The 144,179-nt window shown below is 38.4% G+C and overlaps 3 protein-coding genes, 1 non-coding gene and 1 pseudogene across 8 annotated transcripts in view; 3 read left to right on the top strand and 2 right to left on the bottom strand.

The window, feature by feature from the left end:
• The window catches only part of LRRC10 (leucine rich repeat containing 10), a 3,342-nt gene extending 1,965 nt beyond the window's left edge, over nt 1–1,377 (top strand). Inside the window, exon 2 of the mRNA XM_006058384.4 lies at nt 1–1,377. This exon is cut by the window's left edge and continues 9 nt beyond it. Coding sequence (XP_006058446.4) covers nt 165–1,088 — 924 coding nt within the window. The 5' untranslated portion in view covers nt 1–164 and the 3' untranslated portion in view covers nt 1,089–1,377.
• Nucleotides 1,378–5,971: 4,594 nt separating this feature from the next.
• On the bottom strand, nt 5,972–22,156 carry CCT2 (chaperonin containing TCP1 subunit 2). The gene is made up of 16 exons (XM_006058383.4): nt 22,001–22,156; nt 21,212–21,286; nt 21,041–21,106; nt 20,195–20,306; nt 19,303–19,379; nt 19,061–19,173; nt 18,049–18,251; nt 16,384–16,484; nt 16,034–16,161; nt 15,597–15,700; nt 12,946–13,065; nt 12,441–12,569; nt 12,150–12,253; nt 11,754–11,853; nt 10,777–10,918; nt 5,972–6,251 (listed from the first exon to the last, which is right to left on the bottom strand). Exons 1-16 carry the CDS (start codon nt 22,001–22,003, stop codon nt 6,221–6,223), a joined length of 1,608 nt encoding a protein of 535 aa, XP_006058445.1. The 5' UTR covers nt 22,004–22,156; the 3' UTR covers nt 5,972–6,220.
• Nucleotides 22,157–32,074: 9,918 nt separating this feature from the next.
• Nucleotides 32,075–137,276, bottom strand: FRS2 (fibroblast growth factor receptor substrate 2). Of its 5 annotated transcripts, XM_006058380.4 has the most exons (10): nt 137,088–137,276; nt 83,978–84,073; nt 83,006–83,048; nt 79,918–80,023; nt 48,831–48,925; nt 42,606–42,697; nt 40,818–41,004; nt 39,415–39,573; nt 38,904–39,067; nt 32,075–37,782 (listed from the first exon to the last, which is right to left on the bottom strand). In XM_006058380.4, exons 6-10 carry the CDS (start codon nt 42,669–42,671, stop codon nt 36,832–36,834), a joined length of 1,527 nt encoding a protein of 508 aa, XP_006058442.1. In that variant the 5' UTR covers nt 42,672–42,697; nt 48,831–48,925; nt 79,918–80,023; nt 83,006–83,048; nt 83,978–84,073; nt 137,088–137,276; the 3' UTR covers nt 32,075–36,831. The 5 variants fall into 5 exon arrangements, with proteins under 5 accessions (XP_006058442.1, XP_006058441.1, XP_006058444.1 ...); XM_006058379.4 differs by lacking the exon at nt 79,918–80,023; XM_006058382.4 differs by lacking the exons at nt 79,918–80,023; nt 137,088–137,276 and adding an exon at nt 136,380–136,685.
• LOC112584809 lies at nt 42,161–42,288 on the top strand. The gene has a single exon (XR_003109207.1). It is a non-coding gene; the product is annotated as a small nucleolar RNA SNORA25 (small nucleolar RNA).
• LOC102415353 lies at nt 101,352–122,569 on the top strand (annotated as a pseudogene).
• Nucleotides 137,277–144,179: the final 6,903 nt, after the last annotated feature.

The raw sequence follows: 144,179 nt of genomic DNA, 5'->3' as shown, positions 1-144,179 counted from the left end.
TGAAGCTATTTTCAGTTTGAAACAAACAACAAACGTAAAGAGGATTGGGGTTTAGACAATGGAAAGCAAGTGTGTGAGACCCCGCCTCCAGGACCCTGGCTGTCACCGGACACTCAAGTTGCTATCAGGAGCACTTTTCTCTGTTGAAGTGACTGGCTTTTGTCATGCAATCCCCAGGTTATAATGAGGGGGAAGACAGGCCTCAGAGCAGAAGCAGCAGCCCCGCGGTTGGTGGGCTGCGGCTTGCCATGGGGAACACCATCAGAGCCTTCGTGGCCTTCATCCCTGCTGACCGCTGCCAGAACTACGTGGCCAGAGACCTCCGGGAGATGCCGCTGGACAGGATGGTGGATCTGAGTGGGAGCCAGCTACACCGCTTCCCAGTGCATGTGTGCTCCTTCCAGGAGCTGGTCAAGCTCTACCTGAGCGACAACCGCCTCAACAGCCTGCCTCCAGAGCTGGGCCAGCTGCAGAAACTGCAGATTCTGGCCCTTGATTTCAACAACTTCAAGGCTCTGCCACAGGTGGTGTGTACCTTGAAACAGCTCTGCATCCTCTACCTGGGCAACAACAAACTCTGTGACCTCCCCAGGGAGCTGAGCCTGCTCCAGAACCTCCGGACCCTGTGGGTCGAGGCCAATTATCTCACCAAGTTGCCAGAGGTGGTCTGTGAGCTGAGTCTCCTTAAGACGTTGCACGCTGGCTCCAACGCCCTGCGTCTGCTGCCAGGCCAGCTCCAGCGCCTCCGGGAGCTGAGGACCATCTGGCTCTCGGGTAACCTGCTGACAGACTTCCCCCCTGTGCTGCTTCACATGCCTTTCCTGGAGGTAATCGATGTGGATCGGAACAGCATCCGCTACTTCCCCAGCCTGGCCCACCTGTCAAGCCTGAAGCTGGTCATCTATGACCACAATCCTTGCAGGAATGCACCCAAGGTGGCCAAAGGGGTGCGTCGAGTGGGAAGATGGGCAGAGGAGACCCCAGAGCCTGACCCTAGAAAAGCCAGACGCTATGCGTTGGCCAGGGAGGAAAGCCAGGAGGCGCAGCTACCTGCCTTGCCTCTTCCACTTCCTCCTACCAACTCCTGAGAAGTTTCAGTTGCAGGTCAAAGCCAAGGACAACTCCAGCATCTTCTGGAGATCGCTCCATTAGAGTGCAGAGAACTGCTCTGGGCCATGTGGGGAATCTCTGCCAGCGGCAAATGGAACAGCATCAGATGGAATGTCTAACCCACAAGAAGAAAATACTCTTGGACAAGAACATCTCTCCCAAAGGGAACTGGGTGCTATAGGTAGCATGACAACTTCTTCGCAAGAAAATCAGCCTCTCCAAACAGGTATTTTCAAACACCGGAAAGAAAGGCTGGGACACTCTGGCCTCCCCAAGTCTCTAGAACTGGCTGGTCGTGAGGCTCATGCACTTCTCAAATCAGGTGTAAGTTACAGGACTCATCTAACAATTTAGGTGGCCTCTCTCCAGTCCTCTGCCGGGTGTATTTTCATACTATGAATGACCATAAATGGCATGAAAATATTCATGTTAAAATATTCAGGTTATTTAAAAACGACATGCCTACCTAGTCAGATTCACAGAAACTCTTTACTGTTGCAAAGGCTGGAGATGAAGCTTTTCCCCTGCAATTCAATGGCTGCTGACACCCCTGCTTGGAGAATGCCTCCTGGTGGAGTCCAGCTGTCACTTTGAACTTGACTGTGGTTCATGCTGATTTCACTCATTTTCCTTGTAAAGATTTGACCAAAGGTCCACTCCCACCTGTTTACTGTCACTGGCTGAAAGTCATCTAGAAAATAGAACCTCTTTGGCAGGGTGGTCTCATTAATATCAAGCCAAGGTGTAACTGGTTGCCTCAGTGGAACAGAATCCTACTGTTTACTTAACAGTAGTGAACCAGGGTTGAATTAAATCCCTTTGCATGCAGGGACTGCATTTCCAGAATCATATTAGGTAAAAAGTTGTGAAAAATCTGTTAGCTTGAAATAAACATTTGGAAATTGGAATTACAGGTTGTAGTGTACATATAGGAAATGTCTGCCTCTTCAGCCTCAGCCTCTCTGCCTTCCCTGATTTGTTTTTGTATAGAATCTTTTGGTGGTCCATGTATAAACCTAGGTATTCAAGCTGCTATTTCTTTGAAGTATTAATATGTTAATTATGACCTTTTATTCTCCCCATGAATATGTCAACTTTACAGAAACTGCTGTCAATGGGTAGTTTAATAACACAATCCCTTTTGTCCTTGAACTCTTTCAGGAAAGTGTCATCTTAACTAAAACATTGAAAATGTTAGCTTTTAGAAAGTACGCTCTCCCTAAAAGCATCTTAACCCAGCAAAGTTCAGTTCTAAGACGACATTAGACAGAAGACTATTTTCCTGTTTTCCTTCCACAAATATTTCTTGCTAAACCTGAGGAAGTTTCATGGTTTCACATAATCTCTTCCTATCACCACCTTCCAGTCTGTAGAGTATCTGCAACCCATTGATTAGATGGCCAAAGCATCCTTTTAATCACTAAACTGTCAAATACTTAACCCCTTTAGCAATGAGTCCAGATTTCTACCAGAAAGCTAGAATTTAGTCTATTTACTCATTCCTAATGACTGCCATTAAACTATACTCAGCTGATACTAGAAATGTTCTGCCAGAAGACTGCCTTCTGAGCGGCATCACAGCTCATCCTTAATAATAGCTATGACTTTCTTTTGACCTTCTCTACCCCCTCCTAGGGGCTTCCCTGGTGGCTCAGACATCAAGAATCTGCCTGCAATGTGAGATCTGGGTTCAATCCCTGGGTTGGAAGATCCCATGGAGAAGGGAAAGGATACCCACTCCAGTATTCTGACCTGGAGAATTTCACGGACTGTATGGCCCATAGGGTCGCAGAGAGTCAGACATGACTGAGAGACTTTCACTCACTCACTCACTCCCCCTCCTAATAAGGAAGCCACAAGTTGTAATATGGTTAAGAGCACATCCCTTCAAACTACCTGAGATCAAATCCTACTCTGGTCATTTACTGGTCACTTACTTTTCTGTGGGCCTGTTTTCTAGTCAGTAAAATGGTAAGTTTCTGCCTCTTGGGGCACTGTCAAGTTTAAACAAATTACTGTGTGTGAAGTACACTGAACAGTGTGTGGCAGGTTATGGCTAATGTTTACTTAATATGCTGTTTTACTGTCGTATCATGGCTGCTCGACACTTTTACCCTACAACCAGTGTAACTCCGTGTTTAAAGGAATAAACCATAAATAGCAAAACAACAACAACAAAAACTTTCTCAGTAAATTTTCAACGAATAGTATCTCTGGTCTTGAATGTAAGAAATACTACTGCAATGTGATCAAACACTTCTGCTTTACCTACATAGGAAAACACAGGTATAATTACCAAGGATTCATTTTTTTAAGATTCTAAATGAATATACCCTGCTCTCTGTTATTCTATAATTTGCAAAATCATTAAAATACATGAAAATGTGAGACTTTCCCTTGGCACTAATCCCATTCCTATCATGAGAGCAAAAGACATGAGACTGAAGACATGGGTATGTGTCTGCTAGACAATTTACTGGCTTTTGTCACTGTAAAAAAAAAAAAATACACACACATACCCCTTGTAATCTCACGACCTTAGAAAGAATACTAATGCTATTTTAAAGGGTGCTTTCCCCTCCATTCTGGTCCGTCCACTTCTGAGAACACGAAGCAGGTGATACCTGGCTTTGAACCCACAGTGCTCGGTAGTTCTATCACTGAATTTTGGAGATTTTGCCACGCACCTAGGCCACAAGACAGGGAAACACACAGACACTTACAAAGCACTATCCTCAGGGTCCTGGGTAAGTTAATTCATATAGTTTTGTCAATACCTCTTTGAAAGGTGTTATGTACTGCTCAAATTTTTAAAATGTGAAATCTTTATTCATAGAGAATCAAAAAATGTTCTATAATACTACTATGATTAAAAGGTGAAGTGCTCTTTACATTTCTGTTTTAACGGTGTTCTAAAACACTAGAGTACGCACAAAACAAGGCAGACTTCAGTAAAGGATTTTATACAAAGTATTCTATTGACTTTTATGCCTCAGAGTCCTGACAAGAAAATGCATGTTAGGGTAACACAAGTAATTGTATTCAGCATTAAGTAACAGCAGCAGCTGTCCCCACCCATATGGCCCAATGAACAGGGAACAGATATGTTACCAAAATGCAGGAAGAGCTGAGAGCCACGAAAAGAGGAGCTTCCCAGTAAGCTATCTAGTGGCAGGTCTCCAGGGTTGCAACCAATTCCAGAGAAAAAGAGCAAAAACAGGAAGAAAATACCAACTCCCGTTCCCCACCAGTGCCTCCTGAATTAGGCGATATAAGACCAGACTACAGGGAATTATAAGGCAGCCAGCAAGGGTAATAAGCCCCATGGCCTCCAAGCAGGCAAAGAATGGATTCTGACTTGAGTAAAATACCCAGCACAAATATTATTCTTCTTCAAAGAAAAACAGAAGGCTACTAAAATGGACTTTAAAATCCTAAGCACTTAATTTCTATGCAGTTAGTTTTAACATACATTCCAAAACTCTCCATGTCACAAAAGTCTTGTGAAAACTGAAAAATTGTTTCTATAACTGTTTCTGAGTTAAAAGAAACTCTATCCTAAAACTCTTACAGGAATTAGAGGGGCCTAAGTTGGTACTTTACCTCTGAAACGTAAAAACTTCATTAATTCATGAACTTGGGATAGTCTAGGCCAATGATGAAAAAATCTGTAAGGTCTTCAAAGGATATGAATCAAAGAGGGAAAGAAACATGGGTGTATTCTTGAATATACAATTAAGCTCTTATATTTCTACCTCTTAACACTTACTGTCTTTTTAGGAACTTTGGAAAAAATAAGCCCAAATACAGTGTAGATTAAAATCCTACTCCAAGCTACCTGGTCCCTCAGGATATATGTTTATCCACCTACCTCTTGCATGGAAACCTCTGCACGTTTTCTAGGCCATGATATGCTCAACTGCTTCACCTATCTGAGTTGTGGGATGAAAAATGATGTTATGATGTGTGACAAAGTATTTTAAAAATGACACAGCAAATGTATTATTGTTTCTAAAAGTGAAAAAAGTAAAAACCTGTGTAAATCTCTTTGATGATCTCAGAAGTGTCTCCTTTATGTGAATTTTGGAGGACATAAGTTAGTATCACAATAAAACCCAAAATTTTCCAGTTGTAATAGCTTCTACAAAGTAGTGCTAAAATGCTGAGACAAATTTTTGGACAAGAACAAAACAGGCTGGTTTATCAGTATTTCTCTGAAAACCCTTTTGATCCTCTATGTGAGTAAAACATCTCTCCAGAATTCTAGCAGAGGTACCCAATGTAAGACTACTACTGGGCTCTTGTTTCATTTCTTGCACACTTTGCTGAATTAACCTCCAAATCTAAATTCACCTTTAAACCATCAAATTCTGCACGTACTTACAATCTATCTAGAATGCATTTACCAAAAAAAAAAAAAAAAAAAACCCAAGAAACCCTAGCAAAACAATCAACAATGCTGACATATGGATATGCTAACCATATCCACGCCCTATAAAATTACCAGATGTAATTTGAAGAAGCTTGCAGCAGCCAACATTTAAAATGTAACTCTTTCACACTTGAAGTAACAGAAACCACCATAAATTTTTTCCTGTGTTTGAGAGAGTATGTAGACTACACAAAATTAAGATATGTTTCTTTCACAAAACAAAATGGTCAACTGGAAAATGTATGATTAAGAATCAAATGATAAAGTTTATAATATCTCACTTGGCCTTACATTAATCAAAATAATTTTTTCATAAATATGTAATATCAATCATTAATTAAACTAGAACAACTCTACACTCCAAATATAATCATTCACTCCCATTTAGAGTAAATCAGGTACAAATCACTAAGTCAGTTAAGAACTAAGTAATTGTTCAAATTTTTATTTTGATGCACAGTATGAGGAATGAACTCTTAAATCAACTGAATTTTATAGAAATGAAACAGCAAATAAATTAGACCCATGTTAAAATAGAAGGTCAGTTAAATGTCCAAATTTAAGGACATAACAGCCACAGATAAACTTCAATTCTATATTCTTCTTTCAGGAAGTCAAAGTCTTTCAAACACAACTTTACTATGAACTGGTCCAGAGCTCAACAGCATACGGGAATGCTTAACAGGGGTGGTGATCAGGGACACGCTTCCTGTAAGAATTAAAATAGGGCAATAGTGAAAATGAAAAGCATGACTGTAACTGAAGGTCTATATTAAATACAAACGCAGCTAGAGTACTACTTTTATTAAAACCAATTTTAAATGTGTAAAAAGGATGTTTCTATCTCACAGTTAACATCCCTTAATTATTGTATTGTTAAGAGAACAGGAAAAATCTGCAGTGTGCAGGTTGCAGGTAGGTACTCAGCAGTTCTCAGCTTCTCACCCAAACAACCTACTTACCAAATATATACTTTCTAGAAAATGGTTAGTTCATGTTTTTAGCTTATGCTAGTTAATTTTACAAAATGAGTCAAAGATGGTTCTCTCAGTCAGAAGTTGTAAAATGACAAGTCTTTGGGGTTTCTAAATTAAAACTTCTGGGTCACTATTCTAAATGAATGAAAACAAAAAGTTGGTGATGGACTTAGGTAATTCACTCAAGTATGTCAACAGTACCTCCCACATCTTTAATGTTAAACTTTTATTCTCTGGTAACCATACAGTGAATCAGGAAGGGGGCATGGTAGAGGTACTAGTGAAATTTTTTTACTTCATGACTGTGAAACACTGCTTCATGAGGCAAGCACAACAGTTAAGAGAAGCGAAAAAGCATAAAAACAGATCCAGACTAAAACATATTAGGATCATATAGAGATAAACCCTCCAACTTACGGGAGTATGACCAAAGGATGTCAATAAAGAAAAAGTTGTCAAAGCATCTGTCACAAAACACTCCCTGGAGATTAATAATGAGTATGAAGAGAAATCCACAGTCCAGTATGTTTGGGAAGCACAACCAAGTTTTAAAAAATTCATATTTCTTTACTGAAAATTACTCAGACTGTCTAATATTTTTGTGGTCATGTATGGATGTGAGAGTTGGACTGTGAAGAAGGCTGAGCACTGAAGAATTGATGCTTTTGAACTGTGGTGTTGGAGAAGACTCTTGAGAGTCCCTTGGACTGCAAGGAGATGCAACCAGTCCATTCTGAAGGAGATCAGCCCTGGGATTTCTTTGGAAGGAATGATGCTAAAGCTGAAACTCCACTACTTTGGCCACCTCATGAGAAGAGTTGACTCACTGGAAAAGAGTCTGATGCTGGGAGGGATTGGGGGCAGGAGGAGAAGGGGACGACAGAGGATGAGATGGCTGGATGGCATGACTGACTCGATGGACGTGAGTCTGAGTGAACTCCGGGAGTTGGTGATGGACAGGGAGGCCTGGTGTGCTGCGATTCATGGGGTCGCAAAGAGTCGGACACGATTGAGCGACTGATCTGATCTGATCTGAAACTTCAAAAACAGTGATACCAGCTCAAACAAGGTACTATAGTTTATATTTCAAATGTGGTTGAGGGAGCCAAGTTATTACAAAAACTTCTGAGGCAGCTATGCGACCTTGCCCCCAAGTCAGAAAATTTTACCTATAGAACTGTTTCCCTTTGCTATCATTCTACTTGAAGACAATAAAAAATGTAGCAGTATTTACCCATCTTTGTTGGCACTGCTTCCAAGAAAATTTTGTCAACTTTTCCTTCCCTTGTTAACTTTCCATTTCAAAATATGAGTGCTCCTCATTACCCTATTCTCCCAGTACTAGAAGTAGAGAGAATCTAGATTTTGAAGCCCAGTCCTTTCCACTCACCACAGTGGGAGATCTGAGTATCATTTTAACTTTTCTGTCCACATCCAAATCACTATTTTCTACTCTTTCCTTCCTCTAACAGTAAGAGGACAGCTGCCATTCATAAGAGAAATCCAATGGAAGGAGTGCTGCAGGGGCACGAAGAACTTCGTCCATGGGGGACATCATTTCCTAGTAACATTCCTACTTCCTCCCGTTCCTCCTCTTGCTCCCTAGGTCCAACAGCAGCTGCAGGCGGACTGCGCCCCTCTTCTGCATCCATCACTTCCTCTCCATGAAACTGCTCCCAGATGAACACACTTAATTTTCACAGAAATGACCACACCTCCTCTAACTACCATCGCACTTCTCTGCTCTCATTCACAGTAACATTCCCTGAAAAAGCAGACTACATACAATTCCTCCAATTCCGCTTTCCCCAGACTCTATCGAATTTACTTCAAGCTTTTGCCCTCTCTATCCCACTGAAACTGCTCATTAAGAACACCAACAACCTCTGTGGCTAAATCCAATTTTTAAGATCAATTTTCAGTCCTTACTTGACCTATTTGCATCATCTTGGGAGCTCATCGCTCCTCCTCCCCAAATACGTTACCTGGCTGCTACACACATTCCTCCTACCAGGGGCACTCCCCCAACCCAACCTTAGACTTTTGAATTATGGGAAACTTCAAAAGTATATAAAAGTAGAAACTGTACAATGAATCCTCATGTATCCATTATCCAGTTTAATAAAATCCTTCTTACTGACCCTTGACGGCTGTTCTAATTCAAACTTATTACTAGAATTTCAAGCACTCAGTCCTTTAAAAAAAAAAAAAACAACCCTTTCCCTTCTCTAGCTACATTCCCTCTTTTGGGAACTCCGTAGTGTGACCTTCTATACTACCACATACAGGCTGACAACTCCTAAAACTTCAACGATAGTTGAATTTCTTCCCTAAATTACAGGCTCAATGATCGAACTAATTGCTTTCTTAAAGGTTATTATCTCAAATGTCCAAAGCTGACAACCCCCATCTTTCCTCCCAAAGCCTTCCTCCACCTCAGTTAAGAGAAACTTCTATTTTCCACAACAAAAACCTTGAATGACGTGGCCCAGTATTGTTTTGTTACTGTTATTTTAGTTGCTGGGAATTTACATGTTTTATTTCTGAACTAAAAATGTTTAATACTGTCATGTTAAAACATAACTGAGATATTTCTGACAAAATTTAGAATTTCCCCCCACTTCCCATGAAGTGGGAATATGCTTAATGTATTGGAGAAATGTGGCAGTTATTAAGGAGCTTTGAATAAAAATCTTTAAGACTGCCCCCTCAAAAGCCCACCCTTGAATTATCAATTCCCTTTACTCACAGACCTTATATCCAACCCATCATCAAATCCTGCTGACTCTACCACCTAAAATAGATTTATTATCAATTCCTCCTTACCACCTTTACCTCTATCTGCCGGTCCAAGCCACCATCCCCTCCCATCTCCCTGAACTTCCCACTAATAAGAAAAATTAATGGTTTTGGTAACTAATTAGCTACAAGCAGTTAATTTAATTAATTAAAATTATTAACTGAATCTTCTAATGCTAAGATTTTTCTGGCCACCTAGTCATTTTTTCGTGAATGAGTTTCATCTGAGAAAAGCTGCTGGAGGGATTTCCCTGGCAGTCCAGTGGTTAAGACTCTGCATTTCCACTGCAGGAGGCTTGGGTTCAATCCCCGACTGGGGAACTACAATCTCGTTAAGTAACGGCCAAAACAATGGTATTGGAATAGGATGGGGAAATAATGGAAACAGTGACCGACTTATTTTCTTGGGTTCCGAAATCACTGCAGATGGTGACTGCAGCCATGAAATTAAAAGACGCTTGCTATGATGCTTGCTCCTTGGAAGAAAAGCTATGAACAACCTAGACAGCATCTTAAAGAACAGAAACATTACTTGACTGACAAAGGTCTGTCTAGTCAAAGCTATGGTTTTTCCAGTAGTCATGTATGTATGTGAGAGTTGGACTTTAAAGAAATCTGAGCGCAGAAGAATTGATGCTTCTGAACTGTGGTACTAGAGAAGGCTTTTCAGAGTCCTTTGGACTGCAAGATCAAACCAGTCAATCCTAAAGGAAATCAATCCTGAATATTCATCAGAAGGACTGATGCTAAAGCTGAAAACTCCAATACTTTGGCCACGTGACGTGAAGAACTGACTCATCGAAAAAGACCCTGATGCTGGGAAAGACTGAAGCCAGAAGGGGACGACAGAGGAAAAGATGGTTGGACGGCATCACCAACTCGATGGACATGAGTTTGAGCAAGCTCCAGGAGTTGGTGATGGACAGGGAAGCCTGGCATGCTGCAGTCCATGGGGTCGCAAAGAGTCAGACATGAACTGGAATAGGACACATTCCAGTCAGACTGAACTGGAATAGGAACATGTAAGGAACTCTGCACATTATGTGCTGAAGAATATATATATATATATATATATATATACATATATATATATATACACACACACACACACAAGTATACCCAGACATAAAATGACTGGAGCCAACTCATCCTGGTAAACAGACATCATTTCTTACTACTACCTCCCTACCTATATGCTCTCTGGTTTTAGACTTTCTGAAGCCCGCTCTTTTGTGCCCTTTCAATCTTGAGGGCTACCCTGTGTTACCCATATCCTTCTCCCCACTAAGCTTTTCTGGTTTAAATCTAAGAGTTGTGATCATGTATTTTAAGTAACCGGCAAAATACTGCTATCTAGACAAAATGGCTCCACTTACCATCAACTACAATTAACAAAAATACAGCTGTTGTTTCCTTGTTAATTTTTCCTAAGAGATGGTTTTTAAAGTGTTACAATACCTTGGTGCTGCCTTGATGATGTTGTCCACACGCAGAATCACCTCTGCTGCTTCAGCTGCACTTAAAAGAACTTGTCGCTTCACCTGGAAACTTTCTGTTATACCCAGTATCGACATATCTCCAATGGTACCTTCCTTCATATCTGAGAAATATTCACTAGATAAACAACTAGTCTTAACTGAAATATCAAAACATATCTAATAATGGAACACATTAATAAAATTAAACCTGACTTGTAAAAAAAATAAAATTACAAAGCCAACTATTCAATTTAATTAGAGTATTCTCATCAGATTATCACTCAAGGAAAACCTTTTAAAATTAAAAGATCAACTACTGATTATCTGTATTAATGAAGGGTAACTGTCAAATAATAGAAAATTTATATGCAACACATCACCTATAAAACTGAAGAAAATTTGTTCATCACTGACTACACCATGGAATCTAAAGAACTGAAGGAGAATTTAAATCATCTATTTTTCTTATTAGACTCTCCCTTCATCTTCTGTAAGATCATTATTCATTAACTCTCTTTTGTCCAGTGACAGGATTAACTACCCTTAAAAATATTCCTTTTATGTCCTAGACCATTTAATTGGGAAAATTTTCAATCTGAAGTAAGTCTTTTTTAGGCCACTTTCCCCCTGGTGGCTCAGTAGTAAAGAATTTGCCTGCCAATGCAGGAGACATGGGTTTGATCCATGGGTTGGAAGATCCCCTGGAGAAGAGAATGGCAACCCACTCCAGTCTTCTTGCCTAGGAAATCCCATGGACAGAGGAGCCTAATGAGCTACAGTCCATAGGGTCAAAAAGAGTCAGATACAACATAGCAACTAAATAACAACGTAATGGTTATGAAGGCAAGGGTCACAGGAATCTTTTACATGGTTGTTATGAAAATTCACATTAAAAAAAAAGAACTTGGTAAAGAGCTACTCTTAAGAACCCCCACAAGATCCCAATCACTTTCTTACCCAGTCCAGCAGTTGTTTTGCCTTCACTATGGGCAGCTCGGAGCTGTGCCACCAGGTCTGCACTGTCATAGCCCGCATTGTCAGCTATGATGGTTGGCAACTACAAAGTGAAGAGGACATGGTAACTATCTACTCTACCAACAGAGTTCATTTACCAACTAGAAGAAAAGCTTTCTAAAACTGTACATTTAGAAATAATGTAAAATCTGTTTCCTCTTAATTACTGCTCATGAAGAGGTTTATAAACTCCAAAATCAAACTTAGGCAGTGTGAACTATTCTTTTCTTAAAGCCAAGAAAGGAAACATTTTCTGTCCAAGATAAAAGACTGTATTCATTTAAAAACCATCAATACCTACAAAATTTAAATTCAGGGCTCCCTTTTTCATTAACTTACCATTCTCAGTGCTTTAGCGTAAGACTCCATTGCAACAGCTTCTTTGCCTGGTGTTCTACTGGCAAGCTGTGTCACGGCATGAGCCATCAGCATCTCAGAACAGCCTACAGATTAAAATTCCAAGAACATAAATCATTACACTCAGTTGCCTCCAAGACACTAAATAAGACTTCCTTTAAGATCTATTAAAAATTAAGTGCACAGGCAATACAAAGTAAGAAGCATTAAAAGTCAAAAGCCACTACTACACTTCAATAAATAAAACATGTTCAATATTTTTCAAATGCTTACCTCCTCCATAAACTGTTCTAGAATCTTTCACAGTCTGGGCAAGAACACAAAGAGCATCATGCAAAGATCTTTCTGCTTCATCTAAAATTTGCTGAGTGGCACCACGCAGAACAATGGTGCAAGCCTCACCTAAAATTAAAAAGAAAATAATGTTCTCATGTCACAATGAACTCAAGTTGTAAAACATAAAAATTTGCCTTCTATTATTTAGGTTCTATTATGTGGTTTTGAAAGCTGGTATGTCTTTTATTGCTGCACATTCTCCTTGCTAACAATCCACATTCCTAGCAGTTCTAAATTATCTGAAACAATTATATTGAATATGCATTGCTCACAAAGACAAGGTTAACAGGCTGCCCTCAAGAGACTGAAATTAGCATACACCATGTTTTTTAAGAATTAAGACATATTCTATTCTAGTAACTGTAGTAACTGTTCCTTTCACTTCAACAGAGCCTAAACAAAAGGTTTAGGAACCTAAACCAGAATCTACATAAGCACTCACCAAGGGCTACCCCGGAAAAGTGAATGAGTTTGTCTTCTCCAATCATGACCTCCTCAATAAGTTTGCAACTTCCAAGCTTCACTAGTTCTGGATGATCAAAGGTAGAGGCAATTTCACCACCTATGAACAAAAATATTCATTAATTAAATGCACAATAGGTTTGAAATTTCCGCTTTCTTACAAGCAAAAATGAACAGAAAACATATTGACTGCTTACTATATACCAAGCACTCTGAAGCACTTTATACAAACTAAATTATTAAGAAGACAGGCTTCATTTATCACTCCATTTAGAAATGGTAAAACTGAGGCAAGGAAATGTTTCGTTTTCATCTAAAGTTACACAGTTCAAACAAATATGAAACTGAAATTCAAATACAAGCAATCTGGCTTCCTCTATGCATGTTATATAATTCCACCTTAACTGAGATTTTGACATTTACCTTTAAGGCTGAATTTATCAACAAATTCAGACTTTCTTCTGAATTCAGTCTAGAAGACTAGTATTCTATGATCTAGTATCACCAAACATGAAAATATTTGGCTAATCTTATTATATCAACAGGTGCACTGATATTAGGAACTGCTTCAAATAGTGAGCACTTGGTATCTTTGAATTATTACAATAACTGAAGTGTCAGAAAGCTCCTGTAATATAAGGCCTAGAGAAGAGGGAAATGTATACTGAGGATTTCCCAGAGCAAACTTAATGAGAAGGCAAAAAAGCAAATTCATTTTCTTCCTTAGGTCTTCCCTTTATTCCTATCTTCCCTTCACCTTCCATGCTATAAACATTTCCTTTCCTGGTTCTTAATTAAGATAAAGTTAGGTTTCCATTTTAAAATCCTTTTCTCAGACTTCCCTGGTGATCCAGTGATGAAGACTCTGTGCTTCCACTTAAGGGGGCATGGGTTCAATTCACGGTCTGGGAACTAAAATTTCACTTGCTGCGTGAGGTAGCCAATAAAATAAATAAATCAAACAAAACACTTTTCTCTAGCTCTCTACTCTCTTAATAAGATACCCTCAATCATCAACCCAACCCCTTTTCCTACACCTTACCGATAAATTGGCTAAATAATTCATGCTTTATTTCTACTGTACAATTAACTTTATAAAAAGGACTCTGGTCTTCCCAACTCTACTAATTTATACTCACTCGTATAGCTGAAGCTCCTATTTTTGGTTGGCAAATTCCAGAGACAGCTCTGGGTTCTAGGCGTGAGACACAATAGATGTTTGGGATATCATATGCCCCAACTGAGACCAATGTGGCTTTTGAGAATTTTCGCTGATCCTACACTAACTCACTCATGTACACCTGCTTAAAAAATATTTAAAGACCATATGTAAGACCCAATTTCACACATCTTGACAACAGATGAGTTTACTAAGGATGGGAGCCACCATGGAGTCTACTTCACAGCCAAACAGCTGGTGTGCTTGAAGCAGTAAATCTTCTGAATGTATGTGGCAATTTCACATTATCAAAGTCCTTGTGATAATAACTTATACTATGAATGTGCTATCATTCACATTTCTTATATCTTTAATTTTGTTGCATTAAGGAAGTAATTAAATATGAACATCATAAGATTTATCACCTTAAGTATCAAATATGCAATAACTTCTAAAGGAAGTAAACCCACCTCCAAGTAAAATGTTTCTTTTTAGGTCAGAAGACTATGCTTCTCAAATTATTGAAAATGGCTTAAGACGTTATTTTGAAATAAGTCCAATCCTACCATCTACTTAGTATAATTTCGTCTAATACAAATAGCAGTTCCAAACTGAATGTGGTATTCCTAGTGGCTTTACATCTAAACCCCATTCTTGGAATTCTCACTGCCAGATCACAAACCAACTTTTCAACCTATACATTGTCAAGCTCTTGAAACAGGATAAATGTTGTTATACTTAGTTTTCAAGGGCTACTTAGCAGTTACCACCACTAAAAAAGTGAATAACTGCACTGTATGTCATTTTGATGTAGACATATCTGTAAATGCACTTTTTAGTCTACACTGTGACTATAAAACCCATACCTGTATTGAACGATACTGGAGTAAACCAACTTTTCATCATACACTCCGGGACTGTGTCACACTTATTCAACATTTATTACTTTCATAAATTTTAAAAAATTAACAAAAACAATGTTTAAGTATTTGACCCACTGTCTGGCATATAGTTAAATGTTCAACAGAGTACTATTCACCAGGCACATAGAGTGAACAGAGAGTACCACACCAGGCACAAAGTGAATACTACTCACTCAGCACTAGAATTAAATGAATAAACTAAGTAAAACTCAAGACTCCTTTTTTTAAGCTTCAGTTTATTTAGACTATGTTTAGAACAGTGGTCCTGCGTGTTTGTGAGAAAAAGATACAGTACCTTTAAAACAACACAGCAAAAATAAATCTAAACCTACAGTGAGGCTGGCATTTGATATGTTAAAAATGAATGTGACTAAAGATATCAAAGATTCCGAATAGCTGTTTAGATTCTAGGCACCTTAAGGGCACTTTAAGGTAACCTTTTCAGGTACGAAGTACTTTCTTTTTACTTTTAGAAATGAGTTACATACACTAATTCTCAATAAATCCAAGAGTGACTATTTGTTAGAAGTTAATGTATTTTTTCCATACCTGTGACAAGAGCGAGGCGTTCCACGCCTGCAAAATCTGCATGCTCAATAGCCATAACACCAGCAGCACCAAAGAGTTGTTCAGGATAATTATAAATTAGTTGCCTATAAATAAAAATATGAAAAAACATTGTTCAAAATTGTTACTTCACAAGATAAAATACATTAGACTAAGAAAAACATGAAAACATTTTTACCTCGCCAGCAAAGAAAGGCAAATCAGAAAACTGCTATCATTGATAGAGAAAAGGTTTCATAAAGCATATTAAATGATTTAGTAAGGCAAATGCCTTGCTGTACCATCTTATTTATATTTTGGGGAAAAAACCACTTCCTAAATAACAAACAACTAAACTCTGTAAGAATTTTCCTAAATCATTCCAGAAAAACAAGGCCCTTTCTTGGATCATTATATTGTTAGCACAAATACAAACAGACCTGTTAATAAAGCAATTTATCCCATGCTTAAGAATACGTTCAACTTTCTCCTTCATTTTTTCCTTTTCTGCGTGTTCTATTTCAGCAACCTTTGCTGTAGAATCAACTCTCACCCGGGAACCAAATATCTAAAACAAAGGGAAGCATAAAAAATAGCATCACTTTCCTTAAGTTTCACAGCATACTTAAAACTTTTTAATGTAAATACAACAAAACCGTGTGCACTGTGAACACACACATACAATATAAATACACTCATATATATATATATATATATCAAGTACAACTGATTCCCAACCCAAGTTTACAGCAGTGAACAATCAGAAATCCAGGAAATGTAGTTAATGTACCTTAATTTTGTCTGTATCCATACCAGTATTTGCAATAAGAATTTTAGCATTTTCAATTCGTTTTGGTTGATTTACACCAATTTTTTTATCCAACAGAAAGCCTGTTAAAACAGAATTTTATTAAATACTTCAAGGCTGTATCAATGAATCTTTTAAAGTAATATGCTTTATCAAATTACTCTTTCAAAGAATGCCATTTCTAGTCCAATTCATCAAGCTCCTAGAACCTAAATTGCATTCCACACCAGTGACCATAAAAATTAACTTAGCAGATCATTTAAAAAATAACATGGAAAAAAGAGAACATGAGGCACAGTAGAAATATGAAAAGTAAACAGACCATTTTTTTTGGTACAACTTATATACTTCAATAAAAATGGGCTAATTAAAAAAAAGTTATTTTTGAATCTTTTATCTCAGATACATATTATGTTTGCAGGTGTGTGAGTTGCAATGCAAAGTTATTAATCCACTTTCATTAGCTTAAAACCAAAACAAAACAAGCTCTTAAGATTCAGATAGAGACTACTGAACTTTTTAAAAAACTGAGGCTGTGATTAACATGAAACACCATGGAAAGCAGTCAGACAAACCTGTCCCCCTCATGCTCATGCTGCTTATGGGCTATGTATACAAGCTTGGACCAAATTTCCAACCCTAACTACTCATCTATAAACAGGAAAATCAACCGTAGCAGAGATGTCATTAGTAGCTAAGGGGCCTGAAATGATCATACGAATTGAATACTGTGTTAACTGTATTCATACGAATTGAATATACTTGTGCTTAATTGCTTCCTTTAGATACATCTTTTATCTTTTAACTCATTTATCACACCTTGGGTTTTCTGCTCTATTCAGCTGAACTTAATTCTCATTCAATGGATCAACATCATGATAAAGAAATGAGATTTTGAGTACTATTCCAGTAGAATGCCTGGCTCAGAGCAGACATTCAATGGTCACTGTTCTTGCCTTAATTCTTTCTCTACCACCAAACTCTATTAAAAATGCTATACAGCCCTTGCCTACAAATTCAACCTATAGAGTATTTTCAGAATTGTTACACCTGTGAAAGACAGACAACATGAATTTCTGCAACTAAACCCACACTCCAAATTACTGACTAGTAAAGCAGACACTATAAAGCATAATTATTCCTTTTTTCCCCCTTCTCTATAGAATGCCTACACTGTCTACAGGTCCCTTTGTGAAGTAAATGTACTGTGAACATACTGTAAGAAAAAAACATACTGTTATTAAGGACATAGCATAAAAATACTAAGACATTTATCACTCCTCAAGAACACCAGAAACTGTGTCTTCAACATCTGTCAACCAACATGACCTAACCAGACCCTTCCTAGAGAACACTTTCAATCCTAGAAAAAATACCATTTGACAATAGCTGACTTTAAGTAGAAAAAAACTAAGTCTCTTTATTAGAAACTGTAACTTACTTCATAGTATAAACTAAAACCTAGAGGTTATCAAAGAAATGCTGGGATAGTATGAGTAGGTCAAGTACACTGTCAATATAACAAGTGGATTAAGATTACAAAAATCATTGCAACATGATTTGTTCCCTTAAAGTCAAGGATTCACTCAGTATTTAGCTTTCAACATCTAGTCAACACGTCTTTTCCCATATACAATATATACATACCTTCATCTAAATAGGAATCTGCCAGACTTCCTCCTAGCTTTTTGATGACATGAATTGCCTCCAGGTTACCAGAGCCTTTTAGTCTGAGAACAGCTTCCACAGCTAACTTAGTAAAGTGGTCTTTATGATGAGTAAGAAGTTTTGAGGATAGTGTTGTTCCTGCAATGTTCATTAAATCTTGACGGAACTTAACCTCATCGGAACTAAAATACAAACCAAAAAAAAAAACCAAGAAAAAAATTCATGTCAGGTCTTAAAATGCTTCTCCAAAGTTATCAACTTTGTTTTACTTTTCCAAAATTTATCCAAATAGTGTTTGCCAATAGATACTGTTACCTCAACCAGTCAGGGTTCTTTAGTCACAGAAAAAAATTAAACCTTATCAGTAATCAAGAAATACAAACAAACTAATACTATTTTCCCCACCAAACTGGCAAGCTACCAAAGCAGAGACACAAGCAAACAAAAATTTCAGGAACACGGGGAAAGAGACAGTTATACAGCCAGTGGATCTGTAAATTAATGATCTTTTTCTAGAGAACTACTTGTAAGGTAAACAAACAAAGGACCCAGAAATTATACTACTTTTTTAAGTAACGACTTTGTCACAACATTATAAAATAAAAAATTGTCAAAACTCAAAATCTCCAATTACAGATAAGTAAATTACAGCAGTAACATAATCAAATGCATATACCTCTACTAAAATTAATAAAGTACACCAACACCTAAAAATTGTGCTTGCTATTCAACTAGGTTAAAGAGGCTAAAAAATCTTCTATATAGTACTACTTTATTGTGATTATATATGCAAAAAGCCAGAACCCCAAATTTTAACTTTAGTGACTACCTCTGGTGGGTAATGTGGGGCTTTTCTGGTTGCTGTTGAGGCAGGATGAGGTAACAGAACCATGTCCATGTGTGCTTTCCACTGCTCTCTAGACTTCCTGAACTAAGTACATTTTGAAAAGAATATTAAATGTTTAATACAGTAGTACTGTGGTATACCAACCCATGGTCGACTGCAGAATTCAATAGAGCCTGTCTTGCTGCCTTTGTGGCTTCTCTCCAACCGGCAATAATGGTCTGTGGATGAATCTTTTTTGCAATTAAGGATTCTGCTTCCTATTAATAAATAGTGGAAACACACGTCAATAGCAAATTCGTAATAAGAAAAGAATCTGATTACTTATGACACTCATACCAGAGTAGGAAAAAATATCCAGCGAGATGAAGTTACTCAGATATTCTTACCCTTAGCAATTCTGCTGCGAGAACAGTAACAGATGTAGTGCCATCACCAACTTCATCATCTTGAACCCTTGACATATCTACCAGGAAAAAGCTAGTTAATAACTCACTTGTATGTGATTCTGCTTTTTAAATTATTAGTACTTCTTGGTACCTCATCTAATTCTCCAAACATACTCACTACCAGTCTAAATATTACTTATCTAGGTGTCCTCACCTAACAAATTCTTTGGAACTCTTCAGTCTGAAATACAGTAGTTTCACTATCAGTAAGTACATCACACTCCAAGACTCTTTAAAAAATTTTGCTCAAGTATAGTTGACTTAAAATGTTAATTTTTATTATACAACAAAGTGATTCAGTTGTACATATATTCTTTTTCACATTATTTTCAATTACAGCTTATCACAGGATACTAAATACAGTTCCCTGGGCTATACATTAGGGCCTTATTGTTTATCCATTCCATATACAATATAGTTTGCATCTGCTAATCCCAAACTCCCAATCCTTCCTTCTTTCACCTCTCCCTTCCCTCCTGGCAACCACAAGTTTGTCTGTGTATCTAAGTCTGTTCTTATTTCATAAATATGTTCATTTCTGTCATATTCCACAAATAAATGATATCATATGGTATTTTTCCTTCTCTAACCTACTTCACTTAGTTTGATAAGCTCTAGGCTCATCCATGTTGCTGCAAATGGCATTATTTCATTCTTTTTTATGGTTGAGTAATATTCCATCATGTATATGTACCACATCTAGGAGTCTGTATTTTAATAATGATAATTATCAATAAAAAAATAGACATCAATTAATCAAAAGGACAGTCAGTCAACACAGTCTGTTTAAAAACTGTTTCCAAATGTTAACAAATGCCATCCTAAGACTCACCAACTAAAACTTTAGCAGCTGGGTTGTCCACACCAATGTTTTTTAAAATAGTTGCACCATCGTTGGTTACCATAAGAGATGCATCTCGTCCACTGCTTAACAGTATTTTGTCCTAAAAGGAACATATTTGCTTCAGGTTAAGATGGAAGTACATCTGGAATGATGCATGGATTAATCAGTAATCTCAGATTGCTAATGTGTAAATACTCTGAAGGGTTATATGGCAGACTCCAAACTGTTTCACTGTATATACCCACTCCCGAAGCAAGCCTTGATGTCCTACCCTTCTTCAGTCCTAGAGACACTAGACGAGCAAGACATTAACAAGGCTGTTTGAATACTGTAAGAGAAAAACTAAGTGTACCTCACAATACAATAATAAATACAAATGATAAAATAAGCAAGATGCAGAAGAGTATTTGACAGAGCAGAGGGAGTATATCTAGTTATACTGAAAAAAAAAAACCTAAAAAAACCGAAGCTACAGAAAAAGTACACATCAATCCTATCTTTGATGAGACAAAACAACGTCATGAGGAGAATATATAAACTAATATCTTATAATTCATAAGATACCTGTACATCCACATAAAGACAGCCGTTAGATTTATATCCAAAGGATATCAGTGGTTATCACTGGGGAAGGGAGTGGCATTGGGGATAGTGATCAGAAGGAGACCTTAGTCCTAGGGGTACGGTCTTGATTTTCAGTAAGGAGAATGTACCTATGTGTGAATTTTTATAATTAACAGTTAAGGTTTAAATATGAAAAAGCACCCACAAGTTTTTGTATTCCCAAGGGCTCTAAAACGACAGTAAAATACCAAAATTCCCTGTTTTTCTTACCATGCCCTTGGGTCCCAACGTGCTCTTTACCAAGTCTCCAATAGCAATGGCACCAATAAAAGAAGACTGCAATAAAAATCAGAGATGACCAAAATAAACTTCAGTCTTAAAATCGTAAAACAAACAAAAAAGCACTCTTCTATCTTTGTAAGAACGAGGAAAAAGGCTTACCAGGCGAGCTGTCTCTGCTCTCTCTTCATCAGCTCCAGCCTTGAAGATATTAACAGGTGCAAGGGAAAGGGACGCCTAAAATTGAAAACCAATCATCAGTCTGAATACCAGTATTCTTTAACATACATACTTAGATGAGTTTCACTAGACTTAGAAGTAGATACCTAAAAGAACATGAATTTAAAGAAGAATGTTCCTTTTTAAACAAATGAAGCACTCCATGATTAGGCAGTCATTTATTTAAAGCGAAGGGAGCGACTTAGGTGACATTCCTTTTTTGGACATCTTAAGCGCTCCGCGAAAAAAATTCTACACCGAAGACACGGACTCTAAGAATGGCAGGACCAAAGACCGCAAAAATGATTTTAAACTAAAAATAAGGATGCCGCCAGGAGGAGGGGGAACGCGACAGCCTCGTTTCCATCACCGCCCTCGGGCCGCTCCAAGCTCCGCCCTGAGAGGGAGGGAGGGGCCCAGCGCGCTGACCCGCCCGGTGCACTAGAAATTTCTTAGCTTAGGGTTAGTCCTAGGTTTCGAGGTTCTGGGCCTATCCAGAGACCGAGTCAGAACAAATGCCAGCCTTCAGGCCCACCCTTCCTTCTAGCTCACAGGGAGGGCCTCACCCGAGGGCCCGGCGCAGACCGCACGCCGCGGCCTGCGCCATGTGCAGCGGACCCAGGGTACAGGCACAGCGATGCTGGGATACAGATGGGGCAGCGGACGGCGGGGGACAGCAGAGGGCGGCGGGGGACGGGAGGTCTCGGGCAGGGACTATGGGGCGAGACTCACCATGGTTCCGAGGAGTTAGGCACACACGCTATCCCCTCACAGCTCGCGCCCGCGACCGGAGGGACGAGAGGCCGGAAGTGACGCCACACGCTCTGCCGCAAGGGGCGGAGCCTCGACAGGCGCGCTTCACGTCCCGGCACCGCCCTCACGGGGGATGGGAGGGGGCAGCATTTTGAGCGTCGGAAAGACTGCCCGTCACACTGGAGAGGCGGGGCCTTGACTGGGGCCTTGCTTTCTGCGTGGGCACCTACTAGAAAACAGGAAGGGCGGGGCTGGACATCTTGCCTGCGGCCCAGAAGTTTGAGAGTAGAACCCGCAAAGATGGGAAAGAAGTTGCGCTGTGGGGTGTTGCCATAGCAACGGAGTTTTTTTCTCGCAGGTTTTCTTCTAAATTTAACCTTTAAAAAAATGTTGCCTTAAAGTACTGCATATACAGAATTTAAAGCGATATATATTAATGTAATAGGGGCCGGACAGGCATGTGGCTGTTACCATAGGTCTCTCTCTCCCCTCATCCTCTGTATAAATGGAACCTGAATTAGGACTGAGGGAAGATGGTCTTTTGAGACACTAGTCTGTCATCTTCTTGGTCTGCTAGCTTCCCAAGTAAAGTCATTATTCTTTGCCTGAACAACTCATCTCCTGATTTATTGGCCTGTTGTGCAGCAAACAGCCCCTCCAGTGTTCTTGCCTGGAGAATCCCAGGGACGGGGGAGCCTGGTGGGCTGCCATCTATGAGGTCGTACAGAGTCGGACACGACTGAAGCAACTTAGCAGCAGCAGCAGCAGCAAACAGAGTAAACCTGGGCTTGGTAAATTTTGGCAGTGCCAGTCAGGAACCTTTGTTGTCAGCTGGCTCCAGTTTGGGAATTTTTAGGTTAAGCCCTAGCAGCTTCCTGAACCACTCTTCCTGAGGATCTTGGCTTCAAAATTCCCTGAAGTATTACCAGCTGCCCCTGCGCTTGGCAGTTGGAGGAAAGAATCCACATTTGGGAAAGGGCTTCTCAGGTGGCACTAGTGGTAAAGAACCCACCCGCTAATAACCACAGACCTAAGAGTCGCGGGTTCGATCCCTGGGTCGAGAAGCTATCCTGGAAAAGGAAATGGCATCCCACTCCAGTATTCTTGCCTGGAAAATCCCATGGACAGAGGAGCCTGGCAGGCTACAGTCCATGGGGTCGCGAAGAGTCGGACACGACTGAGCAACTGAGCACACACAAGCTCCATATAGTAAGTTGTAAGTTGCTTGCTGTATAAAACTGGGAACATTCCCTACTGTCAATTTGGGCTTTTCCCTTAAGGGAAAAGCCATTTTGTTTTGCATGCGATTGGGGTACCCTGTTGCAGAGGGGAATTGTTGGACTCATAGATTTGTGAACCAGTTTGTTTGCATTCATTCATGATGGAATCCGTTTGTACTTTTGGTATTGAAATTTGCTTGTGCTTTTTTGCTTTGTTGTTCTTGAACTTATAAACATGGGAAATACTCTCTCCCTCAGGAAATCCATTTGGGGCATATCATAAATAAACGTACGAAATATAGCTGTGGGCATGTAACTAAGAAAGAGATGATATTCTATTGTAGTAGTGTGTGGTCCCATTATATGTTAGGATCAGGTGAGTGATGGCCCTTGAATGGCTCACTTAATTATTATAAAATCTTGCAATTGTAGTTGTTATGTGAAAGAGCAGGTAAAAATGAAGAGATTCCATATGTAGAAGCATTTATGCTTTTGAATCAGGAGGACAAGGCGTCAGATGGCTGCTGCTTTATTGTACTCCAGTCTAAAAGGAAAACCAAGTGAAAAACCTATTCTATAAGACAGAGAAAATGAGAGTGAGAATATGTTATTTCAAAACTTAAAACCCCCTCCAGCCAACCCATCTCTCCCACTGGCCAAGCAGGCTATACCAACACAGCCCATGTCACCAGCATATTCACCTGCTCCTGTTTCCCCTGCTTATGGGGATAAATTAGAAGTTTCTACCTTAAGCCCTGGAACACAGGACCAACCATGGTTTGGTCTAAGACCTTACAGGAAGTCACTTTTGGAGCAGGGCAGTTTCCCTTGTGCTGACATCCTGTACGAGGCCTTAATGCAAATGACCAACCAGTTGGGTTTCTATGGATGCACAATCCAGTCTCAACTTCAGATTTGTTTAATTGGAAAAACCATAACCCTACTTACTGAAAGACTGCCCCCCCACCATGTGACTGAACTTTTCCCTTCTGTCTTTGCCACTCACCATCCCTCTTGGGCAGATATTTACATTCCTGAATAAGATGCTTTCTGGGGATGAGAGGAGGATGGTCATTGACACTAGGGAGGAAGCACACCAGCATCATCTAGCAGATTCCCAGATGTAACTGCAGAAAAGCAAATCTGGCAGCTCCTATTGCTGAGCCTGACTAGGATCCTAATAATGGAGATATGCAACCACACCTGCAGCATTGTAGGAAGTGTACCTTAGCGGGTCTTTGAAAGGGAGTATCTAGGCAAAGGAGCTTAAACAAAATTCAGGAGATACACCAAAAATCCAGTGAGGATCCATCCATGTTTTTTAGAAAGAATTTATCAAGCTTATAGACACTCACTGAGGCAGAACCCAAGGGCTCCAGAAATAAGAGAATGCTAGATATGACATTTGTTGGGCAAAGCACCCCAGATATAAGAAGAAAACTACTGAAGTTAGATGGTACATTGGAATGAACCCTTCTTAATTGGTAGATGTTGCTTTTAAAGTGTTCAACAATAGGGCACAACAGCAGAAGCAAGAGAATGCAGGATGGAATGCTACTTTTTTGACAGCAGCATTGGATTCCTGGAAGGCCAGTAACCCAAAGAGAGGTGAGCCACCATCAGGGAAGAAACAGTGCACTTACTGTAAGGAGGAAGAACATTGGGGAAAAGATTGCACCAGGCTAATAAGCAGGAAAGCAATAAAAGAAATTGTGGGCTGATGGCACCCCAGGGAAGGCCAAAACACACATGGCCAATGCAAGTCCATGGCCAGTACAAGTCCTGGTAAAAAGGGACTCTGGGATACCTAATCTAAAATAATACCCTCTGAGACAAGTGGCCCAAAAGGGAATTCAGCGAGTTCTCAAAAAGTTTTTGAAAACAGGACTGATTAAACCTTCCAGGTTCCCGAATAACATACCTTTCCTCCTGGTCAAAAAGCCAAATTGAGCAAAGTATTGCTTTGTCCAAGACTTGAGGGCTGTTAATGAAATAATCCAAGATTTGCACCCTGTAGTACCTAACCTATACACCCTGCTTACAACAATTCCAGGAGAATACAGCTGGTTCTGTTTTGGACTTGTAAGATGCTTTTTTGTTTTGCAATCCTATTACAGGAGAATCACAGCAGCTGTTTGCTTTTGACCTAGAACTCAGGGCAGGACCCAAAAACACAGGTAGTCCAACAATATTGTTGGACAGTCCTGCCTTACAGATTTAAGATTTCTCCTGCCTTGTTTGGAAAAATGCTAGCTAGGGAAACTTCATGTTGGATGAAGGACTCTTATTCCAATATGTGGATGATTTGCTCATAGGAAGCCCTGCATATAATAAGTTGTCTACAAAATACCGTAAGAACCCTGAATTATCTGGAATTGTGGATATAAGTTTTCCCAGAAAAAGGCCCAAGTATGTAAGCAGCAATTCACATACCTAGGTTTTGTCCTTTCCCAAGGACAGTGAAGTCTTTTGCCTGATAGAAAATAGGCAATTGCAGGGCAAGACTCATGGACAGCTGAGAAGGTTTCTGGGAATGGCAGGAGTCTGTCAGATTTGAATACCTAACTTTGGACTTGTAGTAAAACCCTTCTTTGAGGCTTTAAAGGGACAGGATTTTGAGCCCCTACTTGGATTACATGGTGCCGAAAAGCCTTTGAAACAATGAAAACAAAGCGTGTCTCAGCCTTGGGTTTGGGACTACCAGACTTAAAGAAACCTTTCAAATTGTATGTCCATGAGAGACAAAGCACAAGTCTCAGGGTGTTCATTCAAACTCTGGGGAATATCCCTCTATCCATTGCCATGATAGCATCACTTCTCCCACAGATTGATTTGTCAAAATACCAATCAATGTATTCAGAAAAGGACAAGGAGAGGGCCAAAGAGCAGGAGTTCACTCTTGATCATACCTCATCTGGCTGGAAATGTCATGCACAAGGAATTATTTTGACTCCTGAGGCCCTCTTGGATACTGTGCTGCAGTGCATTCATAATAATAAGCATTATGGGAGAGATGCCTCCTTACAATGGATTCAAAAATCAAAAATACATAATGAGGCGTAACCTACAAAGGACCATCCAGCAATCACTCAAAATCGCATGATTTGTGCTAAAAATAACCCAAAGACTGCTGTCAGACCTCCCCAGACGGCAACCCAACACAGAGGAACCTGCCCCACTGAGATCTGGCAAACTTGACTCAAATACCTCAAACTGTAGGCAATTTTAAATACCTGCTAGTATATGTGGATACTTTTTCAGGACGGGTAGAGGGACAGAAAAAGCTTCTAAAGTGGTTAAGGCCTTCTGATGGAAATTATCCCCTGATTTGGACTGCCTAACTCCCTTCAATGTGATGATGGGTCTGCTTTTGTCTTTAGCATAACCCAACCAGTGTCTTCAGTTCACTTGCTCAGTCATGTCTAACTCTTTGCAACCCCATGAACTGCAGCATGCCAGGTCTCCCTGTCCATCACCAACTAACGGAGGCCACCCAAACCCATGTCCATTGAGTCAGTGATGCCATCCAGCCATCTCATCCTCTGTCATCCTCTTCTCCTCCTGCCCTCAATCTTTCCCAGCACCAGGGTCTTTTCAAATGAGTCAGCTCTTTGCATCAGGTGGCCAAAGTATTGGAGTTTCAGCTTCAACATCAGTCCTACCAATGAACACCCAGGACTGATCTCCTTTAGGATGGACTGGTTGGATCTCCTTGCAGTCCATGGGACTCTCAAGAGTCTTCTCCAACACCACAGTTCAAAAGCATCAATTCTTCTGCACTCAGCTTTCTTTATAGTCCAACTCTCACATCATACATGACCACTGGAAAAACCATAGCCTTGACTAGACAGACCTTTGTTCGCAAAGTAATGTCTCTACTTTTTAATATGCTGTCTGGGTTGGTCATAACTTTCCTTCCAAGGAGTAAGCGTCTTTTAATTTCATGGCTGCAGTCACCATCTGCAGTGATTTTGGAGCCCAGAAAAATAAAGTCAGCCACTGTTTCCCCATCTATTTGCCATGAAGTGATGGGACCGGATGCCATGATCTGTTTTCTGAATGTTGAGCTTTAAGCCAACTTTTTCACTCTCCTCTTTCACTAAAGAGGCTCTTTAGTTCTTCTTCACTTTCTGCCATAAGGGTGGTGTCATCTGCATATCTGAGGTTATTGGTATTTCTCCGGCAATCTTGATTCCAGCTTGTGCTTCTTCCAGCCCAGCGTTTCTCATGATGTACTCTGCATATAAATTAAATAAGCAGGGTGACAATATACAGCCTTGACGTACTCCTTTTCCTATTTGGAACCAGTGTGTTGTTCCATGTTCTAACTGTTGCTTCCTGACCTGCATGCAGGTTTCTCAAGAGGCAGGTCAATTTTCCACAATTTATTGTGATCCACACAGTCAAAGGCTTTGGCATAGTCAATAGAGCAGAAATAGATGTCTGAAGAACTGCAAGTTAACTAGAAGCTACATTCACCCTGGAGACCACAATTTATAGGAAAACCCAAGAAAATGAATTATACATTAAAAAGGAACATTGCTAAAATATGTTGAGACCAACTTAACTTGGGATATAGCCTTGCCAGTTGCCCTTATATGGATCAGAACGGCTCCCAGAAGCAGGCTTAAATTAAGCGCCTTCGAAATATTGTATAGTAGGCCATTTCAGGTGTCTGCCCAGGCATAAGAATCTATAAATGCTTTGAAAGATCTAGCAGTTGCCAATTATGTTAAAACTCTGGGCACTGTACTACTACTGTTCATGAGTTTGCTTCCAGCAGGTCTGCCTATCCAGCTGCGATAGCCTTACATCCTTTCTAGGCTGGAGACCGAGTCCTCCTTAAAACCTGGAGAGTACAGGGGCCTGAATACCAGCTGATGGCGAAGTGGACAGGACCACAAGTGATCTTACCTAGCAGGCACTCACCTGTCAAGTTAGCTGCAGTAAAGCTGTGAACTCATCACACTCAGGTTAAAGCAGCCCCACTGTCATCAGAAAATGACCCAACTCCTAAGAGACCTTGAGAGCAGTGGATTTGTGAACACTTAGAAGATTTAAAGTTGCTCTTCAAAAAGGGTAAGTACTGAGCTTAAAATTTTCATTGTAGAAGGAATCTTATCAGATTCAAATAATTGGTAGTTTCAGAAAAAGAATTGTATCACTTACTAAAAATTTTAAGGAATATTCCCAACCTGAAACTCATCAATTCCATTTCACAATCACCCCCTCATCTCCCCCATTCGGCAGGAAGCAGCAAGAAAGATCATTGCCCCCTTTTCCGCACAAGATTATGGAATGGACATTTGACAGTAGGGAATTGTAACGGGGCAGGGCAGGGGCTGGGCTGTTAGAGCAACTGGTCTTGCTCTGCCACTGGCGTCGCAGCACACACCGTCCCCTCCCTCTGTATTAAAAAAAGCCTGAATTTGGATTCAGGGAAGATGGGTTTTTTGAGACACTCGTCTGTCTTCTCCTTGATCTGCTAGCTTTCCAATTAAAGTCATTATTCCTGCCCCAACAGCCTCATTACCAGATTCACTGGCCTGCAAGCAGAGCAAGCTTAGGCTCTGTAACTAATAATGGAAAAATGTAATTCATCATCAGCATTGATTCCTCTCCCCAGAAGCAACCACTTTCAACTTCTTGAGGTTTTTAAAAAATTTACCATCATCTTTCTAAATAATATTTTATTGCTATTTTAAACATTATTGAGTAAGATGAAGACCTACATTTCTTTTATTAAATTATAAAATGCTGTTTTTTTTTTAATTAGTTTCGGCCACGCTGGGTCTTCATTGCTGTGTGCAAGGACTACTCCCTGGTTGCAGTGCACAGGCTTCTCATTGCCATGGCTCCTCTTGTTGCAGAGCATGGACTATAGAACTCACTGGCTCAGTAGTAGTTGCTCCCCAGCATGTGAAATATTCCTGGACTAGGAATCGAACTCATGTCCCCAGCAATGGCAGGCAGATTAACCACTGGATCACCATGGAAGTCCAAATGCTGTTTTTATTTGGATGGTCCGGGACGAGGTCTTGTGAGCTCTGATGGAGACATTTATTTTGTCCTGCTTGCTCACTTTCAGGAGGTTTTGCCTTTCACTCATTCCCCACTCCACACAACACACAGCTGTAGAGATGACTAACATCCTTTTACATAATGGCTTGGTAGAGAGCAAAATCAATCCCAAATATTCCCATTTATTAAGAATAATTTTATACTTTTTCTAAGTTGACCCCATAGGACATTTAAAACAAAATTTTTGTGCTTAAAAATAATGTTTGGCTTTGCATCTGATACCTTTTTCTCCCTTTGGCTGATCTCTTATCAAGTTCTTGTATTTTGGTAATTGTTAACATTGATAGCTGCTTTCAATTTTTAATCTTTTGCACCTTTGCGATGCATGCTAAGAGGGTTAGTTTACCCCAGGGATTGAGAAACCATTGGGAGCCAGATCCAACCTGCCACCTGATTTTATATGACCAGAGAGTTAAGAATGGTTTTTTTACATTTTTAAATGATTAGAAACATAAAAACTGTTGTGATGCATTAAAATTATTTGAAATTTATATTTTTATTTCCATAAAGCTTGGCTGTAACACAATCAAATTCATTTTATACTGAACAACACAAAACAGTCATACAATGGAAAGAGTAGCTGTGACAAACTGTGTAGCCCATAAAGCCTAAAACATTTGCTATCTAATGTTTTACAGAAAAAGGCTGGTGATCCCAGTTTACACTCTTTCCAAGGTCCATCATGAAAAGGGATGTTCAGATTGGACAAATTATTTTAAATCGACCAAGAGTTTATGTTCTTTGTGGGAAAGTTTGCTCTTCTTTCAGGAAACGCACCTCAACCAGATTTCAAATCACACACTGGAATGAGAAGAATTACAAGAAGGTAAGATACCTGCACAGTATTGAAAACAGCTGTTTTTATTACGGGCAAAACCACATTATGTGGAAATAGATTATGATGTCCTCTGGCAGGCAAGCATGAGACTATGGGTGATGGAGAACCCAGGGCTCCTTCCCTGCTGGTCTCTGGAGGGGGCACTGGGGAGGAGAAACAGTCAGGGCTTTTGGATGGGGACTAGGAGGCAGGCTTTGCCACCTGTGGAGTGGAGGCCAGAGCCAGCCAGAAGCAGCCCCTACATGGGGACTCCCAGCAATTTGTCCTTTCTCCAGTGCACGTGTTTCTTACTTTTCCTCCTTTACTGTGTTATTTGGTGTCACCCTGTACCTCCAGGGGCTGAACACTCAAGTTTCACGAACCAGGCTGCATAGGTTTGGGTTTCAACCCTTCCATATATTAGTTTTGTAATTTGGGGTGGGTTCCATATGCCTGCCTACTCTGATCTATAGCAATGTGAGAATAACATGATTTGTTGCTTTAAGCCACTCAGTTTTAAGGTGGCTTGTTGCAGAGCAGCAGATAACCTCAAAACTCCTTTAAAAATACCTTTGAAAAAGCATTTATCCAGTTTTACCTCCATTTTAGTCTCCCTCCATTATTAAAATGTCATGTCCTCTACTGTATCCTCCATGTTGATGTCAGAGTCATTTTTATAAAATGTTGTTTCTCCAATGTTTAAAATCCTTCAAATTCTCTCACCTGACTTAGAATAAAACAAAAACTCTTGCATTCTAAATCTATGGGATGTCTCTAATTTCTCCCTTCTCTATGCCCACAAACCTGCCTTTGCGCTCTATGCTCCAAGCAAATGGAATCTTTGCCATCACTGAACACTGTGATCTTTCTATACTTCTGTGCCTTTGCACTGGGTATTTCTTCTCCCTAAGATATCCTTGGGGAAGGAAATGGCAACCCACTTCAGTATCCTTGCCTGGACAATCCCATGAACAGAAGACCCTGGTGGGCTGTGCAGTCCATGGGGTCGTGAAGAGTCGGACATGACTCAGCGACTAATGCACACACACGATATCCTCTCCATCCTGCCCTAATCCATAAAAACTCTCATCAAACACCTCAGGGATTACCTTCTTCAAAATTTTCTTAAAAACCTTCATTCTCAGGCTGAGTTAGATGCCTTTCCTTTGTACGTGGCCTTTATCACAAATTAAGAATTGGAGTAATTCTTTTTTCAATTCTCCTAAGGTATATAGCTAGTATTATTCTAGACGTATCAGAGAGATTGTAATCTTTTATATATAATTTATATCTTAGGGTTTATTTCTCTGGGGAGAGGAAGGGCACTGCCCCCAGTTAGAATGGCTGTTCTAAACTACAGATTCTTTTGAGAACAAGAATTAACTATCTTCATTACTAACAGAGGGCCTAGTTTGTGCTTATTCATTAAACAAGAACATGTAAATTGTTATTATCTTCAAAGGAACTCAAAGGAAAAATACAGAAATAATCCAAAAAAGTTTTTAATTTCTGAAAATACCCAAGATACCTAAGTGAGATGTGGTCTCTGTCACATCTTAAACTGATCTGTGTGTTCCACAGTGTCTGGTACATAGTAAGCTCCTGATCATTTGTGGACTTGTCTATTCCCTTTACTATTTAAATGATCTACATCTTGAGTTGTACCCAGATAGGCTTTTCAGTGCCACTAGGTGACAACAGGTTTGGAATCCCAGCCTAAGAACTAACTACTAGTTTGAATGACCAAGAAGATAAAAGTTCTTGAGAGTCTGGCAAATACTCAAAATTTCATTTCACTCTGAAACATAATCCTTGACCCATTATATGTTCACTTTGAAAATGGAGGTGGTGATATGAGACTAAGAAATAAAACCTCTTATCATAAAGTCTCAAGAAACGTGTGAAGTATAAATACAGTGAAACTTTAAACAGGTATCCAACCAAACTTTTATTGGGGTTTTATTGCAATCTACTTTCAGCAATAAGGGGAAAGTAATCATAAGAACTCTGATCAGATTTTATTAAACAAAGCAGTTTTTCATGAATGCTTAATGTTAGTTGTATAGTCAAGCTCAGCTTCCAGTATCAACTTGAGTACCTCGTCATGGGAATTAATGCCAGAATGACAACAGTAAGGCATTGCAAGATCCTAAATCATCTAAGATGAAACCATATTTTACATATAATTTTTAGGACAGTATATGAATACTCTACAATAAATAAGGATTTAAAAAAATGTGTTGCTTAGCCCTTGTTGAACTAAATTCAGTTATTAGCTCATTCTTTATGTACTCCAGTTAATAAAGGCTTGATTGTACTTCCAGAACTCTGACTTTCCCAAAGATAAAAAATTAAAGACAAAAATTAAGCTTAAAAGCAACATTCACACTTGTCTTTAAAAGCATGTTCACATCATATACGAGATAATTTCCTCATGCCTGGAAACATGGTTTATGTGGCAGAAAGTCATATACAAAGCATAACTAGAGGGCAATCCTCCCATCTCCATATCCTCCAAAAAGCCACACTTGGCCTCAGTGTAAAAGTTATATTTTATTGCCATGCTACAAAATGTATGAAGTTGGCACTGACAGGGAGAAATAGAGAACAAGGGTGGGGAGGGCAAAAGATGTTGTTACATATACAACAAGGTTTAATCAACAGTGGTAAATTTTGCCAATATTAAAAATGCAAACCAAAATTTAAAATGCTGATATGAAACAGCATTAAAATACCATTTATGCATAGTACAGTATCACTTATGTCTTATTAGAGAAATATGGAATGTTTAGAAATGAAATTAACCATAAGGGGTAAAATTCATATTTCATGTACAATTTGGCAATGGTAGTCCCACTGTTAGACAATTTTTTTATAAAATACAAAATCAAAAATCTAGTAAGCTACCTTTATACAAAGTTGCTATATTTATGCCTTTATGTAGGAAAAAAACATTTATAATGCAAATTAGGACATACAATAATCTTACAATATTATACAATGTAATGAAAATAAAAACATAACACAAAATTTGTCCTTTATAAAATGTATATTTTGCATTTACTAATGCAAATGTGGCACACTGGTGACTACTGTACTATTAATACCAGTCCGTTTCCATGCTATTATTATCCAATTGTCATAGAATTGCAATTGTAATGATGCTACAAAAGACTTTTTATACCAAAAAAACGAAGTGGGGATGGGGAAGAGGGATGTAAAGAAGAGCAAAGACAGGGTGCTGGTTTGGGCAGTGTATATTATGCTATGGTCATAAAATATTTGTTAGTTTTTCAAGCCAAAAACATTTTCTATACATTCTGTGATTTTGTACCAATGCCTTTATTCAAATTTGGCAAACATCAGGGAAAAGGTAATTTAGTACCATATACCTCACATATCAGAGCTAAGAAAAAGATGCCAATACATTAGTTACTTCTGAATGTTGTCTCTGATGGTATGTCTGTTTCAAGGAGATATACATATATATATATGTATATGTGAATATACATATATATTTATACACATACACACTACACATTGCACAAACACTTGGACATTATGGGTTAGGAACAGCACAAGGGGAAATGGGATGTATTTTTTAGCCTGCTAAAACCTTTACCTTGAGGCAAAAATATGGTGGCACATTATTGGGAAATTATGAAAACATAAGGCCCCTGTCCCATTTTTAATAGAACATTATTGAGGTACATTTTTATATGTTGTGCCACTGATATTTTGGGAGGGGGTGTGATAAACACTAGCTTGACTCATTGAACTGTGGGGTCAACATTAATATCTATAAAAACAAAGATTGCTTGGCAAATTTTCTTAAGTCCCAAATGTGATCTATTCTGGATATACTGAGAAGTGAAAAGCTTTTTGCTGAGTCTTCAAAAGTAAAGTGCATGTCTCATCACTCCACAGCAGCAGTAAATAAAAGGAACTATTTGCCAATCTTCCTGGAGGGAGGGAAGGCACCATAATTTCATTTTTAAAGGAAGATGAACCTGGGAAATAAAATACACTGAGAAAAAAACACATGTAATACCCATATCAGTTTCCAACCCTGGTCTGGGATAAAAGCTGCTATGATCCATACAGATAAAAGAGGATTCCATTAGGGAGAAAACACATGATCAATGATTATATTTCCAAAGCCAGAAAGTGGGATCACATGATCTATCAACAGAACAGAGTATCTAAAACTAGGTCTGTCTCAGAAAATCTGAAACATATGGCCACAATTATATCCCAATAAAATATCTCATTCTAAAATGTACCAAGTAATTGGTACATTCTTCCAGGACAGAGCTTAATGCCCATTACTAGACTACAGCAAAGGACAAGTAGTGTTCTACATTACTTTTTATTAAATAGGGACACAGGGGATTTCCAGAGATATCTAGAAATTAATACCAGTTGTATACATCTTCCCTAATACTCGTAGTACCTAAAAATCAAATTCCTAACAGACAAACTGGTCCCATTTTCAATTTTAAAGCACACAGTATTTAAAGCATAAACAGCAATGGTTATATTATAGTTGCTTAAAAAATATAAAAAGTAATCAGAATCTGGAAGGAAAAATGAAAAGGCTGAGAGAAAGAAAGAAAAAAAAAGTACCCAACCTCCAAAATAAGTAAATAGGTCAGCCCTTTCGTTTGGAGGTTAACGTTCGGTCTTGACTGCTTGTTTCCAAGAAAACCATATGCACTGGTTCCATCATAATTCTTATTCCACATTACAAAGATCATCACATAAATTTGGCACAATTAGCAATCTACTCAGAAGAAAGCATAAATGGAACAATACATGAAAATGGAAGCTGCACACCTATACCACTGTACTCTTTTTAGAGAACAGTGAACACTTTAATAAGCACCAAATTCACAGGAAAAAAAAAAATTCTGCTATGCACATAAACCAATGGCACTGAAAATGATAAAGACACCCTTAATAATTTATTTTCTTTATAATGGTCCCACCACCTACTGTCCTATAATTAGGTCATTTATGGGACAGGTTGGATGCTATATGACTGAAACTTTTTTATGCTAAATTAACCTTAATTACATCTGATAAATCCAGATCATAATCTCAGAAACTTCCTCATATTTAGAGGAAATAGTGACATATTTTGCAAGGTTATACAACCTTCTTTCCACTCTACCTTCTCTTGTTTCTCTAGGATTTGGGAAACTGGAAAATTCTTGACTTTCCAAGAGCTAGACATATGGACTCTATAATCAGTTTATATAAACTTCATTTTCAATCCTAAATTATGACACAATCTCATTGCTGTAAGACTTCCACTGTACCTGCTATGCTGGCAATAATCTTAACACTCTATTAAAATCAAGGGATAATCCAAGATCAGCTGTGAGTGAAAGGACAGTAGAGCTGAGGAGCAATCAGTGGGCGAAGTATAACTGCAGCCCTGTGACTGAGGGGATCACTGCTAAAGTGCTGGAGAGTGCCCACAGAGAAGACACAGTACCTTTAGGGAACTTTGCATGTTAAAAGTACTTCCTTTTTTTCCCCCTCTCTTCTCAGCTGCTAAAGAGATCGCCTATGGACACAAGTGAAATTTAAAATTGAGAGAATGCTTTTATCAACATGAAAAGTAAACAGCATATAAATAAATACTGGACAAGGGCAACCCTGTTACAGAATAACAGTTAAGTTCCAAATGAACCTTCAAAACCACAATTGGACAAAAATGCAAACTAAACAACAACGAACATATACCAATTTCAAAACTATGTACAAACTCAAACATTTTAAATTGAAAAAGACATGAAGCAACAAAGTTAGACATCCCAAACACCAAAGGAAAAACTGAAGGTAAATGGTAATCTAATGGCACAAATGCCTCCAGAGGACAATGTTACTGTAAATAATCTGTAGGAGAGAAACTTTCAAGAGATCATGGTTCAGATTTTTCAAATGTTTTTGGATAAAGTGACCTGAGACTGATTCTTGAGCCTGTTTATAATTCTGATTAAGATACTTGGGCATGCCCTTCAAATGACATCGAGATGACGAAACAGAAAATCTCATCTCTTTCTTGCCTTTCAACACACCAACGGCACACCACGTTCATGAATGTAGAACTTTCTAGAAATGCTGAAGGCAAAGGAACTGACTGGTACATAGGAGGTGTGGTACTTCTATTTCCATTACATATGTTTTGGCTCAAGTCAAAAAGCCTACAATTAATGAAATAAAGGATTCCTGATGTTACATGCTGGAGGCCACATACCATGAATAGTGAATCTACAAATAGTACTTTAAAAGCTACAGTTATCTATTAGCAATGCATGTTATCAAGAGGCTCTGTTTTAAATGCCAACCATGACTTACACATGAATGATATACATGAGTTCAGAATCTTGATAAAAATCGACCAGCATGTCACTCACTTCAACTCTCATTTTAAATAGGCACTGTGAAAATGGGAATGCTGCTGTACAGTAATGAGTAGTATATAATGAAATTAGTGTTCTTTTATGAGTACCTGCTCTACATTAATTCCCTTTAAAGAAGCACATGAAATATTCAGAAAAAATTTTTTCTATCAGTCTACAAAAGGAGTTAGTGTTCAGAAATAAAAATGAAGCACTTGCGTCTTCATTTTTTTTAAAAAAAAACTTCACAAAGGTGCAAATAATGTAAATGCTTTCCAGGGCTCACATGGGCAGATCAGTACTATTGTGTCTAGTTTTCCTAGATGTACCATCATCTCGCGGCAGTGCTTTCTGCAAATTGGACATAGCAGCAGTTCTCTCGATGTCTATCACAGCATACAGCTCTGTGCGCCTGGTAGGGGTCTGTGGAAGGGGAGTGGTAGGCGTTTTTGGAGTCTGAGGGTTGTCAGAGTCACTGCCACCTTCCAAGTCAACCTGTATGTAATTGAGCTGCCTGTGTTCTAAACTTGGGCGTCTGATGTCAAAGTTAAAGACTGTCGGCGTACAGTCCCGACGCCTTGAATACTCTATTTTGTGAGCACTTGCCGGCACTGTTACATTCTCTGTATTTACATAGTTATGCATTGGATCTAGATTATTATGGTAGCCATTCAGAGATGGGGTCTTTGGTCCTAAGTTGTCATCTTCATCCCTACTTAGCTTGCGGGCTTCCCAAACAGGAGGCAAAGATGGTAGATTTTCATAGTTTAACAATGCAGTTCTTCTCTGAGCTGAGTTGTTGATATTCTGGGTATCTGAGGTACTGGTGGACGGCAGACGACCTCTCCTGAACCCTGAAGCACTGGGGAGAGATAGGCCATTTAGATTTTCATACACCAGTTTGTTAACAGAGGGCGCATCTCTTCGCTCATCACTGTCATAGCCAGTGTCCCATTCTGTGTTATTTGCACCACTTCCACTGATTTGATCTCTTCCAAGTTGTTCCAGTTTCTCTTTTTCCATTAATTGCTTTTGAACTGGTGTTGGTCCTAAGACAAATTTGACTCCTTCGGGTTCAAGAAGAATCTGAGGGTCCCTGTCCTCAATATTACTTGACTCTTCTTTTGGTGTGTTGCTTTCAGCATTAGAAACTCTCGCCTCCAATGGGACATGCACACTTGTGCGGTTTTTCCGTTCTTCTTGCACACCTGTAGTGTTGACATAGGTATGTACCTAAAACAAAACAGGAAAGTGAGTAGCTTGGTTAAAAGAAAAGAAAAAAGAACAAAAAATCTGCCTGACTATATCAATTAATTAACTTTCTCTTTATGTATATTCTTCAAAGCTTTTGTATCTGTTTTTTACTAATAAAAAGGTTGGGAGGAGGTGGGAGAAATGTAGAAATGTCTTCCTAGCTGGATAAAAGAATAACTACTTTAAAATAGATGTGATGGTGAAACATGATAAGCATTCTATAAAAAGTCAGGAACAAACAGGGATTATTACTTTGATGTTCTAGAAATTCTCATCAGTGCATTAAAACCTGATTTAGAAATAGGAAATAACAAGTATTAAAAAAGAAGAGAGAAATTTATCATTATTTATAGATCATCTGACTATATAAAGAGATAAACCTTATTAGATTTAATAAGAGTTCTATAAGATACATAGATATAAAATAGGTTCCACCTAGTAGGAAATTATTACTATTTAGAAAAGCTCATGGTATTTGGGGGAGATAATATAGACGTCTTTACATAAAATCTGAAAAACAAAAAATAAAATTCAAAAAGAGGGATATTTAATTATAGTAAGAACTCATTTAACAAGTAAAAAATACAAAGAAATGTATTTTAAAACAGTGAAAATTTCTTAATGATAAACAGTTATACTGTTGACAAAAGATAAGTACAGCTAATTAATACACAGACAATGTTCAACCAGGTACATCATTCCTAAAATGAAAACAGACTAGTTGGGAATATTAAAGTGCTCTGTTAAAAACACTGACAAAATCTGCCTTACTGCTAGTAGTGCATTATTTACAAAAACTGTAATATAAAAAGCTTTCCTTTGATGTTATTGTAAGAGAACTGAGCATTAGTTTTGTCCGTCTTCATCTACAGATGCACCTCTCCTGTGGACCCACAAACTTAACTGTAATGCTAAGTTTCCCTCAACACCTATACATACTTGGGTATATGTCAGCAAATATATGCTTTGTCCTCTGATCTTCACTACAAAGGTCATATACAAAAATGGCCACTAAAATTCAAATTGACTAAAACCTTCAAGTGTTGGCATGCTAATACTCTAGCCCCACACAATGCCACTGGACAGCAGCACACGCTTACTTGTTCCTCGGCCACCAGCAAAGGATGCGTAGATTCTTCACCTACTGAGGGCAGGCGGGCACTTCCCACGGAAGGATGTCTGCTGGAAGGATGGGATGAAGCATCTCCGAACGAGGGATATCGGGGATATCCATTGGGTAAGTTCTGAGCAGCAAACCCTGGAGCTGAGTTTGCATTTATTGGTTTCAGAAAGAATGCAGGGGTAGGGCACAGAGAAAAAAATGAATGAGGATATAATCAGAACTGAGAGGTTTAAGGAGGTGTTTCTGGTAAGATACACAAGAAACTAGAGCAAAACAGAACCTCCCTCCACTTTTAACTTTCCACTCACATTTAAAATAATATGAAACACTTTGTGTTTTCATATTTAAAATGTTTATAATTATAGCTAACAGTTTTTCAAAACTCACAACCACTATATTTATGTTAGCCAATGGTAATTTCTAACATGGTATAGATTAAATATCCATAGTCTACAGTTTATAATAGAAGAGGGGAAAATGACACTTACTTGTAGGTGTTCGAGGTGTCCTAGGGACTTCCAATTCTGTCTGATGGTTATTCCTTTCAACCACGGGTTCCTCTACTACATTTATACTATTATTCTGCATAATCTCTTGTAACATATTAAATAATTCTTCTGCACGAGCACACTTAAAGGCAAAGATTCCTACAAATATAAACCAGAAGAAAAAAGATGTCACGACATCTAAAAAAGACAAAGGAGCACATGTCAAAGAACAAAATTATAAAGGAAGCATTCTGTGTACCAATAGCAAGAAAGGCTTTTCAAATAAATGTCTGATAAATTAATTATATTCCCTGTTTCAAAACACAAACCCAAAAGAAAGTTCACAGAATAATTTTCATTTGTCCATGGGTGATGGCTCAAAATAAGGAAGGCAAAAACAAGATTTGCACACTTGCTCTAGTCTGCTTTCTAACAGCAGGGGGAGTCTAACCTATCATTACCACAGGAATCTACCATTTGATAGGCGCTTGCTCTGTGGTTTACAATAGGTACCTTGTTTAATTATTGGGTTACCATTCCACTCTGATACAGAAGGAATTTGATGCAAGAGGTTCCCCAACTTGTCCAAGGAATTTCAAGAAGTAGGTGGCAAAAAAATAAAACTATGTTCTGCTTAACTCCAAAGTTTAAGTTCTTTCCCCTAAGTTATAACAGTAAAAGTGAAAGTTACTCAGTCATGTCAGACTCTTTTGCAACCCCATGGACTAGGCTGTCAGGCTCCTCGGTCCATGGGATTTTCCAGGCAAGAATACTGGAGTGGGCTGCCATGCCCTCCTCCAGAGGATCTTCCCAACCCAGGGATCAAACTCAGGTCTCCCGCATCACAGGCAGATTCTTTCCTGTCTGAGCCACCAGGGAAGCCCTATAACAGTAAAAGTGAAGTGAAAGTGAAGTCGCTCAGTTGTGTCCAACTCTTTGTGACCCCATGGACTGTAGCCTACCACGTGAAAATCCATCCACGGGATTTTCCAAGCAAGAATACTGGAGTGGGTTGCCATTTCCTTTCCCAGAGGATCTTCCCAACCCAGGGATCAAACCCGGATCTCCCACATTGTAAGCAGACACTTTACCGTCTGAGCCACCAGAGAAGTGTTATAACAGTAAAGACAGACAGAAGCAATTTACTGGGACTAATTCATTTACTTACTTCAAATCTTAAAGTTAATATGAGCCAAAATTCTAGACATAGAAAACATGCTTAATAAATGCTTGATAAGTGAATACATAGTGTACTATATGTCCTTTTTAAATAATCCGCTTGAGGATTTTTTTTCATTCAGCATAAAAGTAAAACAGTAATTTAAACATATATAAAATAATTGAATTACAGAATGATATTCAAATATGATGATGTTTGGAGAAAAAATAAAGGCTCTACCTACCTTGTCCAGTTTGACACCTTCGACCACTTTCAAAAGAAAAGAGATTTGAATCATAACCATAGCGTCGGAGGCAGAGGTAGTGCCATTTTACCGAGTCACGTTTGCGAGTGTATAAAATCAGTTCTGTGTCTGTAAGTTCCATTATACCAGAACCTAACTCATTTCCATCATCATCCACATTAATGACCTAAAAAAAAAGTTTAATTAGTGCTAACTTAATGCTCCCTCTCGACAGTCATGCACATATTTCACTAATTTCAGGAAAATGTACTATTGCTGACTGGTTCAGTTATTGTTATTTCATTCAACAACCAATGTTTTTGTATGGCATGGATTACGTAGCAGGGCGATACCTGGTTCATATCTCCAAAGAACTCACATTCCCACTGAGGAGGTAAGATACACAAAGACAAAGTCAACATCACAGAACTGTAAATGCTTAACTAACCTAACAACTGAGTACAATAGACCCTGCAAAATGCAGGAACTACAGCCAAGGGTTGTTAGAGAAGCCTTCACATATGAAGAAAAGGGACTTGAGCTGGGTTTTGGGTATAAGTAAGTTTGCATGCATGCATGTTCTGTCACTAAGTTGTGTCTAACGCTTTGCAGCCCCATGGATAGTACTAATAGCCCACCAGGGTCCTCTGTCCATGGGATTTCCCAGGCAAGAAGGAAATAAAGAGGGTGAGTTGGTGGGTCAGGACTTAGGGGGCGCGACCCTGAAGATACAGTGCTACAGCAGAGACAAGGTACATCTCAGAGAGATCAAGACAGGACTGGCACTGAGTTCTTGTCAGGGAAGGCCTTGCACTACTGAGTTTCAGAAAATGGCCAGAGACTTTAAAGAACAGATAACACTTAGGGAGAATTTACTATACTCCTGGGTTGGGCCAAGTGCTTTACTTGTATTTTGTCATTTAATACCAATCTTAAACTGCAGGTAATACTATTGTCTCCACTGCATACAAATGAACAAAGACTTGGTGACAATGTAACTTGTCAAAGGTCACAGAGCTATGAAGCAAGAAGGTTGTGATTTACACCAAGGTTTATGTGATCCAGAGGCTGATTTATAGCAGACTGAGGTCAGAATATGAGAGGCATTAATGGCTGTGGATGAGTAAGGAATGGAGCACTTAGTGTCTAAGTAACAGAACACCACTGAAGTTTTAGAATAATGAAAGAGAAAGATAAATCTGATGTCAACTGCAGGATGGATCACAGAGGTGACTGGAGGTAGAGTTCAGTTACGAAATTATCCAGGCATTAAACAATGACTGGGAACTAGCGACAGAACTGAAGAGGCACCTATAAAATGGCGTTTTAAAGACAATATTATCAGGTCATTTCAAAGAGGGCTGATGGGACCAAATCCAGGGGCTCTTATCACTGTGACCGAAGATTGAGTTCTCCAGGGGGTGTAACAGTCACTCAATAGTGCTGTTGTTTTGCTGACCGAGATACAAGATTTAGCCACTCATATCCATGACTGATGATACAGGAAGGTAATAAATGTAAATGTCTTCTAAGTTGGGGGAAAAAAAAGGAGAGTATTATCAGAATTGTGTGGTTCTAATTGGATACAGAAGACCAAAGGAAAAGAGGATTTCACAATCAGTAAAAAAATGTTGTCCTTGTTGGTTAAAACAAGAAAAGGAAGAATGGACAAAAAGGAAAATAGAGTCTGAAGATACCAGTGAGGGAATAAGAAGATGTGTTAAGTGAAGTAAAAGAAGAGCATCCAGGTAGGCAGCAAGAGCTACAACTCATCCAGTTTTTACTGACCTTAAACTTGTTCCGATGGTTATCTGGGACAGTGTCTTTATCTGGACAGCTACAACAGCTACCCATGGCTTCTTCAGAAGACCATGTGAGCACTACATGAAAGATAATTTGCAAAAAATTATTAGATATAAGATATGCAAATCACAAAACAGAAAAAGACTCTAGAAATCACCTAATAGTCCTGTATTATTTTAATGAGGAAAATTAAGCCCAGGAAGGTAAATGGCTAGAGCTAGACTTCACACAACTAGCTGGAGAATTTTACTCAGCATCAACTAGAATAATTTTGTTAGGCAGACTTCATAGAAGCCTCAAATTTAGTTTGCAAAAGTCTGCCTATTTTAAAACTATCTAAAAGAAACCAATTTAAGGTTTCATACATAACACTATTATACTTAAGTCATTCATGGAATTAACCCTTTATGGCTTACTAGGATTTCATGTCTATTTTCATTAATAAGTTTCCAAAAAGATGACAGACTTCTGGCTTGGCAAGTATTTTGATTCATACTATGCACTATCGTATTCTTTATGGATCCCTCCAGACAAAAGTGGTTAATAAGACACAAAAACAAATCTGGAATAGTTCATTAAGAGAGAATGACAACTCAAACAGTAACACAGAGAATATTGGCAAAACTCTAAATGTGTCTATCTAATCCCTTCCCACAGAGGGTAAGAGATAAGTGGTTATAGTTACATTAAGTGTTCAAGAACACTCCAAGTGAACAAAGGAAACTTCACTTACAAACAAGGGAAAGAATCAGAATGGATGTGAAAGTATTTGAAAAAAGGGGAAGGGAAGGAAGCATAAGAAGTTACTAAACATTAAAAATACAAAACTGATTAAAGCTTGTCTAGAATTCTTCAGCAGATCTTTACTACCTTCAGGAAAAAAAAAATGCAAAAGCTCAAAAAGTCGTTTACATTATGGTCCTTGTCTACAAGTATCCAGTCTAACCTCTCACTCCTCTCTGCTTCAAGCCGCACCCAGTCATACCAAACAGTTTCCCTAGAGCGTCTTGTTTCCTCACACCTTTCCATGCTGCTCCTTCCTCAAGATTCAACTCAGAAGACAGTGCCTTCAGGAAGCCTTTTCTGACTCCAATCAACTGGGCAAGTTATATTCCTTATGTCCCTTATATCCCCAAAGCACCCTGAGCTTCCCAGTATCACAGCCTCTTTCACGCTGTTTACTTAGTAGAAATTGTGATGGACTGTTCACTTATCAATCTTCTTCCCTCCACTTTGAGCTCCTTTCCAGTAAGGATGGAATTTATTCATTCCTGCTTTCCCTGTGCCTTACATAATAACTAGCACACAGTAGACACTCTAAGTCTCTTGTAAGTTAAATGAACCGCACTAAAGGAAGATAAAGAATGTTGGCAGGTATAAGGATTAAACCAATTAAAAAAAAGTAAACTAGTGCATAAACGAAAAGAAGTGATAAATAAAATAGTAAAGTTAAGACTCATATTTCATGGTGTCCTCACACTAGTCAGAATGGCCATGATTAAAAAGAAGGTGTGGAGAAAAGGGAATCCTACTACACTGTTGGTGGGAATGTAAGTTAGAAGCCACTATGAAAAACAGTATAGAAGTTCTTTTAAAAAAAAGAAAACACACACACAAAACGAAAAATAGAATTGCCATATGATCCAGCAATCCTACTTCTGGGCAAAAATATCTAGAGAAAACTCCAATTTGAAAAGATACCTGCACCCCAATAATCATAACAGCACTAGTTACAACAGCCAAGACATGGAAGCATGCTTAATGTCCGTTTAATGATGAATGGATCAAGATGTGGTATATACACCTTAAAGTGAAAGGTGCTCAGTTGTGTCCGACTCTTTGCGACCCCAAGGACTATACAGTCCATGGAATTCTCCAGGCCAGAATACTTGAGTGGGTAGCTGTTCCCTTCTCCAGGGGATGTTCCCAACCCAGGGATCAAACCCAGGTCTCCTGAATTGTACAATGGAATACTACTCAGCCATAAAAAAGAATGAAATCTGGCCATTTGCAGCAACATGGATGGACCTAGAGATCACTTACTTACTAAGTGAAGTAAGTTGTACAGAGAAAGATAAATAACACATGACATGTCACTTATATGTGGAAACTAAAATGTGACACAAATGAACTTATTTACAAAATAGAAACAGGCTCCCATACATAGAAAAAGAAACTTATGGTTACCAAAGGGCAAAGGGGGTGGAGGGAGGGATAAATTAGAGGAGGTTTAACAGATAAAACAACAACAACAAGGTCCTACTGTATAGAACAGAATTATATTCATTATCTTGTAATAACCTATAATAAAGAAAAGAACCTGAAAAATAAGTATAAATATAATTAAATATAAATAAAATATAAATAAATAATATTTATATAATATTTACATATATATAAACTGAGTCACTTTGCTGTATACCACAAACTAACACAACATTATAAATCAACTATACTTCAATTAAAAGTTAATAAATTTATATAGGGAAAATGTGTGATGACATAACAAATAAAAAATCTTGTTACATAAAGGAAAAAGACAAAGACTCATATTTGATATCTTGTAACTAATATGCCAGCTAAGTATCACGGTGTAAAGATGACAGTCAATTGTGTACCTCTCAAGAGTCATGAGTCTAAAGGCAAAGACAGAGCTGTCAACAGATAATGCATTATGATAAACCTTATATTAGATTATAAGAAGAGTTCTGTGGACACAGAAAGAAGCAACTAACTTTCTGGATTAGGAAGGAAAGGAAACAGCATTTGAGCTGGTACTTTAAAAGGTGAGCAGAAACAGTGTGCTAGGCAAAACAGAAATAGGCACTAGATAAAAAAGTAGGTGCAAAGATAAACGTCCTGAAAGGTGGTGCTATACTCAGGAGAAAGTGAGGGATCCAGTACAACTGGAGTGCAGGGCAGGCTGAAATACAAGCAGGAGCCCAAGTACACATCCTGAACAACAACCTAGGGGTCTGGGATGCCAACTAACTAACCTGAAGCTCACCTGTCCCCACCGCCCCTGCAGTCAGAAGGACATGACTCCACCATGGCACTTATCATACTCTACTGTAATGTTTAGCTGTCTCACCAGCCACTTCACTGTGTTTTCCATGAAGAGAGGAACCTTGTCTTCTGAATTTTCTAGGGCACTAAGCATACTGTTTGACATAGCAGATAATTATTTCATAAAAGTTTAATTTTTAAAAATCAAATAACTAAGTGTTTGGGACTTCCCTGGCAGCCATACTTCCACTGCAGGGGGCACGGGTTCAATCCTTAGTTAGAGAACAAAGATCCCACATGCCAGACAGCACAGCAAAAAAAAAAAAAATTTAGTAAGTGTTTAATAAATTATGAGGAGGCCAAAAGAATATTTTTCAAAAAATTTTAAAGCAGAAAGATGACAGAAACAAAAATACAAAAGTCTTCTTGAAATTGCTTATCCATACTCACCACTAACTCCTCAAGAAAACAAAGAGCTAAATGATTACTACAGTGTGGCTTTTGCTTAAATAAAAAAAGTCTCAAATGAATAGTTTTCAACTATTTCTCAAAAGGAGTAGAAAAACCATTCTTCCACTTGACATCTTCATAGGCTACCTGTTCAGGCAGCACCTCTGATTCTGTCAGGGATATATGAATGGTGATACAATCTCCTTGGGGACTCTATCTACATTGAGTGTTTCAGTTCAGTGCAAATATAATCAATGAAAAGCCTAACATGTGACACGAAATCCTTATATGCCATTGCAAAGAGTACAAATTTCATCCTACACAAGATGGAAAGCCACTTAAGTATTTTAAGCAGAAAGTGAGGTGGTCAGAACTTCATTTTAGATAAAATTTAACCTTGGCTCAGAGGAAGGGAAAGCCAGTTAGAGACTACTGAAAACTGAAATATGCCAAAGACTTAAAACTGGAGCAGCGACAGTAGGAAAGATGAAAATGATGAATTTAAAAAATATTTAGGAAATCAAGTCAGCAGCACTGAGTGTCTAGCTAGGGATACAGGAAGTAAGAGGCAGTTTTCAGTGCAGATAAACGGTGCTGGTTCCATTACCTGAAATAGGAAAAATCTTTTCAGATCTTCAAGAGGAAGTGATAGTGGTTAGTTCAGTATTAGACATGTTAAACTGCGATTCCCAGAGAACAACCAAATGGAGACATGTAATCGAGTTAAGTACATCAGAATGGGCTTGAGGGAAGAGATAAAATATTGGGGCACATGGTATTTGAAACTATAAAACAGAAGATCCTGCTCAAGAACAGGATAAAGAGCAGTCTGCTGAACCTGAAATTCTAGGGAACACAAATGTGTAAATACTAGAGAAAAACAAGTGAAGGAGAAGAAAATCAGAATGGTACAAACTAAGAAAAGAAAGTGTCAAGAAGGAGGGTCCTCTCCATGATGGAGTATTAGGTAGAGGCAGAAGCCATTATGCAGTGAGCAAATGGAAGATGAGGAGTAGTCCTCCAGAAAATAGAAAAGGCTCTTTTAAGAACACAATGAGAAAGGAAAGCCTCAAGTGACAGGGTGTGGTTGGACATGGTTTCAAAAGAAAATACACTTCTTGAGTTATTTATTGTTTTAAGATGACACAGGTTTATGCAGATTTGTAATCAGTATGTCAGTAAAGTTTAAAGAATATAGGAAAAACCAAAGGAAAGAGACAGCCAGAAGACGGATCAAGACAAGCAGGGAGACGAGACTAGAGCTGAGTTCTGGGACCCAGACTCAAAAGTGTGCCCAGAGGAGAAGGAATGCCTTGTGATCTGAGTAGATGTGAAAATGAAAGTCACTCAGTCATGTCCAACGCTTGGTGACCCCATGGACTACACAGTCCATGGAATTCCCCAGGCCAGAATACTGGAGTGGGTAGCCATTCCCTCCTCCAGGGGATCTTCCCAACTCAGGGACTGAACCCAGGTCTCCCACATTGCTGGCAGATTCTTTACCAGCTGAGCCATCAAGGAAGCCCTCTGAGGAGAGAGGGCAGAAAAGAAAGATGAGTGGAACATATCAGAGAAGCTGAAACAGATAATATCCATCATCTTACATTTCTTTTGTAAAACAGGAGGCAAGTTTGCAGAATGAGGGACTTGAGGAGAAGGGTAGGATTTTTCACTGAGGAGCTACACAAGAAAAGCAGCAGGATTATTAAGCAGGCTATGCTGAGACTGAGCAGAAGCTGGAGAGTAAGGAGAGTAAGTAGAAAAATAATATATTTTTCTAGCTGTGCTCAGCAGTCCAGAGGGTAGACAGTTCAACTGACCCAGATCAGAGGGCAAGAGGACAAATAAATGAAAGGATATTGGCAATGTAGGGGTTTGAAGCGATGGGCCAACAGGTCTGCTCAGGAAAGAAGCAAAGAAAGAAGAGGGCTGATGAAACAGGAGAAAACAGAGGGAGGCAAAAAGGAACAGGAGGCCTCAGTATGGTTAAAAAATAGGCTTAATATGAGTGAGAGTCTGAGGCCGTTCTGGTCAATCTTCCAACACAGAAGGAGACTTTTTTTAATGCAGAGTTTTCACCCATGTCTCTGACTCCTCCTCCTGAAGCATAAACTCCCAGGCAGGGGTTAAAACAAGACACTAGATAGTTTACATCTATGACAATCACATTAATACTTGGAGACAATCTGAGTTACCTAAAACCTACTAATATGCATGAATACTGTAAACACTTGATGAGAAACTACATGATCTCATAAACTCATTCAAGTTTATAACTCCGAAAAAACACAAATAGATTTACTACACTCCCTCTAAAGGTAGCCTCTGTTTGGGAAGACCAACATTGCAACAACTGTGCCAGACATTTAAATTAGTACACACTGTCTTCTTAAAGTCAATTGTCCTTATTTTGAGGTCTGGGAGATAACAACGTAGTCTTTTAATCACTCAGTTGTGTCTGACTCTTTGCGAGCCCATGGATTGTAGCCCACCAGGCTCCTCTGCCCATGGCATTCTCCAGGGAAGAATGGGAGTGAATTACCATTCTTTTCTCCTGGGGATCTTCTTGACCCAGGGACTGAACCCAGGCCTCCTGCATTGCAGGCTGATTCTTTACCATCTGAGCTACCAGAGAAGCCCAAAGTGGTATCAGGAGGCAAAATAATTGCATTCAAAATACCATTATGAAAATCTCCAGTTCAAAAAACTATAATTTGTGGACAATGATTTTTAAAAAAGTAAACTTCAACTTACCTAGATCTGGCCATTAATATTCTTAGCCTCTGCTGCAGCATCAGGAGTTTAATCATACTTCAAAACACCATGTTTTCTTTGTTTGCTGACTTAACCTAAAATTAACAAGAAAAAGTCAAGAAATTGTTATTTCTTTAAAAACAGTTTTTCTTATGAGACTTCTGGAAGCACTGTTAGTTCTGTTAATCTATTTAAACAAACTAAATTTTTGTTAAAATGTAGTATTTTTTAATTTTTGTCTAAATTTTTATTAAAATGTAGTATTTTAAAAATTAATATAATGTCTACATGGTACCAATTAACACAGCCTTTTCAAAAGAAAAGTAAAAATGTGGTAGCTCTAAAAGCCCATTTTAGCCAATGGCAGGCTAATTCTCCATCTCCAGTCACTTCTCTTAAACCTCACTGTCACTCCTACTCCCAGAGTTGACTCTAGAATCCACGCTCTGTATCTTCCTAATCCATAAGAGCCCCCAGAATAAAATCAGAAGAGTCAGTCATCAGAAAACAGTATCAACAAGCATGCCATAGAGCCTCAGGACAATGACATAAATTATAGCAATAAATTACAATCTAGAGTTTCAAGAGATTACAATATACTTTTGAAAAACTTCTGGTTAATTTATTCACTTTTTACAACACATGAAAAAAAATCAAATTCAAAGGTGAGCACTAGCATCTACTGAATAGCTATACTATATTAGGCATTATGTTAGGGGGTTTTTTACAAAGCCTCATTTTATTTTATTTATTTATTTTTTTTGAAATTAAACATGTTTTTTAATGTAAAAATAAGTATTTATTTTGTGTATATGGTAGTTCTTAGACCCTGAAAGTGAAATCAAACATCTTAATAAGACAGAGCATGTTATGATTTATACTATATATTAACAAATATGACTGATACCCAAAACAAACATTTCTAAAACCATGAACCCACACACAAACAAAATTTTTCATGCTGGACTTCTAACCTATACATAAAACTGGCAGTTCAGGTAGGAGTTTGCTCACCACTTGTGAGCTGCTGCTACACCCTACATTACGGTGGGCAGCAACCAACTGTGAAACTCAGCAGTTTTTTCTCCCCTCCAGAAGTTTAACATACATCATGCTTTACCTCTAGCTTATAAAACTGTCCACCTAATTCTACCATAAATCGTTCCTCTTACGTGATGTTTGTCCAGCTCTCTAAGAGATTTTAGCCAATTAACTAAGAAAAAAAAAATCTCTTCTTTTTACTTGATCCACTCATAAGCATCCCACAACCCCTATCCTGAAAAGAGTTTATTCATAGTAAACATGATTAAGAGATGTATTCCAATATCAAGGAAAAGTCATAAGTTCTAAAAGGAAGTTAAACATACAAAAGAACCAGTGTGCAAATCTACAAAGCCCTTGATAATATTAAAAATCCTCTGTGAGAAACTCTGGAAAACTTATATTCTCACCTTCAGATCTTTTTTTATTCTAATTTTTTAAATTGTGGGAAAATACACATAAAATTTGCCATCTTACCGATTTTTAAGGGTACAGTTTAGTAGTGTTAAATATATTCACTACTGTACAACCAATCTCAAGAACTCTGAAACTCTACACCCATTAAAAAACAACTCATTTCCCCCCCACCCAAACACTAGCAACCACCATTCTACCTTCTGTTTTCATGAGTTTGACTAAACACATCATATAAGTAAGACTGTACAGTTCAGTTCAGTCGCTCAGTCATGTCCGACTCTTTGTGAGCCCAGAGTGCAGCTAGCCAGGCTTTACCTGTCCTTCACTATCTCCAGAGTTTGCTCAAACTCACATCCATTGACATGAGATGAGACTGTACAGTATTATCTTTTTGTGCCTGCCTTATCTCACTTAGCATAATGTCTTCACGGTTCATCCATGCTGTAATTATGTGTCAGAGTTCCTTTCCTTTTTTTAAAAAAACTTTTTATTTTGCATTGAGGTATAGCCGATTAACAATGCTGTGATAGTTTCAGGTAAACTGAAAAAGGACTCAGCTATATATATACATGCATTCTTGCTCCCCCAAACTCCCCTCCCATCCAGGCTGCCACATACCACTGAGCAGAGTACTTTGTGCTATGCAGTATGTCCTTATTGGTTACCCATTTTAAATACAGCAGGGTGTACAAGTCCATCCCAAACTCCTTAACTATCCCTTCCTCCCAGCAACCATAAGTTCATTCTCTAAGTCTGTGAGTCTGTTTCTGTTTTGTAACTAAGTTCATTTATATCATTTCTTTTTGGATCACATATATCAGGGATATCATACAATATTTCTCTTTCTCTGTCTTACTTCACTCAGTAAGACAATCTCAGGTCCACCCATGTTGCTGCAAATGGCATCATTTCATTCTTTTTAATGGCTGAGTAATACTCCATCGTGTGTATGTACCACACCACACCTTCATCCATTGCTCTGTGGATGGACATTTAGGTTGCTTCTGTGTCCTGGCTATTGTTAATAGTGCTGCAATGAACACTGGGATGCATGTGTCTTTTTGAATTATTTTCTCATGGTATGTGTCCAGTAGTGGGACTGTAGGTCACATGTGGTTCTACTTTTAGTTTTTTAAGGAACCTCCTTACTGTTCTCCATAGTAGCGGCACCAATTTACATTCCTACCAACAGTGTAGGAGGGTTCCCTTCCCTCCACAACCTCTAGCTTCATTGTTCGTGGATTTTTTGATGACAGCCATTCTGGCTTGTGTGAAGTGATATCTCACTGTAGTTCTGATTTGCATTTCTTTAATAATGAGCAATATTGAACACCTTTTCACATGCCTCTTGGTCATCTGTATGTCTTCTTTGGAGAAATATCTGTTTAGATCTTCTGCCCAGAATTCCTTTCCAAGACTGAATAATATTCCACTGAATAAAAACTTGCTAATTCATCCACTGATGGACATTTATCTACCATCTGGCTATTGTGAATAATGGTGCTATGAACATGGATGCACATATATCTCTTCAAGACCCTGCTTTCAATTATTTTGGATCAGATCAGATCAGATCAGTCGCTCAGTCGTGTCCGACTCTTTGCGACCCCATGAATCGCAGCACGCCAGGCCTCCCTGTCCATCACCAACTCCCGGAGTTCACTCAGACTCACGTCCATCGAATCAGTGATGCCATCCAGCCATCTCATCTTCTGTCGTCCCCTTCTCCTCCTGCCCCCAATCCCTCCCAGCATCAGAGTCTTTTCCAATGAGTCAACTCTTCGCATCAGGTGGCCCAAGTACTGGAGTTTCAGCTTTAGCATCATTCCTTCCAAAGAAATTCCAGGGCTGATCTCCTTCAGAATGGACTGGTTGGATCTCCTTGCAGTCCAAGGGACTCTCAAGAGTCTTCTCCAACACCACAGTTCAAAAGCATCCCACAAATGGTACTGCTAGATCATATAGTAGTTCTATTTTTAATTTTTTTAGAAACTTCCATACTGCTCTCCACAGTATGTCTTCTTTAGAGAAATGTCTTTGAACATTTTTTAAACAGGCTGTCTGTTCTTTTTGTTGACTTTTAGTATAAGTTCTCTATATATTCAGGATATTAATCCCTTATCAAATATATGATTTGCAAATATCTTCTCACATTCTTTGGGTTATCCTTTTCACTCTGTTACATACTGTTTGAGGTAACAAATTTATTTCTCATAAACCAATGTTTATTTCTGGGTTCTCTATTCTATTCCACTGGTCCATGTCTGGATTTATGCCAGTACCACACTCTTTTTACTATGTGGCTTTGTAGTAAGTTTAGAAATCAAGAAGTGTGAGTCATCCAGTTTTAAGGCTGTTTTGGCTATCCAGGGTTCCAAGATTCCATATGAATTTCAGGATATGCTTTCCTATTTTGGGGGGAAAAAAATCATTGGAATTTTGACAGGGATTGCACTGAATCTGTAAATCTCTTTGGATAGGACTAATGTTTTAACAATATTGTTTTCTAATCCATGAATATGGGATGTGTTTTTATGTCCTCTGTAAGCAGTATTCTGTAGTTTTGTGTGTTTTACCTCCTTGGTTAATTCCTGAGTATCGTATTTCTTTTGATGCCACTGTAAAAAGAACTGTTTTTGTAATTTTTTAGATTATTCACTGCAAATGTATAGAAATGCAACCAATGTTTACATGTTGACTTTCTATCCTGAATTCATTTATTGGTTCTGAAAGTACTTTTTGTGTGGAATCTTTAGGGTTTTCCACATATAAGATCATCTCACCTGCAAACAAAGATTGTTTTACTTCTTTTCTCTCAACTTGGATGACTTTGCTCTGGCTAGAACTTCCAATACTATGTTAAATAAAAGTCATGAGAGTGGCCATCATTGCCTAGTTCTTGATCTTGAGGGAAAAGTTTTCAGTCTTTTTCTATTGAGAATGATGTCCGCTGTGGATTTTTCATATAAGGCTTTCATTATGTTGAGGTGGTTTCCTTCTGTTCCTAGTTTTTTGAATGCTTTTATATGAAAAAGTGTTGAATTTTGTCAAGTGCTTTCTTTGCATTAATTGAGATGATATTTTTTTCCCCTTCATTCTCTTAATGCGGTGCATTATGTTGTACTATCCTTGCATTCCAAGAATAAATCCCACTTTGACATGGTATATAATCCTTTTATTATGTGACTGAATTTAGTTTCCTAGCATCTTGGACATTTCTCAATGTTTATAGGAGATACTGGCCTATAGTTTTCCTGTAATATCTTTGTCTGGTATTGTTATCAGGGTAATGCTGGCCTCACAGAATGAATTGCAAAGTGTTCTCTCCTCTTCAAAATTTTGGAAAAGTTTGAGAACAGACAGTAGTTCTTTAACTGGTAGACTTCACTGGTGAAACCAGGGCTTTTCTACGTGAGAGACTTTTTATTATTATTATTGATTCAATCTCCTTACCTTATAGGTCTATTCAGATTTTCTATTTCTTTGTGATTTAGCCTTGGTAGGTTTTCTATTTCTAGGAATTTGTCCTGTTCATCTAGTTTCTTCAATTTGTTGGCATACAACTGTTCATATTACTCTCTCATAATCCTTTTTATTTCAGTAGAATTGATAGTGATGTCACCAGTTTCACTTCTGGTTTTAGTAATCTGAGTCTTTCCTCCTTTTTTCTTAGCCCATCCAGCCAAAAACTTGTCTATTTTGTTGATGTTTTCAAAAATCACACTTTTGGTTCACAGACTTTGTTTTTCTATTCTCTATCTCATTTCTCTCTCCTTTAATCTCTATTATTTCCTTCCTTCTGCTAGTTTTGGTTTTAGTTTATCCTTTTTCTATTTCCTTAAGCTATAAAGCTATAGATCTTTTTATATTTTAACATAAGCATTTATAACTACCCAAATCCCCCTTAGCACTGCTTCCATTGTGTCCTGTTAAGTGTTGGCTTGTGGTGTTTTCATCTTTTGCCTCTAAGTATTTTCTAATTCCCTTTGCCTTTGTGATTTCTTCTTTGATTTGTTGTTTGAAAGTATGTTGTTTAATTCCTACAATTTTGTGAATTTTCCAGCTTTCTTTCTGTCACTGATTTCTAACTTCATCCTCTAATTGAAGATGATACTTTGTATGATATTTATCTTTGAAAATCTTTTGAGACTTAATTTGTGGCCTAACATCACAGTCTACCCTGGAAAATGTTCCATGTATTCTTGCCCTACTGAACATTTTATCACTATGTAATATGTTCGTCTCTTGTAACCTTTTAAAATTTAAAGTCTAGTTTGTTTCATACTAATACAGCCACACCTGCCCTCCTTTTGGTTACTAAATGCATGTTCCATTTTTGCGATTTTTTTGTCCTTGAATCTCACATGAGTCTTTTATAGGCAGAGTATAGTTGGATCATGTTTTTAATCCATTTTGCCAATCTGTCTTTTAATATTGATAAGGAGAGCTTTGTCATTGTTGCTGTTTAGTCACTACGTTGTGTCCGCGACTCTGTTGCAACCCTGTGGACTGTAGCCTGCCATGCTCCTCTGTCCATGAGATTTCCCAGGCAAGAATACTAGAGTGGGTAACCATTTTCTTTTCCAGGGGCTCTACCCAACCCAGGGATCAAACTCATGGCCCCTGGACTGGCTGCTGGATTCTTTACTGCTGAGCCACCAGGTATTACTTCTATCATATTACTGTTTGCTTTCTATATGCTTTAAGCTGCTTTGTGTTAAGCTGTAGTAAAATGTTTAAATTCCTTTCTCAGATCCTTTTGTGTATATTCTATGGTTATTTTCTTTGTGGTGACCATGGGGACTATATTTAACATACTAAAAGAATAGCAGTTCTACTTGAATTTACACCAGTTTAACTTCAACAACATACAAAACACTCTACTCCCTTACAACTTGATCCCCACTCCTTTCAGTTCTGATGTCACAAAATTACATCTTTATACACCATGTGCCCCAAAATGTAAACTAATAATTAAATGCACTAATCTCTTAAATTACATAGAAAATAATTACAAAGATAAAACAAATGAGCTTTTAGGCTAATAATTTTTTCCTTTAAATGTATTAACTTTTAAATCATGTAGAAAATAAAAAGTATAGTTATAAATCTTTGTTACAATAGAAGTAGCTTTTATAATTCCCTCTGTATTTACCTTCATTGAGATTTCTCTCTCTCCTTACAACTGCAAGTTGCTGTCCAGAGTCATTCTGTTTCACCTTGCAGAACTTTCTTGTGCATTTCTTGCAAGGCAAGTCTAGCGGTAATGAACTCCCTCAGCTTTTGTTTACTTGGGAATACCCTAATTTCTCACTCACTTCTGAAGGACAGTTTTGCTAGATAACAGGATTTTTGATGGGTAGACTTTTTCTCCTTTTGGCACACTGTGAATATATCAGCCCACTCCCGTCTGGCCTCCATAGTTTCTGATGAGCTATCTGCTACTAATCCCTTGTAGTATGTGACAATTAAGTCTTCTTCCTGCTGTTTTCAAGATTTCTGGCCTTTGTCTTTTGGAAGCTTGATTATAATGTGTCTTGTTCTATGTCTCTGTGACTTAATCTTTCTTGGAGTGAAATGAGCTCCTTGGATGTTTATGTCCGTGTCTTTTATCAACTTTGGGAAGTTTTCAATCATTATTTCTTCAAATGTTCTCTCTGCTCCTTTCTTTTTAGGACTTCCAAAGAATGTCTGACAGTGTCCCATAGGTCCCTCAGGCTGTTTGTTTTTTTCTAATGTTTTCCTTGGGAATCTTAAATCTTTGTCTGCTGATTCTTTGTTCTGCCTGCTCAAGCCTGCCTTTGAATTTTTGTACTAAATTTTTCATTTTAGTTACTGTACTTTACAGCTCCAGAATTTCATGATGCTGCAAATGGCATTATTTCATTCCTTTTATGGCTGAACATAAAAGGAATTTTATGTTCAGTATTCCACTGTATATATACATATGACATCTTCTTTATCCATTCATCTGTCAATGGATATTTAGGCTGCTTCCACATCTTGGTTATAGTAAACAGTGCTGCTATGAATATTGGGGTGCATGTATCTTTTTGATGTAGTTTTCTCTGGATATGCCCAGGAATGGGATTGCTAGATCTTTTAAGGGTGCCACTCCTTTAAATTTTCTGGATATCACTTTAGTAGGTGGGGGAGGGGCTTGCAACAAGGAGGTATGTGCAACAACAGTAGATGCTCACCTTTATCTATACCTCTGTGACTAGAAGCAGCAATCTCTGACCCAATTACAGACTGCTGATATTTGGAGAAGAGGGTACTTTTTGCCTACTCTGTCTCCAAAAGCTGTATGGAAAGCTGCACAAAGGTGGCAAAAGAGAATGGCTACAATTTTACACCTGAGCCTTTTCCTGGCAGCCTTCAATAGTTCCATAGTTGTAAAACAGTTGTATCAGATTCTGCTATCTAGGTAGGGAAGAACAAACCACCAGGGAAGTCCCTCTTTTTTTCTGTACTGATATACCTTGGTTTTCTGTTTATTCTTAACATTGTTACGGATTTTTTTTAATTTACATTACTCTAATGAAGAGAAATTAAAAAAAAGTTAAGGAAGGAGATTTTCAGTACATTCTACTAGTCACTAAACCAGAGCCATTCTGTAAAACATAAGGATACATGCAACACAGTTTTCTTGGTTAGCTGAAATTTTAAAATACACATGTATACAGTAAAACAAAAAAGTACTCAAGTATTTTTAAGCATCTATCCATGAATATGGTTGTATCTGCATAACTCTAAATTTTCTTCAGGTTTTTTAATTCTACTAAGGGAAATGTTGGTGAACCATTCCCTTTTTTAACTCTCAAAAAAGTCAATTACATTACTTAAAAATCACTTCAATATCTAGTACTTTATTTTCTGGAAACTCCTTATGTTTAATCTAAATTCCTTGTATTGCAACTTAAACCAGATTCCTCTCATTTCAGTCTTCTTTGTAAGAGACAAGTAAAACCAGGATTGTCAAAAAAGATGAAGTACATGCCTATACATATTTGAACAGCCAGGAAATGATTTTACTAAGGATAAATCTAAAATATTAGTAAAGAAACATTTATTTCTTACTTTAGACATAGTTTTTTAATTAAGCTAACAAAAAGTTACTTAGTAAATAAAAATGATTATAAACAGCTATCAATAAAAATGAGTTCGTTTTTCCATCTACACAATAAAGCATCAAACAAGTATTTTCTGAGCACCAATTCTCTTTGCCAGGCACCGAGTTAAATGTTAAAGAAATAAAGATGAGTACACATTCCCTGATTCCAAGAAATATACTGTTTAGTGAGGAAGGCAGACAAGAATACAGGGCAGAGTTACAGATCCATGCAACAGTGCCATGTGAACATTTAACTCAGAGCAGAAGGAAAGGCAGAAGTGATCATGGAGCCACTAAGTCAAGTCCCAAAAGAGAGATGGGAGTTTGCTAGGTCAAGGGCAATCCAAATTAAGAAGAGTGCATACTATTAGGTTAGTAAAAAGTAACTGCAGTTTTGCATTGCTGAAATTTTCCAGTTGCTATTAGAACACATTTTTAAATAAATGTGGTTATGGTACACATCATTCTAATGTGCATTACTCACTTTATGTTTTGTTGTTAGTGACTTATCACATGCTATTTATTTTATATTTATTTTAGACTATGGAAATGATGTTAAACAAAAAGCAAATTTGAGAGATTTTGTTATTCGAGTTCAAAATGGGTTGTAAAGCACTGCGGAAAACTCGCAACATCAACAATGCATTTGGCTCAGGAACTGCTAACAAACATGCAGCGCAGTGGTAGTTCAAGAAGTTTTGCAAAGGAAACAAGCGTAGTGGCCGGCCATCGGAAGTTGACAACGACCAATTGAGAGCCATCATCAAAGCTGATCCTCTTACGACTAAACGGAAAGCTCTTGAAGAACTCAATTTTGACCATTCTATGGTCATCTGGCATTTGCAGCAAATTGCAAAGGTGAAAAAGCTCAGTAAGTGCATGCCTCGTGAGCTGAAAGGAGATCAAAAAATAATAATAATAATAATAATCATCATTTAAAAGTAAAAGCTGCAATGCCTGCAGTTCATTGGTCGACTGAAAGGGCCCAATTCTTCATGACAACACCCAATAGCACATCGCACAACCAGCACTTCAAAAGTTGAACAAATTGGGCTTCCAAGTTTTGCCTCATCTACCATATTCACCTGACCTTTCCTGCCAACGGACAACCATTTCTTTAAGCATCTCGACAACTTTTGCAGGGAAAATGCTTCCACAATAAGCAGGATGCAGAAAATGTTTTCCAAGAGTTTGCCGAATCCTGAATTTTTACACTACAGGAATAAATAAACTTATTTCTCATTGACAAAAATGTTTTGACTGTAATGGTTCCTATTTTGATTAATAAAGATGTATTTGAGAGTAGTAATAATGATTTAAAATTCATGGTCCAAAACCGCAATTACGTTTGCACCAGCCCAATAAAGCACAGAAACCTAAAAGAACATGACAGCCTCCAAAAGCAAATAGGTCCTTTTAGTTGGAATGTAGGGTATGCATGGGAAAATAATAGAAGACAGTCAGGAAGGTGGGCTCATGCCATTTCATGAAGTGCCAGTTTGTACTGCTGAGGACAGTTCACATTTTCCCTTACAATCTTAAATTGTAAATTCTACCAAAATACTATCCTATAGAAGAATAAAGTCTAGAATAAATACAATGAGAATATGTAATTCCTAAGAATAAAATTAATGGTGTTCTACTAAATTGTCTGAGGTCTAACCAGTAAGTCACAGCATCTGTCTTTAAACAGAAACATACTTCCAACAGTATCCAGACCTGCAGTGAATGTCACTGTAAGATCATGCCCTGATGATCAGATTCTCCCCATTTCAATTTCTGGAAAATGTTATCCACTTTAACACACTGAATTTGACTAAATCACTTTCAATCATGCATTCGGATTTTGGACAGAAATCCAAGAATCTGTATGTATATCTTTATCTCAGTTCAGTTTAGTTGCTCAGTTGTGTCCAACTATTTGAAAAACCCATGAATCGCAGCACGCCAGGCCTCCCTGTCCATCACCAACTCCCGGAGTTCACTCAGACTCACGTCCATCGAGTCAGTGATGCCATTCAGCCATCTCATCCTCTGTCGTCCCTTCTCCTCCTGCCCCCAATCCCTCCCAGCATCAGAGGCTTTTCCAATGAGTCAGCTCTTCGCATGAGGTGGCCAAAGTACTGGAGTTTCAGATTCAGCATCATTCCCTCCAAAGAAATCCCAGGACTAATCTCCTTTAGAATGGACTGGTTGGAGCTCCTTGCAGTCCAAGGGACGCTCAAGAGTCTTCTCCAACACCACAGTTCAAAAGCATCAATTCTTCGGCACTCAGCTTTCTTCACAGTCCAACTCTCACATCCATACATGACCACAGGAAAAACCATAGCCTTGACTAGATGGACCTTTGTTGGCAAAGTAATGTCTCTGCTTTTGAATATGCTATCTAGGTTGGTCATAACTTTCCTTCCAAGGAGTAAGCGTCTTTTAATTTCATGACTGCAGTCACCATCTGCAGTGATTCTGGAGCCCAAAAAAATAAAGTCTGACACTGTTTCCACTGTTTCCCCATCTATTTCCCATGAAGTGATGGGACCAGATGCCATGATCTTTGTTTTCTGAATGTTGAGCTTTAAGCCAACTTTTTCACTCTCCTCTTTCCTCAAGAGGCTTTTGAGTTCCTCTTCACTTTCTGCCATAAGGGTGGTGTCATCTGCATATCTGAGGTTATCGATATTTCTCCCAGCAATCTTGATTTCAGCTTGTGCTTCTTCCAGCCCAGCGTTTCTTATGATGTACTCTGCATATAAGTTAAATAAGCAGGGTGACAATATACAGCCTTGATGTACTCCTCTTCCTATTTGGAACCAGTCTGTTGTTCCATGTCCAGTTCTAACTGTTGCTTCCTGACCTGCATATAGGTTTCTCAAGAGGCAGGTCAGGTGGTCTGGTATTCCCATCTCTTTATCTACCATCCATCCATATTACTATCAGTCAAGAATTGTATGTCTGTGTGTTTAGCAAATACTGAGAAAAAAGTACTAAAATGGCTTAAGATACAAAACACAACCTCTACCTTTAAGAACACCAGTCATAATTCAACCCTGGAATCATCTATAATCTTGGAACATACTTAAACTCAAAAACACTGGTGATGAAATTTACACAATTAAATCTACGTGCCCATAATCTCTGCCCTAAGATATAGAAACACACCTACAGATGTGCAAACCCAGTACATGAGTCACACTCTGCCTTAGATAATCCAATACTGTAATTAGTTCCAATGGCAACAATCCCAGCACCTTCAATCACAGGAAAATTATTATCAGCCTCAGGAACTCCCAAAGAAACTCTTAGTTTAAGTCTTGTGTTGTAATATAAAAATATATACCAGAAAATCATATCCAGCAACATCAAGGGGTGCACAACCTGTTCAACAGATCACGTAGCTCTCTACACTAAAAATTCACAGACTGCACAACAGAAAGAAGATACATGATTGAAAGGTAGCAGCAAAAAGAGTATAGGTGTTCTCCATAAAATATATATCATAACTCTGAAAAATGGGATGATTACATATATCAGATCTCACGGAGACAGTGCATTCAATTTTCTGTATTTATAACAGAATGCTGTGTTGGTGTTCTTCAACTCAGTGATTATTTCTACATATCAATTCATACAACTGTGTCAAATTAACCAATGACTGCTTGATCCTTATAATAAACCTCTAGTTTATAAATTTAGTAGTAGATACCAACCCCCTAGCAGGGACTGAATGCTGTATAATAACTACTTAACTTAGGAGATTTTACTAAACTGACCAACAATAAGAGGTAAAGTCCAAATATGAACTTTATAATCTTTTCCCTACTATGACACAACTAATAGTTCTTTAAAACCTTTTGGCTTTATGGCTTATTCTTTAAAACAACAAAACACTAAAACAAGCAACTTGTACTTCAACTTCATGATAAAGAAATATACAAATTACTCAGTATCAATCCAAACTGGTGGCTCACACGGTAAAGAATGTGTCTGCAATGTGAGACCTGGGTTCGACCCCTAGACTGGGAAGATCCCCTGGAGAAGGGAACAGATACCCACTCCAGTTGGAGAAGGCGATGGCACCCCACTCCAGTACTCTTGCCTGGAAACTCCCATGGATGGAGGAGCCTGGTAGGCTGCAGTCCACGGGGCCGTGAAGAGTCAGACACAACTGAGCGACTTCACTTTCACTATTCACTTTCATGCACTGGAGAAGGAAATGGCAACCCACTCCAGCATTCTTGCCTGGAGAATCCCAAGGACAGAGGAGCCTGGTAGGCTGGCTGTCTACAGGGTCGCACAGTGTTGGACATGACTGAAGTGACTTAGCAGCAGCAGCAGCAACCCACTCCAATATTCTGACCTGGACAATTCCATGGACTGTACATGTACAGTCCATGTGGTAACAAAGAGTCGGACATGACTGAGCGACTTTCACTTTCACAAATATCAACGTAACACTATAAGACATACAAGAAAATCTCTAGGCATCTTCACTTTTTATATAATATGCTTTCAGTTCAATTCAGTTCAGTCGCTCAGTCGTGTCTGACTCTTTGAGACCCCATGAATCACAGCACGCCAGCCTCCCTGTCCATCAGCAACTCCCGGAGTTCACCCAAACTCATGTGTATCGAGTCAATGATGCCATCCAGCCATCTCATCCTCTGTCGTCCCCTTCTCCTCCTTCCCCCAATCCTTTCCAGCATCAGAGTCTTATCCAATGAGTCAACTCTTCGCATGAGGTGGCCAAACTATTGGAATTTCAGCCTCAGCATCAGTCCTTCCAATGAACACCCAGGACTGGTCTACTTTAGGATGGACTGGTTGGATCTCATTGCAGTCCAAGGGACTCTCAAGATTCTTCTCTAGCACCACAGTTCAAAAGCATCAATTCTTTGGCACTCAGCTTTCTTCACAGTCCAAATCTCACATCCATACATGACCACTGGGAAAAACCATAGCCTTGACAAGACAGACCTTTGTTGGCAAAGTAATGTCTCTGCTTTTGAATATGCTATCTAGGTTGGTCATAACTTTCCTTCCAAGGAGTAAGCGTCTTTTAATTTCATGGTGCAATCACCATCTGCAGTGATTTTGGAGCCCAGAAAAATAAAGTCTGACACTGTTTCCACTGTTTCGCCATCTATTTCCCATGAAGTGATGGGACCAGATGCCATGATCTTTGTTTCTGAATGTTGAGCTTTAAGCCAACTTTTTCACTCTCCACTTTCACTTTCATCAAGAGGTTTTTGAGTTCCTCTTCACTTTCTGCCATAAGGGTGGTGTCATCTGCATATCTGAGGTTATTGAGATTTCTCCCGACAATCTTGATTCCAGCTTGTGCTTCATCCAGCCCAGCATTTCTCATGATGTACTCTGCCTATAAGTTAAATAAGCAGGGTGACAATATACAGCCTTGACGTACTCCCTTTCCTATTTGGAACCAGTCTGTTGTTCCATGTCCAGTTCTAACTGTTGTTTCCTGACTTGCATATAGGTTTCTTAAGCGGCAGGTCAGGTTGTCTGATATTCCCATCTCTTTCAGAATTTTCCACAGTTTATTGTGATCCACACAGTCAAAGGCTTTGGCATAGTCAATAAAGCAGAAATAGATGTTTTTCTGGAACTCTCTTGCTTTTTCGATGATCCAGCAGATGTTGGCAATTTGATCTCTGGTTCCTCTGCCTTTTCTAAAACCAGCTTAAACATCTGGAAGTTCACAGTTCACATATTGCTGAAGCCTGGCTTGGAGAATTTTGAGCATTACTTTATTAGCTTGTGAGATGAGTGCAGTGTGTGATAGTTTGAGCATTCTTTGGCATTGACTTTCTTTGGGATTGGAATGAAAAGTAACCTTTTCCAGTCCCTTGGCCACTGCTGAGTTTTCCAAATTGGCTGGCATATTGAGTGCAGCACTTTCACAGCATCATCTTTCAGGATTTGAATAGTTCAACTGGAAATCCATCACCTCCACTAGGTTTGTTCATAGTGATGCTTTCGAAGGCCCATTTGACTTCACATTCCAGGATGTCTGGCTCTAGGTGAGTGATCAGACCATCGTGATTATCTGAGTCATGAAGATCTTTTTTGTACAGTTCCTCTGTGTATTCTTGCCACCTCTTCTTAGTATCTTCTGCTTCTGTTAGGTCCCTACCATTTCTTTCCTTTATTGAGCCCATCTTTGCGTAAAATGTTCCTTTGGTATCTCTAATTTTCTTGAAGAGATCTCTAGTCTTTCCCATTCTGTTGTTTTCCTCTATTTCTTTGCATGATCACTGAAGAAGGCTTTCTTATCTCTCCTTGCTATTCCTTGGAACTCTGCATTCAGATGCTTATCTTTCCTTTTCTCCTTTGCTTTTTGCTTGTCTTCTTTTCACAGCTGTTTGTAAGGCCTCCCTAGACAGCCATTTTGCTTTTTTGCATTTCTTTTCCATGGGGATGGTCTTGATCCCTGTCTCCTGTACAATGTCACGAACCTCAGTCTATAGTTCATCAGGCACTCTATCTATCAGATCTAGGCCCTTAAATCTATTTCTCACTTCCACTGTATAATCATAAGGGATTTGATTTAGGTCATACCTGAATGGTCTAGTGGTTTTCCCTACTTTCTTCAATTTCAGTCTGAATTTGGCAATAAGGAGTTCATGATCTGAGCCACAGTCAGCTCCTGCTCTTGTTATTGCTGACTGTATAGAGCCAAAGATGGAGATCTTTGGCTGCAAAGAATATAATCAATCTGATTTCGGTGTTGACCATCTGGTGATGTCCATGTGTAGAGTCTTCTCTTGTGTTGTTGGAAGAGGGTGTTTGCTATGACCAGTGCGTTCTCTTGGCAAAACTCTATTAGCCTTCGCCCTGCTTCATTCCATATTCCAAGGCCAAATCTGCCTGTTACTCCAGGTGTTTCTTGACTTCCTACTTTTGCATTCCAGTCCCCTATAATGAAAAGGACATCTTTTGGGGGTGTTAGTTCTAAAAGGTCTTGTAGGTCTTCATAGAACTGTTCAACTTCAGCTTCTTCAGCATTACTGGTTGGGGCATAGGCTTGGATCATTATGATATTGAACGGTTTGCCTCGGAAACAAACAGGAATCATTCTGTCCTTTTTTGAGATTGCATCCAAGTACTGCATTTTGGACTCTTTTGTTGACCATGATGGCTACTCCATTTCTTCTGAGGGATTCCTGCCCGCAGTAGTAGATATAATGGTCATCTGAGTTAAAATCACCCATCCAGTCCATTTTAGTTCGCTGATTCCTAGAATGTCGACGTTCACTCTTGCCATTTCCTGTTTGACCACTTCCAATGTGCCTTGATTCATGGACCTAACATTCCAGGTTCCTATGCAATATTGCTCTTTACAGCACTGGACCTTGCTTCTGTCACCAGTCACATCCACAACTGGGTATTGTTTTTGCTTTGGCTCCATCCCTTCATTCTTTCTGGAGTTTTTCTCCACTGATCTCCTGTAGCATACTGGGCACCTATCAACCTGGGGAGTTCCTCTTTCAGCATCCTATCATTTTGCCTTTTCATACTGTTCATGGGGTTCTCAAGGCAAGACTACTGAAGAGGTTTGCCATTCCCTTCTCCAGTGGACCACATTCTGTCAGACCTCTCCACCATGACCCGTCTGTCTTGGGTGGCCCCACACAGCAGGGCTTAGTTTCAGTTTCATTGAGTTTGACAAGGCTGTGGTCCGTGTGATCAGACTGGCTATGACAGCTGTGATGGACCTCGCAGAAGCGTGGCCGAGAGGAGCTACCCCATGCCCAAGGGCAGGGGCAGCGACCGAGAGTGCCAGGCTGCAACGCTGAAGGAGCGGCCGAGAGGAGGTCAGGAGGGGTGACCTCGTCCAAGGTAAGGAGCAGCAGCTGCGCTTTGCTCGAGCAGCCATGAAGAGATACACCACGTCCGAGGTAAGAGAAACCCAAGTGAGACGGTAGATGTTGCAAGAGGGCATCAGAGGGCAGACACACTGAAACCATAATATGCTTTACATAGAACTAAATAAGTATTAACGAAGAATAACAGAAAAGTAAATAAAAAGATAAGTTTTCAAAACTGAATACACAGGTATATAAGAGGAATATACCATAAACCTGTATTTTCAAACCCAGGTGGTTATCATACTAGTTACTAGACTTATTAAAAATCTAAATATTGATCACATGTATGTAAAGCATACACACATATTCAATTTACTCAAAATACATTAAACCAAATGCCAAGCAACTCTAAAAAAAAAAAAAAGAAAGAAAACCCTCAAAACAAACTGCTTCATGAATAGGTCTGTCTCAGTCCAAACAAATTATCTAAAGAAATAGGCTTGATAATTTATTTTACACTTTTAAAGCAATGTCTTCAAAAATAAAAAAGAAAAGCATTCTTTTAAAATGCAATATGGTGTTCTGGACTGAATCTTGGAACAGAGAAGGACATTAGTAGAAAAACTGGAAAAATCCAAATAAAGTCTGTAGTTTAGTTTTATACCAGTGTTAATTCCTTAGTTTTGACAAGTGTACCCAAGTTATATAAGATTAACATTAGGGAAAACTGAGTAAAGGATATATGAGAATCACTGTACTATCATTGCAACTTTTTTCTGATTCTAAAATTGTTCCAGGAAAAAAAAAAAAAAAAAAAAGCTTTATTTTAAAAATTACCTTGCATGCTCAGTAGTGAGTTTGAGAGGATTTTCATTTTAAAAAATAACACTTACACTTACTTTTCTCTCCATCACCCCTAAACAAAAGGGAAAAAAAGACCAGACTAAAAGACATTAAAATGTTAACACTGGCTCACTCAGTAGTAAGATGAAAAGCATTTTTCTCTTCATATTTTCTATAGTGTGTGAACTGCTTTTATAATTAACAATAAATAGTTAACTAAAGAATATACAAACCAATACGTTATTAAAGGCTCCTTCAGAAAGAAAAGCTACAAATATCTAAGCAGAGCCCAAAGGCAGACGACGTACGAAACAGGTTAGGGCAGAGTGTGAAGAAATAGTGGCAAGAAAGATTGCCAGAAGAATCTAAGTAGGCAATACCTAATTAGTAAACGCTGGAAACCTGCCAATCCACAGAGCTTAACATCTACTCTTAGGCCAAAGGTGCTCACAGTAAGCAATGTTATGCTCAGAATTCATGTCTCAGGGGAGTGTCACAAAAGACCCTCTAATACCAGGAATTTATGGGATACATACCCTGGATTTATTCCAAACAAAAATGCAGTTGGACATGCACAACTTCCCAATGAGAATTTCTAGAAATACTTCAGGACGACAGTGCGTTCTCTACATTTTTCTACTTGTTCTTTCCTAAGACCTTCCTACAACCTATGCCCAGTCTTTAGCCCAAAGATCTAAAAATGGTACTCTGACGCTATTCAGCAACATGGACAGAGACCATCAGGATAGTAGAATCAAATTCTATTCTGGAAGTCTGAGAGGGGAGTATCACAAAAAGTTTTCAGTATCTTCAGAGCAAAATATATTCTGACAATCTCATTCAGCCATAAGAGGGGAAATTTTAATCAACAACAAATGTTGTCTAAATGTTTAAACAACAATCAAAATAAAATACATCTGTCCCTTAAAGGGAAGTGCCAGTGGAATCAAACAGACTGAATTTTGATAAAGAACCTCTTTAAAGCTATAATCAGGGCAATTTGGCGTGTGTCAGGCTTTCTGTCTAGGTTTGGGGTTGTTTTTTAAAAACAGATTTTAATTCTTTATTTATGGTCACCTTCACTCTCAGTTGATAGTTAGCATGTCCTAGAGCTGTCACTTAATAAACACGTATACACATTTCTTTGTTGAGTTTATTCTTTCAAATCCTAAGACTCTGCAATCAGACACCCGTGCCTATTAGGAACAGGTGCTAAAAAAAAGCCCTCTACTCAGAGACCACACATTTTATGTTCAAGAACATAGTCATCACTTCACAAGCTTCTTAATGGCAATTCTAAGCATCAGAAGACTCTTCTGCTTATTTTCCAATTCTTGGTCATGTTTAAGAAAGTAGAGGTTACCAAAAAAGTGATGTTCAGGAATGGTGACTGCAAATATTATCACTGTTATTACTTCTAATACCAATGAAGATATATACCGTTTTCATCAAAACCGAGACACAACTGATTTTAAGACTGATATTTTGTATCCCACCAAGAAACAGAAGGTGTCAAACTACAACATGCCACTGGTTGTAAGATACACCCAAATTTCAGTGCATAAAACTGGAAAATGTCCCTTGGAATCAATGAAATACCACACAATCAATGAAGACTATATCAACTAACACTAATGAAAGGATGTTTAAGATATCTTTTTCTTTATGCCTTCCTATACACCAGACAATAGTTACAATCAAGTAACAGGATTTTGGGGGCTTCCAAGATGGCGCTTCAGCCCTGGGTGTTCTTTGGAAGGAATGATGCTAAAGCTGAAACTCCAGTACTTTGGCCACCTCATTCCAAGAGTTGACTCATTGGAAAAGCCCCTGATGCTGGGAGGGACTTGGGGCAGGAGGAGAAGGGGACGGCAGAGGGTGAGATGGCTGGATGGCGTCACTGACTCGATGGACGTGAGTCTGAGTGAACTCTGGGAGTTGGTGACGGACAGGGAGGCCTGGCGTGCTGCAATTCATGGGGTCACAGAGTTGGACACAACTGAGCGACTGAACTGAACAGACTGAAGATGGCGCTAGTGGTAAAGAACCTGGCTGCCAATGCAGGAGACGTAAGAGATGTGGGTCAATCCCTGGGTCAGGAAGATTTCTGGAGGAGGGCATGGCAACCCACTCCAGTATTCTTGCCTAGAGAATCCCATTAACAGAGGAGCCTGGTGGGCTACAGTCCATGTGGTCGTAAAGAATGGAACACGACTGAAGCAATAGAATGCACAACAGGATTTCAGTGTCTAAGACCCAATATTCTTTTGAGCCGTGATAACTATTTGTCCAGAGAACAATCTTGTATTGCAGACTGTTGGTAACTATTTTCTTCATCTTCAAATGGGGAACTTAAGGGAAAAAAAAAAATCAATCAATCAAGATTTTACTGAAAGACAAATTTAGAATTTTTTACTGTCCCTGTCTATAACTTTAACAAAGACAATATGCACTCTCTCCCTAAAGGTTTGGTGGGTTTTTTTTGCTTCAGATTTATCTTGATCTTAAACTCAGAATATCAATCATCTGTGATAAAGAGAATTCTGAAGAGCTGTATTCAAAACTATAGCTAAGGTCACTGGGACTATTCCCTCTGAGCACAACTTACGATACAATAGAATTTGAAAGCAATGGCTAGAACATCTCCTTTCTTTTTTAAAAAAGACAAATGAGGAGAAACAAATCTCTATGGAAAACAGTCAGAATTTCTAAGATGTTTTCCTCTGTCACACTTTCAAAATGCTTCTTCACTAGTACTGGCTGAAGTTATCTACCTTAAATTCTCTTAAAAAAAAAACACTAAGAAACCAAACCCTCACCCCAAGAAACAAACCAAGAACTTAATTCAACAGTTAGCTACAAAGAATATGTCTCATAAAACATTCTTGTTAGAGCCTTAAAATTTTTAATTTTCTGCATGCAAATTCCAAATTCGAATTCTCTGAAACTATTAACCCTGCTAAAAAAAAAAGTAGACTGTTTCTAAGGCAAGAATTTTAATCCTCATATAATGAATAAATGACCTACACCAGGTCTGCTTTCTGAATGTATTTTGAAATACCACATTATAATCTAAAATAATGCTTCATTTTAAGCATTCTAAATTCCTCCAATAGAAGGCAGTATCAATCTATGATAATGCTATGATATAGTGCAAATATGAGCCTTAGAACTAGAAAGAGCTGAGTTCTTACTTAACATCTCTGAATCTATGTTCCCCCATAGGCAAGTTAAAAACACCACCACTGCCTAACTCATATGATTTTTACAGGTTTAGAGGCTGCCGCAGAAATCTGGAGTCTAAATTAGAGCAGTGAACAATGAAGATGGAGAAAGATGGATGGATTAGAGCAATACTCAGAAGTAAGCATCAACAATTCCTGCTAACCAACTAGATTAGGAAGAAAAGCAGGAGTCAAGGAGCATACCTACATTTCCACTTAGTTAACATCCATTCAAAGAGCTATAAAACACAGGAATGACACAAGGTTTAGAGAAGCAGATGGCTCAATTTTGAACATATTGTAATGCCTGTATATCCAAGTGGAAATGCTCAAAAGACAAACAGAAATACAAGTACAGAGGCAGAAGAAAGATCTGAACTGGAGATAAGGATCCAAGAGTCATCAGCTTATGGATGCAAGGCAGAGGACAAAATGAGATTGCCCCAGTGAGAAGAAAAGTAAGACCTAGAGAAACTCAGAAACATCAGCATTTAAGGAAACTACAGAAGAAGAGAAGCCCACAAAACAGATTGAACAGGCACTAAGCAGCAGGAAGAAAATCACCAATAATAAGGTATCACAGGAGCCTAGAGAAGACAATGATTCAAGGTGAGATGGGATACAGGGAACAGTCTAGTATCAATCAGTAAGGAAAGACTGCAGAAACCATAGTAAGTTAGTTTGGAGAAAATAATATGTAGCAATAAGGAGGAATAAGTCACCTGTCTTTAAGCTTTTTGTTTTACGGTATAATGGACTGAACTTGGACAAAACCACAGGCATCTATGAGAATAACATAGATTTCCATCAATCTAACAAAGAACTGATTTCACTTTAAATGTTGAGTTCTTTCTCAATCACTACCAGTGTTCAGTAGATGCTGCTACTGGTTAAGAATTTGGATGAGATGATTTGAGTTTCTTACAACTGAAGTAAATTTCAAAAACTAAACTAAAAAATACTTTGCATTAAAAAGAACACAGGGAAAGATGTAAGAAAAAAGCTTTTAAATACTTAGAAATATAAAGTAATGGTTCTATGCAATTTTAAAAACCGTATTCAATTAATCCTAAGCAAAATGCAAAGAAAAGATAAAGGAAGGAAAACGAGACAGAGATAAAACCCCAATGAACAGCAAGATAGAAAAACTGTTCATCATTTTTTGCCCATTTCAAAGTTGTTTACAGTTTTGCCTGACAAAAATCTTGCATGGTTCCCCCTATTCCCCCGAAAGAAAAAATTAAAGACTTTTTAACAGCCTGGCCTACAAGGTCTCAAACACTTTAGTATGGTTTTCTGCCCTTCTGACTCCAGTACTGATCACAGGTGCTTAAACAACTCTCCCCTCTACTCTGCTCCAGCCACACAAGCTGGCTCCTGGCTGTTTCTGAATACACTAAGTATGCTCCTACCTCAAGGCTTCTGTAATTGTTCTATCTGGAACACTCTTCTGCCAAATACCCACATAGCCTGTTCTCTTACTTGTCTCAGGTCTTTGCTCACAAACCAATTCTTAGAGAACTCTCCTGAGCACTCTGCAGAAAACACCTAAACCTTTACTCCACAATAGCAACCCCCATTCATATTATACTGCTTTGGTTGGTGGTTTAGTCATTAAGTCGTGTCTGATTCTTGTGACTCTATGGAGCCCACCAGACTCTTCTGTCCATGGGATTTTCCAGGCAAGAATACTGGAGTGGGCAGTCATTTCCTTCTCCAGGGGCTCTTTCCCATCCAGGAATCAAATCAGTGTCTCCTGCATTGCAGGCAGATTCTTAACCAACTGAGCCACCAGGGAAGCCCTATTACACTGCTATGTTAATCGCCAAATGACTATTACCAGCAGCAATGCTATATTTTAATTTCTTCTTTGATTCTTCCCTAAAGCCACAACAAAATGTAAACTCTGTGCGGGCAAAGACTTGTCTTCACTGCTGTATCCCCACTGGCTTGAGAGTGCCATACGCATGTCAATTGCTCAGATAGTTTTACTTTGAATGAATAAATACCCTATTACTGGATAATGTCTCACATTAGCAACACACATGATAAATGCTGCCCCGAATTTCTACAAATATTAAAACATATCGATAAAACTACAAACAAATAATCTCATATTTCTACTGGTTAATGTATTACTTAATATTTTTTTGTTTTTCTCCTACCAGTTGTATTGAGATGTAATTGACATACAGCATGTATAAGTTTAAGATGTATGGCATAATGATCTGACTTATAACATGAAATGATTACCACAATATAGTGAACATTCACTTTCTCATACAGATACAAATAAAATAATTTTTTTCTTCTTATGATGAGAACTCTTCAGACTTACTCTCTTAACAATTTTCATGGATAGCATTCAGAGGTGTTAATTATATTTATCACATGGTACATTACATCCCTAGTACTTATCTATCTTCTAACTGAAAGTTTATACATTTCAGCTACTTGCATTCTTTAAAATAGAGCTTAAAATTATCACTTAGATTTGTGTAAACACTGACAGTCACTTCATAAAAAATGCTGTGAATTTTAGTATATAATGCCACAAACTTTCTCTTAGAAGTAATGCTATGATGTGGTTTAAAAGTGGGCAAGTATACACACAAGATTCAAATTGTATCAGATGTCTTTCTTTTCATACTACATAAAGACTGCCATCTGGATTGCAGTTTTTATACATGCAATGCCTAAAGAGTCTATCTGGGTAAGTTAATTGCCTAAGAGTCATTATCCAAGCTGTATCAATTCCTCCAAGCTAGGTCAGTCCTTGAAGTTCCTGAAGTCTTGGGATGGGCCTACTTGAAGAATACTCTAGGACTGAGACTACTGTTTATATTAACCTTCAAAGGTGCCTAATATTAACTAGTATTGTCTTAATAGCAGTTGAACTACCTGTGATGTGCAATTCCAAAACCAGTATCTTTGGTCTAATTATTTGATATTTCTATGATTTAGTTACTTGGGAGTTACTTCAGCTAAAAAATAAATGCAATTACATAAGTGGAAAGCACAAGTTTGGAAAATCACAGGCTACTGAAATAATGATTAAGCTATCAACAATATATTAATTTCTTAAAGTATTTTTTCTCTGCATTAATTCATCCAAAAATCTGTTTAAAAATTCAAAGAATAAAAGGACTCATCTTTTTTTCTCTTCATGTACAAGTAAGCCAAAAGTAAACCTAAAAAAGGCTGTAAATTCCTATTATGATAAGGCTGAAATTTGTTTAAGATTGGGTTAGCTACCATGCACATTTTCACTTTAATTAAATTACTAAAAAATAACGTTTATTTGTTAAAACTAAGTATGACTGATAGAAAGGGAAAATATTCAGAATATATTACTCCTCCTTGTTACCAGCCAAGAAATATGTGGATTGGAGGCAACAAATGCTGTTTTCCTAATGTATGGACACAGTAACACTTGCTGTAGTAATATAAAAGATAACCAATTAATCATTCAAGTCTCCAAGGCAAAATTGTTCTGAAAATAGAAAAATAAGTTACTTATTTGAAATCAACATCTCTATTTAAATTACTAAAAATAAGATTATATTAAAGAGTTAAGAAAGAACTTCTAGGCAACAAATTACTCATTCAAAGGTGTTGTCAATATTTCTTACAAGAATTTTGGTTGATTTAAAGATTAAAAATTTTTATGATAGTAAAGGAATTAGATTATAATAAACACAACTTTCTAACATTTGTGAGTAGGCTTTCAGCTGGCAGCAAATGCAGCGTAATAAATGTTGGGCCTGTTTGCAAGAACCAGTTATGCAATATCCTCAAGCAAATTGCTCTTTTACTAGATTGTTTAAAACTTTTGTTGCTCCAGGAGTAAAATATATTTAAGAGTGGAATATGAGCAAAAATCTGGTAAAAGTTGTGAAGCACATGCTTTCTGGGTTTAAAAAAATTTTGAGGGTTCAGTAACTTTTTAAAAATAAGCTTTATTTTTAGAACAATTTCAGAAAAAAACTGAGAGGATAATACACATTTCCCATATACCCCACACCCAAAGTTATCTATTAACATTTTATATTGGTATCGTAACTTTGTTACAACAAGTGTTGTTCAATCCCTCAGTCTTGTCTGACTCTTTGCAACCCCACTAACTGCAGCATGCCAGGCATCCCTGTCCTTCACTATCTCCTGGAGCTTGCTCAAACTCATGTCCATTGAGTTGGTGATGCCATCCAACCATCTCATCCTCTGTCATCACCTTCTTGTCCTGCCTTCAATCGTTCCCAGAATCACAGTCTTTTTCTAATGAATCAGCTCTATGCATCAGGTGGCCAAAGTATTGGAGCTTCAGCATCAGTCCTTCTAATGAGTATTCAGGATTGATTTCCTTTAGGATTGACTGATTTGATCTCCTTGCAGTCCAAGGGACTCTCAAGAGTCTTCTTCAACACCACAGTTCAAAAGCATCAATTCTTCAGTAATCAGCCTTCTTTATGGTCCAACTCTCATATCCATACATGACTACTGGAAAAATCATAGTTTCACCTAGATGGACCTTTGTCGGCAAAGTAATGTCTCTGCTTTTTAATATGCTGCCTACATATGTCATAGCTTTTCTTCCAAGGAGCAAGCGTCTTTTAATTTCATGGCTGCAGTCACCATCTGCAGTGATTCTGGAGCTCAAGAAAATAAAGTCTGCCATTGTTTCCATTGTTTCCTCATCTATTTGCCACGAAGTGATGGGATGGATGCCATGATCTTCGCTTTTTGAATGTAGAATTTTAACCCAACTTTTCACTCTCCTTTCATCAAGAGGCTCTTTAGTTCTTCTTCACTTTCTGCCAGAAGGGTGGTGTCATCTGCATATCTGAGGTTATTGAGATTTCTCCCGGCAATCTTGATTCTAGCTTGTGATTCCTCCAGGCCAGCATTTCTCATGATGTACTCTGCATATAAGTTAAATAAGCAGGGTGACAATATACATCCTTGATGTACTCCTTTCCCAATTTGGAACCTGTCTGTTGTTCCATGTCCGGTTCTAACTGTTGCTTGTTGACCTGCATACAGGTTTCACAAGAGGCAGGCAAAACTTTCCGTTTATTGTGATCCACACAAAGGCTTTAGTGAAATCAATGAAGCAGGAGATGTTCTTCTGCAATTCTCTTGCTTTTTCTATGATCCAATGGATGTTGTCAATTTGATCTCTGGTTCTCTGGTTCTTCTGCCTTTTCTAAATCCAGCTTCAACATCTGGAAGTTCTTGGTTCACTTTGAAGAAGTACTGTTGAGGCCTAGCTTGGAAGAATTTTGTGCACTACTTTGCTACCTTGTGAAATGAGTGCAATTGTGTGTGCAGTGGTTTGAAGATTCTTTGGCATTGCCCTTCTATGAGGTTGGGATGAAAACTGACCTTTTCCAGTCCTGTGGCCATGGCTGAGTTTTCCATATCTGCTGGCATACTAGTGCAGCACTTTAACAGCATCATCTTCTAGGATTTCATTCAAATTTCTTGGTTTTTACATGTCTTTTTGTATCAGGATCCTACCCATGATACCACATTACATTTAATCATCATATGCCTGTAGGCTCCTCTTGGCTCTACAGTTTCTCAGATCTTCCTTGTTTTTGATGACCCTAATACGCCTGGGGAATACGAGTCAATTATATTGTTGAACGTCCCTCTAATTGGACTTATCTAATGTTCTTCCTTTTTTAAAAAAATTCAATTTAACTAAAAAAAACAAAAACAAAAAAACAGTCCATTTCTCCCACCCTCCACCCACTGCCTCTGGCAACCACTGCACTCTTCTATCTAATAGCTGGGCATGGTGAGGTATGGGTGATTGGTTTCTTTGTTTTTAGATTCCACATATAAGAAGTTCTTTTACTGATAAGTCTTTTACTGACTTATTTTACTTAACATATGCCAAGTCAATCCATGTTACAAACGTCAAGATTTCTTTCTTTTTATGGCTGAATAATATTCCATTGCATATAAATACCACTTCATTATCTATTAATCCATCATGGATACTTACATTATTTCCATATCTTGGCTATTACAAATCATGCTACAATGAACAGGGGAGGTACATGTATCTTTTTGAGCTGGTGCTTTTATCTTCTTCAGATAAATACCCCAAAATGAAATTGCTAGATCATATGGTAGTTCTTGGAGAAGGACACGGCAACCTACTCCAGTATTCTTGCCTGGAGAATCCCATGGACAGAGGAGCCTGGCAAACTACAGTCCACAGGGTTGCAAAGAATCAGACATGACTGACAACTCAGCATGCATGCACACATGGTAGTTTTAGTTTTGAGGAACCTCTATACTGTTTACCGTAGTGGCTGCAACAATTTACATTCCCATCAACATACACAAGGGTTTCCCCTTCCTCCACATGCTCACCAACATCTTTTAATTCTAGTCTTACTGATTAGAGTCATTCTAGCAGGTGTGAGGTGCTATCTCATTGTGGCTTGAATTTGCATTTTCCTGATGATTAATGGCATAAAGCATCTTTTCATGTACTTGCTGGCCATCTGTATGTCTTCCTGGTGAAAAATGTCCATTTGGATTTTCTGCCCATTTTTTAAACTGGATTGTTTTTTGCTATGGAATTATATGAGTTCTCCATATATTTTGGATATTAACCCCTTATCAGATATATGATTTGCAAGTATTTTCTCCTACTCAGGAGGTTGCCTTTTTTGCTGTTGTTGATGGGTTTCCTTTGCTGAGAAGTTGTTAGTTTGATATAATCCCAGTTACTTTTGTTTTTGTTGCTTTTGCTTTCAGGGTCAGATACAAAAAATCATTACCAAGACCTATGTCAATAAGATTCCCAAGTAGACAACATATTCTCAGTATTTCCAAATAATTCTAAAGTTAAAAGTACAAAATAAACAATTATCAGGAACACCTCATTCACTTGGGAAACTATTATCACAGTATACATGACTGAAAGGGATACGTCAGAAAGAACATGTATCGCAAGATAAATATTTTTATCAACATGAAAGTATAAGCCTACCAAGCAAAATAAATTCATTCCCATTTCACCAACCACAAAACATGCTTCCCTTTACCCAAAACACACACATATATATATACACAAGGTAAACCTTTTAAACCTAAACTGTAAGCCTCTGGCTCACATGAAAACAAAACTACTTTAACCACACACAAGCTCCCGCACTCAGACTTGTAGTTTCTACATGCTGCCCACACAGCACTTTGTGAGCATGTGATTAGGAGGAATGATGCACAATCACACCACATTCCTTCCCTCAGCTCACACATCAAGAACTTGCCCTCTCAGCTGCATTCTTCTCCAAACAGCCATGGTCACCTTAGCAACCCTATGCTCCTAATATGGACAGCTGCTCCATTTAAAGTCAGCCCTTCTTGGCAGGGAAAATGCTTGTTCTTCAAATTGGGGGAGAGAGGAGAGGTTTTCCTTTCAATACACATTGCAGGGGTTGATTTAACTTGATCAGCACTTTTGTTCTGTGGCAGCAATTTGTGTTGAGTTTCAACCTACTTTGAGTTTTGCTTTTTTGTTTTTAATTTAAAAGCAAATGGCTAAAAAATAAAATCAAAGCAGCTAAAATGGAATTCTCAGAAAGAGTGGAACATGAAACAAAAAGTTATCTGAAATAACTGTATTTTATAAAAAGATACAGCTATCTACATTTTTGAAAGTTAAAATTTACTTAATCTGAACCACAACATCTGAAGCCTTATTATACAATAAGAAGTCAGTCAGGAAGACCTGTCATAGCCTATTTTTGAACAACAACATTGCTAAGCTTCAAAGTGCTGTAACTCCAATCTATTTAATAGGCTATGAGTCGATCTGTTTCCCTTTATCCCACCACCTACATGTGAAATCTTTCCACAGGCTCAAATGCAAACCAGATACTGAACCAAATGACTAGTATAATCCCAGGACCCTCTAGACCTGGAATGACCTAGCACAGCCCTGGATTACTCAAAACCAACCTTGATCTGTGTGTGTACCACTAAAGCCAGGCCTGAACCAAAGTAAGTCTCTCAGATTAAAGATACAGGTTTATGATACAGTTTGCCTGATTTTCATACTAAACAAATTATTGGGGGAGGGGAGGGGCTACCACATTCTGAAATATGTGAGATCAAATTGCTTGTTCCATACCCACAAAAGGAATCTAATTCCCACCAGTCAAAATTAAACACTTTATTTTTGAGTAAAACTATATTCAAACTAAAAAAATTCACAGTATTTGTATATTTGTTCTAAGTTGGAAAATTGCTGAAATAATTTTAATATGGGCAAAATCCATATTAATTTATTAAGTACTATTATAGTGAATGTCTGGAGAAGGCAATGGACCCCACTCCAGTACTCTCGCCTGGAAAATCCCATGGATGGAGGAGCCTGGCAGGCTGCAGTCCATGGGGTCGCAAAGAGTCAGACATGACTGAGCGACTTTACTTTCACTTTTCACTTTCATGCACTGGAGAAGGAAATGGCAACCCACTCCAGTGTTCTTGCCTGGAGAATCCCAGGGACGGGGGAGCCTAGTGGGCTGCCGTCTATGGGGTCACTCAGAGATGGACACGACTGAAGCGACTTAGCAGCAGCAGCATAGTGAATGTTAAGTTCAATGAACACCATCTATATCATTTATTGGTTATATTTTTGCATGTATATGTGTGTTTTTTAAACTTCTCAGACTATGCAGTTCCTTTGGTTAGAAACATTTCTTCCACATTAAAACAATCTTTGTAATTACATCTTTTATACAGAGCAAAACATCCATCGATAGGGTGGCAATGTACATTAGTAAAAAGAAACTAAAGCCGATTTTATGACTGGTTTCCTTATTTGTAAAATGATAATACTATTTGTTCTACTGATGGCATGTGTTAACATCAGATCAGATCAGATCAGGTCGCTCAGTCGTGTCCGACTCTGTGACCCCATGAATCGCAGCACACCAGGCCTCCCTGTCCATCACCAACTCCTGGAGTTCACTCAGACTCACGATCATCGAGTCAGTGATGCCATCCAGCCATCTCATCCTCTGTCGTCCCCTTCTCCTCCTGCCCCCAATCCCTCCCAGCATCAGAGTCTTTTCCAATGAGTCAACTCTTTGCATCAGGTGGCCAAAGTACTGGAGCTTTAGCTTCAGCATCATTCCTTCCAAAGAAATCCCAGGACTGATCTCCTTCAGAACGGACTGGTTGGATCTCCTTGCAGTCCAAGGGACTCTCAAGAGTCTTCTCCAACACCACAGTTCAAAAGCATCAATTCTTTGGTGCTCAGCTTTCTTCACGGTCCAACTCTCACATCCATACATGACCACTGGAAAAACCATAGCCTTGACTAGACGGACCTTTGTTGGCAAAGTAATATCTCTGCTTTTGAATATGCTATCTAGGTTGGTCATAACTTTCCTTCCAAGGAGTAAGCGTCTTTTAATTTCATGGCTGCAGTCACCATCTGTAGTCATTTTGGAGCCCAGAAAAATAAAGTCTGACACTGTTTCCACTGTTTCCCCATCTATTTCCCATGAAGTGATGGGACCAGATGCCATGATCTTTGTTTTCTGAATGTTGAGCTTTAAGCCCACTTTGTCAGTCTCCACTTTCACTTTCATCAAGAGGTTTTTGAGTTCTTCTTCACTTTCTGCCATAAGGGTGGTGTCATTTGCATATCTGAGGTTACTGAGATTTCTCCCGGCAATCTTGATTCCAGCTTGTGTTTCTTCCAGTTCGGCGTTTCTCATGATGTACTCTGAATATAAGTTAAATAAACAGGGTGACAATATACAGCCTTGACGAACTCCTTTTCCTATTTGGAACCAGTCTGTTGTTCCATGTCCAGTTCTAACTGTTGCTTCCTGACCTGCGTACAAATTTCTCAAGAGGCAGATCAGGTGTTCTGGTATTCCCATCTCTTTCAGAATTTTCCACAGTTTATTGTGATCCACACAGTCAAAGGCTTTGGCATAGTCAATAAAGTAGAAATAGATGTTTTTCTGGAACTCTCTTGCTTTTTCCATGATCAATACAATGTAAAAATAATGAAATTATTATGCCATACAAAAAACTCCAAAGTTTAAGCGACCAAAGGGACTATATTACGTGAGGTCTAATTCCCTGAATTGCTATTTTTAAAAAGAGTCAAGGGAGTATTCAACAATGAATGGAATACCAAATCAGTATCAATTTCAAGAGGTTCCAGTCTTCCAACCAAAGATTTTACAAATATTTAAGTGCTGACATACAAATAACTACTTCTTTCAAAAAGCCTCAACTCTGGCTTTTAGATGTGAATTCCCTGACCCTTTTCCATTCCACTACTGAATCAATTCCACATTTCCTCCTGTCCCGTAAGATCCTCCTCCCACCAAAAGAACACTGCTCCCAAACAGCTCGTTATCTTTTTCCATCTGATAGAAGCCCCTCTCTATATGATCAGTGCTGTCATTATCCTCCTTAATGTCAGGGTCCATCTTATCCTCTCCTAGGAGTTTCTCCCTCTCCCCTCTTCAAGACTACAAGGAATATCATCACAACAAACTGGGAGATTCTGAAGTCTCCACTGAAAGTATCTAGTTAGGGGATCCAAGAGAAGTTACTTCTGCTGACACTGTGCTTACCACAGATGAAAATGTCTCTCTGCATCTCAAATTTAGAATCTTGCATTTGTACTGTTCTTATTCTGTGTTAAGATTCAGTGATGGGGATTCAAAGAACATGATTCTGCTTCAATGAAGTAACAGAAAAAAGAAGATGAATGTTAATATATAATTTAATGCAGAAATTAATTAACAAGAATAAATAATGAACAGATTCTCTAATATTACTGGTATTATCTTTCAACTATTGGGCTTTTGCCAGCTAATATTGAGACCTAAGCATTTTAACATACTGTTTCTAGAAAAAAAAAAAAAAAATGTATGTTTTTCTTAGGCCCTACAATTCTTTTCTTTGAAAATTCTAACAGACTCCTAGATAGACACTCTTCTAAATAGATGTTTATATTTCCTATAATCTTCTATAGGATCATAACTTCTGTTCTAATTCTTAACTTCAATTCTAATATAAAGAAATAAACAGAAATTGATCTTTACTTAAATGAAACTTAAATGCTCATTTTATATGCCTTATATGTTTAAGAAATTTTACATCTAATAGCTTCATTTTAACAAACAACCTGGAATACAATGTACCAGCTGGACAAAACAAATTAGATGACCACTCAGCCAGATCTTAGAAAAAATATAAGAGAGGAAGGTGGAGGGGACTATAAGAATTAGATTAATACCTAATGTATAATTAAAATATAAGCATATAAAATAATAAAACCTTTAATAATATAAAAACAAAAGGATACACAACAAATACATTTAAAGGTCACCTATATAGGGACTAGTTAGAAAATGGAAGAACAATCCTTTAATCAACCAATGATAAATGGATATGACACAAACTGAGGAATATCGCTAACTCACTATTCCTAATCATGAGGTTAAAAACTAGTACTTAGTATTGAATAAGATAATCATGTGACTGCTTAGATACATGGCCTCTCTCTCATCATTCAGCGATCATTCATCCCATCGGTGATCACTACTGAATTATTACCACTTTATTTAAATCCATGGTTGTCTGTGGGTCCTTTTTATCACCCTGACACTTCAGGACATGTTTCCATTTCAGTATAGTAATATTTTATAAGGATTACTTTTTCTTCAACTCTCAGCTTGACACTTTTCTTTTTAAATGGCACTCCAAAGTAAGGTACAATAGCTAGTATAAAAAAGGTGCAAATTTTTGAGCATTTTAAATTCTGTATGCACCTAAATTATGTTGTGTCTCAAGCAGCAACATATGTTTTGATGTACAATTCTAGACTAGTCAACATGAAATCCTCTGCCTTTCCTCCTTTGTCTTCAGTGGAGAGCAGAAGTTAAACCTGTGTTACAGGACTATGGCAGGGTTAAGGGGAATTCCCCAGGCTTAGCAACAGTGGAGGCTAGAGCTGTTACTCCTCAGTCTAAAGGGAAGTGTCATGACCAGGACCTAGAAGAGTAGTGGCAGAAGAGGGCCTCTTGACAGAGGCCACAACAACAAACTGCTACTTCAGACAAAGCCATCCTCTTTAATAATAAACAAAAGTTGCCCCAAATTTTAAAATTCTGATAAAATATACATAACATAAAATTTATCATTTTTAAATGTAGGGTTAGCAATAATTTAACTTGTCATGTCCTTTTAATACCTTTAACTGTGTAGCAGAGTGATACTACATAAATGTGAATAATCCTTTTAAGATTATTTTTACTCTAAAAAAATTATGAAAACATCTGGATATGTACAAAAATATAGATCTACTGAATACATATAGGTGAACCCTATGGGCACAGACAACATATATATAGACAAGATATGCATCATTAACGTATCATACTTTTTATTGATGTCTGACATTTAAGTTTTATTTGCCAAAAGAACAGTGTCAAAGATGTAACAGATCAGTTCACTAATATTAAATTTTTTGAAATTTCCGTTTTAACTTTTAAGCATTGTGGTCCAGGAAAAGAAGGATCTGGATCTCTCCTGAAGTACTGTCTTTCAATAATGCCCTGGAAGATCAGACAGTGTTATTCAAAGGTTCAAAGATCCCCTCCCTTAACCCCCGATAAGTAGAAGAAAAAATAGGGGGAAAGAGTTTCACAAGTAACTTGGGAAATGAAAGCTTGGTAATTCGCTCTCCCTTCCTCCTTATCAGCTAATGGGTCCCCTTTATTTTCAGTTATCAGGATAAAAACTGACTTGATTAACTAAATCTGTGGCAGATACAAAATAGGTAGAAAAGATGTGTGTTAAGTGTGCGTGTCCCCCTCAGGACAGAGGATACTGAAAAAGGAGAAAAAATGAGAAAGTTATTTGATCTGACAGACTGAATTAATCTGTAGTGATCACTACTACCTATGCCAAAAGTTTCTGAGAAAACTTAACCAAATAAGTTCTTAATGCTGCCAAGCAATTGATTTTAAGTTATCTGGTAGAGGGTAAGCACACTGATAATGAAATTTTACTATCTATTCACTTGACCATTTCATCCTTTATAAATCTAAAGAGAATAATAATGTAAATCAATGATGATTTAAACTCCATTGTAAAGGTGATCATTCAGGATTTTTTTTTTTTTTTAAATACTAGATGTTGTTCAATCTTTTACTACTTACCTGGTAGGAAGCATTCCACTTTTTAAATAAAGGAGTTATACATTTTCCATAGGTAGAAGCTTAGCTAAATAATCTCCTTTAACTTACAACCCCTAAGAGAGTTCCTATGAACCCACTTTATAGTGAAGTCATTTAGATAGCACTATCCACTGAGGTAAAGGGTAAGTGGGCCTCAATGGAAAAAAGAACTTTTTCCTCAAAATGGTCAAACCTACTCCTAAAGATGCTAGGAATGAGCCCTGACTATGAAAAGCAGTATTTGAATTTCAAGGTGACTATTTTAATCAGATCCTTTTAATCCTAACTTTAAATAAAATGACCTGTGTCCTGCTAACAAATTCTGAGGTAGTAAAGGAATAGCTAATAAATGTGTGAGAATCTTGTAATAATTAAGAAAAGACATGAAATAAGTATGGGGAAAGGATAAAAAAAAAAAAAAATCCAGAGCAATTAAGCCTACATTTATTTTATTATTTTATTAACAATGTCTTACCTTGTGGAATTCTCTTCTGAGAAAAACAGATACAATTTTGTCCCTAAAAAAATTTCAGGGAGAAAAGTTGAAATGTTAGTTTCAACCAGAAAGTCTTCTGAAAATGAAGTTACAAAATGCTGGCATAGTACATTTGGATTATTACAACATCTGGTATTAAAAAGCTTAAGAGACATTAAGTCTCAAATAATAAAAGCATTCACTATCTTCATTAGAACATTTATTATAAAATTGATTATTGTATTATAAAAATACTTATGATTCTACTGACAAATCATTTTTGCTAAGTATATAATAACATACATAATAATGAATGGCGTGTTTTCATATTCTAAGACATCAGTATTTTATTGGATTTTACTCTTGCCAAGATTTGATATTCTGAAGTGTACTTTTTTTTAGCTATAATATACATGTCATAAAATATATCTCTTTAATATGTAACAGTCACAGGTTTTTACTGTACTCACAAAGTTATGCAACCATCATCACCACCTAATTCTAGAACATTTTCATCACTCCAATAAGAAACTCTGTACTGAAGATTATTTTTATTCCCAGGAAGAAACATCTTAACAAATTTAATTTTAAAATATATACAAAAAGCATATTCTTTACAACACTATGGTCGTAAATTGTTTTTTTTTTTTAATGTGCAGAACAAAGATCAGGGAAACAAATACCTAAAAATTCTAAGAGTGGCTGTATGTGGACAGCAGTATTACAGTGACTCTTTTTCTTATATTTCCTCAAAACTAAAATTTTATATTACCTTTATAGCTCTTAAAAAAGGTACAGCTAAGACATACATTTTCTAGAGCTATATCCTAGAATTTGTACTGCAATCCAAAAGAAAAACAAAAATACAAGTTGACACTTTTTTTAAAGTCAACTACATTTTTTATTAAATGTTTTTCAAAGTAGACAAAGTACGTATAAAGCTAAAAAAGAATTTTAAATTTATACACTTACTAATCTGGTTGAAAAGCCACAGCTGCATCTTACTTTATGACAAATTGACTGTTTCATCACTTTTGCATCTGGGCATCTACTTCTTAAAGGTCATTTCTGAAATAAAGATGTAGTAATTAAGAACATATTATAACAAAAATATAAAATTTTTAAGGACAATTACCTAAATATTAGTGACTACAGGGAACTGTCAAGAGTTCTTAACCAAGCTTCTAAAAAAAATTAAACAGGGTTGAGGATGAGGTGGGAGGGCCCCAGAAATAAACAGTTAATACTGTTTAACTGTTTTTATACTGAGTATAAAAATCAACAATGTCTTCAGTCCTCAATTCCTTTCACCCATCAATCTTGCAATTCCTAAGGATGCCACTTATCGACAGGAAAACGAGAAAAGGAAGAGGTGGAAAAGGAATCCTGAAGTTGCACATTTGGCTTTTGGGCCTTTTTTTTTTTTTCGGCCTCGCCTTGCAGCTTAAGGGATCTTAGTTTCCTGACCAGGTATGGAACTTAGGCCCATGGCAGTGAAAGTGCCGAATCCTAACCACTGGATAGCCAGGGGATTCCTAAAATTGAATGTTTGAAAATAATATAATAATTGCTTATTTATTAAGCTTGTCTATTTCCCCCTCACATCAACAGAAACCTAAGCTCCAGAGCAGACTTTTTTTCTCTTATTTACTGCTATCTCTCAAGCATCTAAGACAATGACTGCCATGCCCTAAGTGCTCAGTAAACAGTCACTGAAAGAATAAATAAAATTATGAATGATTTAATGTTAATTGATGAAATATTTAACCTGACAGTATGTCAAAGTGCCAACGTTTCAAAACATCATTTCTTCCACACATACACCATTAATTTTAGTGCTGACTACTGAATACATCTTTAGTATTGTTTCTTTTCTCCAAAAAAGTCCATAACTAAAAGACAATCAAGACATGGTCCCCAAGCTTCAAGGAACAGAATAAAGCCATATATCTTGTGATTTTATTACTGCAACCTCTGGGTAAGACTCCTAGAAGAGAATTGCTGGATGTGTGACTTTCCTAAATGTTGCCAAATGGCGTGGATGGGGGCCTTTTTCTTTTTAAACATGTATGCTCTCTGCTGTGGGACTTCCCCAGTAGCACTGGTGGTAAAGAACACGCCTGCCAATGCAGGAGATTTAAGAGATGCAGCTTTGATCCCTGGATCTGGAAGGTCCACTGGAAAAGGAAATGGCAACCCCAGTATTCTTGCCTGGAGAAGCCCATTGATAGAGGAGCCTGGTGGGGTATATTATATTCCATGGGGTCGCAAAGTGTCAGACACCACTGAAGCGACTTAATACGCATGTTCTCTGTTGTGGAGACAGCTAGGGAATGTAAGAAAAATCTTTTATAGGGAGTGAAAACCTGACTGATCTCAAGAAAAACCTTCAAGGAACCCAGTAATACCCACTACTTCCCATCCTGTAGCTGAATTAGTATTCCACACAATGATGCTCTTTCAGTAAAAAACTGAGGGGAAATACAAATATTACTATAAAATTGCTTTTCTTCCTTTCAAAAAGCAGTGGAAGGATAAACCAAAATCCTTTTTAAATGGTTATCTATAGAGAAAGAGAAAGCAGGTGTAGAAGACAGGGATGGAAGTTATTCTTCTCAGAATATATCTCAGTTTTTACTCTGAAGACATGTTTTAAAGTCAAATGAACATCAAATGATAATGACATTTTGAACATCAAAATTATAATGACTACCACTAACTGAAACAGTAAATGTATTTTAAAAACTCCATCATCATCTTTCACAGTTACTAGAGCAAGAAGTAATTATCCTGAAAACTAATAATGGAAAAGAATCAAGTATTTATCCTGCTGTTCTTACATGAAAGGTACCCTAGAGTAACCAGATCGTCAATAAGTGAAAGCAATCTTTTATAGGATTCCAAATAATGAATGTAGAAAGAATGGCAGAATTATAAAATACCCATTTTACAATCATTAATGAAAAAATAAACCTAATATTTATCCTGGGAGTTTCAATTTCAAAAAATATCCATAATATTATCACTTTCACCACCTCCACTCTTACAATGGTCCAAGCCACCTTAGTTCTCATCTGCATTAATAGTTCTCCATCTGCTCTCCTAGCTGCTTCCCTTGCTCACCTCAACAAGATAGTCAGATTAGTTCTTTTCAAAAGAAAATCAGATCATGTCAGTCTTCTGCTCAAATCCTCTAAGTGAGTCCATCTCACCAGTCTAAGAAGCTTCCCTGGTGGTTCAGATGGTAAAGAATCTGCCTGCAATGCAAGAGACCTGGTTTCGATCCCTGGGTCGGGAATATCCCCTGGAGAAGGGAATGGCAACCCACTCCAGTATTCTTGCCTGGAGAATTCCATGGACAGAGGAGCCTGGTGGGCTATGGGGTCGCAAAGAGTCAGACACAACTGAGTAACTTTCACTCACTTCACACCAATCTAAAAGCAAAAATCCTTACAAAGACCATAAGGACTATGATCTGATACTTTCCTTCCCTATCTTCCTAACCTCACCTCCTACTACTCTCCCTCTTGTTCACTCCATTCTAGCTACACTGGCCTCTTTTCTTAAACTCATCAAGCACATTCTCACTTCAGTGCTCAGGCGTTGTACTAATTAACTCCTTTACTTCTCTTAAGACTTGGTTTTTAAATTATCTCATTAAAGAGATATACCCTGGTACCCTGCTGCTGCTACTAAGTCGCTTCAGTCGTGTCCAACTCTATGCGACCCCATGGACAGCAGCCCACCAGACTCCTCTGTCCACGGGATTCCCCAGGCAAGAATACTGGAGTGGGTTGCCATTTCCTTCTCCACCTGGTACCCTAGGCAAACCCGAAATATCTGCCTTGGATTTCATTATGTGGTAGAGAATATGTAAGAATAAATCAGTCATAAATTTTGAAGATGATACTCACTGAATCAATGAAAAAGCTGGCTTAAAACTCAACATTCAAAAAACTAAGATCATGGCATCTGGTCCCATCACTTCATGGCAGTGAAGCAGTGACAGATTTTATCTTCTTGGGTTCCAAAACCACTGCAGATGGTGACTCCAGCTAAGAAATTAAAAGATGCTTGCTTCTTGGAAGGAAAGCTATGACAAACCTAGACAGTGTATTAAAAAGCAGAGCCGTCACCCTGCCGACAAAGGTCCATATAGTCAAAGCTATGGTTTTTCCAATAGTCATGTACAGATGTAAGAGTCTGACCATAAAGAAGGTTGAGCGACAAAGAATTAATGCTTTTGAATTGTGGTGCTGGAGAAGACTCTTGAGAGTCCCTTGGACAGCAAGGAAATTAACGTAGTCAATCCTAAAGGAAATCAACCCTGAATATTCACTGCAAGGACTGATGCTGAAGCTCCAAAACTCTGGCCACCTGATGCAAAGAGCTGACTCACTGGAAAAGGCCCTGATGCTGGGAAAGACTGAAGGCCAAAGGAGAAGAGGGTGGCAGAGATTAGATGGTGAGATAGCATCACTGACTCAATGGACATGAATTTGAGCAAACTTCAGGAGACAGTAAAGGACAAGGAAGCCTGGCATGCTGCAGTCCATGGGGTTGCAAAGAGCCGGACACGACTGAGCAACTGAACAAGAACAATCATTGAAACACAAATGTAGTCCATTTTCATATCTTTGTGTCTAAACATCTATGGGCTTCCCTGGTGGCTCAGATGGCAAAACGTCTGCCTGCAATACGGGAGACCTGGGTTCGATCCCTGGGTCAGGAAGATCCCCTGAAGAAGGAAAAGGCAACCCACTCCAGTACTCTTGCCTGGAAAATTCCATGGACAGAGGAGCCTGGTAGGCTACAGTCTATGGGGTTGCAAAGAGTCGGACACGACTGAGCGACTTCACTTTTTCTTTCGTTTCTTTAAACATCTATGAAGCTATACTGTCCCTTTTAAAAGATTCTTATGTTAACAACTTCAAAGAATTAATGAAATACAGCTACCATAATGTGGGTGGCTTTTTTTTTTCAGGTTTGATTTTGTTTTTAAATCATCTGTATCATAACCCTAGAAAGAAGTGGTGAAAGATTTGCAGTGTATGAGTCCCATTAAAAAGCAGCTAGCAAAATAAACGGCATTCCCTTTCCTCCCACTCCTGTAGGGATTTGTTGGAGAATACATTATAAAATTCCAAGTAAACTCAAGAAAAGTTTGACTCTTTCAAATTTATCTGTTACCTTTAGGCACCATGATCACCAGAAAGAATCAAAGGAACTCAATAACTCCAACATGACTAGACTAGCTATGACACGGTAGGGATGTTTGAACTGAATAATTTTTTAAAAATAAACAAACTCCCCGTGGGCTAAGGCCTACTCTGCCTTTTAAACATCCTGTGTGTGGCTGGCAAGCTTCAGGGTCCTAAGAGAGATAGCCAGGGGACAGAGAAAACAAGTATGACTCAGTGATCATATTTAACAGTCTCTGAAGACCAAAACAAAAGATACCAGTTCTGGCAAGAGTTCTCCAGAATTGCCCCAAAACTGACTTATCCACATACCTTTCATCTGAACAATCTATTTTCACTTAGTTTAAGGCTCACAAAGCATTTGTTATGTGCCTATCAGACCTCATATACAAAAGTAAACCAAAAGTATAATGAAAACAATCAGTTGGGGTTCTAAGAGTTGGATAATGAATCTAATGTTAAAATCTGCTTTGTTTGGGGAGGGAGGTGAAGAGAACTCTTGAATACTGTTGTGTAGCAATGCCCCCACTCATTGGAAATCAGACTTCAACCACTTAAAAAAAGGCTAGTGATATTAAAGGAACCTTTACTGAGCAACTCCTGTGTGCCAGATATTTATATTAGCTTGCTTAATTCTCAGAACTTCCCTATAGGAAAGGGATTAACAAAACAGAGTGGTTAAATAACTTGTCCAAACCAGAAAGAAACAGCTTCAGAATGCAAAATCTCAGTCTCCCTTTTTCACTGTTATAATCTGCACTAAACTAGAATAAAATGGTTAGTCACAAATACCACATTTGCCCCATAGGAGTAACATGTAACTCCAGGCTGCTCATTTGAGAAATCTATTCTTCCAAATTTGCTTTAAATAAGAACACAAAAGAGAAAGGTCCACTGTTATACATTAATAAGAAACATGTAGCATAAGGGATGAACCAGAAGAATATGCTACATTTATCTCTAAGAGAACTGAGTAAAAGCACAGCTCACTAATTAGTATTCATTCATAATGATTAACCTGAATCACCCTAAGTATCTGATAGCTATTCCATATTCTCTGAGAAGTCAGGGGGGAAATGTTAAGCCTTAATAGAGTAGGTTACACAGATACTGATCAAAATAGCTTCTGTACTTTTCTGGATGTTTGAAATACTTTTGTCTCTTTCTCTCTTGTTATATAGATATACACATACACATACATACATTAAAAGTTTTTCATTAACTTCTTAAAATTTACAACAAGATTGTTAGTTATGAGTCCTAATTTTCCTTTTCTGGAAAATTCTCTCACGTGGAACACCTTCCTGACACTGTAACACTTACTGACTTCAGTTCTTTTTATTGTTGTTGCTATTTACCCAGAAGCAATTTTATTTTTAATTGGAGGGTAACTTTTTTCAAGACTTCAGTTCTTTATACTCAATAGAATCTAATTTTTAACAAGTCATTATACTTTTTTCTAAATTGTACATTTGTTACTAGATGCACACATTGCCTATCAAACAATGAAAGCATCGTACCTATTATAAAATAAAAATCAAGGTGATTAGTTAACTATTAAGACACATTACCCAGGAAATGTCCTCAGTTATTTGGAGAACATGAAGATTCCTTGGAACAAATTATCCCCATTGACTAAAAAACACGCCATTTAAATAGCTTGCTTTATATAGAACAGAGACTCAACAGATTCATGATTTAAAATTCCCAAACCCCTAATACCTTGATTGTGTCTTCTAAATACTTGATTGTGTCCTGGGAATTTTCAGTATAAATTAACACTTAAAAAAAGAAACCTCCCTCACAATCTCAAATCATTGCACTAATGGTTAAGAATGAAGAAGGGAAGAGGAGGACACAGTCTTCCAGGGCACTAATTTTAAATAACACAACTTTCACCTACAGGGTTTGCTGTTTTGTTTTGCATTTTAACAAAATGGAAGCGCATCGCATATAGAGTATGTATTGCTTCTTGAAGCTTTGTCATACACACCTCCTCTCCCTATAGTTAGTGTTTGTCTCTCTCTTTCCCTTCCTTCCTCTGGTACACAATATGAATAATTGTTACTTTTAAGAACTTTTTAAAAGTCTTTCTTGAAGTTGTTACAATCTTGCTCCTGTTTTATGTTTTGGTTTTTTAGCCCAGAGGCATGTGGGAGTGAACCCGCACCCCCTACATTGGAAGACAAAGTCTTAACCACTGGACCGCCAAGGAATTCCATTAAAACTTTTGTTTTATATACAAACATGCTACTCACATTCAGGCCATGATAATAAAATATATTTCTTAGTTAAAAAAATAAAAGACATCTTAACATATGAGTCTATGTAGAACATTAAGGTAAGTATCTCCTGAGTTAGTTTTCTTCTATGTCTTCAACATTCTATATAATGAAGAGATATATACAAATCTAAGTATCAGAGAGCCTGTGGCTTTACTGTTTTTCATGAGTTTTTAATGTAACACACAAAAATACTCACTATGGAGAATAGTTTGGTATGAAGGCAGATTTACTTTGACTCTATTCCAGGCGGTTGAGTTTTCTGAATACCAAGAGTATTTGATAGTCTCTTCTTGAAGATGCTGTAATACGCATGTGTCCCCACAAACTGTTACCCAACTGCATTAACTTCCTAAAAAACGGGAACAATTTTTATAAAGCTCACTTTGGCCCTTGTATTTTCTAGGGGATATTCAGTAATTCAAAAATAGAAGTCAACCTAGAAGAGTTATACTTTTTTTCAAAATTCCTTCTTTATCTGCTAGGAGGACTACTATTTCCATTCTTTAGTAGTTCTGGTAGACTCTAAATATTTTCAACAAACGTAATAGACACAAATTTTCCCCACAATCAAACTCTTAATTAATTTCTCATGGTGGGCACTTCACAAAGGAAAATGAAAGAAAGAACAACCAATGCCTTCAATCAGTTTTCAACAAAATGAAAAGCAGAATTCATGTTTCACGATAGAACCTTAAGTAAATCCATAACCCAGGGGACTCAAATAAGCTATACCTGTTTTCTCTGAACTACAGCTATGAAATATTGTTTCTCCAAAAATCCACAAAACTTTCACTTACAGCCATCTGATAATTCAAAGGAATTCAGTGACCCTCTATAACTTTGTACTCCTTTACTATATTGATACATAAAGAATTTCCTAAAAATTCTATATTTAAATGGTATGTAGAGGGGGAAAAAATGGTAAGAAGGAGGGTAAGAAAGACAAGCCTCATAAATTGGCCATATTAGAAATAACAGAACGGATTTTGAGACGGGGGGGGTGGGGGGAGAAACCTGTGAAATCATTTTATATTTTATAGGTGAAGAAAATGAAGCAGCAAATAAGCAAGGAAAGATGTGAAGTTCATATTATAAACAGTATTTGACCCTAGAATTACCAATTCCAACAAATCTAAAATAGGTGCTTTAGCTTAATACATACATACTATATATATGTATATAATCAGAACAGATCAGGATGTTTAAAAGTTTAAATGAATGCACGTATTCTGAATACAGTACACAAGTTAAGGGAAGTCAGAAATGGCCTATGTATCCTTTAGGGATGACAGAATTCCAGTAAGTAACCTGATTCCTTGGTACAGTTCTTTAGGACAGTCTATGCCAGATGGATCACTGCTCTGGCCCAGTATGGCATTTTTTACTTAGATGGCTAATTAAAGGAACCGTTAGCTAATGTTTATAAAGATAAGAAAGAGTGTATATGCCAACATCCTGTTTTCAATTTGATAGTTTCATAAAAGGACTACTGCCCATTTAGGATTGCTGGTCCACTAAACCTATTCATGACAGAGGAATAAATCTCAAAATAAAGGAGTGGAACAGCAGACTATATATATAACATCAACTGCATTTAGACAAAAACCCATTGTATACAGCCTGCACTGAACCAAAAAAAAAAAAAAAAAAAAAAACATAGAGAAATGAGTTCTCAAATTTAGATTTATATTCTAGGAAAGATTAGATTAGGATAAGGACAAAGGCATATTATATTCAATATTAAAAATGTAATACTTAAAGAGAACAAAAGTCACTTTTAATTTCATGGACATTTACCTTACATTAAGTATTTCTCTAGTACCAACTCACATTTAGACTTCTACAAGACTATGTGTGTGAAAGGATACTTGGTCTACTCAATTTCACAAAAATTACAGCCTCCCATTTAGTCCCAAAGGTACACGTGAACAAAATAACATTATTATAAAGTGCTGTTTTAGTAGCATAGAAAAGTCTGTAGAACAGACTCATACTAAAGGAATAATTAACAAGAGTTTCAGTTCATGAAGAAATACTCTAGCTTGGGTGACATCAGGGTAACCACGAGAGTATGTCTTCATGATTTCCCCCCAAATCAAGCTGGATATGCCCCAAATTAAATAACAGTTCCTATTTATTACTCCTTTTAAGGAGTAATCACTCCTTAAATGACATCACTTTTAAGCTTTAAAATAGAAGTATATAAGTTAATTTAAAATACAAACCGGTCCAAAGGCTTATAACTTAATTGTTTAAAGAAAGCATTGATTCTAACTTTAAAAAAAAAAAAAAAAACCCTCAACAACTTTCCTAAAGTAGAAGAGGAGTTTCATCATTTTCAATCTATCAACTTATAATGTGCATGTCCCCCTCATTCCTTCCATATATATGTTTGTCTCTGTCCCTCCCTCTCCCAGGGCCTTGGAGGGTAGGGGGGGGGAGGCGGGGAGAGGTGCTATTTCCTCCCTCCTCAATCTTGGCCATGCTATGTCCCCTCTCCTTCTTGCTAACAGCTCTTACACTCAATTACTGGCAAGCACCAATACTCAGAAAGAAAACATTTTATCAGATTGTAGCCTGTGTCAAATAAGAAAAATAGCCACAAAGTGAAAAATGGAAAAAAAATCATTCAATTAGTTGAAAATAGATAAAATTAAAGCTATAAATTTTCATTCCTTTAAAATGCCTAAATACACAGACATAATACAAACTACTTTAATAAACTTAGTAGAGTTACTCTAACAGATTTATTTATGGGAGTTTGATTGAAATATGTTGGGAGAAGGGTTATTAAAAGAGTTAATTTAAGACCTCCCTGGTGGTCCAGTGACTAAGACTCCATGCTTCCAATCAATGCAGGGGGCTCAGGTTTGATCCCCAGTCAGGGAAGGCAATGGCACCCCACTCCAGTACTCTTGCCCAGAAAATCCCATGGACGGAGGAGCCTGGTAGGCTGCAGTCCATGGGGTCGTGAAGAGTCAGACATGACTGAGTGACTTCACTTTCACTTTTCACTTTCATGCATTGGAGAAGGAAATGGCAACCCACTCCAGTGTTCTTGCCTGGAGAATCCCAGGGACGGGGGAGCCTGGTGGGCCGCCGTCTATGGGGTCGCACAGAGTCGGACACGACTGAAGCAACTTAGCAGCAGCAGGGAACTAGATCCCACGTGTCACAGCTGAGTTCGCATGATGGAACTAAGACATGGTGCAGCCAAATAAATAAATATTAAAAAAAAAAAAAAAGTTAGTTTAGTACAGCAGTTATGAGCACAGGCTTTGGAATCAACTTTGAGTTCATGTCCCAGCTCTACAATGACTAACTGTGTGATCTTAGCCCGGTTACTTACTGTCTCCCCTTATCACTTCATTTCTAATGTTGTAATAATGTGATAATGCTTATAAGACAAATTTGCATGGTACCTAGCACACAGTGAGAGCTCAGCACACATAACATGTAAAACACTAGCTACAGTCAACGCTTTTCACTCTTATTGTCTGCCTAGCATCTGAATTCCCTTATTAAGTGTGGGAACTTCCCCACCTTATGATTTTAGAAAGTCAAAGAGTTTCCCACATCTTAACTTTAAGAACCTCACACCATTTTATGATTTCAAAAGGTGAGACACATTTCCACGTGTCCTGTATAGCCAGGACACAGGCTCTGCCGAACACAGAAAGCCCAGCCCAGAGTAGAAATGGGTAACTAACGAGCAGAAGAGACCAGAAGGAACTCTCTCTGATACTAATGGTGGAGCAACTACAGGAAGGTCAAGTCTAGGGCAGAGGTAGCAGCACTTGGGGTCAACCAGCGCTGGCAGTGTCACTGGGGCAGGCTGTGGCGTCTGTCAGTCTGTCTCTAGATGGTACAGGCACCCTCATGGGAATCGTTGTGCAATGTGATTTCGGGCATTGTTTCTGGCTGCTTAGTCCTGAATCTGGTTCTCTAACTCTCAAAACAACTTGATGAGCCACTGAGCTCTATCCAATATTCTTTTAAAATTCACAATATGCTTTAATTGGTTTTTACTGCCACCAAAAATTCTGACTGAAACAATCCATTCTTACCTGCCCCAAACTCACAGAGGGAAAAAAAGACTGTTTTTAATCTCTCCAAAGAAATACAAAAGTAATGTACACTTTCAACCAATGGATTTATCCTGTGAGGTCTTGAAAATCTTAGTTTTATAAATTTTGGATAATTCCCCTAATTTCAAATATGAGAAATGTCTAATCTATTTTAGATTTACTTCTAAGGAACACAGTCAAGGAGAAGTAATGACACTGGAAAATAGCTATATGCAAAGTAGTAGGTACCACCATGGTAAACAGAAATTATCCCAACTTGCCTGAGACCACCCTTGCTGTATTCCCAACAGCTTTCTTGCCAGCAGATTTTTCCTTGGGGTCCTATAACCAAGGGAGTCCCTCCTCCTCTTAAGGGTTATTTTAAAGACCAAATTTTTAAATTATCATCAAAAGGCCTTAAATATTCCTATCTTATCAAATAACTCAGCAAAATATTTGTATGATACAACCACCTAACTCTCTGTTGCAATAGTGCAGAGCCAGTCAGTGCCTGATTGCCACAGGCTAATTTTTCAGTACATAAAACAATCCCTTCCCTCTGCCAGATTTCTCTGCCTGGCCATTTTGTAGTTCAGTAATGCTTTTTCCATTGTTTAGAATGTTAAGCTCAAATCTGTTAATTTTATTATATGTCAAAATAAATGTAATATAAGGTTTGTGGGGATTAAGAAAATGGGGGTCTAAATTTTTTTTTTCATCCCAGGAACCTGCTACCATATAGAGCCAGAACTATGTTTTAATGAATAAAAGAGCAATCTAAACAAAAGAGCAATCTTTAAAAAGTGATAGTCTTTTCGGACTAAAATCTGGAAAAAAGAATCAAGCGTTTAGAAATGTATACTGACATCTAACCTATACTTACCATATTAAAAACTCAGCAGAAAAAAAAACTGAATTTTCAAAGAGATCTGTGAAAGAAAAAAAAAGGCCACAGAATTTTAGGGCTCATGATAGAGCTATGTTGTAAGACAGAAGCTGTTGTGACCCTGAGAGTTAAGTTATTCAAGGAACCGATCTTTTGATTCCTAGCTGAGTGATGTCATTGAAACAGCTTGCCCTTCAAACAGTCAAAATAAAGTTAACTGCACACCACATGGTATTAATTCTTGGATTTAAAATACCAAAAAAATACTAAATCCAAGGCAAGCAATTTTAAAACTCAACTTTTAATACTCTTTAATATATAGTTTTGTTTTATGATAAATACCCTGGACTTATCAGTGTAGAAAAAATCATCAAGAAAAGTAAAAATTTTTCATAGTATCCATAACTCCCAAGTGGTGTAAAAATCAGTTTTGCCTATGTGCTGAGGGATGTTTCATTAATCACCAGTAATAATTTATTGGTTGTTATTTCCTGGCTGCTATTAGAACATAAATTATACTAAATACCATGAATTTAAATTTATGCTATTTAACAATAACAAAAAAACTGTTGTTTTTTTCTGGTCATAATCTACCTGCCCTAAAAGACACCATAATCCCTTATGGAAAAGTTTCTTTGTATTTGGTCATATTAAAGGTAGCAGAGATCAAATTTTTTGCCAACAAACACAAGAAATGCTGGGCTGGATGAGGCACAGGCTGGAATCAAGATTGCCGGGAGAAATATCAATAACCTCAGATATGCAAATGACACTACCCTTACGGCAGAAAGCGAAGAAGAACTAAAGAGCCTCTTGATAAAAGTGAAAGATGAGAGTGAAAAAGTTGGCTTAAAGCTCAACATTCAGCAAACGAAGATCATGGCATCCGGTCCCATCACTTCACGGCAAAAGCATGCAAAGATGGGCTCAATAAAGGACAGAAATGGTACGGACCTGACAGAAGCAGAAGATATTAAAAAGAGGTGGCAAGAATACACAAGAGAACTGTACAAAAAAAGATCTTCACGACCCAGCTAATCACGAAGCTAAGATACTCCCTATCAAAACAAGGGGCAAGAACAAAAAATACCCGATATCCGAAAGAGAACAAAGAGAGAATACATGTATAAAGAGACAAGGTTTACAGCAAAATGGCAAACCTAAGGCACATGTACTGCTATTTCCCCTTTTTCAAAACTGGCTGACACAGGTAACAGGTGACAGCTCTGCAGAAGTTGCCAAAAGCCACAAAAACCTCTAGTTGGCCATTACAAAGCAATGGGAGTTATGAAACCAAGCAAAATATTGTCATTTCTGGTTTAAATTGACAGGAGGCAGGTTACAGAGAAAAACTATTAAGGAGGGGAAAACAATAGTAGAGTCACAAAGATATACTGAGCTATTTATTTTATTTTTAAAGGTTACATTCAGTTTCATTTGGGCCTCCCCAGTGGCTCAGCAGTAAAGAATTCGCCTTCAATGCAAGAGTCACAGGAGATGGAGGTTCGATCCCTGGGTCAGGAAGATCCTCTGGAGGAGGGCATGGCAACCCACTCCAGTATTCCTGCTTGGAGAATCCCATGGACAGAGAAATACGGCGGGCTACAGTCCATAGTGTCACAAAGAGTTGGGCAGGACAGAGGCAACTGAGCACGTATGCACAGTTTTGTTTAGTCCTCATGACAAACGTGTGTTAGTCACTCAGTCGTGTCCAACTCTGTGACCCCATGGGCTGTGGCCCACCAGGCTCCTCTGTCCATGGCATTTCCCAGGCAAGAGTGGGTTACCATTCCGTTCTCCAGAGTATCTTCCCAACCCAGGGATTGAACTCAGATCTCCTGCATTACAAAAAACAAGTTTACAGAATTTTAAAGAACCAACTTGCCAGAGTCATACATAGCTACAATCAGTGTGGAACTGGGGCTCTAACGTGGACCTGAGCACTTTATCACTCCCTTTAATGTACTGAGCAATTCAACTGACCTAACCCTCTATCCATCCTCCCATGTAAATCCACCAGAACAGATTTTTTTTTTTAAATAAAATTTTAATTATATAAGTAACAGCATGCCTCTAATTGAAAGTCTGGAAAATATAATGGATGTACCAAAAGTCGTATCTTTTTTTATTGCTTTTATAATTAGTATTTTAATGAACACCTTGTACATAAATCTCTGCACAGTTTTATTCTACATTTATAAAGCATTATAAATGGAATTCTGGGTCAAATAGTGGGAATACAGTATGCCAGAACATCTGACTTTAATATTGCTGAACTGACAAAGAAATTATGGTTCCTTAAGAAAAACAGCTATGCCTTATTTTCCCGTTATCCACAATGCCTAAGCACATGAGCAAGTGTTCTCATGACTGCTGAATAGAGGTTTCTCTCCCCTTAGTACACAGTCTCTGAAGAGAGAAATAAATAGAGCAGGCTCTCAAATTAGAAGACAACAATTGTGCCAAATATCAAACTTATGGCTGCATAAAACTCTTTTTAGGGAGAAAAGAACATGAACATTAACAATGCCATTCAATATATTTCCATGTGTTTAAAAGACTTTGGATATCTTATAGTTTATTTTTAAAATACAGTATTTTCGTAGGTATATGGCATATACTGAAGACACTGTTTCTCCCACTTTACCTATATGTCTTAATCTACTATTGTCCATGGAAATCATTTCAGAACATGTAGAAAACATGTAGAAAATTCAGAGAGCTGTATATTTTAATAATAACTAGATTTCTTTTACTCTGATTTTCTGTCAAAAATCATCATCGATTTTCATCAAGTTCTAATGATATTATAGCAGGCATTGTCCCCAGAAAAATGAAAAAGACTGACTACAAAACAATGTGCCAGCAGGCCCTGAACTAGCACTTTAGATGCATTAATTTAAACTTTACAATATTATATTATTATTACTATTACCTCTATTTCATAGGTAAATTCAAGCAGAGAAAGACTGAAGTTGCTTGTTTGGGGACTTCTGGTCCAGTGGTTAAGACTCTATGTTTCCACTGCAGGGGGCACACTTACTTCCACTTATTTCCTGGCTGGGATATAAGATCCCATATGCCATGCAAGTAGGGCCGAAAAAAAATAAACTTGCTTGTTTTTTTGAATCTAAGTATTCTGGCCACTTTTTTTGAACCTAGGTATTCTGGCCATTACTTTGCCAACAAAGGTCCATACAGTCAAAGCTGTGGTTTTCCCAGTAGTCAAGTATGGACATGAGAGTTGGACCAGAAAGAAGGCTGAACATCAAAGAATTGATGCTTTTGAACTGTGGTGCTGGAGAAGACTCTTGAGAGTCCCTTGGACTGCAAGGAGATCCAACCAGTCAATCCTAAAGGAAATCAGTCCTGAATATTCACTGGAAGGACTGATGCTGAAGCTGAAGGAAGCTCCAATACTTTGGCCACCTGATGTGCAGAGCCAACTCATTAGAAATCAGACCCTGATACTGGGAGAGACTGAAGGCAGGAGGAAAAGGGGAAAACAGAGGGTGAGATGGTTGAATGGCATCACTGATTCCATGGACATGAGTTTGAGCAAGCTCCAGAAGATAGTCAAGGACAGGGAAGCCTGGCATGCTGCAGTACATAGGGTCGCATAGTCGGACACGACTGAGCGACGGAACAACAAATTCTGGCCACATTTCTAATCACTACAACAAAATTGACTCTCAATATCAAGCAAAAAGCACTGGATAGCTTTCCGTGAACACTGGTGGTACAGGACACGATGATAGTATGCTTTCCAGAAAATAGGAAATTCAACCAATCCAAATGAATTATTTATTCATTAGGTAAAGAGTTATTTATTATAGATCAAAAACTGTATGTATCAAAACGTGGGAACCTTCTCCAAACCTTAAGAAATGCTAGGTCTAAAAAAGTTGGAGAAAGATCAATGTAAGGCAGATTTCTAGTTAGACAGATCTAACCTAGTTAGATTAAAACAGAATTATTCACAAGTGTCAGGGCATAGAAGGAGTAATTAGTTCTGCCTAGGGCATTCAGAGAAGTTGTAGAAAGGAGGAAATACCTCAACTACACCTTGAGTAACAGACTTCTAAGGGAATTTGTAGGTAATAGTCTGTCTCCCAAAATCACTCCCCACAGAAGGGTCAGGTTCTCACTGCTATGAAAACTGCTGCAGTAGCAGAGAACATGTCTCAGCACAAAAGAACCATCTTATGTTGGCTGGAGGAGAGTATGGGGTTTCAATAGGTACAAGTGATCAAACCCCCGTCAACACTATGGGAACCACCAATAAGAAGGAGCCTATCTATCAAGCTTAATTTTATAGCCAACATAGCTACAAAACTGCCTTTATTGAACATACTTGTATTTAAATTCCTAATTTTAGGAAAACCTAAATTTTAAAACTAATAATAAGAAATTGGTGTGGGGGCAGCAGACCTTCAGTTAAGCACGACTGGCCTTGACTCCTTCCTGAAACCTCATCTTAAAAAGTTAAAGGACATTTTAGAAATATAAAATTCATAAGGATATGAGAATGGGGAAGGACACAATAGAAAATAAGAGAAGTCAACAATATTCTGGATGCTAGAAATGTGGCAGTGGGGGAGAGGTAACTAAACTAACTAACTAGACCAAAAAATGTGAAGTCTAAACCTGAAAGGAAGAAGTCATCAAGCTGATAAACACAAAAAGTTTAATAATGGTCACCAGGGGCTGGCGGGGGTGGGAGGTTAATGAGTATTTCCAGGTTAATAGGTACTGAGTTTCAGTTAGGGATGATATAAAAGCTCTAGAGATGAGGGACAGTGGTAATGGTTACACAATAAGGTGAATACACTTAATGCCACTGAACTATACACTTAAATGGTAAATTTTGTTATGTATATTTTACCATATTACCACAATTTAAAAAAAAAAGCAGCAGCAAGATGACTCATGCTGGAGAGATTCAGGTATTAAAATCATGATGAAGACAAAAATGCAGGGTGCGGCTGGAAACTAGATGACTGGTTCAAAGTTCATTTAAGTGGCCTCACCCCAAAACTGATCTTCTCACCATCGCTGGAGAGGGTGGACCACAGACTCTGATCTTTGGAACATAGGCCAAAACTGAAAGCTGGACAAAACAATTACTGAAAAACAGGAGAATTATTTGAAAGTCTGCATTCTACATAGGCAGAAGGTTGTCTCCAAGAAGAAAAAGAAAATAAAAGATTATCTGATTATCTGATGTATCCAACCATATTATAGTTTATATTTGTTAGAGAATTGCAAATGAATTAACAGGCACAAAGTACATAAAATTTCAAACTCAGATAATTATTTGAGAAAACATTAAGTTGGATAAGAAAAGAAATACGATCATAGTGAATCTTGTGACACAGCTGCAAAAAAATTTGCATAGTCATAAAAATTTAAATACTAAGTAAAGAATTTACCCCCCCAAACCTGATATCCTTTAAAAGGAAGAATAGAGAAGGAGAAATATGTAAAAACGTTTGCAGGCGGTAGAGAGATTAAGATGACTAATCCTCATTTTTCTTAGAAGGAAGTGAGTAGTTACTGTCCAAAATAAAAAGCCAAAAAAAAAAACAGAACTGACTTGGAAAAATAAAGGCACAACAGAACAGCTGAAAGAACTGAAATCAACTGCCCCTAAAGGCTAGGAACTGGATGTGAGATGAGAAGAGATGATGCCCTGCTATTTTTATAAGCCTTGAAGTTTTATAACTATATATGTGCAAATATCATTCTAATTTTAAAATAAAAGTTTAGAGAGGCAAAACAAAATTGTAATGATGTTATTAAAAAGATCTAAAATGGTCTATACTGACTATACACCTTTTTTTTTTTTTAAACTACTGTGTTAGCTTTCTGTAATTCTTAGAATTTTCAGTCATATTGAGGTCAACCATGCTACTTGCTGCTCTGCCTTTCCATGCTGCTGGGCATCACCAAAATAAGGCTCCAGCAGGAGGAAACAGTGCTGAAAATGCTGCCCCTGACCAGCATGCTAACCCACCAGGCAAGAAAAAAGTGGTGGGGGAAAATCCTGATGCCAGGGTGACCAGGCGGAAGAGGAGGAGGAGGAGAACAAGGAGGAAGACAACATAGGTGGGGAAGACGTACCTGATGCCACGTGAACTGAAATGCTTTAAAACGGGACTGAGCTACAAAGAGTTTTTACATGGGAAAGAATGCTAACGGTAGAAGGATCACTAGTGTTTCTAGAACATGTCATCTGGGTGGTATCTTTAAATACAGTTCATCCTTGTTTATGCATTTTGCCCTGACCACACTGGTCATTTCTCCATCGTTCGTTTGGGATTTGAAGAACACATCCAAGCATCTCATTTTGAAGGCCTGATACAACCATAACTGGGTATATACTTTTAGTGATAAAACTGATACTTTATCATGGCTTGGCAACACTTGTTAGATTTCATAGGTCTCCTCCCTTGCTATGAGTTAGCTATGCTGTTGTTAAGGTCTCTTTGTTATCCGTGCAGAAAAGAGTGTTCCCTCTCATCTGTGGCTGGGGGCTGGGTATCTGTTCCCTGGAAATGTCTGATGCTACTCTGAAAACTCATGTTTTTGCATTAACTAGTGGGAGAGGTGTCTGTTTTCTGGTTTGCCTCCTTCATTCTGTGGCTAAGACAGGTACTTCAACCTGGTGTATTTTGGTTTCTAAAGAATCTGAATGATCTAGATTTCAATCCCCAGTACAAGAAATGATTCACTTGACTCTGTATACATACCTTCCAAAATTTATTTGGTCAGTCACTGTCTTTGGGTCCATGTTTGCCTGGTGCTTTTGCTACCTATTTGCATACTTAGTCTGTTGCTTGGTCTTTTGTCCACACAGTGTCATGCTCTACGGTGATGCTCAGTGAGTCTACTGTCCCACGAGCTGCTTCTGCTTCAGGCCACCTTACCAGCGTTACTTGAATGGGGATGGATGCAGCAATGGCTGAAGGGGACGGTGCCAGCAGAGACTCTTACTGTGGGAAGCTTGCTGGATCTCCATTCCTATTTGTTGGAACCAGGAGGAAAATGAGAACTGTGCAAGCCAACCAGTGAACAATAACCAGCGTGTCTGAAGTAGCAACACTACCCCTGTGGTGGCGGAAGGTGTGCATGCAGCCCACCTAGCCATACTTCAGCAGGGTGGGTCTGCTGGCTTTCAGCCTTGCATAGGCCTTCAATTTTTCCACTCGGATATTTTTGTTGATTGTCTTCATATGCAATAACCTTACTGATCACCAGCCTCATCTGCCTTACTCTACCAGTATTTGCTAGGCATCAGTTAATGTTATTTTGAACGGAGACTGCCAAAATCCATGAGCTCTGCACAGCTGCTTATGATTTCTACATTTCCCAGCTAACCATAAGGGCGGTGATGGTGCTGGCAGCACAGATGCCACACAGATGCAGTGACCTTGAGAAGGGTAAAGGGTAGCTGAGGACTTTGATAGCTGCAGTGCTGCTGGCTGGAGTTGTCCCACTTCTTCTGGGGCTCCTGTTTGAGCTGGCTATCGTTGCTCACCCAAGGGTTCCCTTGGCTCAAACTCCTTGTTTTTTCCCACCACAGGACCAGGCACTTGGAATCCTGCATACCAAAATCACTGCAGCTGTAACATTGAGGGGTCCTCGATGGTACTTGAAAACTGTTAACTGAGCAGGCTTAGGCAAATGGCATCCAGAATTTTGACCTTCACTATACCTGTCAGTGCCAACGATCTCTCTGTTCTTGCTTTCCCTATGTGTACCTTATATATGGCATTGTTCCTTTACTAGGTGTCACTGCAGAAATGCAAAACTTGGTCTACCGGCAAATTTACCCATTTTTACTGATGGTCATGGTATTGATAGGAATCTTGTCCTTCCAGATCTGCCAGTTTAAGTCCCTTTATGTGTGTGCACGCTCAGTTGCTCAGTCATGCCCAATTCTTTAAAACCCTATGAACTGTAGCCCACCAAGCTCCTCTGTCCATGGGATTCTCCAGGCAAGAATACCAGAGTGGGTTGCCATTTCCTCCTCCAGGGAATCTTCCCAACCCAGGGATCAAACCCACATCTCCTGTAGCTCCTTTACTGGCAGGCGGATTCTTTACCACTGAGCCCACTGGGAAGCCCTTATGTGCCTTTATGAACATATTTAAAATGACAAGTACCTTGTAGGCCAACACCTTGTGAATATGAACGGAAATCTGGCAAACAAGACACCTCCACAGTTGTCCTAAGAACAAAGTGGTTGTATTAACTACCCTGACCTTCCCCTTGTGTTTATGTGCCCTTTTTTGTGGACTTTCCTCTTCAGAGATTTTTCCCAATGACCTCTCAACACTGTTTTTAAGTTGAATGTATCTGACTTGTATTCTCAGCATTCAGAGAGCAGCAATACGAGGCTCTGCTGCCCTTCCTGCATCTTCTGACCTCACTGCTGTCTGGGGTCTGTATATGTGTAAATAGAATTTCCTGGATACTTTAAAACTTTGGATTAAACAGAATGTGCTTTGTACATCTTTAAACAAAATGTATATTAATTTATTAAATCTGCTTGTTACTTTTTAAAAAAACACCTTTCTTATAGCACAATTCATGAGCTGATACAGTATGCAATTCACTGGAGAAATACTCTGGGCATGTAGCAATTCTAAAGCCTAACTGTTTAACCACTCTATAAACACAGTATTTTATTTATTCATTTCCCCCTAAGAATATATATTTGGGTATATTTATATAAAGGCTTATATTATTTGTAACTCTTGGATCAAATCCAAATTTTGACATTTCGAATGACTAACATTTGTAAGCACCAGTGATGGTAGTAGAGCTGAATTTAAATAAAGTCCGAGTGTCAAATGATACAAATAGACAAACTGAAAGGCTACTCATGGAAAAATATATAACAGTACTAAATATGCAAAAGAAAACAGGAAACAATCTTATCTACAAGAACTGTACAACTTGCAACTTTTTAAAAGTCACATTCTTGTGGGCACAAATTCACCAACTAAATATAATCTAATTAACATATTCCTTCTACACAGTTGAAACAAGAACTTCATTCCAGAAAAAGAAAATACTTCAAAGCGCAAGATTAAAACCATGAGCAACTACATCAGAACCTACTGAATTTTTTTTTATTAATAAAGTTCTTTTCATATAAAGATAAAAACTATGAGACCTGGTTTGCTTTTCAGCAGTATGAAGGAAAATTATGAGCAACCTAGATAGCATATTGAAAAGCAGAGACATTACTTTGCCAACAAAGGTCCGTCTAGTCAAGGCTATGGTTTTTCCTGTGGTCATGTATGGATGTGAGAGTTGGACTGTGGAGAAAGCTGAGCGCTGAAGAATTGATGCTTTTGAACTGTGGTGTTGGAGAAGACTCTTGAGAGTCCCTTGGACTGCAAGGAGATCCAACCAGCCCATTCTAAAGGAGATCAGCCCTGGGTGTTCTTTGCAAGGAATGATGCTAAAGCTGAAACTAAAGTACTTTGGCCACCTCGTGCGAAGAGTTGACTCATTGGAAAAGACTCTGATGCTGGGAGGGACTGGGGGCAGGAGGAGAAGGGGACGACAGAGGATGAGATGGCTGGATGCCATCACCGACTCGATGGATGTGAGTTTGAGTGAATTTCGGGAGTTGGTGATGGACAGGGAGGCCTGGCGTGCTGTAGTTCATGGCGTCGCAAAGAGTCAGACATGACTGAGTGACTGAACTGAACTGAAGGGGACAAGAGAAAATGAGATGGTTGGATGGCACTACTGACTCGATGGACACTAGTTTGAGCAAGCTTCGAGAGTTGGTGATAGACAGAGAGGCCCGGCGTGCTGCAGTCCATGCGATAGCAAAGAGTCGGACATGAATGAGCGACTGAACTGAACTGAATGGACTGTGCTCATCTACAGCATATAGCTGCTCAACTTCATGTGTCAACTACCTAACAAATTTACAAATACTTAAATAACTCTCATGAAGGTTTAAGAGCATTAAAATCATATGTGTTATACTGTTTATACTGTGCATCCATATATTCAAACAAGAAATAAAGAGAGCAACCAAAGAAAACCTCAAGTACTATCATACTCACATGTCAGAGAACATGACAGAGAGAAATGCCCATAAGACAAGACTCCTTCACTCAAGGAGTCTGGGATTCAGCAGTGCAGAAGGGAGTAAGAAGTGACTGTGGCAGAGGTGCCAAGACCAAGACAGGAAAACGACTCATGAACAGTATAAAAAACTAAATGACTGAGTACTAAACTACAAAATATAAAGGGTAAATTTAGAGAAAACGAAGATAACAGTCGCCCTGACAAAAAAAGTAGGCACTGAACTGGTCTCAAAGTAGAGAAGCATTTGAAAAAATAAACAAAAAAGATCAACATCTCTGTCTCTGTCCCTCTTGTTCTCTCTCTCAATGTTACCATATACTTAAAATTTTTCATATGAAATACCAGAGGCAAATGTATGCAAAAATCAAAAAAGTAATCTGAAAGACAATTGGCCCAGAAAAGGGAAAATAAATGAAGTAGTAAACAGAGAGAAAATTATCCACATAGAAAAAAAGAAAAATCTTAACAACCATACATGTTGTATATCAATAAATGTTCGCATTATTTTGATTAGCCTGAACCCATTATTAGAGGGAAAATGAAATTGTTATAATCTCATTTCCACAGTAAGAGACTGACAAAACAAGTTTAAACAACAAAACTATATGAGATTTTCTGACTGAGATTTTCTGACTCCCAGCCCTACATGTATCCATGACAATACTACACACTATTTTATGTGTTAAGTATTTTACACTGGACTGACTTCATCACCAACCTCAATTTCTTATAACCAAAAACATTAGAATGCTACTGGAAAAAAAAAAAAAAGAAGCAGCCGCCCATCTTAAAGTAAGTATGCTGTAATACACAAGAGCCAAATGGGTCTCAGTTAAGACCAAAAAACTTTAACAACCAGAATGGTGGCCTTTCCAGTAAATTGCTATGTTACTATTCCAGAACTATTCCTCTAGCCAACAGGCCACTCTAATGGGAAGACAAGGAGAGGGTACTCCCCAAGCAACCAAGTTCAGAGCTGCAGTCACAGTCCCATAAACAGAACCTCTTCATTGTTTATCTAAATTATTTTGATTGTATGCTGACAGCTACCTAGAGACTGAAAATCAAAGAAAAATAATAAATATAAATGAAACACTATAAAATAAACACAATAATGAAATGTACAAGTTACTATGCCATACAGTTATTAGTTTCAAACTTATAAAGGTTTCTCAGGAATCATAGTTAATATTACTTTTTACACCTAAACTCTGGAGAAGGCAATGGCACCCCACTCCAGTACTCTTGCTTGGAAAATCCCATGGACGGAGGAGCCTGGTAGGCTACAGTCCATAGGGTCATAAAGAGTCGGACACAATTGAGCAAATTCACTTCATTCACTTCATACTTCATCACTGGAGAAGGAAATGGCAACCCACTCCAGTATTCTTGCCTGGAGAATCCCATGGACAGAGGAGCCTGGCAGGCCATGGTCCATGGGGTCGCAGAGAGTCAGACACGACTAAAGTGACTAAGCACGCACACCTAAACTAAAATTTTTCTTAAGTTGATAATATCATATTAATTTAAATGGTTATCCATGTACCCAAACCTAAATTAATATTCATCACAAACTGAAAAACACTCATTGGTCAAGCACCTGAGAATCACGATCCCTTACATTCTCTCTCACTTTTTTCTCTTTTCCAACATCTAAAGGCAAAAGAGTCTCACACTCTTCCATTACACTCCTACCTAAAAACCCTGAGCAGCAGCCAGGTCCCACCCCCTTCCGTGGGGATCCACCACTGAATTAACTGACTACCTGTTCAGAATACAGAAGGGTGTAACTAAGTTTTCTTTCAATATTTTTATCTGTGTTTTCATGTGTGACTGAGAGGAGTAGGGAAAAGGAGTTCTAAACGGAGGCACAAAAGAGCCAAACAACCTTCAGCCGTCTAAGGCAGCTGCGGCACAGTACGAAAGCCACGTACCTGAAGTGGAAGGGTCGTAAGCCCAGCTCTGCCACTTAACATTTCTTAGTGAGTGAGTTCTTTCGCTTAGCAACTCACCCTGCCATGTCCAGCCTAGCAGACTCCTTGATAATGCTCTCAAACACCTCCACTAAACAGCCATGTCTTTGCGGATGTGTTCAATGGATCACTATTTCTACTTACCTTTGGATAGGGTGGCTCAGATGGTAAAGCGTCTGTCTACAATGCGGGAGACCTGGGTTCGATCCCTGGAATGGGAAGATCCCCTGGAGAAGGAAATGGCAATCCACTCCAGGACTATTGCCTGGAAAATCCCATGGACAGAGGAGCCTGGTAGGCTACAGTCCATAGGGTCGCAAAGAGTCAGACATGACTGAGCAACATCACCATTTAATAGGCTCATATAAGAGCCTATCACCAAGGAAATAATGGTCGTGGATATCAAGAGCAAAACACAAACTGGGAACAGTGTTTTATCAGTAATATTCAGAAAACCAATAATGAATAATAACACTCACTAAAACTACCTCATTAGCCACTCACGAATTTATTATTTTTAATTCTCTGAAAATGTTATCAGTTCATACAGAGAACATGGTCTTTTATGTATTGTTACCAATCTATTTCAATGACTACAGATCATGCTAATTAAAAACATTTGACCAACAAACTGGTATATTCTAATAGGATTAGACACCATTTAATTTTAATTACATTTCACTAGTAACTGTAAAAAAGGCTATACAAATTTCTATAACTTGCCAAAAATTAAATTTTACAAAGTTCTGGGCTTCCCTGGTGGCTCAGATGGTAAAGAATCCGCCTGGAATGTGCAAGACCTGGGTTCGATCCCTGGGTTGGGAAGATCACCTAGAGGAGTGCATGGCAACCCACTCCAGGATTCTCGCCTGGAGAATCCCATGGACAGAGGAGCCTGGCGGGCTACAGTCCATGGGGTCACAAAGAGTCGGACACGACTAAGGCAACTAAGCACAGCATAGCACATACAGTGTTTTACTGCTTCCGCCACAAAGTTTTATCTAAGAGCTGAAAGCAGTATTAACTTTTACCAAGCAAAAGAATCTGCCTACAATGGAGAGGAGACTCAGGTTTGATCCCTGTGTCAGGAAGATCCTGGGGAGAAATCTACTCCAGTTTTCCTGCCTGGGAAATCCTATGAACAGGAGTCTGGCAGGCTACAGTTCATGAGGTCACAAAAAGTCAGACATGACTGAATGACTAAATAACAACTCCTCCTTAAATACATTTAATAAACAGTATTAATGTATTATTAAAATTATTTCCACTGGAGAATACATATCAGTATTTTCCCAACTGATCAGCATAATTGTATTTGAAGTGCTATTCTAAATTACTGGATAAACTAGAAAGAAAACTAAAAGTTAATTATAGTATCTTGAAATATCTGGGATCAAACCAAATGTTAGAGAACTCAAGTAAAACAACAAAATGAAACATATTCTTTGGAGATACAGAACAAAAAAATAAGACTTCTGGAATTCTTATTAACACTAAGACAATAAACTAAATTCTGAAACAATTCCTAGAAATGTTAATACCAGAAATGACTCTTCTCCCCAAAGATAAATTTATGCAAAATAAGTATGTCTTAAAAGCCAACTCAAACAGTGCTAAAGTGAAAATAAAAGACATCTGAAGATAACTTTACTGTCTCAAAATTTTATTAAAGCACTAGGAGAAAATTTAAGGTTAAAGTAAAAACATGAATCCAAGTAAATATGAAGATAAAAATAAGAGAAAAAAAACTGATGAAACACTACTGGAACAGAAGGGGGAAGAGGATTCTAACTAACCAAAGATGAAAATAACAGGGGGAAAAAAAAAAATAAGTAACTCATGTGCAAAAACATTTTTGGAATCTGCATTGAAAATTAATCATATAGAGCAATTACTATAAATACGAGGCCCCATCCACTGTACTAAAGCATGAAGAACTTATATCACATTTTTCCATGCACACTCAATGAAGACTTTTCCTTCACTATAAATCAACAAAAGGTTTTTGTTGGTGCAATTTACTATGCCTATTCTCAGCCCTAGGGATATTTTTGTACCCAATCTCAAATTGGAAATGGGATGCTATCTGTCCTCAAAATGTTGAGTTATTGGCAGAAACATAGCTCCATGTCTAATAAGAACTTTTATGCTCCACTACATGTCTTTTAAGTGGTATTCTTGTTTAGATGTAACAGAGATCTGTATATTTTAAAATATAAATAAGAACTTATGGGATACATTGCTCATTGATATAACACATCTGAACCACCATTACCCATATCACTCCTAGCACTGAAGAGGAAAATATAGATACTGCTCCACCACTTGGCCACTTCCTGCTAGCTACTTCTGCCCAAACTCCTCGTAGGAGCCCAAAGGGAAATCTATTACCATTGCTGCAAAAGCTCATAATTTGTAGACCACTGATAAATGTACTGAGGAGGACTGATACAACAGAGGCAACTGCAACACTTATTGTCAGCCACACAATGGGGACTGCCTGCACAGGCAGAAAACTAAGGCCCAACATCTCTGCTCCCTAGTGTACTGACTGCCCTGTATAATCCTTGGGGCTGCAAATATAATGGGATTTCACCCCTATGATTAGGTTAACTTTAAGAAAGTTAACTTATGAGGAGGAATTATCCAAGTGAGCTTGAACTAACCACATAAACCCTTTAAATTTGGGTCTAGAAATGAAAGACAATTTTTAATGGATCTCTACTGCCTATAATCACAAGAGCTGCCTACTCCACCAGCTTTTTAGGAACTTCTGTAACCTAGCCCCAATCCTACCAATACAAAAAGAAAAGAAAAAAATTACATTATCGCAGGTCAAATAGTAATGCTTTATCAGAAAGTTAAATATAAGTTTAACTACTTAAGACTCCAAACCTAGCATATTATTAATAATTCTGTTAGGCACGATTGCTCAGTACTCCTAAAATTCAAGTTTGTATCACATACTTCATTTTTTAAAGATTCCATTCTAGAGAACTACCTAGACTGTGTTTAGCATGCAAGCTACAGTCCAGCTGATCAATACCAGCAGTTAAGTGCTAGACCACCAGGACAAATTAAGACTGAGGATATTCAATGTACCGTTTCTGCTCTAAGTTTTCACTAGTTCAATGCAACTGATTTCCTTGTTTTGTAAAGTATCACCTAAAGATTCTAAGCTCTGTACCACATGGAAGGTATTTACTTAGCACTTATGAATGCCATTTCTTAATAGTCACTTTGCCAAAGAATATATATTCTGAGATGAGAGACAAATTAGGCAAAAAGCCCCTGCTCATTACTGCTCTTCAGCTCCCAAGGAACACCTAAATGCCTAGGGGATTCAGTCCTCATACTGTTACCAGGCAATACTGCATGAAGACCTAAAATCAATAGGCTGGTGTGGGAGAACTTTCTCAGATGTTGTGAGGATTCAAAGTTGGGTTAGCACTTAAAAGATCCTGAGAGTAAGTGATGCCTTAAATTTTGTGCTCCTGGTGCCTCCTTTCTTCACATATACTCCTGGCCCGGAGCTCAGCCAGGAATACTGCTAAACATCCTACAGAGCAGAGCAGAGCTTCCCACAACAAAGATTAAGCTGGCCCAAAATGGTAATAGTGCTAAAGTTAAGAAATCTTGGTATAAAAGGAAGAACGCTAAATTAGAATCCCACCTGTATAATTTATCACCTAAATGACTTTCAGCAAATTATGTAACTTCTCAAAGCTTCCTCATGTATAAAATGGATAACATGCTCATGTTGAAGGATTTAGGAGGATAAATTGAAATAGAAACATTTAGACACTTTACAAATGTTTAGTTTCCATTCTTCAGAGTGAGTACAAAAATCTTCTCTATCAGACTTGGAGCCCTGGACCTCTCAAAGATTACTTCAAAATATGAATGACACATGGTACTGTAACTGATTTATTTTCTGAATCTCCAATCAAAGTCTAAGCAACTTGAAGGCAGTTCAGTTCAGTCGCTCAGTCGTGTCCGACTCTCTGAGACCCCATGGACCCCAGAGTTCTTACCTTATTAGACCTAGTATACTCAGCCTCTACAACAAAGTAAGCACTGAGTAAACATCTTTTAAATGACCAAATGGGCAAATAAGCTCTAAGTTATCTACCCAACATAATAAAGCAGTCATCACGTTGCACAGTGGAAAATTACCAAAGAATGTAAAAAACATAACTCATGTCATGAAGAAGTTTTGAAATAGTAAGAGATATCTAACAACAAAACAAAATATGTAGACAGATTTAACAATAGGTACTCAAAAAAGCACCTGGGTAAAATTCACATGAACAGCTGAAGTCACAAACGAGTATTAGTGGGACGCATGAAAGATTAGAATTAAACAGATTTAATCAGGGAAAGGCCTGTGTTTAATTACTATAATCCTTCAGAGTACCTGCTGCTAGTATCTTCCAAAAGGCAATGGTGCAACACACTTAAAATAACATCAAAACGACAAGTGATATCATTTGTCATTTTAGCAGTACTCAGCCAAATGTCATAATTCAGATGATGGTAGTATATTTTAACAGGTTCAAACATCAGTTTAAGCAATTTTTAAAAACACATTAGATTTTAATAGAAGTTTACCAAATTCCTGACATCCACAATCCATTTTAACTATTTTAAATGCTCTGAGACAGAATAAGACCAAAAAGGATGATGCTCAACTGTCTGAATATGCTGCTGAAAAAGCTGAGCTCAAGCATACCCAAAGTGTGTTAGAAGCAACTTTTAAAATGCACAAATATAACAATTTTTTTAAACCAACAATTTTAGAAAAATAGTAGTTCCTATCTAAAGTTTATACAAATATAAGACACTGAGTTTGCAAATGTCCGCAGCTTTAAGATCCCTTTCTAAAGTAATAGTCTCCTTCTGCTTTGCTTGGTATCTTAATTTGCCTTTAGTTTCAAAACTAAGTTTGCCAACACTATTCCTCTCAAAACCTCAGGAATTCCATTACTAGTTTTAAACTAAATTAAAGGAAAATAGACCCATTCAACCCATGGCAGAAGTATGCACAAAGTGTTTGTTGATGCTCATAAATAGACTGAGAAATTTAGACATGTCTGAAGGACAACGGCTCTATAGTCAACTTTGGTTTGCTCCGCCATGGAATCAAATAGGAAGAGAATTATTGCTACCACTTCAAGTGAGACCCGCACAGATACCTTTAAACCAACTGAGATACACTACACAGAACATTCTCTTTAAATCAGAGCCTTAGCGTACGTTTCCACTTCAGGGAAGAATGGTTAGAGTACTCTTTAAAAAAGTACACGTGGAGCCAAGGTGTTAGCAGAATCTCCCCCAAAACAATGCTCAAAATGCCCTCAACACTGCCCCCCTCACCTCAAAAAAAGAACAAACTATAAACACCTGACAAAAAGATGGTTCTCTGTCTTACCACTGGAAACCTTTTCCATTTTATATCGCTAGTCTCAGATTCTATAAATCTTCCTGACAATTACAGGTATTTTCATACTCAGCCCTCTCGGTGATTTCCTTCAGATCGTAATTCATCTCAACACACCTGAATCCCAGGTATCAAGATCCTGTGAAAGGGACTAGTAAAAGAAGAAAGTACTTGAAAGAAAGGCAAAGAAAATCCCATTTCCTGGCTCCTTCTCTTACCCTGTCCCAGTACTACAGAGTAGAAACAAATGGAAGGAATAAAAGCACCTTAAGCTCATTCTATTGCTGTTTCTCCTTTTTTTAAGCCCGAACTCATTCATTCCTCCCCAAGCATCACCCTATCTAATTCCTACTCTCCTGTCTCAGGTCATGGAATTCACCAAGGCCTAGATTTTGGGTAGACTTAGTTCCCTAAGAGAGGACAGCAATTGGATGAATGAATCTCCAGTGTTATAAAGGGTGATTCCAGTATATTGTGATATAACAGGTTACAAACATTTTTTATTACCAGACCTAATAAGCTAAACACCCATTTTTATGATTTACGGGGGGTAGGGGTGTGATGTGGAGGCTCCTAATCCCAAATTCCCTATTTTTTTAACTCCCCATTTCCTCCACCCCCAGCCTCTAGCCAGTCTTTTTTAAACAATTCATTTGCAAGATAGAGGCTACCTATATAAAAGTCAGTGATTGCTAATAATTTACACCAATACACTTTTCACAGATGAAACAAGTGAAAGCTAGCAGTTTGTGAAACATAAACTATGCTTCAGTTAGTTGCTCAGACGTGTCCGACTCTTTGCAACCCCACAGACGGCAGAAGGCCAGGCCCCCCTGTCCATCGCCAACTCCCAGAGTTTACTCAAATTCATGTCCATTGAGTCGGGGATGCCATCCAACCATCTCATCCTGTGTCATCCCCTTCTCCTCCAGCCCTCAATCTTTCCCAGCATCAGGGTCTTTTCCAATGAGTCAGTTCTTCCCATCAGGTGGCCAAAGATCTGTGTATTCTTGCCACATCTTAATATCTTCTGCTTCCGTTAGATCCATACCATTTCTCTCCTTTATTGTGCCCATCTTTGCATGAAATGTTCGCTTGGTATCTCTAATTTTCTTGAAGAGATCTCTAGTCTTTCCCATTCTATTGTTTTCCTCTATTTCTTTGCATTGATTACTGAGGAAGGCTTTCTTATCTCTCCTTGCTATTCTTTGGAACTCTGCATTCCAATGGGTATGCTATGCTATGCTAAGTCACTTCAGTCATGTCCGACTCTGTGCGACCCCATAGACGGCAGCCCACTAGGCTCCCCTGTCCCTGGGATTCTCCAGGCAAGAACACTGGAGTAGGTTGCCATTTCCTTCCCCAGTGCGTGAAAGTGAAAAGTGAAAGTGAAGTCGCTCAGTCGTGTCCCACTCCTAGCGACCCCATGGACTGCAGCCTACCAGGCTCCTCGGTCCATGGGATTTTCCAGGCAAGAGTACTGGAGTGGGGTGCCATTGCCTTCTCCGTCAAATGGGTATATCTTTCCTTTTCTCCTTTGCCTTTCACTTCTCTTCTATTCACAGCTATTTGTAAGGCCTCCTCAGACAACCATTTTGCCTTTTTGCATTTCTTTTCCTTGGGGATAGTCTTGATCCCTGCCTCCTGTACAATGGCACAAACCTCCATCCACAGTTCTTCAGGCAGTCTATCAGAACTAATCCCTTGAATCTATTTCTCACTTCCACTGTACAGTTGTAAGGGATTTGATTTAGGTCATACCTGAATGGTCTGGTGGTTTTCCCTACTTTCTTCAATTTCAGTCTGAATTTGGCAACAAAGAGTTCCCAGTCTTGTTTTTGCTGACTGTATAGAACTTCTCCATCTTTGGCTGCAGAGAATATAATCAATCTGATTTCGGTATTGACCATCTGGTGATGTCCATGCATAGAGTCTTCTCATGTTGTTGGAAGAGGGTGTTTGCTATGATCAGTGCATTCTCTTGGCAAAACGCTTACTAGCCTTTGCCCTGCTTCATTGTGTACTCCAACGCTAAATTTGCCTGTTACTCCAGGTATTTCCTGACTTCCTACTTTTGCATTCCAGTCCCCTAGAATGAAAAGGACATCTTTTTTGGGTGTTAGTTCTAGAAGGTCTTATAGGTCTTCATAGAACTGTTCAATTTCAACTTCTTCAGCGTTACTGGTCAGGGCATAGACTTGGATTACTGTGACACTGAATGGTTTGCCTTGGAAATGAACAGAGATCATTCTGTCCTTTTTGAGATTGCATCCAAATACTGCATTTCAGACTCTTCTGTTGACTATGACGGCTACTTACGATGCTTACAACCAGGTAATTAATAAAAAGAAAGAAAATAAATCTGGTTATAAAGAGCATAGCAACAACTAGTGATCATACTTTTGCAAAGAACATATGATAATACCAATATTCTAACTTCTGAGATCAATTTACCATGAAGAATAATTTGGCAATACGTATCAAAGTTTTAATGCACAGATTTATTTGGCAAACAAATTTTACTTCTAAAATTTAAAATACTGATTTATTTATTCAGGTGTGATATATGTATACAATACTCTGCTGTACTATTTATAAAAGCAAAAGATAAGCTATATGTCAATCAAAAAGGGAATGTACAGTATATTCAAAACAATGAATACCATGCAACCAATAAAAAGAGCAGATATGGCTGTAAATGTAAGAAGAAACTTGCTACAAGCAGTAGTTGCCTGGGGGGGGGGGGGGGGGGGGGGGGGGGAGGGGCGGGGACCTAGTAGAGAGGAAGGCAGGAAATGAGGCCTGCTTTCACAGTAAACCCTTCTGCAGCTTTCTTTAAGTTTTAAATCATGTACATATATTGCCCTTTTATTAAAAATGAGTAAGTTGACCCTCTCTGGTGGTTCAGTGATTAAGAATCCACCTGCCAGCTCAGGGGACACGGGTTCAATCCCTGCTCCAGGAAGACTCCACATCACAAGGCAGCTAAGCCAATGTGCTGCAGCTACTGAAGCCCATGAGCCCAGAGTACATGCTCTGCAACAAGAAGCCCAGGCGATGAGAAATCTTCACACTTCCACTTGAGAGTAGCCCCTCGAAGACCCAGCACAGCCAAAAATAAAATAAATAAATGAGTTAAAATTTTATTAAAGAATTTAGACAATTCTCTCTGATCCTCTGATGCATAAACAGTTTTACTTTCCTCATCTGTTGTTGTTGTTCCGTTACTAAGTCATGTCCCACTCTTTGCAACCCCAGGAAATGCAGTACACCAGGCTCCCCTGTCCTTCACTATCTCCCGGAGCTTGCTCAAATTCATGTCCGTTTAATCAAAGATATTATCTAACCATCTAATTCTCTGCCACCCCCTGCGCCTCCTGCCTTCAATCTTTCCCAGCATCAGGGTCTTTTCCAATGAGTCTGCTCTACGAATCAGGTGGCCAAAGTATTGGAGCTTCAGCTTCAGCATCAGTCCTTCCAATGAATATTCAGGGTTGATTTCTTTTAGGACTGACTGGTTTGATCTCCTTACTGTTCAAGGGATTCTCAAGTGTCTTCTCCAGCACCACAGTTCAAAAGGGTCAATTCTTCAGTGCTCAGCCTTCCTTATGGCCCAACTCTTATATCCATAAAAAGACTACTGTAAAAACCAAAGCTTTGACTAGACAGACCTTTGTTGGCAAACTGATATCTCTGCTTTTTAATTCACTGTCTAGGTTTGTCATAGCTTTTCTTCCAAGGAGCAAGTGTTTTTTAATTTCATGGCTGCAGTCAACATTTGCAGTAATTTTGGAGCCCAAGAAAATAAAATCTGACACTGTTTCCACTTTTTTCCCCATCTATCTGCCATGAAAGAATGGGACTGGATGCCATGACTTTAGTTTTTTGAATACTGAGCTATAAGTCAGATTTTCCACTCTCCTCTTTCACCCTCATCAAGAGACTCTCTAGTTCCTCTTCATTTTCTGCCATTAGAGTGGTATCACTTGCATATCTGAGGTTATTGATATTTCTCCGGGCAATCTTGATTCCAGCTTGTGAGTCATCCATCCCAGCACTCCACATGGTGTACTCTGCCTAAAAGTTAAATAAGCTTATTATATAAGCTATACAATATACAGCCTTGACATACTCCCTTGCCAATTTTGAACCATCTGTAGGCAATGTTAATTAGGACAGAGACTCTGGGCTAGTTACTAGTAAAGTGAAAGTCACTCAGTCGTGTCCGACTCTTTGTGACCCCATGGACTCTACAGCCCATGGAATTCTCCAGGTCAGAATACTGGAGTGGGTAGCCTTTCCCTTCTCCAGGGGATCTTCCCAACACAGGGATCGAAGCCAGGTCTCCCGAATTGCAGGCAGATTCTCTACCAGCTGAGCCACAAGGGAAGCCCAAGGGCTAGTTACTAGAGGCTACCAATAGCCAATAAACAAGGGTCGAGGGCTCATTTCCTCTTTAGTAAGAATGGGTACAACTATGGCAACTCTGCATCAATCAAAACAAAGTATAACAGGTAAAGAAATAGGTGAAGAATTTATCTTACCCAAGGCAACCTTTATTACAGAAATAAAATTGGATGCAGAATAATTCATCAGCACTCTAAAACTGCTTTGCCAAAAGAGGGAGAAAAAACCTATCTTAGTTGAAATTTCTGATTAGGGTCTTCTAGATCTCAAAGGGCTACATGCACCAGAAATATTTTGTAAACCTAAGAAGTGCCAAAATCATTAAAATCCAAAAAGGAGTGAAAAAAAAGATAGAAGGGGAAGACAAAGTCATGGGCAATGTTTCAGATGTCAAAAGAAAGTTTAAGATACCATTTTGCTAACAGAATTTTTCTCTTTATCTCAGATTTCCAAGTAATATCGAACATAGTATTGCGTCAGTAATTAAAACTCAAGCAATTGAAAGAAACAATTCAAACTCTTTTTCAACCTTGTTTTTAAAATGTTGTTATTTCATAGGATTTTTGGTTTTGCCACTAGATAAAGAGAACAATTAATGTAACAGCCACTAATCTGGTTCCTTTGATTCAACTTTATTATAATCTTAGCCTCCAATTATAAAACCAGAAAAATAGGGGGAAAAATGTTGAAAAGGAGTACATAACACAGTAACATTTAGAAAGAAGCTTATTTATTTTTTGTTAAAAAATATCATTTAGGGGGTCTCTTATTAACAACACTATGAAATTTATGACTTGACCATCTCTTCATACAACTATATCACTATGTACAATTTAAATTTTATAGTCTTAACGACTTGTCTTAATAAAAAAAAAAAAAAAAATCAGGGCTTCCCTGGTGGCTTAGACGGTAAAGCATCTGCCCGTAATGCGGGAGACCTGGGTTAGATCCCTAGGTCGCAAAGATCCCCTGGAAAAGGAAATGGCAACCCATTCTAGTACTCTTGCCTGAAAAACCCCATGGAGGGAGAAGCCTGGTAGGCTACAATCTATGGGGTCGCAGAGAGTTGGAACGACCAAGCGACTTCACTTTCACTGGTGGCTCATTGGTGAAGAGTCCACCTGTCAATGCAGGGGACACGGAATCGATCTCTGGTCTGGGAGGATCCCACATGCAGCAGAGCAACTAAGCCCATGTGCCACAACTATTGAGCCTGTGCTCTAGAGACTGGGCACAGCAACTACTGAGTCCTTGAGCTGCAACTACTGAAGCCCAAGCACCCTAGAGCCTATGCTCCACAACCAGAGAAGCCACCACAATGAAAAGTCCGTGCATCGCAACAAAAGAGAAGCCTGCTTACTGCAACTAGAGGAAAAACCCATGCAGCAACAAAGACCCAGCACAACCAATAAATACATATATTTTTAAATCAAATAATGTAACCCAAAGGTTTGCTGTCATAACCAATTATTCTTCTAAACTCTAAAATATATTATCTCAGTAAGTGAAAGATGCTAGCTGGCATATCAAAAAATTCAGTATATTCCTTTGCCAGATTCAAACATTCGGACTAATGCCAAAAAAGAAAAAAGAAAAAAAAAATCACAAAATAGAGTTACACTTAAGAAGGGAGGAAGGAAAAGTGCCTTAGAATTAATATGTAGAGTTTACATATCTTGACATTTACAATGCTCAAAATTCTCCAAGCCAGGCTTCAGCAATATGTGAACCGTGAACTTCCTGATGTTCAAGGTGGTTTTAGAAAAGGCAGAGGAACGAGAGATCAAATTGCCAACATCCACTGGATCATGGAAAAAAGCAAGAGAGTTCCAGAAAAACATCTATTTCTGCTTTATTGACTATGCCAAAGCCTTTGTGTGGATCACAATAAACTGTGGAAAATTCTGAAAGAGATGGGAATACCAGACCACCTGACCTGCCTCTTGAGAAATCTGTATGCAGGTCAGGAAGCAACAGTTAGAACTGGACATGGAACAACAGACTGGTTCCAAATAGGAAAAGAAGTACGTCAAGGTTGCTTATTTAACTTATATGCAGAGTACATCATAAGAAACACTGGACTGGAAGAAACACAAACTGGAATCAAGATTGCTGGGAGAAATCTCAATAACCTCAGATATGCAGATGACACCACCCTTATGGCAGAAAGTGAAGAGGAACTCAAAAGCCTCTTGATGAAAGTGAAAGTAGAGAGTGACCAAGTGGGCTTAAAGCTCAACATTCAGAAAACGAAGATCATGGCATCCGGTCCCATCACTTCTTGGGAAATAGATGGGGAAACAGTAAAAAAAGTGTCAGACTTTATTTTTTGGGGCTCCAAAATCACTGCAGATGGTGACTGCAGCCATGAAATTAAAAGACGCTTACTCCTTGGAAGGAAAGTTATGACCAACCTAGATAGAAAATTCAAAAGCAGAGACATTACTTTGCCAACGAAGGTCCGTCTAGTCAAGGCTATGGTTTTTCCTGTGGTCATGTATGGATGTGAGAGTTGGACTGTGAAGAAGGCTGAGTGCCGAAGAATTGATGCTTTTGAACTGCAGTGTTGGAGAAGACTCTTGAGAGTCCCTTGGACTGCAAGGAGATCCAACCAGTCCATTCTGAAGGAGATCAGTCCTGGATTTCTTTGGAAGGAATGATGCTGAAGCTGAAAATCCAAAACTTTGGCCACCTCATGTGAAGAGTTGACTCATTGGAAAAGACTCTGATGCTGGGAGGGATTGGGGGCAGGAGGAGAAGGGGACGACAGAGGATGAGATGGCTGGATGGCATCACTGACTCGATGGACGTGAGTCTGAGTGAACTCTGGGAGTTGGTGATGGACAGGGAAGCCTGGCATGCTGCGATTCATGGGGTTGCAAAGACTCGGTCACGACTGAGCGACTGAACGGAACTGAACTGACATTTACAAAGAAAATGGAAAAAAATGTTATCAACTGATAATTTTCATCTTTGTTCTGTATTACTTTGTATTTACTAGTAAACTATTTACTACGGCTAACGAGTGCCCAAGGCACTTAATAAACAACTCAACAGTACTACTTATCATAATATTAGTTATAATCATATCAAAGTTACAGGTTAACAACTACACAAATAAACATTTAAATTCATATCAATGGTTTTCAATCCTGAGTCGAGTAACACCTAGGGTAAAACTGAAAGTTGTTTAAGCTATTTTCAAGACTTAAATAGCCTATCACATACTGTCAGAAATATAACTTTTTATACTAATTATATATGTATATACGTACATATATCCTTTTCTTTAAATTCTAATGGCTCTACTGATGCTCCATGAAATAATAAGTAATGATAGGGATAAAGATGATTGTTTAGATTCCAAATTAAGAATGACATTTAACAGAAGAAAGAGCAAAGTTTATGTCTGCTGCCACTTCATTTTTCCCTTTCACATTCTCTTATTTCACAGATACTTCAGCAGTTACAACACTGCAAGATTTTAGTCTTGTTCTCACATACACAGAGCCAAAATAAGATAAAAACAAACAATTATAAGCCTAATTTTCACCTTGGGATGCACCTTCATCCTTTAGTTAGTACAAAAGAAACATTAAGGAGAAAAATGAAAGAAGGGCCCAAGATGTGGAATAACTGTAAAAACACTACCCCAAACATACCCAAAGACCACTCAAGAATATTTAATGACTGGGTAAACAAGATGACCTGAAAAGCATCTAGCACCTGCACAGGAGGTAAAAGACATGCTATATTTGAGCTTCACGCAGCCCTAGTATGTAGTAAGCACCCTAGGTACAGACCTTCACGTTGTGAGCTTTCAAAGATGCAAATGTATGTTCACACGTCCAACCATGTAAGTTAGTTCGTGTGTCTGGCACACGTGGTCGGGTGTGTGCATCCACTACAAGTGGATGTGCTTTTGTGTACTTCCCTGTATAATACTGTACAGAGTGCAGTAGCACCTCCTTGCCTATTCCCTTGATGCTGGCCCCCGGATGCCAGCTGTTGTACTGTACTTTTCAAGGTACTATATTGTAAAATTTAAAATGTTTTCTATGTTTATTTTTCATGTATTATTTGTGTGAAAAAGTGTTATAAACCTATTACTGTACAGTAAGTCCCCTCCATACGAATGTCTTCCATTCTGAGAGTGTGTTCGTAACTCCAATTTGTTCCTTAGTCCTACGGCTCCATCACTTAATACCTGCGTGATCGAGGGAATCTTACTTAACTTTCTGAAGCCTCACTGCTTTCCTCCATAAAACAGAAATGAGGAATTCCCTGGCGGCACAGTGGTTAAGAATCCGCCTGTTAATGCTGGGGACACGGGTTCGGTCCCTGGTCCAGGAAAATCCCACTTGCTGCAGAACAACTAAGCCCGTACGCCACAACTATTGAGCCTGTGTGTCACAACTACTGAAGCCTTTGTGCCCTAGCGCCTGTGCTCCGCAACAAGAGAAGCCACCAGAATGAAAAGCCTGTGCACCGCAATGAATGGTAGCCCCTGCTCACCGCAACTAGAGAAAGACCACACAAAGCAATGAAGACCCAGCACAGCCAAAAATACAAGATAAAAATTATTTTAAAATAACAGAAATCAGAATAATAATTCAGTAGAAACTCATTTAACAGACCTCTACTTTATCAACTTAGAGAAATAAAGAACTTAAACTCCTCCATAAATCACTTCCTGATGTTCCTCACAGGCCGACTACCGGCACCTGGCAGTCCTCTAAGTCAACCGCTTTCTTACTGTGTCCTCAACCTTCTACTCACCAAATGAGCTGGATGCTTAACAAGAGCCAGCTGTTTGTTCCCAAATTCACGTAAGCCAACTGTACTTGTTATTGTAATTATGTAATTTAAGATTATGTAAACTGATGAATTTTGAGCGTGAAAGGGGTTGTTTCTCTGAAAATTATGTTGAAAAGTTCAAAAAGATTCAAAGGCTAATTATTTTCTGAAGTTATTATGGATTTGGATGTATGTAAAAACAGCTTTAAAAGAATAGTGGAAAAAGCATAAAACTGTAGGAGGATTTTATGTAAAACACTAAAACTGCCTTTAAATTCTGTTTTATTAGAAAGGGATACTTCATAGATAAATGCCTCATGGGTATGGATTATTCTAAAAAGACAATCCAGAACTCGAATGAAAGATCCATCCATAAAGAAAAACCCTGACCCTATGGGGAAAAAAGTGGTGAAAGAATGTCTCTTCGAGTTAAAAATTAAAAATACATATATCATTTTTTATGATCCCCTGCTAACCAAATCGTCCAATCTCCTACTCAACAACACTTACGAGATCTTCACATGTAGCTACCTCAAAAATGTGTAGGAATACTGTGACAACTAAAAGAAAGCGAAGTGTTGGCATTAATGACATTCTACTTAAAACTTCTGTTTTAAGGGTTTTGTTAGTACTCTGATGGTCTGACTGCTACTCAAAGAATATAGCAATGCTTTCTTTCAAAAGAGAAATGTAAAAGGTACATAATTTCCTCGTTATTCTGCTATTTTTGTATTTGGGTATATTTTACATACTCCACACAGATTAACCATGTAACTTCTGTGGTGCCATCGAAAAAGTGAAGATGTCCAGTAGTCCTGAGACTGCAGGCTCCAGGGTTACACTGTAAGGATACTATTATGGTAGTCCCAGGAATGTATTAATGTATCGGCGGGACCCAGCACCTAAGGCTGACAAGCAAGCAGGTAAAGTGAATGAGGTGCTGGTGTGGTGCCAGTGGAGGGAGCAGTGCTCTGTGAAGAGTTAACAGACACAGGGAAAGGACAAAGATCCAGACTGAGGAGACCAGCCCGATCATGGTAGAGGCCAGAGGAAGCAAAGCAGAAACTGGTAATCATTCTGTAGGTAACAAACTTATAAACTGAAGAGGTTACAGGCAAAGTAAAGAGAAGGAGCTGGTGACTCAACCTCCTGCACAGAACTGTTGAACACTGGCACAGATACTAAAAAGCTTTTCCAAATTACTTAAAACGAAAATCACATTTTTAAAAGTTCGTGGCATTTTGATGTTACAATCAATTGTACTCTTCATTGAAAAACTGTTACATAAAGAAATGCACTCTAAAATTAGAACAAAGAAGTACCTTTTTCACCTTAAGGGGTAAAAGTTAACCCTAGTATCCAATCTAACAAAGATATAGTGCAACAGTACTAGTATTACCATGCTTTTGAAAAGCAATTTGACCAAATTCTCAGGATTAATAAACCCTCATATCCTGTGGCTCCATATCACATATCTGGGAATCTGCTGTAAGAAAATGACTAAAAACATGAAGAAAAATACATGCTTTCAAGTGTTTTCTGCAACATTCCTTATAACAGCAAAAATTATATATGATGATGACACAGAAATAATGTTAAATTAAAAAAAATCATACAAGGGAATTCTCTGGCAATCCAGTGGTTAAGACTTCATGTTTCCACCGCACAGGGCATGGGTTCGTTCCTGGGAACTAATACACCACATGCTACACGGCACAGCCAAAAAATGTTTAAAAAGCAAACAAAATTGAGCATACACTATAAATATATAAAACATCGTATAAAATGGGGTATTAAACAAATCAGAATGATGACTGTATTAGGCTGGTAGATTCAAAATTTGTTTTTCCTACTATCTAACCACCTTTCAGAAAAGTTTATTTTACATTGAGAATTAAAACAAATCGTATTTTTAAAGCATGCATTTCAAAAGGTTACACACTATACTTTCACTCATACAACGTTCTCAAAATGACAAAACGAGGGATGAGGGGATGGGCTGTGAACACAAAGAGGTAGCACTAGGGAGTTCTGTGGTGACGGAACGGTTCTCTATCTGACTGCAGTGGTGGTTAAATACATAGATGGGCTAGCACTGTGCACAACTACACACACACAAAGAAACGTAGATCATATCTGTACATGGTCTGTATTCTAGTTAACAGTACTTATGCTTAGTCGCTCAGTCATGTCTGACTCTTTGCAACCCACTGGACTGTTTGTAGCCCACCAGGCTCCTCTGTCTGTGGGATTCTCCAGGCAAGAATACTGGAGTGGTTGCCACTTCCTTCTCCAGGGGATCTTCCCAACCCAAGGATCAAACCCATGTCTTCTGTGTCCCTTGCATTACAGGTGGATTCTTTACCTCCTGAGCCATCAGGGAAAGTCTATGTCATCAGTAATGTTAACATATGGTTAACATTACATATGGGAAACTCTAGTTAACAGTAATGTCTCAATATCAATTTCCTCATATTCCTATTGTATGACAATTATCCAAGATGTCAATATTGGGGAAACTGAGTGAAGAGTACTATTCAGGGCCCCACTATTTCTGCAACTTTCTGTAAGGCTCTACCTCAAAATAAGAGTTTTTAAAAAATACATGCATTTGCTTGTGTAATATTAAAGTTTTTCTGACTGAGGGGGAGACAAGGGAATGTCAAAGAACCATGTAATACATTGATATAACTTCCAAGACACTACTTCTAGTAACTATTCATAAAACCCCATAGGAGGCAAATAGCAGTCTTTATAGCATCTGTAATTTACTTAGGTTAGGCTTTAATAAAAGACTTCAACTGAAATTAAAGTTATCAATTTTCAGAACACACTGAGTAGTTTTCAGTCTCAAATTCTATACTTACACAATCCATTAAGGGTCTTAAGAATTTTCTCTCTGGCCAGGAAAATTTCAGCCGATATAAATAAGATTTTCTTAGAAATATTTGATTTAAATATATAAATAACTAACACAGACAAGGGGTAAAATAGTTCATCACTTCTGAATTGTGCTCCATGACAACAACTACATCTATCTAGATTCACCATTTTCACCTCAATATCCAGCATGGTTCTTGATACCTAGTAGGGTCCCAATAATTGAAGCCAAGGGGTGAACTTGTGTCCTAATGAAGGTTCTGTGCCCAAGTCCCTCTGGCTTTAACCAAGAATGGAAGGTGGAAAGTCAAAGGTAAAACGGGAGAAAAGGTGAATGTGAATAGGGCCCAGCATCCACCAATTAACCAGGTCAAGAGATTACTTAACCAATACTACATTTTAGTAATACACTACATTCCTCCAATCACCCAAATCTTAAAGATTTGCTTAACAATTAAAAAAAAATTTGAACTGATATCAGAAAATCTGCCTCACTTATCTTTATCACCTAATGCCTTTGAGAAAGCCAAATGTGGGGAAATTTCCTAGCAGTCCAAATGGTTAGGACGCCACACTCTCATTGCTGAGGGCCACGGTTCAATCCCTAGCCAGGGAACTAAGATCCCACAAGCCATGGGGCACCGCCAAGAAAAAGAAAGCTCCAAATTTTCTTCATTAAAGGCAAATCCATTTACTTTTTAATCTAAAAAAAAAATCTTACCTAGAGTTATGCAAAGCTTCAGAAAAACCTTCCACACAAGCTTTAAGCTCTAAGCAACTACATATGTATTATTATGTACTTATAGGAGAAGGAGGTGCCAGAGGATAGATGGTTAAATAGCATCACTGACTGGACATGAATTTGAGCAAACTTTGGGAAACAGTGGAAGACAGAGGACCCTGATGTGCTGCAGTCCATGGGGTCGCGAAGAGTCAGACACAGCTTAGTGACTGAGCAACAACATACATACACATTATCCATCTGCCTACATATATATATAAGTATAAAATGTGAACAAATACAATTACATTAGAACTATTACCATGTAAGACCCTTATGTCAGATAGCAACTCCTGTCTGTATGTTATTTATTCACTCAACCGTCCCAGGTACTGACAACACAGGAGACAAGACACAGACCATGCCCTAAGTTAACAGTCGATCTACCAACTTAGAAGGCAACTGTAGCTAGTTTAAAAAAATAGTCTTAAGAAAACTTTAAGGGTTTGAATTCCAATGCTGCCTCTTATTAGGTATGTTTCCGAGTCTTAGTTTCCAGAACTATAAAATATGTACCACTGCCATAAAGATTAAAATAAAGTCATAAAATACAGGCATACCTAAGAGATACTGCAAGTTCAGTTCCAGACCACAACAATAAAGTGAGTATCACAATAAAACGAGTCACACAAATTTTTCTCATTGCCCAGTGCATATAAAAGTTATGTTTATGTGATCCTGTAGTCTATTAAGTGTACAACAGCGTATCTAAAAGAAATGTGCATACCTTAATTTAAAAATACTTTAAACCAACTATATTTCAATAAAAAGTTGTCTTAAAAACTTTATTGCTAAAAAATGCTATCAACTGAGCCTTCAGCAAGCCATAGCAGTTAACATCAGAGATCACTGATTACACATCACCATAACAAATATAATAATAATAATGAAAAAGTTTGAAATATTGTGAGAATTACCAAAATGTAACAAAAAAGACATGAAGCTAGCAAATGCTATTGGAGAAATAGTACCAATAGACGTGCTCAACACAGGGTTGCCACAAACCTTTGATTTGTAAAAAATGTAATAGAGCCAAGTACAATAAAAGCAATTTTTTTAAAGAGCAATAAAACAAGGTATATATAAAAATGCCTGGCAAACTAGAAATCTTTCATACAAATGAAAGATATATTATTACTGTACTTATCTTTTTTTTTTATTTTGGTGAGGACCATTTTTTAAATCTTTATTGAATTTGTTACAATATTGCTTCTGTTTTATGTTTTGGTGTTTTGGCCTCTAGGCATGTGAGATCTTAGCTCCCTGACCAGGGATCGAACCCACACCCCCCGCATTGCACTGGGTTGCCGGGAAGTCCCACTGTACTTATCTTTTCAAGAAGAACAAACACTAGGACCTCCCTGCAGATTGCTTATTAAATGTAAGGAGAAAAACAGTAACTACACAGTGAATAAACCAGTCAACACTCTGACCAAAAGTAAAATCACTAACGAGGGGCAAATGGACTTAATGTATATCCAGATGTAATATTCTGAGAGGGGCACATACCTTTTGTAGTAGTCTGACTGATGATAAATTAATAACCTGAAACCATGAGACAAATCCAAGTTGAACATTTTTCTATAAAACAACTTATCTATATTCTTTAATTGCATAAAAGACAAAGACAAGCTCATTTTGCAGGAGACTTAAAAGAAATGACAACTAAATACAAGATATGATCAAATCTACAGGACTGGAATTTAAGAGACTAAAGTATTTACCAATATGGAGACTAAAGTATTTACCAATGTTAAATTCTTGGAATTTGATAATGGTACTGTGATTACCTAAAAGAATATCCTTATTCTTAGGAAATACACACTGAGCTATTAAGAAGTTAAAAGGCATGCAACAAACTCTTCAGTGGTTCACAAAAACAAATAATAATGTGTCTTTATGCCATAAATCAAATATGGCAAAATGTTTAAAAATTGATAAACATGGGTAAAGGATATATGAGTCTACTATATCAGTCTTGCAACTTTACTGTAAGTTAGAAATCATTTCAAATTAAAAAGTTTAAGAACACAGGATACTAATCTCCAGGGGCTTACTTATAAGCTCTAAGCTATATATTAATCCTACTTTTTAAAAATCACTCTGCAAAATTAATACAGAGAACGTTCTAAGGAACTTCACAGTCAGAACACAAAATGAATTAGGAAAGCACAGCACTACGAGCAAGAGCAAGCAGGACAACAGACTCACATCTGCAGACTTCAAATACTGGGATTATCACACACAGTAAAAAATAAGCATATGAAATAGATGTTTAAGAAATAAAGTACCTTGAGAACATGACTAAAAAAAGAATAACTATTTTTTTTAAAAAAAGAATAATCTTTAAAAGGAACTGAATACAACTTCTAGAAATGACCAAAAAAGACAGTAAATGAAATTTTCAAAAACTCAATAAACATGATAACACAGATGAAGACATTATGCTGAGTGAAATAAACTAGACAAAATGACAAACACTGTATGATCCACTTATATGATCATACAGAATAAATTCACAGAAGTAAAATAGTTGTTGCCAGGGGCTCAGTGAAGGGGGAATAGGGGCTTACTGTTGAATGGGTACAAATTTCATGATGATAAAAAAGTCCTGGAGATGGACAGTGGTGATAGCCGCACAATAAGGTGAATATATTCAATGTCATGACCTGTATGCTTTAAAATGGTAAATTCTATTTATGTGTATTTTACCACAATTTTTAAAAAAGATATAATTGATAAAGTAAAAAAAATTAAATGAAACAGGTGAACAAAAGTGAGGTGAGAATTAGCTACCTGGAAGAAAAGGCACTAATTGTTGAGAACACAATACAAACAGATACAGAAATAGAAAATATAAAAGACCAATTAAAAGGCCCGATGGGTAGAGTAAAAAGATCTAACATACTTCAAAACACAAGTTCCAGACATGAAATAAAGAAGATAAAGTTTGAGGAGAAAATAGCCAACAGTTCTCCAAAATTGACATCAATCTTTAGATTCCAAAGCCTACTGAATACCAAACATTATAAACAGAAGAAACCATCTTTCAGACATATCAAAATAAAAGTGCAGAACACCAAGGGTAAAAAAAAAACAACAATGTCAAAACTAGCTCTCATGAAACAACAGAGACAGTCATCGCTCAGTTTTCCAAAGGGTAATGTATGGTTCCAACACCCCAGAGGACACTCTCCAAAGTTCAAGTCCCTTCTACAAGACAGTGCAGTATTTGCATATAACCCAGGTATGTCCTCGGAGAAGGCACTGGCACCCCACTCCAGTACTCTTGCCTGGAGAATCCCATGGACGGAGGAGCCTGATGGGCTGCAGTCCATGGGGTCGCTAAGAGTCGGACACGACTGAGCGACTTCACTTTCACTTTTCACTTTCTCGCACTGGAGAAGGAAATGGCAACCCACTCCAGTGTTCTTGCCTGGAGAATGTGGGTTGCTGTCTATGGGGTTGCACAGAGTCGGACATGACTGAAGCGACTTAGTAGCAGCAGCAGGTATGTCCTCAGGTATACTCCAGATTACTCAAAACACCTAATACAATGGAAATGCTATATAAACAGTTGTCAACATGCAACAAATTCAAGTTCTGCTTTTTAAACTTTCCATAAATTTTCAAATATTTCAGTTCATGGGTGGTTAAATCCAACAAGGCAAAACCTGCAGATATGGAGGGCCAACTGTATCTTTAAAGCAATGGCAAATCACATGGATTACTGATTTTTCAAAAACAATAAAATCTAGAAGAGAATGGAGCAAGATCTATAATAAAAATAATAATAATTGCTAGCATTGAATGCACACACACAGGAAAGTCACCTTCGGGAATAAGACTTTCAAACAAATAAGTTTTTCAGATAACAGACCCTGTAAAGGATGTTCAGGGAGAGAGAAAATGATCTCAGATCCCAACAGAAGTTCAAGACGCAAATGAAAATGAGCAAAGACATTTGTATGTATGTATGTATGTATGTGTATGTGTGTATTACACAGGGAAATCAAAGCAACAGTGCTTAAAACAAAAAGAATATATAATTTGTTGAAATTCAGGGAGAACTAAAATAAAGGGAAATTACAAACTTCCAAACATGAAGAAAGAGGAAAATGGATTTTTAAAAAATACATTAACCAAAATTAAAAAGAAAAGCAAGGGAATGATTAACACAAAATTCAGATCATGGTGATTGAGGAAGCATGTCAGAGAACACAAGTGGTGATAAGTACAGAGGGGCTTCAAAGAGGCAGTGTTCTACTGTTTAAGCCAATTATTTAAGCTGTACATGTATTATCCTATATGCTTCTGTAATAAAAGTAAATTTTAAAAATCAACGAGAAAAAAAAAAAAAAACAAGGCTAGCAATCATTCCCTAAAAATCTAGAATATGCCCCAGAGTTTGGTATTCAAAACTGAAACAATAAAAAGACTCATTATCTTCTTTAAGAACTATTTGTGGAGTGCCTATAACTGAGCTGAGAGGTGGCATGAAGATTACTAACCTCTCTTCTTTCTCTTGTCTTCCTAACCCTATAGAGCAGCACTGTCTAATATAGTAGCCACAAGTAGCTGTTCACATTTAAACTAATTAAAATTAAATAAAATTTAAAAATCAGTTCATCTGTAACACTAGACACACTTTAAGTGCTCAGTGGCCCATATGAGGGCCACTATATTAAATAGTACAGATAGAGAACACTTCCATCATTGCAGTAAGTTCTATTAGACAGGGCTGCTATGTTTTTTATAACATTAGAAATACACTGATAACTGAGCAATGTTCAATTTTTCAGATGTTCTTACTTTTATAATTATTCAATTTCCTTTCAAAGTCATGTTATTTCTGTGAAACTACAGCTCCTCAGCAGTTTAAAATAGTTTGCTCTTTGTTGAGAAAAATACAGAAAGTGTGAAGACCTTTTCACCATCTCTCATGTTCCACCAAAACCATCAGAACACAAGATTTTTTTTTTTCAAGAGCCAAAATTAAATAGTCAAGCATAGTGCTACTAAATTGTAACACAAGCCATGTCAAAACGAATACAAAAATCCACAGGATGAACATATGACCTTTCCTGGGGGCACCAATTTTAGCTGGCGGCACTTTAAAACACTGTTTACATACATATAAAATAGCAATGCAAAATTCATAAGAATTTTTTAAATTAAATGCTACAGACATCGTGAAATTTTCACTCTGGGCACTCTGGGCTACAGCTCCAGACTTCTGAGCATACCATTCATTTCTGCCATTAGAAGCACTTTAGAGGAAAATTGCAAGCATTATTAAATAAATGAATATACATGATTTTTTTTCATTTACCAGAATCAAAGATATATAACAAAACTATAAAACAATAGCATCCTTAATATCTAAAGCAGCAGACATCCAATTTTCTTTAAAATTAAAATACAGAAGTCCTAAGCTATTTCAGCTTAACCTGAACATTTTGCTTTAGGCATTCTAACACAAATTAAGTATTTCTACAGCACTCCCAATTTTTTAAATTACCTAACCAAAAACACTCAACGGAAACAAATGCTAAGCCTTAATTTAACAAGCTAGGTTTGCAACTTAAGTTTTCTCCTAAACTCTAAGTGAACCAGGGGGTCAATAAGCTTCTCATCTAAACAACTGAATGCAATTTCAATAACCGCTTATGCTAATAATTGTTTTGTGTCCCCAGGAGGACTTCTGAGGCTCCACTTACATAACCAATTATGCAAAGCACTGAATTATTCTCTTTCTCTAGAAAGCATTTTGAATACTGATATGCATACAAGGTTTACTTGCTACATTAAATAAAGCTTTTCTAACTCTAGCTTCAACAATTCTACAGAAGAGGTGAAAAGGAAAGCCAGTTTCTACTACTTCACTATGTCAAAGGCGAGTGACTTATTTATCTTCTTGGCTAATCAACAGAGGAATGACTGACACCAGCACCCCCAGGCAGCCCCCACAGTTCACCAGTTTGCTCCTGGGACTCTGGTTGAGAAACATAGCTTTAAACAAATAATTTGGAGCAAGTTGTTTGAACTCAACTGAAAACAAATCTGAATTGCTCCTTGAAATATGCTGTAGGTATTCATGTAAAACTTGACGAATTCAAATTCAATGAGGTGAGAATCACAATACAGCCCCTATAGGGTAATCGAAGGGTAGAATGTAAGCCAAACCTTGAATATGCATAAATATGTTGAATGAGTACTCTTCCCTAATCTCCTGGTTCTGTTTAACCAAGATTTTAGATTTCACAGAGCCATAATCTTAAAAAAAAAAAAAAAAGGTGGGGGTGGGGGTGGGGCTGGTAACTTTTATTCTGCCAAAGACATTTAAAAAGAAAATAACTACCAATTACTATCCCCATTATTTCATTTAAAAAGTTAATATGCTGATACCAAAAATGGTAAAAGATAATTTTAGAAAAACATATTATCTTCTAAATTCAATAAATGTAGCTTTATGAGAAGTTCATTCATTCTCATTTCACTTCAGACAAGTGACAACTCTGTCGTGGACTGACACCACTCCACAGTCCAGCACTTGGGAACCACAGGTCTAAGCAGTTAACCTCCATTTGGAAAAAGAAAGCAACGGTAGGACATGCCCAAACCAAATATTAACCTATTCAATAAAGAGGAAATCGAGGCGTTCTCCACTGGAGGGGTTTAGAGGCTCTCCCAAGATCACAGACCAAGAATTCTGACATCAGTTCAGTTCAGTTCAGTCGCTCAGTCGTGTCCGTCTCTTTGCGACCCCATGGACTGCAACATGCCAGGCCTCCCTGTCCATCACCAACTCCCGGAGTTTACGCAAACTCATGACATAGGTCTGTCTTATATTGACATAGGTCTGTCTTATTCCAGAGTCAGAGTTCCTAATAGCTATGCTAAATTTCCTCTAATATTCTTCCAGTGGTTTAAAAAGAAAAAAAAATCCATCCTAATCCAGTCACTTTTGTGACCAGTGACAACCAAGGAATTTCCAAGACAGCTGGCAGGAGTGAGAGGTGTACTCCCTGGCCATCGCTCAGACTGAAGCTAAATGGAACTCCTGACCTTTGCCTTATTAATGCCAGGCTCACTGCAACGAAGCTAACCAGCCCAGACAAAGCACACACAAACCCCACTGCCTCCAACAACACTGACACAGGACTTGGGATGTTCCCAAGTGCCTGTGACAAGAGTGAAAAACATATGCCTAAAAAACAAAAGGAATATATTAATTCTCAAGAAGGAAATAAACACTTCCATAATAATTTAAAAATAATCAACTTGCCCTCAAAAAGTTACAACTCTAAGCCCCATTCTGCAAATAACTACCATTTTTTTACACACTGATATACAGGTTCTCTTAAATATTTAAACAGGAAACCACATGAAATTCTATAAATCTATATAGTTCTTAAATACTTTCAAAATTAAAATGTATAATTTTTAATATATGTATCATTATATGGTAAGTGTCTTATCATTCTCTCTAAAATAATCCAAACATTAGAGACAAAACTACTCACGTTAATCAAAAGTACTTATAAAAGGGAGTTGGAAGAAAAATATGCAATTAAATACCATTTTCTATGAAAGGCACTTTGTCTTTGAATAATCAGAAATTCTTGATATTGAAACCAAAATTGAAAGTCATACATATAAAGAGAATACAATGACAGAGAATTTTCCAAATCCTCACATATCACTTGCCAACAAATGTCCAAAAGAAACGACCTAAAGTAACCAAAGACTGACACTGAACCAAATGAGTCTGAAACAGTCCCTCCTCCCTGAGATAGAGTAATGATAGCACAGTATTCTTGGTAGTACAGCAAGAAAGTTGTTTCCCAATCAGATTTTCAATGATCAGATTCTTTCTACGCCACTTGAGTCTACAATGCGAGGGAGCAGTACACAGACTACCAAAATTTTTACTCACTGAATAAAACTATCTATTTAGTGTCTTTTCCTTCTGTTTTAAACAGATGCCATCTAAAATAAAGGGTTCTTTTTTTTTTCTGTCTAGACTCTCCCTTGACTCTTTCATCTTCTTAAAGATTCAACGAATACATCTATTTATATTATTCTCTACACCAATGTTTAATATATGCCTGGCACTGACCTCTCTCATGAACTCCAAACCCATATTTTCAAAAAATTCTATTTTCAGTGTTTGTTAAGTATATAAAAAACTCACTATATTAAAAACTGATCTCATTATGCACCTCCTTGCCCATACTTTTAGTAATAATACCACCATCACCTACAATTAAGTCACCTACAATTAAAATGATTGAATCTTCAACCTCCACTTCCTCCAAATCTTTCCCAACAATCCCTCCTCCCGCCCACCTACCTAAATCATGATACCACCACTGCCTTTTCCTATTATTTATATTCTCTTGAAAACCGGCTTTCTACAACAAATCATTCTACGTGCTACACTATTAAACCTTGGTAGTTTCTCATTACCTCCCCAATACTCCAAAATACAGCATTTAAACATGTTCTACAATCTAGCCCCAATTTATGTTTCAAACCTCATCTCTTATTCCTCAAAATGAACCCTATATTCTAGGTAATCTGGTCCACTTACTTTCCTGAGTACATAATGAACTTTCCCACCTCCATACTTGTGCTCACATCATTCCCTTTATTTAAAAAGCCTTCTTCATTCACCTACTTTCAGCCCCTAAATTTTTGTCTTAGAAAAGTCTTACCCTCTGTAATGTTGAACTCAGGCTGCTGGTTTATTGGGATTCGCATGTTGTAGCAAAAACACACAAGTTTTGGCACGAGACAGACTTGTACTCAAACTAGGGCTCAGTTACCTGCTACTACAGAGTCCAGATAAGTCACTTAAGTATCAGTGACCTCATTATTAAGAAATACGCTCAGATATTGTTGTGAAGCTTAGAAAAGGTATGTAAAGCAACTAGCATAGAGCCTGCTATGCATGAAATGCTCAATAAATAATAGCTTCAGAGCTAACTTTAAAAGTATTACTACCACCTTCCATTTTACTCTAGATAAAAATGAACCCCTTTTCCTTTCGTACAACTCCAAACTTAGATCAAACCACTCACATAGCAAGTATTTATTTTTATATGCTGTAAAGTATTATACAAATATCTGACATCTCCTAGATTTCAAATTCCTGAAGACCCAAGACTTAATCTTTGCATCCTCTAATGCCTAGCAGTGGTTTTCATGAAGCACAAAGCACTCACCTCCAATTAGAAAAAAAAAAAATTTAATATGCCTAAATATTTAATACGCTCTTCATGACTTCTGACACACCTTAGAAAATTACTGCCAAAACATGAAGCTTAGTTGTTATGGCTGTATCTTTTCTTGCTCCTACATGGTTGCCTAACAAAGTTTGATGCCTAACATGGCAATATCTGTTGAACTGACTTGAATAATATCATTTCCAATGCAAATGTTCAGTATCTGCTGAACTAACATGAGCATAATTAAATTTACTTTGGGCATCTGATTTTTCCTTTTTCTATTCTTACAATTCTTGAAATCTTTCCCTTCAAAACACACTATCACACCTTCAGTACGAATTCATAACCGTATCTAACCTGACTCCTTTTCCAGATCCTCTCAATTTCAATATCCCAAGCACTTCAAATAGCTAAGAATCTACAGTTTCTCTCTAAATCTAAAAGTTGGGCAACTAGTCTTCACTCCACAATCTTTTGTAGGGACTTTAAAAATCATCCACCCTTTACCTGTAGAAGATCAACAATGGTGAAATAAATTTTCTTGCGCATAAGACAGCTCCCTGAATCGTCACTTCAGTCTAATTTTCCCTAATTCATGAGATTACTCCCTTCCCGTGGTGGAAGGAGAAGGAAATAAGTACTCCCAAAAAACTAGAGCATTAAGTCCTAATACAAGCACAAGATGAGAAGTACAGGAAAGTGGCACTGGTTTCACAAAGGTGTCGTGCATATACTTCACAATGCAGAAGTAATGGTTATCTGCTGGCAGTCAAAATCAACAGTAACTGTATTCCTTTATGATCATAAATTTAAAATCTCTAGTAAATGTGGGAAATCCTATTTCCCACAAACCTTTCAAGAGTAGTTTATTACCTAAAACCTGTTCGCTAAAAACAACTACCTACATCACTTTCTCCTCTACGAAAGACTCAATTTATCTGAAGTAAACACTTAATACTATAAAACAATAGCAAAAAACAAAACAAAACAACAAAAACACCTCTGGCCACCTGTGTGAACCTCTGCATTGCAAAAGCAGCTGTAACAGTCGAAGGAATCTCCTTGGAGTTACAGGGCACAATTTTTCCTTAAAAGTTAAGAAAAATGGCAATTCCAAACATGAAGGTAAACAAGCTTCAAGAAAGGGAGGGTATAATAACTCTCCAGCCCTACGCAGTCAATTCTTACAACAACCGCAGACTGAACTCACCAAACCACTGTGACTTCAGATAGCCACAGAAATTAGGAGTGCAGATTAGAGTAGCATCATCTCCTAACGTCGGCGGAGAAAATAAGGGAACTTACCTGAACTCCTGATGTTCCTCAAGCAAGTTTGTTGTTTTAAGAAGTAACTTCAAAAACAACAGCTTGAGTAAGCTTTCCAGTGAGTAAAGATCATGGGAGGCATGCCGGTGCCACACTGCTCTGCGCCTCCAACAGCGGTCCCAAGCGCAGTCCAAACCGATCCTGAGCAACCCCTACACCAGTCTAGACGGAAAGCCTTGGAGAAGATCTCTGGCGTCTACACACGCATCGCCCCGCCCTGGGACCGAAGAGACGACACTCCTGGGACCCCAGCTAATTACCGAGCCGGACGACAGACCTAGAGGTCGCCAAAGTCAGGAACTACAGCCCACGATTGAGTCTGACGTCCAGATTCCCAGCCCCGGGTCGGACACAGAAAAACCAAATCCCAGAGACAGCGCGAGGATATAGGGGAGCAGAAATGAGGGGGCTGGATGGACGGAGGCCCAGCCCATTCTTAACTCTCCAAACAGCAACAACAGCTCCGGGAACCCACTCCCTGGCTCCGCCCCGCCCACCCCACGGCCCCCACCGCCCGCTCCTTCCAGTCCCCCGGGCTCGGCGAAAACCGCGGCGGTCGACAACCCCCTTTCTCGAACCCCGACAGCCCAGCCCGCAGCCTGGAGCCCAGAGCTGGCAGCGGGGGCCCGAGAGCGCCAACCCCGACGAGGCCCGCGGCCGTCGCAGTTCACTTCCCCGGCCACTCACCGGCTGCCCGGGAGGTGAGAGGGGCCAGGGCGCGGGTCGACCGGCGCTAAACCCCGGGCTCCCACACGGGTAGGCGCCCCTCCTCAGAGCCGACCAAGCCTCAGCGGCCGTGCCTACAAGGCCTCTCTACAGCCCGAACCCTAGAAAAGCACTTCCGGGGGAGCGGGGGAGGGAAGGGTTTTGGCACCGGAACTGCTCGCGGGCTGGAGCTGCCAGGGCCTCCCAAGCGGGGCGGGGCGGGGCCTCTGCCGCCGGCGCCCGCAAAGCCGCCCCCGGGCTCCTTGCTAACCCTTTCTGCCCCGCGGCTCCGCCTTTCCCCGAACTCCGGGTGAATCGTTTACAGCTCTTCGACGTGTTCTACTCAGGCCACCTAATTTTATAGAGGAGAAAACTGAGGCTCAGAAGATTTAGGTGCAAGGTCCAGCGCCTTCACCCGCCTTCCGACCCTCTCCAGTATTCTTACCACTGCAGTTTGCCTCCTTTAAAAATAATAATAGTTAACATTTATTGACCGCCTGTTGCGTGATAGACACTGTATTAAGCGTTTTGGCGCTTAGCTCAGTTAATCGTAATCAAATGCCTTGAGGTTGGTGCTATCCTTTACTTCTGGCAGAGGAGGAAACCGGTCAAAAGAGACCAAACCCGATACCGCAAACATTAGTTCTTGATTTTATTTTAACTCATGTTGTGTGTATAAATTTCACCCATCCCTAACACGAGTTTTAAGTTCTTTGAGGACAGGAATCAAATTATATTCCTTTATTCCATCACCTGAGGCCAAGAACTGGGAAAGTGGAAGCTTACTGCCTGGGTCCTATTATTTTATACTTTTATTTTTTCACCCTGGGCAAGTTGCTTTACCTCTCTAGGCCTGTTTTCCTCCTTTGTGATATGTTTAATATAGTTGCTGTGTATGTGTGTTTGCATGTGCACACACGCACACATGTATAATCATCTCTGGATTGTTAGAGGAACTCAAAATGAAAGTGCTATGTGCTAAGTTGCTTCAGTAGTGTCCGACTCTCTGCAACGCTATGGACGGTAGCCCACCAGGCTCCTCTGTCCATGGCGTTCTTCAGGCAAGAATACTGGAGTGGGTTGCCATGCCCTCTTCTAGGGGATCTTGCCAACCCAGGGATGGAACCGGTGTCTCCTGCATTGGCAGCCAGATTCTTTACCACTAGCACCACCTGGTCTGGGTAAAAATCAACCATTCTCATACCTTGTCACTAATAGTAACAATTTTTCCTCCAGTGGAATCACTCTAGAAGGAGGTAATTTGGAAGACTACAGATTACTCATAGTTGAAAAGGTTAGTGAAGGAAATAAGGAAATAAGAGTAGAGGGCTTCCCAAGAGGACCGGTGGTAAAGAATCCGCCTGCAATGCCAGAGACATGGGTTTAATCCCTGGATCAGGAAGATCCCCTGGATAAGGAAATAGCATCCCACTTCAGTATTCTTGCCTGGCAATACCATGGGCAGAGGAGCCTGGCAGCCTGCAGTCCATAGGTTGCGGAAGAGTTGGTGGTGGCTTAGGGACTAAACAACAGGTTTTTGCAATGGGAAAAATGAAGGTAGGTGAGCCAGACAATGTCCTGGGGCCAGCCTGGGTACTTGTGACACTGTGAGCTGAGACAGTTCGAGGACCCAGAGTCAGAGGACAGGCAGGAAAAGGAGGCGGAAAAAAGAAGGATTCCTCAGCCACAAAAGCAGAAAGGCACCAAACATCTAAGGTAGTTTCTGTATTTGAGGCTAGATTCTGGGTCAGGGGCTGGCAGGGAGTGCGTAGCATGCATACTATCTGCCAAACAAATTTACAAGCATCTCTTAAAACTGTGGGGGAGGAAGAGGAAGATTTTTTAAATTTTCTACTAAGAAAGTCAGGGGAAATGAAAATAGTTCACAACTTGTTATTATGAATTGAAAGATGCAAACAATGCCTTTGCTTTTGGCTTTTTTTTTTTTAACAGTGCTCCTTATTTTATTTCTGTGATCACAGAAATGTTTGTAAATACTTCTCTAATGGCCAAATTTATCAGCCTTTCGTGCCTTGGAGTGTGAAGAAGTAAAAAACAGAGCCTGGGCTGGCAGGACTCACTACTTTCCACCGAGGGCTTAGAGGGATAGCGAGAGGAACCCTGAATCGCAGACATTGTCAGGCTCCCTGCAGGATGCAGTGGCACCACAGGTTTGTCATTGAATCTGGTCATCTAACTAGTAAACGGTGCAGCCAGGATTTGAATGTGAGTCTTTCTCCTCAGATGCTTTTCACCACTATGCCAGAGGTTCTCAGTCTTGTGAATGCGTCAGAAATCACCGAATGGTCATGTCAAAACACAGAGGGCTGGACCTCACCCCCAGAATTTCACTTAACCACGCTAGTGCTTCTCTGAAGTGTAGTCCCTGGACTACTATCATCAACATCATCTTTGAACTTGTTACAAATGCAAATTATTAGGCCTCACTCCAGACCTTGTAACTAGTGTGGGGCCCAGCCGTCTGTGTTCTGACAGGCCTTCTCAGTGGTTCTGATATAGTCTCAAGCTTTAGAACCTCTGTCCTCTACTACCTTGTCTTCCACAAATCCCCACCCCCACCTTTTTTTTTCTAATTATCCCCAAGAGCAATAACTCTACTGAAGCAAAAGTTCTTCCCAGTAAATTAAGTGATTTATGTATTTATGTTTTGCTTTCAGTAGGAGAGGAGGCTAGAAAAAAAAATTAATAGGATTCTTTTTTGATTACTGTCAATTTGTACTGAAATTTAACCAGACACTACTGGGTTGGAGGTGAAACTAATCTCATTTGCAAACTACTCTGTGCAAGGGCTTAACCTGCATTTTCTAAATTGATCTTCACTACCCCACTATGAGGTTTTATGGCCTTAATTGTACAGAAGAGAAAAACTGAGGCTTAGATGAAGTAATTGACTTAAAGGCCACATTCTTATTAAGGGGGAGAAATCAGGGTTGTTCAAACAAAGATCCCTCTAATTCCAAAACTCATGATCTCTCTACTTCGTGGCAGGAGCTTGTGGAACCAAATTCCACTGTGGGCTTCACCACCCCAACTATGCAACATTGAGTAAGTGACTTAATCTCTATTTCAATTTCTCCATCTCTAAATAATGTTATCATAAATCTGCCCCTCCCACACTGGAATGTTAGAACAAATGAGGAAATAAAAGCATAAGTGCTCTGAACTTTTTTGAAGAAAAGCAATAAAAAGACAAGTTATTATAGTGCTAATATGTTTAGCCAAGTGTTGCTATGTGAGCCTGAGCACTGACTCTTTCCTGGTTATCTCCCGATTCGTACGTAAGAAGTTCAAAGATTGTAGCTGATGCCACAGAAAAAGCATTTGACTTCATTTATCAGTATCTACTGGAGGTTAAAGAGGATAACAAAGGAGTATACGTATCTCTCTTAAAAACTACAAGAAATCTCAGGTTCATAGGCTCCAGGTTGTTGTCACATTGCTGGCCCATCCTCATCTTAGACATCTTTTCTCCAAACCCTTTTCTTTTCCACATTACAAGCATCCCTCCACCCTCCTGCCTCCACCCCCTAGTCAAAGACTTAAAATTCCTCCCACTTTATTATGTAGAAGGATTTAGCTCTCAATCCTCCTCTCAGACCAGACTCTAGGCCTATCTTTGTTGACAGAGTTGCCAACTTGCACAATTCCAGGAGGTACCATTCACAAAGAATACAACCTAAATGGTGCTCAAGGGGGTGCCAATTGCACAGGGCACAATAGGAATGGTCCCCCTGGAACTGTGCAAGGCTGTCGCCCTGTCTATGCATAGCTCCCACCCCAAAAATCCATTAAGGTGTTTTGTTAAACAAAAGAGCCATCTACTTGGGTGTCCACCAGTTTGCCAACTTTTGAAATAATGGGGTTCTTTGTGGTTTTTGTTTGTTTTAATGTAGGCCTGATCAAATACTTAAATCACCGGGCTTAAGTCCTGGGTTCCACACTCTGCTATGCCATTTTTCACTCTGTTCTGTGACATTATTGCCTACCGCTCCACTAGACTTGTGAGTTTCATGAAAGCTTTGTCATATTTCATCTTTACCTTTTATTCATGTCTTGGCACAAGTGCTTTAAAAACCGGTTTGAATAACAGCACAGCGTACTCATATCTAACATATCTATGTACTAGTATATTTGGCAGAGATTTGACAAATGGCCTCAACTGTGTTGTTTGACCCACAGAGTTCTGTCCCAAGAAACAAATTGAGTCAAAAATCTTAAATTGAGTAATGTCATGTAAAGTAACAATCCCAATTTCTGGCGTCTCTTAAAAATTTAGACACTATGGCAAACTGGGCATGCATCCCACAAAGTGTCAATGCCTTTAGCTCATATGCAGCTCTTTATTCAGTAGTACAATGAGTTGGCTTCACTCACACATGAAATCTTCATGGCACACACTGAGGTTGGAGCCACTGGTGCGTGGAATCATATGGGAATCTTAGAGAAACAAAAATAGAATTCTGCCTTATATAATATGTATTTTGAGGTAATTTTAAATTGTTTTTCTGGGGTAGAAAATTGTGGGGTACCATGTTGTACCATTTCTAAACTAGCCAAGCAAGCGCAGGCATCAGATTATAAATACGATTACCACCAACATTTTACAGGCATTGTAGCTGATGTTATTTGTCAAGTGCCTTGGAAACAGAAATGACAAATAATAACAAATACTTGAATAAACTTCGTGATAAACTAACTTTATGGGTTGTGATTTTTTTTTCCTGGATGAAGAAACAAAAGCACAGCTAGTTCAGGTAACACACAAGTAATGGAGCCATGATTAGAACCCAGGCAGTCTGTCTCCAGAGACATGGTCTTAACCACTAAATTAACATTTATTGAGCCTTTCCCATGTGCTATGGCCATGACTGCCTCCCAACTGAAAGAGACTACTAGATTTATTGAAGAGTCCATGTATCTCTTCCAGGCCTTTTATAGGGTGCTATATTAAACCCACACAGATCCTTCTCATCTCTCTCCCCCTTTTATCCCAAGTCATACTGACACGTTTATAATCTTCAGTTTTGAAGTGTACAAACTGCAGATGTCCAAGATTTCCTTTAATTCCAATATAATTCTGTAACACGGTTTGTTTTTATTGCAAATTAGTCCTATGCATGTGGTGAAAAATAGGCATCTTTTAAAGACAATGGAAGCAATTTGAAGCGATATAATATTGACACTGGAAACCAGTATCTGTAGTCAAATTATGCTTGTGTAGAGAAATGGGAGATAGCAAGGTTGAATTTGAGCAAAAAAGTCACATTGACACAAATGTAATAAAAGCTTAAAAATAGAGGAATGGTCATCAACATTCCTCATCAACATTCAAATATGTCATCAGCATTTTACATTTAATTTGTAATTAAAAATGGAGAAAAAATTTGGAACTTACATTTTCCTTTAAAAGGTATAAAAAATTAAGCTATTGTCCAAAATGAGTTGTTTAGCAAGTTTCAGCAAGTTGCATACTACCTTCACACTTCCTTATGAAGATGGATGTAACCATCTTACTCTGCCTCAGTTTCTCCATCTACAAAAATGCATGATAAGTGCGTCTTTATATTGTAGAGATATGAGACATAGCTAATAAATGATTATAAAGCACAGCTCTTTGAAGTATAAAGCAGTGCATAATTACTAAATACTATAATAATCATCCTCATAATCATAGTAATTTTCAGCCAACACATCAACCAGACCCAGATGCCTTTAGTCACCTCCCAATTAGACAAAGTGTATATGCCAGCTATGAAATAAAGAAAAAACTTTAAACCACAAACTAGTTCCATTCCCTCCCTCTTTCCTATATGGAATCTGAAGTCAGAAGGCCAGAGACATAGCTCAGTTCCATCACTTGCTAGCTGTGTGACCTTGCTTGCACAACATTGAGTTAAACCTCCCCAGCCTCTATTTCTTCAACTGTAAAATGACAATAATAATAATACCCACTTCACAGGGTTTATTGTGAGAGTTCAACAAATTAATACATGTAGCGACTTCCCTGGAGTCCGGTGGTTAAGAATTTGCCTTGCAATGCAGCAGACACAGGTTCAATCCCTGGTCAGGGAACATGCCCCAGCCAACTAAGTCCACGGGCCATAACTAGAAAGCCCAGTGCTCCCATGAGGATCCTGTGTGCCATGACTAGGACCCTGTGCTTAGTTGCTCAGTCTTGTCCAACTCTTTGAAACCCTTTGGATTGTAGTCCTCCAGACTACTCTGTCCATGGGATTCTCCAGGCAAGAATACTGGAGTTGGTTGCCATGTCCTCTTCCAGGGGATCTTCCCAACCCAGGGACCAAACCCAAGTCTTCTGTGTCTCCTGCATTGCAGGAGGATTCTTTACCTGCTGAGCCATCAGGAAAGCCAAATTATAAGACCTAGCAAATCCAAATAAAATTTTAAAATATTAAAAAAAAATAATACACGCAGAGCTCTGTACCAGTGCCTGGCAGACTGAAGGAGCTCAATGGATGTTAGTGGTGATGCTTATTAGCAGTAACATAGGGGAAAAAAACTAATAGTGAGTAGCTGTCTAACCATGTTATTGGATCAATGAGAAAGAAAAATCAATGCAATTTGAAGGATGATTTCAGCGGCCCTCTATATTACATTCACATGTATCAAATATAAGCACTTTAATATGAAATTTTGATAGAAAAAAAGGATGAGGTATTTTACTCTACTGGTATGTTAGTTTTTAATGACTGTGTGTGAAATAAAATGACTATAGGTGATTAGGGGAAAAAATAGAATAAAATGGAAAAATAAAATGCTCCCCATTCCCCAGCCCACTCCTCAGGTGTAACCACTGTCAATGATTTGGCATGGTCCTTTCCAGACCTTTTTAAATGCATTTACATTTATATAAGCAGAATTACCCAAGAGGCAGATGAAGTATGTACTTAAGGCACCAGCAAACCAGAACCCCAGAAAAATTTTTCATAAAGAATTTGCTATTTTTACAAATGCATAGATATAAAATAATTGCACCTTGTTGGGACTTCCTCACACTTATTTAACTTTAAGATGGTTTTAATCTTAAAGTAA

Source organism: Bubalus bubalis, chromosome 4, assembly GCF_019923935.1.
Source record: "Bubalus bubalis isolate 160015118507 breed Murrah chromosome 4, NDDB_SH_1, whole genome shotgun sequence".
NCBI lineage: Eukaryota > Metazoa > Chordata > Mammalia > Artiodactyla > Bovidae > Bubalus > Bubalus bubalis.
Note: the sequence above shows the minus strand (reverse complement) of the source record. Positions and strands in the feature narration are given on the sequence as shown.

Excerpts from the sequence above, each read along its gene's own strand:
- CCT2 (XM_006058383.4), bottom strand. Across the intron at positions 19,380-20,194 it reads AGCTGCTAAAGTTTTAGTTG|ATATGTCAAGGGTTCAAGAT; the intron begins GTGAGTCTTAGG and ends TTTTCCTGGTAG. Across the intron at positions 11,854-12,149 it reads ACGCTAAAGCACTGAGAATG|TTGCCAACCATCATAGCTGA; the intron begins GTAAGTTAATGA and ends TTCACTTTGTAG.
- FRS2 (XM_006058380.4), bottom strand. The coding sequence starts at position 42,671 with ATGGGTAGCTGTTGTAGCTGTCCAGATAAAGACACTGTCCCAGATAAC. Across the intron at positions 39,574-40,817 it reads AAGGTGTCAAACTGGACAAG|GAATCTTTGCCTTTAAGTGT; the intron begins GTAGGTAGAGCC and ends TTATATTTGTAG. Across the intron at positions 37,783-38,903 it reads TGCTGGTGGCCGAGGAACAA|GTACATACCTATGTCAACAC; the intron begins GTAAGCGTGTGC and ends GTTTTGTTTTAG.